The following is a 144,179-nucleotide window of genomic DNA, read 5'->3' as shown; positions in this document are numbered from 1 at the left end:
GTGTCATTAACGAGAAGAAAGATGGCCCCAATGATTAGGGCACTAAGTGGAGACTTGGGTTCAAGTCCCTGCAGGGCCACAGACTCCCTGTGTGACCTTAAGTCACTTTGCCTCTGTGTAAAAGGGGAATAATAATTCTTACCTCCCTACCTCGCAGAGGTGTTGGGAGGATGAGATATGGGCCAAGGGTTTCCCCATTGAATTGTTCGTGTAGCCTTGTCCAGAACCGATGTTCCACACCACTGATCAGTATTAGCACTGCGGGAAGCATTTCTCAGGGAGATGCCCACGTGTACCTGTAGGTCGCTGTGACGCTCCAGTGTAGACACAGGACCGTGAATACCAATCTCAGGGCAGACTGTTAAAAACCAGGGCACAAATGCCACGTTGCTTGTGAGTTCTCAACTTCGCTTTCACCAACCAACCGTCTCAAGGCCCTTTAACAGCCTTGACACAGAGGCTCAGCCAGTCCCCTTGGGTACTCTGGTCTGCCTTATCACCCAGGTGAGCGTATCTCTGTGATAGACGGTCTCTTACACCAAGAATCACAGAAATATTCAGATGATTCCTGATCCCAAAGGACGGGTCATTTACCCCAGGTCCACTGCACTTTAGGTCTCACACCAAAGAGAACACTTGTAGCCAGTCCTATAGTAACGATAAGATTCATTAAATAAGACAAGGAAATCAGAGTGCTATTTACAGGGTGAAAGCGAGCAAATATTGACACACGAATGAGTTACACTCTCAGGGCAAGTCTACACTTCAAACACTGCATCAGCTGCACCGCTTTAATGAAGAGGCTCTAAGCCGACAGGAGAGCGCTCTCCTGTCGGCATAGGTAACCCACCTCCCCGAGAGGTGGTAGCTATGTCCTCGGGAGAAGCTCTCCCGCCAACATAGAGCTGTCTCCATGGGGGGTTATGTTGGTATAACTACATTGCTCAGAGGTGTGGATTTTTCACACCCATAGTTCTACTGATTGAGGTCTGTAGTGTAGACCAGACCTTAGATTTCAGACGGTAACATAGGCTTCTATAATCAGCAAGCTCTGTTTTTCCTTTAGGGCTCCCCCAGGCTAAGCAGCTGGGGATCTCTTGCTTATGCCTAGAAACCCCAGGCCCACCCAGAGGCCGAGCAGCACTAAGAGCATTACTTCCTTCTTTGGGCTGGAGTTTTTATTCCCCTCCTGCCACGGGCTCTGAGCTGCACACTCAGCTGATGGCAGGCGTTCACTCCCTGACACCTCTTCACTGGTCCTGTTAGATGGTTTCTCATTCCAGACGTAGGGCGTTTCCAGCTGTAAGCTCCAACAATAGCCCATCAGGTATTGACGGGTCCCCTCTTTCCAGAGGGATGTGACTATTTCTGTAGAGGAGCAGCTCCTCGCATGAATTGCCGTCCCTCTCCTCTGCGATGATTCGTATAGTCTCACTACACCTGCTCCAACGTTACATTGCAGTGTGGAGCACAGACATTACAAGCAAGCTTTGTCGTGGGCAGAATGCACACGGCGTCCGAGCACTTCCTTATCATTCTAACATCTCTTTGATAAATATTAATCCACAGCTGGGCCTGGCAGGTGACAGCTACGTCTCTGTTAGCTGAGAAGTAGGGACTTCGGCATGAACAGTCACTATGCACGGAGGACAGCTTAAATGCAGGGCTACAGAGAGCAAAGCCACTGAACGGGCCTGGGGGGTGGGATGGGGTCTGGGGGATTGGCCCAGCCTCCATGTGTTTCATTGTCATGCGGGCGGCGGGCCGATGCATTTTGATACCTCTGATGCATCATCGCTCCTGGGCCAAGGAATCACAGCGGCTCTGTGACTGGGTGTGCAAACGCCACCCCAGCATGGAAGGGCTCGGGAGCTGCTTCGGGCAGGAATCGCCTCGCCCCGCTGCACCTGCAGGATTGGAAGAGGGGTGTAAAAGGAGTGCCCTGGGCGGCCCTGGAGACGGAGCAGGTTGTTGAGGCTTGAGCGTCCCTGCTCTGGGGAAGAGGCCTGGTAACTAGCAGGCTAGCAGAGGGAACGCAGGGACAGAGCCTGTATCCTAGCACTTGTCCTGGAGCCCCAGCTCCTCCGAAGAAAGACAGGCCAGATATCCTGGCTAGACCTGCCTGCAGGCTGGCTTTGTCTTCTTCACCCTTCGGCTAAATCTCTTTCGCTGACCTTGGATTGCTCGTTGGTGTCACTTGGGACTCCGAAAGGGGCAGAAGTAGTCAGAAGGCCTCGGCTGGAGGGTTGAGAGCCTGTCGTCGCAGAGTGAGAGCGACCGTGCGTGCGAGAAGGGCTGGACTCGTGTGCATGCACTTCGCATGTAGCATCTGATGGGGAGACAGGCTCTCGTGGTGCTAAAATTCACCTCTCACCCCCCCTGGAGTTTAATCTACTCTCTCTCGCCTTCTTTAACCGATATGGAGCCCAGATCCAGCCTGCTGGCGTTCTGACAATGCCCAGATCTCATCGGGAACCTTCCTGCGGGGCTCCGGCGCCATTTCCCAATGGCTGGCTGGGGCTATTTTCAGCAGGTCGACTTGCCATCGCAAGCCCAACAGGTAGCGAGTTAATCAGCCGAAACTCTGGCTAATGGCTCGCTGCAGCAGCCATTCCTCCTACTCCTACTCAATGGGTCTCCTGCGTCGAATCAGGCCTGTCAGAGGCTGTCAGCTTGGGCAACGCTTCGTGCCCAGCAGCTGCATTTAGCAGGCGTGGTGCCACGCCCCTGCAACCAGCGCTGGGAGCTGCTTTGCAAGTTTGCACGCCATGCTTAGGGAAGTAAAACCAGCACGAGGGCAGTTCCATTCCCAGGAGGTCTTGAAACCTGAACTGGTTTCTAGAAGCTCCCGATCTGGAGCCCGACCTATCCGGCAGGACCCAGGCGCATGTTTAAAGCGGACAGTTCTGTGCGTTGAAATCACTCTCCCTTTTTAACTGGAGGACGTGCACTGGCTGGAAGCTGACCCGAGTGTTTCACGCAAGTGCACGAGACTCTTTTTTTGGGTAGGGCTACACAGCAAAAAAAGATCCCCGCCAGAGACAGTGAGTCTCAGAGCTGACTTGGGCTCACACTGCAGGGCTAAAAGGAGTGTAGACGTGCAGGCTCGGGCTCTGAGAAACTCCCACCTGGCCAGGTTCCAGAGCCTGGAGTGTCTACACTGCTATTCCAGCGTGCGCCCCGCGGGTCCAAGTCAGTTCATCTGGGTTATGAGACTCATTGCTGCAGGTCTTTTTTTTTTTTTTTTGCTGGGTAGACATGCCCTTTGTTTTCTAACTCTATTGGGCGAGTCTCCAGCCGGGCGTGCAAAACTGGAGGCACCGGATATTCCTGGAAGCCTGGGTCTCTGTCATTTGCCCCAGGTCCAGAAGAAGTTTGCGGCAGAGTCAGCAACGCAAGCACCATTATCTAGCCACCCTGGCTGTAGGGTTTAACTACAAGAGCATCCTTCCTCCCTGTCACCTGGGAGAAGGCGCTGGCCATCAACACTTCAGTGTAGTGCGAATGGAGAAAATCTCAGGTCACATTTCTGCGTATAACCCTCCCTCCCCCAACAAAAGCATTGTTAGATTTTATTTTGCCTTAGAAAAAATTAAAAGGACTCCATTCACAGACTTTCCCAAGTGGCGGTGTATAATCACACACACCGACACCCCCCCTCCGGGTATCCCAAATTTGCCTGTTGTGGGTTTCTTGCAACTTCATCCGAGGCACCTGGTACCAGCCACCCTTGGAGCTAGGACACTGGACTAGGTGGACTTTGGGTCCAGTCCAGTCCAGCAATCCCTATGGCCAATGCTTCAGTCCTCCCAGCTCTCTTCAAAAGCTAGATGAAACCGACTATACATTGCTCTCTTAGATCCCTGGACACAGCAAGTGAGATGGGACGCAATAATATTTAGGAAAAAGAACAATCAAAATACACAGTCTTGCCCAACCCCAGCCAGAGTGGGTGTCTCGTTGGGGATATATTGCTGGGATCGGGAAACACTTATAGGGGTGTCGCTCTTGGACCCCACTGGAAGCTTAAATAACCAGCATAGTCTAGATAAAACTCCCTTTCCTCTGCACATACTCAGATTGAATACTGCACAGAATCACAGAAATGTCAGGTCGGGAGCAACCTCAAGAGGCCTACATCACCCCTGCCAGGTCTTTGCATAACCTCCAACGATGGGGATCCCAGGGCCTCCCTTGGAAGCCTATTAACTATCTTCGTAGTTAAATATTTAACCTAAAATTTAATTTTTAATTTAATATTTAATATTTAACCTAAAATCTCCCTTGCTGCAGATAAAGCCTTCAGCGGACATGGAGAACAATTGAGCACCATCCTCTTTATAACAGCCATTCAAATATTTGAATACTGCTACCCCACTTGGGCATCTTTTCTCAAGCCTAAATATGCCCCGTTTTTTTAGCCTTTCCTCATTGGGCAGGTTTTCTAAACCTTTTCTCATGATTGTTACTCTCTTCTGGACTCTCTCCAGGTTGTCCACATCTTTCTTAAAGTGTGATGCCCAGAACTGGCCACAGTCCTACAGCTGGGGTCTCACATGTCCCGAGCAGAGCAGAATAATTACCTTCTGGGCTGATTTACGACGCTCCTGTTACTACACTCCAGAATGAGATGAACTTTTTTTTTTTGCAACTGCATCACATCATTGACTCATATTCAATTGGTGAGTCACTGTCTCCCCCAGATCCTTTTCAGCAGTACTGCCACCTCACCAGTTAGTCCCCATTTTATTGTTCTGCATTTGGTTTTTCCTTCCTACCTGAAGTACGTTGCACTTGTCTTTACTGAGTTTCATCCAGTTGATTTCAGACTAATTCTCCAATTTGTCAAAGTCCTTTTGAGTTCTAAGCCTGCTAGCAACCCCTCCAGTTTGGTATCAATCACAAATTTTAGAAGCATATGCTCCATCCCATTATCCAACTCATTAATGAAAATATTGACTAGTACCGGACCCAGGACCGACACTTGTGGACCCCCACTAGATATGCCCCTGTCTGACAGCAAACCATTGAGAACTACCCTTTGAGTACAGTCTTTCAACCAGCTGTGCACACATCTGATAGTAAGTTCATCTGCACTGCATTTCCCTAGTTTGCTTATGAGACTGTCATGTGAGACTGTGTCAAAACCCTTACTAAAATCGAGGTATCGTACGTGTATTTCTTCCCCATAGCCACTAGGACAGTAACTCTATCAAAGAAGGAAATTGGGTTGGTTTGGCATGATTTGTTCTCGATAAATCCATGCTGGTTATTATTTATAACCCCAGGATTATCCAAGTGCTTACAAATTAATAGCTGAGTAATTTATTTCAGTGTCTTTCCAGGTATCAAAGTTAGCCTCACTCGTCTACAGAGCCCTGGGGTCTCTTTGTTTCCCCTTTTAAAGCGAGGTGCTATGTTTGCCCTCCTGGGACCTCACCCAGCCTCCATGAGTTTTCAAAGATCATCACTGATGCCTCTGAGATTGCTTGTGCTTGTTCCTTCGGTATTCTAGGGCAAATTTCATCAGGACCTGCTGACCCGAAGACATCTAACTTTGAGAAATGTTCTTTAACCTGTTCTTCCACTATTGTGGCTGGTGTCCTGGGCCCCTGTTCTTAATATTCATTTTTTAAGTATCTGGTCACAATTGATCTTTTTGTAGGGAAGTCTGAAGCAAAATAGGCATTGGGCACCTCAGCCATGATTAGCTCTGCTTCCTCGCCAAGCAGAGGATGGACACGGCCCTTCGTCTTTCCCTTGCTCCTACTGTATTTATAACCCCTTTCACCCCTTGCTCGGTGAAACTCATTTTGTGCCCCAGCCTTTCTGATTTTTGTCCCTGCATGCTTGTGCTAATCTTTTCTGCTCCTCCTCAGCGATTCATCCATGTTCCCACTTTTTGAAGGATTCCTTTTTGATTTCCAGGTTGTCACAGAGTTCCTGATGGAGCCGTACTGGCCTCTTACTATTCTCCCTATCTTTCCTTCGCACTGGGATCGTTTGCTGAGGTGCCTTTAATAGTGTCTCTGAGAAACTGCCAGCTCTCCTGAGCTCTTTCCCCTTAGACTTTCTTCTTCCCTTGGGACCGTACCTGTCAGTTGTCTGAGTTGTTGAAATCTGCTTCTTTGAAGTCCACTACCCTTATTCTGCTATTCTCACTCCTTCCTTTCCTCAGAATCATGAAATCTATTATTTCATGATCATTTCACTTTTGTAAGGAAATTTCACCTATTTCCTTAATTTGTAAGGAAATTGGAGCTGGGGCTCAAGCAATTTTTTGCTTTCATATCCGACGGGGCAAGCCCAGAAGTGCTGGGGTCATGCACTGCCAAGCCTACGAGTGCCGGGGCTCAGAGCAGGCAAGCCCTGGCCCAAATTAAGCACTACTTTCACCCAAATTGCCTTCCACCTTGAGATTCGCAACCAATGCTGGTCAGAATCAAATCTGAAATGGCTGACCCCCTGGTTACTTCCTCCACTTTCTGAAACAAAACGTTGGCCCCAGTTCCAAAAACTCAGCGGACATTCTGCGTTTTGTGCTGGTTTCAAGTGCAGACACAGCATCTCCTCCCACAGTCGGGAACAGTGCAAAGGGCTCAGCACAGACCAGGGACTTCACACGCTACTCACGGAAAACAGGCAGCTTCCCTCTACACATAAGACGTGGGAGGATTTCATAGAGCAATACAGAGACCCAGCATCAGTCCGCGATAATGCTCCCAGCCGCCACATTTGATGGCCTCTAATGCAGCTGTCACAACTTCTTGACCTCTTCCGAGAGGAAAATCAATAACAATACCAAGCGCCTCGAGTGATATTTACCCTCGAAGAAAATGTTTTAAACATTAGCAATTGCTCCGAAGACCTTCTCACCCCAAAGGAGATTAGAAAAAAAAAATGCTACGGAGCAAGATGGTCCTTCAACGCCGCTTTGTAGGGAGGGTCACAAGGGAAAAGGGACCAAACCCAGAGCCCGCTGGCTGGTGTTCTTTGGGGGAGGTGCACTGACAGGCCGGGGGCAATTGGGAAACAGAAGCCCAGATTCTTTGCTGTGCACAGTCTCCGGGGAGGAGGGGGGGCTGAATGGAAGCTGGAGCTTTATCAGCTGATTACAGCTCTTTGATTGCCAGCAGCCCGGAGCGATATAAATATTAAACCGGAAAGAGACTGAAGACAGGCTTTGGCCCATTGCATGTCAGAGCAGGACTCCTACAGGAGATTAGCAGCTGAAGGCCCACACACACCGCCTCTGCTTCCCTATTGCTCCACTGCGAGGAACAGCAGAAGGCATCAAACGGGCTGTGCACAGTGCAGCTTGCTAGTTACAATCTCTGGTAGCATTTAGCAGCTGCCCTGGTGCAGGCGTCTGCTGCCTCGTCTGAGGACGCTGCTCACTTCTCTCCAGAGAGGAGCACCACAGCTCGGCTCACTTTAGAAAGGCTCTTTGGCCCTTCCGGCCACTGAGCATTAGGGCTGAATTTCTGCCCAGGCTGGAGTAGGAGGAGGAAAACGCAGTAACGGCCTCACCACCGCTGTCAGACAGAATTACCTTTCCCAGCGTCTTGGCAAAGGACGGTCGTGTCAGCCAAGAGGCGTTCCCTTGTTAGTCCAGAAATACCCAGCACTGCAGCCGCCGGGGCGGGGGAAGAGATTGTCAAGGGCAGCTGAGACCGCACAACTCCAGTCACAGGCAATCAGAGCCAGGGCCGCGCAGCCCCTCTGCAAATCAAGCCCTTGGCCTGGCGTGCTGGCTTCTATCGGCTCATCCTTATGCAGCCCACCCCACAGCTCAGCCGGCAGGGTGACCAGTGTCACTGAGAGAGCCTTATCTTTGCCTTCCCAGTCATCTGCCCCCAAGCCCTCGCTAACGGCGACAGGCTCCCTGTGCAGCTGCTACCCTATAGCGTCCTGCCTGGGGGGGGGGGGCGGTTACCACCAGCAAATTCCACAGGATTCGATGCTTAAGACAGCAGCGTGAAGGGATGATCCCAGGTTTGGGGCTAGGTGACTGAACAAGTGAAGTAATTTCCTTTGCACGGGACTGATTAGTTTTATACCCTCTGCCCGCCCTCTCTTGGCTTTGCAATTTAATTATTTCCCATACTAAAAATCACACTTCATTTTCATGTCAGACTTAGCCTGACATTTTCCTACAGCTTAGACTTCACGGTTTCTGTTCGCGGCCTCCTTCCATTAAATGCAACAGCAAGAAAAGTGTCTTAAACAGTCCGTATATAAATAGCATCAACACCAGCAAAGCAAACAAAAGCCGACAGGCCAGCGCAGCGCAGCGCAGGAATTGAAACGGATGCTAGCTGGTATAACTCATTCTAACCACAGGACATCTCCCCCCCCCCCCCCGCTGCACCCCCACTAGGGTTGCGACTGCACAGCTCATACACATGCAACACACAAGAGGCTAACACCAGCCCCAGGCACCGAAGGCCGAGTGTGCGTAGGCGTGAGGCGCTCTGACCCTGGAGAGCGATTTTAGGCGACCAGTTTTTAAACACCAGAAAACTGAGATTTCCACCCACCCAGGATTCTGAGCCCACTGCTGAAAATTTAGGCCTTCATCTCCGTGTCTCAGATTCCCCAGCTGTGTACTGGATTAAAAACCCACTGCCAACAGCTTTGTGAGACTTAATTTGTTAATGTCTCTAACGGGCTTTGCGGGCTTTTGCGTCATGCCTCGCCTACCTTTCAACCAGCAAGAGCCTTCTGGCCTGTGGGCCAACGCTCCGCCATCTCTCCGCTCCCCACCCCTTTTAAATATCACTGATGATTTCTATTACGGTAGCACCTGGATGCCCCAGCTGAGCTCAGGGCCCCATTGGGCTGGGTGCTGGACACACACACACAGCGTCTCAGCCCAGAGGCAAATACAGTCTGACTGCACAAACAGCCGGAGGGGCACTGATCTGGTCAAGGTCATGCAGCAGAGCCATGCACAAAACTCAGGTTTCTCAGCAGCCCAGTGCCCGCCCCGTGAGATCACACCGACTTTCACTGGGTTTTCCCTGCAGTTTGCAGGGCGGACGCCCAGCACTGGGCTGTCGTGATCATCTCGCACCACAAGATGGCACCGGACTCCTCTTTTTCTCCTCTTAGGAGGAGCTGGAAGGAAGGGATCCGATATTGGACTAACTCAGCAGGGAGGATCTCCGACTCGGCGCCTTGCTGGCGTGCTTAGCGGCAGGCTGTGCGCAGAGGTGGCACTGCCAGGCCGTGACAGGTTGCTCCGGTGAGCTGTGAGACTGGCTGCACGAGGGCAGGTTGCTGGCGTTCATAGGGCCACCGGGGCAGCAGAGGGCTAGGTGAGCACCTGCGACACACCTGGAGGGCGAAGGGTTGTCTTGTACCCCTGCCCCCCCGTTGTGGTTATTGATGCTGTGGCAGTTTTTTTTGCTGGCTCGTTCCTTTCTCACGTTCGTGTCTTGCATGTGCGAGGCCGGAGACTCACGCCACGTGGGAAAGAGTTGGCTGGCTTGACAATTAGGCGGAAAAGACAGGCAGGGAATTGCCCTGATTTACCCCTGGAAGGCCAGGTAGAAGAAAGCAGCATCTGGGGTCCACCAGAACAGGAAAGGGCCAGAGAAAACCAGGTCCCGAGTTTGTGCATGGCAATTAGAGTCAGGGAAACTCCTGGAGGATAGGTCCAGCAACGGTTTTTAATCAGGATGGTCAGGGGCGCAACCCAATGCTCTGGGCGTCCCGAAACCTCTGACTGCCAGGAGCTGGGAGTGGATGACCAGGGACGGACCACTCAATAATTGCCCTGTTCTGGTCAGTCCCTCTGAAGCGCCTGGCATTGGCCGCTGGTGGAAGACAGGACACTGGGCTAGATGGACCATTGGTCTGACCCAGGATGGCCGTTCTTCTGTAATTGAAACACGGGGCCAGCCAAGCTTCTTGGGTGGGGGGGACTAAACCTTGGCGGCCTGTTGGCTGAAAGAGAAAGGAGCCCCTCTGCCTCAGTGCAGAGAAAGCCAGACCCGCTGCTGGAGCTGTGCCCGCGTCAGGCTAGGAGAGCAAGAGCGTCCTTGATTTCTCTAGGGCCGTGCCTGGCCCGCCTTGCCCCAGTGGCTGAGTGCCGCCCACTCAGCAGGGGATTTTTACCCTGACAGAACCCGCGGGAGCCGGCCAGGCTATTCGATGGAGAACTGAGTACCCCAGCAATTGGGCTGAGTACCCCAGCAATTGGTCGTGGTCACACAAGGAGCCTGGGCACAGCAGGGACCTGAACCCAGGCTCCTCAAATCCCCAGCCAGCGCACCCTCCGTCGTACCTCTCAGCCCAGCATCATCCGCCTGGACCCCTCGAGCCTGGATCAGCCGGGCAGGAAAAGCTCCAGCTCCCACATCAGCAGCCTCTGAGCCTAACCTGCCCCAGGTGGTGCGAAGGGGGCGGGGTTTGTGTATAGCCCAGTGCCTTCTGGGGCGCTGTGACATCACAGAGGCCGATAAAAGGGCGGGTGCTGCCGTGCCAGGAGGCATCTCTCTGGTTGTGGGGGCCACGGTTGGTGCTGAGAGGCGCACCAGGGGCTGGTTCCTGGAGGAAGCACAATGGGGAGGCAGGCAGCTGGCTGCCCCCTGAAGATGGCACGGGGTGGGGGTTCAAGACTGTTGGTAGCACCATCTATTATTAAGGTTGACTGACATTTTCCATTCTAAGAATGTGTTTTCAGTTGCTTTTGACTTTGCCAAACTTTAACCATGTGGGCTGAAATTTTCCATGCCGGTGTCTGCCGCAGGCTGAATTTCTTTTGGGAAACTTCAGCCCAAATGGTTCAGCCATTTTCTGAGGATGTGACAAATACATCGTTTCGCCCATGTGAAGGAATTCCGATGACCTTTTCTTTCAGAAGCGCTAGAGCCTCTGTGCTTTGGAACAGGGGCTTGAAATGTGGCCGCGGGATGGCCCGTGTGTCAGGGATGTGGTTTTGCTGTCCCGGTGAAAGATCAGTCCAAGTGTGGCCCAGGTATAACCCTTTGAAAAATTGCTGTTCGCACGTGCTCAGTAGCAACTTGCTAGACCGGCACCGCTAACTGCTTCCAAGATTTCATCCACACTGGGCCTGCTCCAACCCAGTGGAGCAGGACTTGCCCGACCATTGCATCTCTGGGCCGCTGCACGCCCTGCTGAGTCCAGGTCGAGGCACCTGAACTGAGCAGGGAGCCTGTCTCTACCACGCTCTCTGGGCCCCCCATGCTGGGCCTGGGTCGTGTGAAGGAGGACGTGGTCTGTTTTGAATGCGGAGGGGACAAGGGCTGGACCTGCAGCAAAGCGTGTGTGTGAGAGAGAGAATAGATAGGGACAAGAAGCCAGGCTCAGGGACAGGCGGGGACTGGAGTCTGGCGGGAGGGCAACGTGAAATGTGTCATTTCCTGCCTTTGCGACTGTAAAAGTGTTCTTTTAAATGAGGCGGTTGTGAGTCGTTTTATTTTACCGGAGCTCTGTTTGCAGCCTTCCCTGCTTTTTTTATTTGGGAAACAAGCTAATATTGCTCATCATGCATAACACACCTGTTAGAGGCGCTGCTGGGTTCAGAGAACCTCTCTTCTGTACAGAAATACGGTGAAACCCCTGGAAATGATTCGATAAAGGAACCAGGACTTGATCTTACTTTCAACAAGTTCAGTGGTTCCGAATCAACCCCTAAATCTGGCTCCGCTGGAGCTAGGGAGAGAACAGATCTGGTCCATCAAGGCTAGAGTCCGTAACAGCCTAGTTCATCCCTCTGCAACAAGATCCAGTCTCTGGAAAGAACAACATTTTAATATCACAAGGTCGCTTGTTTCCCCAGGGGTTACCCCGTAGGACTCATGCACTGATCTAATTACTATACAACCCCCTCCTGCCCCGGCGGATTTCTTCGAAAGCATGGATACGTTTCATTTCAAGCAAGGAACACTCAGGAGCCCCCTGCTGCCCTTCTATCCCTGTGGCTGGCGGGGCGCAGCCGGGTTACAGCAATCTACGGGGCAGAGAGGGAGATTCCTCTTTACGGGGCTGATTGTGCGTGAGAACAGGAGGCTGCGGGCGCTCCAGCTCCGGCCAGTTGGAGCAGGATCTGAGCCAGCTGATTTCGCCCTAGGGCAGCCCTTTGGAGGAAAGACGTTGCGAGGCCCCTCACTGGTACAAAGGCCCCGGCAGTGCAAGAGGCTGGCAAAATTCATGTCATCAGCCCATGCACTCACTGTGAAGCATGCCAGACTGAGTCTGGGCCCACCTTGAGCTGTGACAAACAGCAGAGGGTATCTCCCCCCTCCCCCCACTGGGTGTCAGAGGCTAGGCTCCAGCCCCAACAGCAACATCTAAGCTGCTATTTTTAGCCCTGCAAATTCCAGTCAATTGCCCGGGGCTCAGAGACTCTGGTGCTGCAGGTTTTTCTTTGCAGCGTGGACAGCCCTCGAGGTTTGGGGCCCGGCCAGCCACACTCTGCAGAAGAGGCCCATCCCCCACCCCTCTCAAGCCAATGCTTTTAAATCGCTAAACAAACAGAAGTGCTCTCCGCTGGGTCCCAGCTCTGCGGTCCCCTGCCCGCTACGTGAGCCAGGGCTGAGTGGCACGCTCCCTGCTCAGTGGCTGAAAGGGGGGGCACGCTCTTGGCATGGGCTTTGTCTTTGCATGAGTACAATGAAGTGCTCAGCATATTGCATACGCACACTAGGCGTTGAGCAGGGTGGGAAATGGTCCCTGTGTCCGGTGTTGTGTTACAAGTCACTTCTGTGTTAACTGCAGGGGGTAATGAAATGTTGTCCTGCGATTGTACAGACAAATGGCAGCAGAGCTGTGTTTAGCCTGCTCTGATAACAAATTCACTCCCACCTAAATAGAGCCGCAAAGGGTGGCGGACGGATGTATCAGCAGTGTAAGGAGAGGGAGGGGGGAGAAGGTGCCTATTGAGATTGCACCAGCCCTGCCAAAGGGCTACCCTCCGGCCTGGGTTGATGATCTCCCACTCTTCAATGGCAGAACTAATGATTCCTCTGGGAGTCTTTTGTTTGTTAAAAGCAGGGACGTTGTTTCTGTGCCCGCAGAAGCTTTTCCCGTGAGCTGACGTTCACTCAGAGCTGAATCGCTAGAGAGACTGGGGAAACCTGGACTGACAACCAGCAGAGAGGTGCCAGCAGCGGGCAGCACCTGAGATGGTGGGATCGGTCGGCACCAGCAGACGGCAGGAGCGTCAGCGGCCCATGCCAGCGGAGGGTGGGATTGGTCAGCACCAGCAGATGCCAGGCTCGGTTAGCATCTGTAGACAGAGGGGGCCAGCAGACGCGGGAGCCAGGAGCGGTTGGTGCCGGCTGACGGTGAGAGCCAGCAGTGAGGACTCAGTGAGGCCCGGAGGTGGCGGGAGGCAGCAGCCGAGGGGGCCTGGTGAAGCCTGTGTCCAGCAGGAGCCTGCAGAGGGGGACTGGCTGAGCCCCCACCTGAGAGGTGGACATTGCAGCTACAGGGAAAGCAAGAAGGGAGAGGCAAAGGACACGTCCCGTACTCTGGGGGGGATTTGGCTCATTGAGTTCATGAATTCTGTTTGCGCTGGTTCCCAACCCAGTGCTGCGTTCCTTCCCTTCTGTTATTCAAAGGTTTACTTCCTACGCTCAGACTCGGTGCTTGCAGGAGGGGAAGTATTGCCTTTGGGGCGCCCAGGGGACAGTGTGTGATTTCCCAGGTGACTGGGCGGGGGCTGGAGCCGGTTTGGTGTTGTATCATTGCCAGGGACCCCTAGCCATAGACTGCCTGGCAGCAGGGTTACAGGTAGGAAGGGGAAACGAGAGATCTTTTACCCTGTATTCAGTCCTACCGTGCCTCCAGGCTCACTCCAGGAAGGCCAGGCAGGAAAAAGGCCTTGGTCTCTTTTAAAGGGGGGCCAGGGCAAACACACAGAAAATGTTCGGGCCATATTCTGCCCTCACTTACCTGCCTGCCAATCAGCCGGTGGGTATGTATGGACGGACGCAGGAACAGATTCCTTTGCTGCACTCCCCTGGTTGCTAAACAGCAGCCTGCTAGAGCATATCTGCCAATAATCAATAGGGCACCCGGAGAGAGCAAAGCACCAAAGCCGCCACATTCCCAGCGGGAGGAGGAGAGCGCGGCGAAAGGAAAAGGAGACGAAGGGCTGGCAGGGGAGGAGCGTGGGTGGCTGGTGGAAGACAGGAGAGGAGGCACAGAAGGGCTCTCGCGGGTATTCCCAGGTGAGCCCCACTGAGGCAAGCTCTGCCGGGGGTGGGAGAATGAAAGGGTTCCGAAGAGGATGGACATGAGAGAATCCCCCCCCCCCCATTGTCACGGGGTCCCCCTCCTAGCATAGACAACTTGCAGGCCCGGATGCAGCAGTCAGGCCAGGGTGGGGGGAGAACAGATGAGGGTGGGGAAAGCGTGGCTGAAGCACCAGTCCGGCGATTCTGTGCTGGCATCATGGCCACGCCAAGACAGCTCAACGTAGAGCAGCCCTGGAGCTGCTCTAAGCTGGGAGTGGGGTGGTGGCCGGAGAAGTCTCCAACCCAGGCCTGCTGCTGGGAAGCACAAAGTTGGCTCCTTTCTTCTCCCTGCCGTTTACCTGCCCCGAGCACAGGAAGGAAGCAATCGTGAGCTGGCTCCCTGCAGCCAGCCCTGCCTCCTCGTGAGTGGGCAGGCGATTTAGTGCTAGATGTCTTAGCTCAGGCAGCCTCGCCCGCCTTCCTCCTGCCAGTTTGGCTTTTGCATCTTCCACCTTTATTAGAACCTCGTGGGCAAGGCCCGAGGGTGAGTCCCGAGTGCCCAACCCTCACCTTGGGCGGATGTGTACGAATGACAAAAAGGACCCCGGGGGAACCATGCCCAGCAGCCGGTGCAGCAGATCACAACAGCTGGCCCTGCCTGTAATGTCAGCCCAGCGCTGAAATAAGAAGCTCCCCTTTCCAGAGCAGGGAATTGTGCTTGCGGCACAGTGTAGGCCCTTGACATCCCTGGGGTTTTAACTTCCAATCGGAGCGCAGGAAGGAGCCGGGAGAGCTGCTCTGATGGCACCGCACCAGCAGGCTGACCGGGGAAACAGTGCCAAGGGGACGTGCAGGGGATGCGGTGAACCACAGCGATGCTGTTAAAGGGGCAGATCCCACCCCCACGGCCCCCCTCCCCAATGGCTCAAGTTACAGGGACTCCATCTGCCACGGTGCAGAGAGGGAAAGGTCGCCCAGAGGCGCTTCTGCCAGCGGCCACCCATCAGCACAATGCCGCAGGCCAGAGCGAGGCGTTCCGACCGAATCTCCCCTGCTGCTGGCCACGCGCCCACAGGAGACGGTGCAAGAGCCCTACAGTAACTTGGGGGGCCAGAGCCTCCGCGGATACCAATCAGCAGATCTCGGCTGGCATCAGTGGAGCTTTGTTGCGTGACACCAGGGGAGGATCTGGCCCCAAAGGTACAAAACTGCCTTAGGTCAGAGTAACCAGAGAGGTGAATCCCCATGCAAGAGCCCTACAGTAACTTGGGGGGCCAGAGCCTCCGCGGATACCAATCAGCAGATCTCGGCTGGCATCAGTGGAGCTTTGTTGCGTGACACCAGGGGAGGATCTGGCCCCAAAGGTACAAAACTGCCTTAGGTCAGAGTAACCAGAGAGGTGAATCCCCATGCAGCGCTGGCTACCTGGGGTGCATTCAGCCTTCTTGCCAGACGGCCGCTCTCCATGTTCAGGGGAAAAACAAAGCCTGTAGACTAATAAAATCCCCTTAGACCAACTGTTGTTCAACCAAGGCTGATTTTTCAGCTCTCCTTCCTCCACTCGCCCACTGGACTTCACCTGCCCAGCCTCTCCTACCGTTGCCCAAGCAGGTTCCCTATTTATACTGCCCCTTCTGGTTTTCTGCAGCCTGCCCTTTCTTAACTCACCTTCGCCTTCCCTCGCCCAAGCCTGTTCAGTCGTTGTCCCAGTTGGCATGCGACACAGCCAGTCTTTGCTACAGGACTCCGGCCTATCGATCACTTACAGATCATTCACTTAAAAAAAAAAAAAACCCAAAAAAACCCCATGTGGCTATATTTTGAAGAGAGACAGCGGGACGCTCACAGACAAGCCTGTAGTTTAACCAGAAACATAACCTTATTGACACAGGCATAAGGATCAAAGTCAACACAGCCTACAAAGGCAGTGGGGAATGTTAGACAAAGTCCAGAGGAGCTGGATTAATGGGCAGAGCGCAGGTGAAGCTGTCAAAGGGAACCCTGGGTTCAATTCCCTTCTCTGCCACAGACTCCCAGTGTGACCTTGGGCAAGTCACTTAGTCTCTCTGTGCCTCAGTTCCCCTTCTGTACAATGGGGATAATAGCCCGGCCCTGCCTGACAGGGGAGTTGTGAGAATAAATACACTGAAGTTTGTGAAGCGTTTTGAGATCTACTGATGAAAAGAGTTAGGTGACATTATTACATTTGCTGCACCAGCCGGTAGACCAAATAATATCCCCTCCACACACGCAGGCTATAAGACCATGCCTGTCCACATACACCACTTCTCTAGAGCCTGCCTATCACGCGCATTAGTCAGGAAATTCAGCGGCGCTTTGCCTGTTCTCATTTCACTCACACACCCTATTAAGGCCTAGCTGTTTACAGCATGGTTATTGACATCACGTACCCGAGGGCTGCCCCAGCCTGGGCTTCCCGCTGAGCCGTAACTAGCATTGTTCTGATTTCGGTGCATGTAATAAACAAACCCACCCTATTGTTGCATTACCCGCACTGACACGGGTTTGCATTTTTTAACGTTAATACGAAGAGTCAGTCCAAGGCGCCTTCAGAACCCTGCCCTGTCTGAGCAAACTACGGGTGTTATCATCACTTTATAAGTGCCGGCGTTTTTACCTCCCTAAAGCACGGAGCAGACAGACAAAACATGCCCTCTTCTTGTCTGGACCAATGAGTCATAACATAGCAAGGCACCGATCCCAGCAGTTCTCTACTATTCCATTGCTTCACCCCCCACACTAGCAGCGGGAGTAGAGGAGGAATAACCACACTTAGCATAGACTGCTAGAAACGACCCAGGAGATCATACCGGGGCCCCGTCGTTTTCTGCCCGTTGCCGGGACGATGGGGGCCACGCTGGCGCTTGGCGTTTGCCTTCCTCAGTGGAACGTGTGGCAGTCCCTAGCCCCTCCCTTGGTCGCGCCGGGTAGCATCGGACGCGCCCTCGGCACCGATGTGCTCGCCGCAGAGCCAGGCCACTTCGCAAGGCTTCCGCTCAGCCGCCAAGCGTCCGGGAGAGCCGCAGCACGGGGCAGCCGGAGGTGCCCCAGCTCCGCTTCGTGGGTGTCCAGCGGTCCCACGGCAGCGTTAGACATGCAGGACTAGCTCCTCCGCTGGTGTGAACGGGCGCCATTGACTGCGACGAAGCGGGTCACAGCTGTGGGGCCCACTCCACCTCGGCCCCAGTCCTGGGCTGTTTCTCCAAGCGCGACGCCTCCGCTGTTGGGCGTCTCGCCCTGACCCGGCTCAGGGTGGACTATTGCGATTCGCCCGCTCTTAGACCGGGACCCGTGCACCCTGCCCCGGGCACCACCTGCTCGTCTCCCTGCCCCTCCGCCCTCGGGAGCCTGCACGCTGCGACCGGCACCGCCCTCAAACCACGTCTCGGTCGGAGCAAAGCGCCAGAGGGGACCACAGCCTCATCTCCCCTCGCGCTGCGACGGCCTCAGTTCCAGAGAAGGGCCCCCTTCCGCCACGGGGACAGAGCACAATCACCGGGCCTTCGCCTAGCCTGCTCCTCCGGTGTGTCCCACCCTGTTCACACCAGCGGGCGCAGTGTCCTAATGACACTTACCTGTAAGCTGCCAGGTGACTATGGGAAAGGAGCCTCCTTGCTCTTTCCTTCGTGCGTAGCTTCTGTTAGCAGGTCAGCCCCTGCCCAGACCGTCATTATTGAAGAGCACCCTGCATCTGTCCCAGCAGTGAGGATCTGTCCCATAACTCCTGGCTGAATGATGGTTCAGACAAGCCATCGAGGTACTCTCATTGGTAGGAAGCTCCACTGATCTCACCGACGTAAGGGTCTGTCTACACTGCATTATAAACCCAGGCTGGGGCTCTGGTTTGAGCCCAAAGGCCCCTACTATCCACGCAAAAATCTGTCCGGCACAGGTCAGCAAGCAGGCAGGACCCACCTCCTAGGATCCACGCAGCGGGGTGGGTCTGAGCTGGGGTCCAACGCCCTGTCATTCTGGAGCCTGCACACAGCTCAAGCCGCAGCCCCGAGTCAGAAGGTGGGGAGAGCGCAGGATGAGTGCGTTAGCAAGCCCAGGTTTACAATGCATGTGGATGCTCACCTGCAGGCTTGGAAACCCCAAGTCCGGAAGCCCGGGTGCTACAGACTCAAGTTTACAATCTCAAACCGAATGAGAGCATGGGCAGGGAATCGCCCCCCGCCCCCAGTCTTACAGAAGCAGCGTCTATGCAGGATGGCATCCCTGTAACTAGCACATGCAGTACCAGCCTGACGCGCTGGCCCACGGAGCCTGGCTACATTTCACCCACGTGAGCCTCTTTCGCATTGGCTCCAACTCAACATTGACGTCAACAGAGCTGACTCCAGCGATGGAGCTGGCGCCTTGGCTACAGGCAGACGTCTAAGGGGCGATGGGAAATACACCATCGTCAACAGTTGAGCTAGAAACTGCACCTTAGCTTAGAAGAAACGCACCATGTCCTTGCAAAAGAAGGCAGAACTTCTGCCCCCTGGACTGAAGGACGTTTGTTTGCAGGAAGAGGTGTAGCTTCAGAGATCTCAAGGAGCAGACGTTCTGGGAGGAGGCTGCTCCTCAGGCAGGCGATGGTGGTCTTTACACAGTGCGGAAGCGATGGATCAGGGTCAGGGAGCGGCATGCAGACCCATCTCCTGTGCTTTTCTTCTTTGGCACCCTTCCATCTCGAGGGACGCTGGGGGATGCACCCGGGCGAGAGAGAAAACGTGCTCTGTTGGGTTTATGGCAGCCACGGCTGTGGCTGAAGCGACCCACTCGAGAGAGGCGATCTGTGCCGCGTGTGTCACATTTCAAGGCGGTGTTTCCACCCTTCGGGGCTCTGCCGTCTGCAAACCCTTTTCTCCACTGCGAAGCTGGCCTGCTTCCTCACGTCGCTTGGGAGACCTTTATTGAGCTCTTGTTTCCAAAGGCTGCGGTCCCACGTGTGATCGTCCTGCTCATCCACACCCATGGCCATTTCTTTGAGGTCCCGCTTGCTCACAGCCTTGAAATGCAATTTTGGGCACTCTTTAGATATTTTCCCAGATGCCAGTTGGCCATAGAGGATGTCCTTTGGGATGCGCCCATCATTCATTCGGCACACATGCCCAAGCCTGCGGAGGCGTCTCTGTTGAAGGAGTGGTTGTGTGCTGCGTAGCCTGGCTGGCTTGAGCGCCTCGGTCTTTGTGACTCTGACCCTCCAGGAGGTTCCAAGAATTCGACAAAGACAACGCATGTGAAAACTGGTGAGCCTTTTTCCCTGATGAGTGTATAAGGTCCACGTCTCGCTCCCGTACAGAAATGCACTGAGAGCACACACACGGTACACACAGATCTTTGCGTGGTCTGGTGTGTTGCCAGACCCTATCAATGGTTCTCAAACTGGGGGTCGCGAGCTGTTTATTGGTTCTGATTTCTGTCTGGGGCTTTGATTGTTTCAGTCGGCAGCATAACTAGTTGAGCAATATTTAAATCAGCTGAGGTGGTGGAAATGATTGGTGAAAGAACTGTTTCGTAACGGGTTAAGATTGGTGTTTTGTAGTACTTCTGTTTAAAATGGTTGGCTAAGGCATAGCTAAGCAGGACCCAAGTTTTAGCTCTGTAACGGGGGGTCCACAAGGAAGTTCTTTGGAACCTAACCCCAAGACGCAGCCGAAGATCTGAGCTGCCAGACCTCCACCCCCTGCCAACTATGCTTACAGAAGCTGGAGTCCCCAGCTGATCTAATCCTGGTCGGCCACCTGGAGAAATTGGTCTGCCTTATTGGTAGTAGTGGTGAGCATTGAATGCTTAGTGTGCGTGTTCTCTGTTGGTAGCTGTTAATCAATAGAATAAGGATATTACTATGCAAGGCTCCTACATTAGTAAAAGGTCCTGCAAGCCTGCAGAAGATTACGCCTGGAGCTCTCTGACTTGGGAAAGGACGGGTACTTAAAGTAGCCAGGTTACGCCCAGAGCCCTACGGCCTGGGAATGGGTGACAGAGCCCTCGAGTGTGAATTGGGTACGGGTAGGTGTCTTTTCCCCAGAGCCCTATGGGAAAGGCTGGGGTGCCCTAGTGGGTGTGGGTAACAGCATGTTCCCTGTCGCGCTCCTTTGTAGCAATAGCTGCATTAATCCCACCTGTCCAATTCATTCAGGAAGGTTTGCTCCTTCCAGGAATAGCCTCTATACTCCAAAGAGGGACAAAGCAGGACTGCTGCTTCCTTGGAGCTGGCAGGGCCTTTTAAAGCATGTCCCCCGAAGTCAGTGACACCACGTCGCGCTCTGTGCTCCTCGTTCATACCGGTAATGGAGGCACTCAAAATCGTGCATGGCTTTTGCCAGTCTTGGCCAGTGCGTAGCTCCGGCGTGGGCCGGGCAGCTCCCACCATACTCAGGGGAGGTTGGTACCAGTAAGAATTCCAGGGTTTGGGGGAAGGGCAGAGGAGGCAGAGGCTTGTGTGTGGGGACAGAGCTGGGTGACATTTTTCAAACAAAACCTTTTTGGTGAAAAAAACGCAGCTTCAGATTGCCAGGCAGATTTCACGCCTTCGGGTCCATTTCGGCCTTTGCTAGATTAAAGGACCCATTAGAGCCCAGTATTTTAGTAAGGGACCATTGCAATCCAGTGCTGTACCGTGGGGCGCCGGCGGCCGGGGTCCAAGCCTGCATTTGAGCCACGCCCCCCCCCCAGGCCTCATGCACCCCTCCATCCATGCAGGGTAGGAGGGGTCCCCCTAGCTCCTACCAGATGGCACCACCCCCCAGCTGCCCTGGGGGGGGGGATCTGTACCTGCGGGGTGGGGGGAGTGGAGACAGGGGGATACCCACTTACCTCCTCCTGCGATGGGGACTTTCTGCCGCTCCCCCCCCCCCCGCACTTACCCGCCACATGGGACCCATCTCTCCCACTCCAGCCCAGCAGTCTGGTGCTGGCTTGGGCGGGGTGGCCTCACCCCCTGGCCGGCGGGTAGTGGAGGGGGGGGGACACGTTCCCCCGATCAGCCACAGCTCCCCACCCCGTGTGTGTAATGAAGGGCCGCCCCCCCCGGTACGCCACTGTTGCAATTATCTAGCCTCCTGGATAATACCAGCCACAGAACTTGAGTGATCCCCTGTAATCAGGTCTCTCCCGAGTCTCGGTTTTGATATGCTCCAAGTTCTCCCAGGTTTCTCACTGTAAGGCATTTTTTCGAGCCCTTGAACAATTCTTGTGGCTCTTCTCTGCATCCTCAATTTTTCAACATCCTTTAAAAAAGGTGGGCACCAGAACTAGCCGCGGTATTATCCCAGCACGGGTCTCCTTGGTTCTCGAACCAAGGGTCACTTCTCTGCACTAGTCTCATTAATGAGTTCACAAAGCGTCACCAAGGAGTTCAATTGCCCAGACTCACAGCAATGGAAACAACTGTAACTTTATTGTAATTTCCAACTGTGCCATGGAAAGCACACGACAAACTCCAATGTTACAAAATAAATTCCGCTGTTTTCTCACACGCTCCCTTTTTCTCTTGTATTGTCCTGATCGGAAGATCCTTTCACAGAAAGGATTATTTCGTTTGTGCATGCATATAGCTCATTACTGCAAACATATCAGCCTAAATGTCAGAAGGCAAGAGAAACCAAATCCAGACGCTGCCATGACTAACTGATGCAGAATAAATAACAGCTTTATAGCGTACAGCATTCTAGCACAGCGCGGGGAACACAAGATATTGCCTTTGCAACTGACATCAACCCACATTACAAAGATGGATTTGCAACATTTATGAGTATTATGAAAAAAGCAATAATGTGTCTTGCCAGGGGTCAATGCTGTCTGTGTGTGTGAGCTATCTGCTTGTGAATCCAAGCAGAATGCAACTTGAGTAAAACCACCACGTCTCTGAAAGCACGAGAATGATTTCCTACTCTCTTTGGCTGGAGTATAAAGAATAAGGCCCCGATCCCACACTTGGATCCAGATCAGCAGACCCCGATGAAGCCCCACAATCCGCTTGAGGGTTCTGCAGGATCGCAAAAGGCCTGTCCCGTATAGCCCGGGGTTGCAGGATCCAGACTGTAAGCAGGCTGCTTTCTCGATTGCATAAAGCATTACTTGCATAATTAACCCTTTAATTACCTCCTTCCCCCATCTTTTAACAAAATAAATAACGAGAACAAAGAGGGTCCTGTCGGGGTCTTTTAAATAGTATCGGTGCTTTACAACTTTCCGTTTGGCCATGGTTAGACCAACTTGTAGCACAGGCCATTGAAAGGAAAACAGGTCTGCCAACAATGCACACATGAAGATGGGCAGAAGGGCAACCTTACATATTGTACCTCGCTGCTGGGGAATCAACTGATACGTCAGCAGGTATGTTGTACAATCCTTTTGAGCACAGAAACTTTGGCTTATCAAACCAGTTGGCAAGGAAAAAAATATAAATCTGACCCTATGACTTCAGAATAACTTTTCCTTTCCATTTTTGCCAGTTTAATTCTGATAACTGCAATGTGATACATCTGTATATTTGATATGTTTATATGGTGTGTGTGTGTGTGTATATATATGATATGTGTGTGTAAATAGATAGTATATATATCGTAAACACATCCACATATATATCTCTGGTCGTTTCCAGAGATGCAATCCTAGAACCTTGAAAACTTCACCTGTGTTGCAAGAGGGGATCATCTTTTGTACAGGAACTCAATGCTACTGTCTAGAGAGGGAAGATACTAGGATCTAGATGCTAGGAAGGCGGACTTTTAAGGCTCGGAGACTGTACACACAGCAGAGTTATATCTCGCTTTGGGCTTGGGCCGACATGAAAGGGAAAACCGCTTTTCAGCTGATGCAGAACCTCTCCCTTGCTACCCAGAGAGGCTAGGACAGAGTTTGGGCACCAGGGATGATCTAGAGGATAGCGGTGCAAGACTAGCTCCATAGTTAATCCGGGCGTCTCTCATCACCCACGGGAAGCATTAGCTAGCAGTTGGTGGGAGAGCCTATTGCACAGCTCCACTGCAATGCGGGGTGCTGTGTGCCATCAAACTCTGTCCCCCTATTGATGTGCCCGCAGGCCTCACTGCTCGCTCTCCCTGCACTGGCTAGGCAGTACCACGGCAGTATTTGGCTATATATCTTACACACAATGCAAACACTAATATTATACATAATGGGCAAAATGCACCGGTCTGCTGTGAATGCTTTGCCCCACTCTGACAACATAAAGCCATCATAAACTCGGCAGCAGACTGATGCAATGCAGCCAGCGTCTGTGGAAAATTGGGCCCATTTCCTAGCAAAAACGTCTGAAGCAGCGATGCTGTAACAAATTTTGCAGTGTTCGTTATTTGCTCTATAATACTGTCTCCCATACAGCAATAACACTGATTACGTTGCCTTGTACCGAAAATCTAAAGTCCTTTTTGTTACCAAAAACACACCCGCATTTCTTATAAAAATATCACACTCCTGATTTATAAAATAACATTTTGTTAAGAAAAGGTTCCAGTTAAAAATAGGATATATCAAAATATGGTAAACTATGGCTGTAAAATACTAAATCCCTAATTAAAGATATTCATTTAAAAAAAAAGCATTGTGCTGTAAATATTAGTTGCTGTAACGCTTTACCCCATTTTCACCGATGGTGAAATATCACAATACCTGTTCATTTTAATTTCGTTTAGGACACTCGACCTCGAAAACTGCACCTGTTGCATTTCTGCTAGAGCACCTTCATCCTTTCATCAGAACTATTCAAATTATGAAGGATTTACAGATGCATGAAAAGCCTTGTTTAAAATCAGAACAAAACTATGCGAACTGAAAACAGTCATTCTTACAATGCAGTTGCATACATATTATTCTCAACAGGAAAGCTTATATTTTTCACCTTCCAGAAGGTTAGTGCTTACAAAAACAAAAATGATTGTCTATATGTATCATTAAAGGAAGGAAGCATATTCTTTGTATAAAAAGTATTTAAGAACAAAAATTAAAAGGGTCTCTAAAGATCCAAACATATATAAACATACATACTTCTATATATTTATATATGTATACTATATATATTTAAGGTACTTTGGTCAGAAAACATTATTGCTACATCATTATAGATCTGTTATTTTTCATTTTTCTTTAAAAAAAAAAAAAAAGTTGCGGAAGCTTTCTAAGTTCCTGTGTAACATCACTCTGATTTTTGTAAACTCTACAAAATGCTGAACAAAAGATCTGTTTGGAACTATATTTCCAAGTCAATTTTTGGAAGAAATGGGATCACAACAATATGTCAACTGCAATTTAACTTGCCGTTTTCCAAGGTGTTATAAACATGCATAGAGTTTCTTGTCTAGTTATTGCTTACATCTCGTCTTCTTGATACTGGCATTTAGGATATTTACATTTCTTTGGCTTGACAGAACACAACGAAAAGAGACTGACATTTTCTTTTTAGCGTCTAAAGAAGCCAAAGCAATGGCTATACAACAAGAGGTGATGGCATCTTTAGGAAAAAAACAAACCAACCTCCCTCCCCAAACCAAAAAGACCCCCAACCAAACCCCACCAGACTCGAGAGCTTTCATGACACAGGAATAAAAGTTAGGATTATTGGTTAAATAAAGAAACTATGTTGTGCTTCTCCAAACTGAAATCAGAATCAGTGTTTTGCACAAACTATTTCCAAGTGAGAAACAAACTCTCTCTCTTTCTCTGACTGACTAACTCAGACAGGGTTCTGTCATGCCACACAATCTCCATCCCTACTGCGTGGGTATTACTCAAAGTGCAATGCTATGCAAGGCCTTGATTTGTAGTAGCAAAGAGCTAGGTGTGTAGGGAGAAAAAACCATATGGCACCAGACACATTTCAAGGAAACACCAATAGATCTGAAGTCTTTCTAATAGCGCAGTCAGCCAGTCCTGCTGCAATACAGCTGTGGAACTTAAACAACGAACTCTGGAACTTCATCATGGGTCAGATCCAAAGAGAAGTATTTGCTCGTTCTTTTGACTGGGAAAGTTTCTTGGATATTGATACACTGCTGAGCCAAGCAGCCGTTACAATAGAGGCCTTCTTCATCCAGTTCATGGCCACAGCCAAACGTGTAGCTCTGAGCAGTGTCTGCCAGCTGTAAGAAGTCTTTTTGGTAAAGCCGGATGTCATCCAGGCTTAAGCTGTGCCGGTCCGTGGAAGTCTTTGGTTTTCTACAAACGGTCTGTACAAAATAGAAGGTTACAACAGCAGGCGCGTTAAAAATTACATCACTGGAGCACCTGATACGACAGCCAGACGGCTCCATTATGCAACTGAAGTTCTTTGCTCGCCCTAAAGATAACTCACATGTTATATATGCATTCAGAGATACGGTGAATGCGATTGGGGGGGAGATTGTTAGGTGCTTAACTCCCACTGAAAGTCAGTGAGATTCAGGGGTCAAATTCTGACCCTACTAAAGTCACTGGCACAACCCACATTGACTTCATTAAGGTCAAGATCTCACCGTAGCAGTTTTGAAACCAGGTTTTGTTTAGACTCTTTATAAAGACAGTGGCCATCTCTCCCATTCAAATCCAGATGTGGGGTCCGATTTCAAATAACCCCTAGATCTGGGATTTTGGTTTGGACCTGTCTCTAGACAAAGGAGATCTGTGAAAACTTGGTCTGGTACAGTCACTCAGGAGAGCAAATCAGCCAGATGAGGCTCTGTGAATTGGCATGTCTATACTAGAGTGGAACGTGACATTCCCAGGGTAGCTACATTGCTTGTTACTTGGAATCTTCCCTCCTGACAAAGTGAAAGCAAGATATGGGTGATGCTGGGATCTGAAGTCCATGGTGCTGTATGTCTCTGGACAAAGGGAACTTTCACAGGCATTGTAATATACCAACAGTCACCACTGGGACAGTGGCTATCATGTGCGATCAAGATTAGCGGTGAGTCACCTCAGAAGGGCCGTGGGTTTGGTTTGGATAAAACAGGTGAAAATTGGATTTTTTCCCCCTCAAACTGTGAACATCTCTGGGATCTGAAGAGTTAATCTGATGTTCTTGTAAGAGTTCCGGCATTCCCTGTTTCTGACGGGGTGAGAAATGCAGTGTAAAAAAGGCCCCCATACTGTCTGCTTTCAAAGGCCCAAGTTTGCAAAAAAAATAATTTTTTTTTCACCTCCACAAGCTAACATTTACTCAAACTCAAAGAATTTCTATATGAATTTGCAGCAAGAAAGTGGACAGTCCTTTTTTTATTCCCCCCTCCAGACTGGTTTGTCCATGTCTAATCAAGGCGTGACGTTTGCTTTACGTCAAACCCTATTTCTGAAGTCTCCATGCCCGGACATACCTGTGGCAATGAGTCGCTGCTTTGACCGCGAAGTTTGACCACCGTTTCAGAAGAGCTGGATGTGGACGAACTTACTTCCTTCACGATTAACCCTGCATTAGGAAACAAGGAAAGAAGCAGATCTAAAGTCGGGAGTTATTTAGGGTCAGCTTCTGGGTTGCTAGGATAAGTTGCTGCCTGGTTAAGTTACCTTAAGGAAGCCACATTTAAAATTCTGCAGTAGCCAGCTGAAAATGCTTGGTCTCAAAATTTTGCCACATCGAAAACGACCCTCTTTAGTTACTTGGGGCCACATTCAGAAGACCAGACAGCCTAGAGGGAGGCTGCACTGGTGTCTCTTCCACCTCTATGTTACGCCAGTTTAACCTCCCTCAGACACACAGGACCAAACTCAGAGGTGCTGTGTACGCTAGATCCCTTGACATTCAACTGCGACTCCTCTGCTTCCACACATTACGGCACCGCGTGTAAGTCCAAGCAGTGGTAAGTTACACGCTAACGGGCCACGAGAAAGATGGAAGAAGTTGAGGTTGTTCCCACCCCGCTTTAAACTTGCATCTTTCTCCAGCTCGTCAGCAGGTCAGACTCCCATCGGCGGAGCAGAGAGGATTTAAAAACACGATGAGAAATTACGTGTAAAGAGTCTACCATAGTCCTTGCCTCTGAATCTGGCTCCTGGAGTCGCTTCTGCAGCCGCAGTCAAACGCGGAGATAATTGAAACGGAGTCTGGTTTTTTTTTGTAAACAAACTCCTATTCAAAGTGTAAATGAAGCCAGTTACAATTTGGCTTTCCAGGAGTGTAAACTCCCCTTTGCGGTATTGCGTCTCATCCACACAACGAGCTCTAAGCCCATTGTAAAATTCACTTAGAAATAACCCAGAGAAGTAACGTGGGCCCTCAGATCGTCAGTCCAGAATTCCCAGTGGCAGTCAGACTGGCAGTCAGACCAAGACGTTTCTGGGGGCGGCTCCAGGGAAGTCACCAATTCAACGCAGCCATAATATCTCGTGCGTTCCTGAAGTGAGAGAGTGACGGAATGATCCTCTGTCGTTCTGGCACCATACTGATACTCCGACAGAGCCGGGGGGCGAAGGGCTCCACTGAGGCTGGCAGAGGTTTTGCCGTGGACTTCACTGTGGTCTAGGTTCCCCCCCCCCCCGGGGTTTATACCCGGCCTGTGACTGAGGGAGAAAGCTGGGATGACAGCGCCAGGAGACTCCATCACAGCTTCACTGATTTACACCGGCTGGCCCCATATGTTTCTATGCTGATGGGCTGACGGTGTTAATTCCTCTGTCGTTCCAGTGCCAGAACGACAAACCTCAGTTTTCTCACCTTAAGAATGCACCAGGTGTTACGGGGACCATCCGAGCTACCCAGCATTTAGCGGCTATAAACTCTCTCCATAACCCCCTCAGCCCGTCGGAAGCTGAAATGTCGTTAGTACTTCGAAATTCCTATTCCTGGGTGCGCTGTGGAAGTCTGAAGCACAGAACCCGGCATGCCTGGTCAGTGCCACAGCGTGTCGCACCAGTTCACGGACACAGTCTATACCCAGGGCTCCCAGCCTTTCTGGCTCGAGGGCCACAAATATCATGTTTACAACCCTGAAGGGCCACCAGTTTATCAACGCATAAAAACCGTACTGCCGTACGCACCGCTAAGGGCGGCGAATCACCACACGCGTAAAGGAAACGTTGTGATGCTGCTGTGCTCACTGTTACAGTCACTATTTTACACCTACAAATGACTCCCAGTGTGTCGCACACTCGCAGGCAAAGCACTCGTGTAGATGAGTGACTGTCACCACACGCTGACGCACCTGGCCTGGCAGATAAGTCACGGTGGGTGGGCTGCGAAGTGCAGGTCAAACCGGAAGGCACTGATTTTTAGAGTCCTGCCGCTCTCCTCAACCACGGTGGGTCCTGGCTGCTCTGCCAGCAGCTTCTTCTCCTCCTTTGCCCGCCTTCCCCAAGCCAGACGTCTCCCATCCCCCTGGCTGCAGCAGGGAAACCACATGCATCCTGTAGCCCTGTGTGCTCCACCTGGGTCCCTGGGCAGTGGGTCCCTTCTGCAGCCAGGGGGACAGATCAGTGCTCCCCTCCCTCTGGCTCCAGCAGGGACCCCAGCGCCTAGGGATCCAGGCGGAGCGCTTTGCCATGCTCCCGGCTACAGCCAGGGGCAGGGCAGTGCTGATCTCCCGTCCCTTTGGCTACAGCAAGAAGCCTGCACCGGTCTTGTAACCCCGCGGCAACGCGCTCCGCCTGGGTCTTTAGACAGAGGCTCCCTTCTGCAGCCAGCGGGAGGGGAGCTGCGGGTCACTTTGAAAGACCCTTGGGGCCACGGGTTGGGAACCCCATGTCTATACAGAGGGCAGGGTGACCCTCATCTTACAAAGAGCCGCTGAAACAGCAGCGAGCCCCACAGGGAGAGCAGTGCTGAAGGGATCAAGTCCTGTAGCAGCACAGAATGCAACGCTGAAGGGGAAGGGAGGCCACGTAAAGACACTATGAAAATGGGAACAAAATGTGTCAAAATATCTTTGTTTGGAGAGAGCCAAAACCACCATCTAAGTCAGTTCAACAGCGCCATGTACAAGAGAGGTTCTATTTTCTAGGTGAAAGAAGGAAGGGCAATGCAGGGATACTTAGAACGGGTTTTAATCTCCCACGAATCAAGAGAGTAAAGGGATATTTAGAAACAAAGCACTACTTGGTCGGACAAGGTTTCACCTGCTATTGTGATGAGCAACACCTACCGTTGCTATAACCACAACAGACTAGAGAGATTGGTTTGTTTCTTCCCAGTTTGTGGCGTTAGCAGCTTTCCCTTGTGCACAGAGTCAATTTCACCACTTCTCCTGGGGAGTGGGTCAATTTCCGTTTAATTGGGGGTTTGTCACCCAGCAACAAGGCAGTGAAAACCCCATTTAATGAAAGGAAAATGGGATTGCAGAACTTCAACCATTGCCAGAGACCCCCCCAGGGCAGGTGCAGAACCTGAATCTATTTCCAGCTAACTTTGGAAATGGTCTAGGTTTCAAGTTGATGGTGTCCTTCAAAATGGGAATGGTTGATAGAAATGTAAAATCCTCCAAACAAAGAGCCTTTGGTTCAATCAATTAGATCACCTAAGAACCCATTTTACATAAGTCAACGGGTCAGATTTGCCCGGATAGCTCTGGATATGTGCAGCTACACAGTTACTGCGACGGCACAATGGTGAATCGCGTGCCCATATAACCAGGAAGATATGAAACAGGCCATCTGCACACAGGTGCTGAAACCACACTGAAACTGGGCATGAAAAACAGCTGGGCAAGTGCATGCATGCAGTGATGAAGATATGACATGTTGTGCTTCTTAACTCTTGGACTTAAGAACAATTGTGACTGCCTGAATTTTGTGACTGATGAAGACCTGCTAGGCCAAATTCTGCCTTGTGTAAGTGTGCTCAACTCCAAAGAAGACACACACCTACATCAAGGCTGGATCTGGCTCAGTGTGTCTATTTTCACTTTGTATGAAATTCACCTGTGTGCATAAGGTTTTATTTGGAGGGATTAGGTGGGGCTGAAGTAATGCGGTGTACAGGATTTCTGCTAGCCCCTCCAGAGGAGTGAATTTCACCTTTGATATATTGATAAAAAGCGATGGATATTTCCTGGAGTGAAACGTGCTTTTAAGATTCTGCCCTTCCTGGCAATCCCTTATCTTAAAGCATCACCAGTACAGGTTCATTTATCTGTAGTGTGACCCATTGCTGCTGTGCAAACTCTTTGTTGCTGGTCCCCTGAGTGGTTTCTTTAAGCAAGTTTCACCTTCCTCAAAATTAAAACTAGAATTTGCACAATCTAACCCAATGCCATCCCACAAAACAAAGGAGATCAAGGGTGCTGGAAAGTCTGCTATTGACTTTTCTTCCCTCCAAAGCAATCTAGCAGAATGTCCCACTTTGTGCTTTTATCTCACGCCAAAAGGTACATTCGTGGGGATCTGATCTCATGAAAAATTGGATCCCAGTTCTGTTGTGGCATTTGACAAGGGGACCCTTTTCTGTATTGCTTCTCCTCTCCAGCACTTGTGTTTACGTGCTCTTAGTGATTTCACACGGCACCACAGAGAGCAACGTCAAGTATCTTCCCCATGGCATGTTACCTGAGTGTCCGTTAAACTTCCGTGATGTCAGCATATCCTCAGTGATGTAGATGCACATGTCCGGGCTAACTTCCAGGGGCGTCTCGATCGTCTGCTCCAGCTCTCGGGGGTCATCGACCAGCATTTCTATTTCTGAAGCAGAAGAAGAAGAAAAGATTAAAGGTTTTCTAACATGGAAAGAGCGTCTGTAAAATAAAAAAATCAGGCGGCTCTTTCTGCTATACAAGGATTTGTCCCTATTGGCCAGCAGCTGCCACGTAAAGCCAATTCTTGAGTCTATTGCAGCTGCAGAGTCCTAAAAAGCAGCACTGAATGCAAGTCACATGAGTGCGGAAATGCTTGAGAAAATGATCATCCTCTATTATATGTATTACGGTAGCACCTATGGGTCTAAGCCACATGGGTAGCCCAGTATAAGTCTACACTGCAGCTGGGAGGTGCTGTTCCTAGCCCGGGCAGACAGACACACACTAGCTCAGCTCAAGATGGCGTGCTAAAAATAGCAGCGCGGCCATCCAACCCCCTGGATTCGAGCCCTGGGGCCTAGCCCAGGCTACCACCCGGGCCACAACGTCCACACTGCTATTTTTAGTGCATGGGCTTCAGCCCTGCTCGCATGTCTGTCTACCCATGCCGGGAACACCCCACCCCCCTGCTGCAGTGTGGACGGACCCCCAGAGGCCCGGTGACCCACCTTGTGACTGGCTGGAAAGGGATGCCTGGGGGCGCGACACGCAGAGGGAAAGCATTTGCCTCCCCGCTGCCTTTGGCCCGCGCTCCAGCAACATTCAGCGCCGCGGCTGCTTCTGCTGGGACGCCACGGTGGAGCTCAGGATTCTCACCGCGCAGCCCCTGATTCTTTTCCCCCCACCGTTCGCCGTCTCTCGAGCAGCCGCGCCCGCAATTTCAGGCGAGGCTCCCAGCCCGATGAGGACGATGGACAGCACGGAAAGCGTTTGCACTGCCCGCAGCGTCCCCGCCTTTCCTTCCGCCGCGTGGGTTACTTTAGTCACCAAGCTCTGCGCGGATGGAGGGCTAGAACCCCCATGGTCCGGCTGCTGGTTTTTTGCAGTCAATGCGACCGCCTGCCCAGCGAGTGGAAGAAACGGTAGCCCGGCAGGACCAGCCGCGTGCCTTACCATCATCCTGGGAGTCCTCCTCGAGCCGGTCCTTCCCGCCGCTCTCCACCCCGGAGGTGTGGGAGCTGCCGTGGCTGGTCATGGAGCTGCAGGTTTTCAGTTTGCGGTGGACGGCGGGGCCCAGGAAGCTGTCCTCCGGCCCCAGCTCCCTGGGCTTGGGGTCCGCCTCGATGCCGGAGGTGTGGGAGCTGCCGTGGCTGGTGGTGGAATGCCGCGAGAGGCGCTTGTGCTTGACGCTGCCCGCGCTGCTCCCGCTGGCTCGGGAACGTTTTTCCAGCTGGTCCAAGTCCAGGTCCACGGTGTCGCTGATGTAAGACTCCCGGTACTGCTTCTTCTCTGCAAGGCAAAGCAGCAGCTCGGTCATTCCCCCAGGGGAGCCCGGCTGGCTGCGCAGGCTACCAACGCTCCCGGGACGCACACGGATTCTGGGCCAGATTGGGCCGGGGGGAAAAGTTGCTTTTTCCTGTCCTGCCCCCTTGGGGGTCTTCTGCCGCCGTGCAGCTGGTAGGCAGCCCCGCAGCTCCTGTGCTCTCCGCAGTGCAGGGACAGCCCCCTGCCAGACAGACAGAGCAGGCTGCAGGGTACCCCTCGCCACCCAGGAGCAACCAGCTGAGCACACAAGTGGGGAGAGGCTGCCCCACACGTGGTGGCGGGAGCCCTCCCTCTGCAGGCTGGATTCTGATATCTCCCCTCCGGCAGGGCCTGAGCCCCCCGGTAGTTACAGGCTACCCTGGGGCAGGCAGCACAAGGGTCAGCTCCCCCCACCCCGTGAAACACCATCTGAACAGGACCATGCAGAGTACCGCCCCCCCAGTGCATTGGCACCCAGTCAGGCCCCGTCAATGCAGCGTAGCTAGCTCGTTAGGGTTGCGTTTATCACAGCACAGAGCCTCCTCCTGACTCCTCCGCTGGCCTGGGGCCTTATCAGCCGGCCGGCACCTGCCCGCGGCCAGCTTATCGCACAGCTCGACCCACGCACGCCAGGGCGCACAGGTTTACATTCCTGATGCAAGCGAGCGGCAGGCCGGGCTGTGACCGGCAACACCCAGTCCAACGCTGGATCCGCCGAGAGCCCCCCCCGGACGGAGAGGGAAGCGGTTTCTCGTGGTACCGCAGCGTGGAAGTTATTTCAGGCTGGTGGAAACTGAAGGCAGGACAAGTTTGAGGGAAAAGCCCAGCTCCTCGTCCGGCTGCCTTCCACGGGAGCTGCTTGTAAAGAAACAACGCGGCGAGCCACGGGCAGAGCGGAGAGCGCACCGGGGAACTCAGGCCAGGGCAAGGAGCTGCCTTTCTCATGCTGGAGCTGCTAACGGGACTGGGTGCTGCTATGCACAGAATGGCCAAGATTCTTGCACGTCCATACACGGTTCTCTCCCATCCTGCACACAGCACGGAGTCCAGGGAAACCGGGGTACGGTCTACCTGCTGTGCAAACCGGCCATGGGGTACAGAGGGGCAGCAGGTCTCTGATCCCCCCCCCCAATAACCCAGGGCTTGGGGACTCAGATGAGCCACACTGTACATAGACCCACTGGCTATGCTCCCTCACTCTCCCAGCGAAGTCTCAGCTCTGCCTCCAGGTTCTCCTCGACCGTGCCCATCACCATGGAGTCTGAGCTCCGTCACAGGCTCCAGAATCCCTCTGCACGTTCCAGCCCCATGGCGCAGTGGGGAGACGGCATTTCCGCCTGGCTTTGGTCCTCACGTGGAGAGGTTTTGCCCCTTTGACAGTAACAGCAAGAGCTGAAACTTTCCCCGATCTGAAGAGCACAAGGAAGTGGAGAGCTGCCCGGCCCAGCAAGCCGGGGAGCCCCCCGCTGAACCCACAGTCTAAGTCCCTCCTCCCCGCGCGGGCGGGAACGCGTGCACACGAACCACACGGCACGTGAGCCAGAGCAGGAAACTGCAAGTGTAAGACAAGCTGGGCCCGCCGGTGCCCAGAGCGTGGGGAGCTGCATGGGTGCTGCAGAAGCAGATGCCAGGCCCTGGCTCTGCCGATTCAGTCCTGCCGGGGGACTGGTCACCTTCTCTTCCATTTCCCGCAATCGCTTCCCCGGCTTGTCGCTAGGAATTGGTGCGTTTCGAGGGGGTTTTTAAACGCTGCTGTCTGTAAAATGCCAGCCCAGGGCGGAGATAGCAGCGCACAGGCGCTGGAGAGATCAGAGGGGCCTGAGAAGGCCGGGTGGTCTTGGGAACGAGCAGCGACACGCCACAGACAGACTGCGTGCTAACAGCGCGATAGAATGAACCCCCCGGGGAGAAGGGAGCGCAGAGAGGCTGCTTTCAGCTACCTGGAGCAGCTTCCTCTGCCTAAAAGAGTTTAGCAGCCAGGCTTGGACACTAGCCATCACTAGAGCCGGAGGAAGCGTTGGACAAAACCGTGGCCTGGCCGGCAGTAGGGCTGCTAGGAAAGGGGCCGACGGTCGAAATGCAGTTTTCATCGGATTTGGTGAAATCAGAATGTTTCTCACACGGGCACCCAAGAGCCGGCGGGAACGCCGGGAAGGGTCTGCAGCGCCGAGGCTGCCCGCCAGGCAGACCGTCCCGGGGCTGAAGGACCGCCGGGCTCTGAGGCTGCCCCCCCAGGCAAACTGCCCCAGGGCTCCGTCCCCTTTCAGGGAGGATTTTGAAAATCTTTGGTTTTCCTTCCTAAGTGGAAGGAAACCAAAACACTAAAACCCTGCGCGACCTGGAATCGCCTTTCTCCACCCAGCCTAGACAACTGCTCCAGCCAGATCAGAGGTCGTGGGCTGCGGGCGGGGGGGAGCGGTAAACCCAGCATAGCCAGATTAAAACACGGCCAAGTACCTTCATTCTCCTCTAGCTTCCTGACCTGCCGCAGGACCGGCTGCAGATTCATATAGAGACGGTGGCTATTGCTGAGAAGTTGCAGGAGATGCCTGGAGCGCAAGGGGCAGCCCGTGTAGTAGATGAGTTTCCTGGCTGAGGGCAAACCGTCCGGCAAAATCTCAAACTTCTTCCCCTGTGCGGAACAAGGAGGAAATATCAATATCTGCACGGCAAAGCTCTGTAAGTGGAGGCGTCTAGCCACGGATACACAGACAGACAGACAGACTCCCCCTTCCTGCAGTTCACTGGGGAAAGGTAAAGGGAGCTTCTAGGAACCAGCGGAAGTTTGCTCTATTTAAGAAGGATCCTTGAAGCTCCCCCCCCCCCCCCCCCGGGCGCATTGTCTCACTGCATTCTGGAGTCGGAGGTAGGAAACACACAGGGTTTGCCGTGCCTTACACAAAATACACGCCCAGCGTCAGTATGGTCCCATTGCACAAACGGGCCGGAGGTTTGGCGTCAGATCATCACTCAGTCGCACGGGGGTGGGGAAGAGAAGATGTACGTGTGTGAGACTCTTCAATGTCAGGACAGACAGACGCATTAACACATTTTAATAAGCAAACTCTGCTCAATGGCTGGTGGTAGGCAGGTGGTTAGACCAGGGGATTTGAATGGTCTCTTCTGGGCTTAAAAATCTATGAATCGGTCTAGCAGCAGCTCTGCTCCCCTTGACATGAATGGGAGCTTTCCTGCTGATTGCAATCAAAGCAGGGCCCTTGTTTAACAAGACCCCGACCTGCATCAGCCTTTGGATGCTTTAGTTGTAATGATCTAAAGGAAACAAACAGGTGAGCTACTCGGAACGGAATATTTCCCCCTTTACTCCTAAGGATCCGTTGCCACGGGAAGTTGCGAAGGCCAAAACGACAGCGGGGTTCAAAAAAAGAACTAGCTACATTATGGAGAGTGGGTCCATCAATGGCTCTGAGCCAAGATGGGCAGGGACACAACCCCACGCTCTGAGTGTCCCTAGCCTCTGACTGGCAGAAGCTGGGAGTGGACGACAGGGGATGGATCACTCGTTGGTTGCCCGTTCTGTTCAGTCCCTCTGAAGCACCCGGCTTTGGCCACTGTCGGAAGACAGGATCCTGGACTAGATGGACCCTTGGTCTGACCCAGTGTGGCCGTTCTTATGTTATAGGCAGTTTGTAGGTGGATGGAAGCTGATGAAACACAGGAGGAAACCGGTCTAAAAAAAGAAAGACACTTCTCTTTACATACGTTATGAACCCTTCTTGTTTTGTACTCACCACAAATACAAGTTTTCCCACGTTTGTCCAGGGGAAGTCATAAAGCAACTGTCTTTCTTCATCTAAATTCTGTGAAACAAATGGCACCCTGAGTATGGGAGTTAGGAAACCTGGGACAGATTCATTACTTGTAAGGACTTAGGAAGAAGCTGCAAACACAGCTGATCACTTCTTTCCCCCAGCATGCTCAAATATCAAAGCACTCTCCTGGGTTTCTTAGAAACCTATTCTAAGGCCTTGTCTACACTTAAAAAATAATTTTAGCGGTGGCTGATATCCACACTGCCCTGCTTGGGTGGGTGGTGTGTGTCCTCACCAGGAGTGCTTCTACTGACCTAAGGGGCAGAATAGGGAGCAGACAGCCCCACCGCCGGTGTGAGAGGATGCAATGTCTGCATTGACACTGCGTTGCGCTAACAAAGCTGGCAAAAGCCCTGCGCCCCCCGTTGAGGTGGTTTTATTTTGTCGAAAAACCAGGGCAGTTTTGTCGGCGGGGGGTTGACTGCAGTGTGCACACCGCCTCTGCTTTGTCAATTAAAGCGGATTTTGGTCAACAAAACTCTCTTGCGTAGACCAGGCCTGAGATGTCGTAAATCGCTCCCCTGGGGCCTGGCATTACAAAAACGTTTAATTCCCCCAAAGCCGAGTTTCGGTACAGCACTTAAGCATCTCCTTAATTACTTTGCTTACGTTCTTAGGGCATGATCCAACTCCCACTGATGTTAATGGAAAGAGTGGAGTGGAACGAGACCCTTAATATAGAATTACTTTGCTGTATGCGGGCCTTATTCTGCAGAAGGCTCCCTGAGATACATGATTTGCCTATTTAAAGGCGACAGATTTCCATCAATGCACTGACAGTGAATTGGATTTTTAAAGAGCGTTTCGTCGATTTCTAAGTTCCCTGAAGCCATCCAAACAGTATAATTCTCTGCGAGGCACATAGGTCATTCTGCATTCATTCCTTACCTAGCAATCCCACCGACATCAGGGGAAACTCTGCATCTGGAATGAGTGCAGAATATCCAACAGCTCCAAAGACCAGCTCAGAGAAGAGGATTCTGCTGAAGGACTTTTCTGTAGCCGGCATCTCACACCACACAGAGTAAAAGCAATTGACATTTACACCCTTTTGCAGCTTCCTCAGGAAGACGTTGGGTCTCCCACAAATCCAACTGGAGTAAAACACTAAGTTGTCTCTGTCACCCACCGGTGAGTGTATGTTGCAGGTCTCCCTCTGTGCTGATCCACTGAGATCATGAGTTGATACAGACCTCAGCTAGCTCATACTGTGACGGCTCGTGCTGTGTGCTCTGGGGATCACCAGTTTAATCCCTGGTGCACTGGGTAAAAGGCCCAGTTAGCACATTTCTAGTGCAATCAGTGTGCTATCGTTCATTTTTACGGGATGATTGATAGGCTCAAAGAGTGATGGTTGAATTTCAAAAGTATCTGAGGAACTTCTGATTTTAAAAGAAATTATTGAAAAATAATCAAGGGTCAAAATGGCCAACTTCCACTGGCGAAGTAAAAGCCACTAATTCTAGACCACGAAATCTGAGGTCATCAGGTGAGGAAAATGTACCATTGTTTTCATTTCAGACAGCCTGATTTCAGTGAATTGTCCTCTGCATAAATGAGAGCAAAAAATTGGCCTGATGGACACACACCACACATTTACTTTGGTATAACTACATCGCCGAGGGGTGTGAAAAATCCCCACCCCCTGCACAACGTAGTTATACCAACCGTAACCCACTATGCAGACAGTGCTATACGGGCGGGAGAGCCTCTCCGCCTCTCGCGGAGGTGGAGTTAGTAAACCGGCGGGAAAGCTCTCTCTTGTCAGCTTAGAGCGTTTGTATCAGAAGCGCTACATTGGTGCAGCTGCATTGACGCAGCATTTGTAGTGTAAACCGGCCGGTAGAGACGTACCTGAAAGATCTGTATCCCTCGCGTCGTCAACCCAAGGGTTAATGAGGCTTCAATTTCCCTTTTGTCCTAAAAAAAAAAAAAAAAAAACCCCAATGTTTTTAGTAAATACTTTTCAACGTAAAGTGAACATCACACAGTAGATTACTGAAGAGAAGAAAGGCAGTAGCAGAAGCTATGTTTTGTGGGAAATAACTGTGACATTGTGTTGGTAAATAGCAGCATGCGGATGGCTCACATTTCTTGGACACGGTAGGTAAGAAGGATTTGGGTCTGCACTGAGTGGTACAGGACACCCGCAGCTCCCGAATGACTGCAACTGGAGGTGCGGGTGCTCAGCACTTCTGAAATCAGACCCAGACAGATTCCATATTTCTAGATATAAAAATCACAGCCCTGTCAGACAAATTGTGTGCGAGTGAGAGAGAAAGAGTGTGTGTGTGTCAAAGAGAGAACATGGCCTAGAATTAGTGATAGCACTCTCTCTCTCTCTCACACACACACACACACACACACACACACACACACACACTCTGACACAAACACACACACACACACACACACTCTGACACACAATTTGTTTTGACAGTGTTGTGATTCTCAGATGCAGGCATGAATGCACTCTCATCAAGAATTCCATTACACGCCCTGTGAAAACCACCCAAACATTTTCTAGTTTCGATTCCCATAGTAATATACGAAGCCCAATTCCTTTGTGTTTCTGAACCAACACTTTTGCATTCCCATTTGCTACAGGGAAAGATTTTGAAACTTGGAGACAAAGATCGCACTACTTCCTGTATCACTTAAACCTACTGCATCTGTTCCAAATACTGGGTGTGCTTGAAAGCTCTACAGTAAATAAATCGACTCCTACTGCGTAGGTATCTTTTCTAATTGCTTCCATCTGCTGTGCAGTAACAACACACAGTCTCAGATGTTATACCATTCAAAACGCAGATCAGTTGCTGGGTTTGTCTCATGCACTTTATGTAAATAAATCTAAGCAGATTTCTCAACTCAAACCCCAAACAAACAGGAATCACAGAAAATTGACTGAAATGAAAGACAGTCCTGGAAAAGGGGCCATAAAAACCTTTAGACTTCTGTAGAAGACATTTTAAAAGTGAAGCTCAATTGTCCTTATGTTAAAAGATAACCAACCCATTTTCTGATGTTTAAATGAAAACTTGGAGGGAATGGTAGAATGCAGAGGCCAGTCTGGAGAAGTCTCTGATGCATGATTACCCTGGAAATTCAGGGCACATTAGGCATTATCCATCCAAGCAAACAAGGTGTGCGATGTCATTATTTGGTATTATCCGTAAGGGTTTCACATAGACCGTGGCTTGAGAATCGCTACTGTTACAAGCCTCCAGGGCTGCAGCGTGACTTTACAATGTGCAAGGGCATCAATACAATGTCCCAGGAGCGGACCGAGGTATTGGGATCCTCTGCAACTCCCCTTTGCTGTGGTGGAAGGAGCAAGCCACAACCCTAATTATCATCATACAAATAAAATATAATTAAAAATAAAAAACATTCCATCGTGGGGGCCCCGCCCATGCCCCGACTCGCCCTGCTTGCTTACACCCAAGAGGGAGTAGCGGAAGTCACTATCCGAGCGGAGGAGGAACAGGAATGCCAGGGCGGTGACAATCTAGCCCTAAAGCAAAAATCAGGTAATAATCACACCCACGTGCCTGAGTGCGAAAGGCTTCAGATGTGAGTTCACCCCAAGCCAAGAGATCTTTTGCAGTGGAACAGTCCCTAGCATTCGGAACAGAGGACTTGTGATTCGTTACAGAGATGGGTATTTGGAAAGGGTTTTCCTCCTCTAGATAATCACATGGAAAAGCCAAAAACGGGCACGTAAAAACCCATACTTAATCTGGGTCATGATTTCAAAAGCTCCAACTATCGACAGGTACTGGATCCTCTCAGGCAGGAGAATGCTGACAAGAGGAGAACTGCCCCAAACCGCCCATCTTCGTAAAAATCCTTTTCTCCAAGTAGAAAGGCCAGCTGCACGGCAGGTGCAAGTGGCAGAGCCCTACCGAAGTCAGCAGCCGTAGGCTCCAGGGGAGGATTTGGAACAGAAGCCCAATAAAAAGGCTTAAAAACTCACCCCGAGGGGAAATGAACCAACCAAATTGAACAGTTCAGGCCGAGTGACTTAAGTGAAGTTACTCATGATTTCGGCAAAACACTTGCTTAAAGTTAAGTATGTGCTTAGACCCATGTCGGTGCTTTGTTGAATCGGGGCCGAGGAGAACAATTGTTTAACTTGGCTTTGGATCCATCCACTTCAATGGAGCCCCTCTTGATTTACTGCTGCGTAAGCAGGAAGAGAATTGTGGCTTGTGTGTTAACACAGCAGTGTTAGGAATGGCTCTGTCATAGCTAATGTCGGCCTCCGTTGAAGTGTAACTGGGGGATGTTTATTAATGCACCAGGGGGAAAAAACCAAGGAGAGCCATGGAGGTAAAATACACGCTGCGCTAGCATTTCAGACATGTAGCTAGAAAAAGGCAGAGCAAAAGTTAGTCATTTAAAGCACAGAGAACACCATGGAAAAATAATCTCGTAGCTACTTCCAGCCTGATGCCATCTCCATAGTACAGTGTTAGAGTCCTCTCGAATAATTCAGTCCACGGCTGGGATTTATCATATTTGTGTTTGTAGTTTGCTGCCATTCTGCTCTGCAAAGACAAACTCCTCTTTAATTTGAGGACGATTGCAAAATGCCTTGCGAAACATCAGGATGCATCAAACAAATTGCTTCGTTCCCAGGAGGAAACAAATGTAAATTTGTCATAGGAGGATGAGGAATTACCCTGGGAATCTTGTATGCTGTGTGGCACCCATCCCATCGGCTTTACATCTCATTTCCTTTTAGCTTTTAAAAATCAAACTACTGTAAAAAGCTGCCATATCTGGCCTCTTGGAGTTAAATGCATCACTGCCTCTAAGACTGATCCATGATAATGATCAAGTGACATCTCAAATGCAGCACTAGAAATTATTCAGCAGCTGTCCTGTTGAATAAAAAGCCTATCATCTGCACCACAGCTTTACCGCCCTCTCTTACCTTATACAATCTGTAGTAATGAACAGCGACATCATCCAGCCGGACTGCCTCCTTAATGTATTTCAGATGGGCTTCGGAGGCCGTCAGTGCAAACTGATCTTTGTGCATGTTGGGAATGTGCTTTAAGATATACTCTCGGCCCCTTTTTCTCAGCACCTGTTTGAGGAAAATCAAGAGAGACGGTTCAGTGCCTGCTCTGGTGGGGGGAAGCGGCAGCCTGCAACGGGCTACCCTGCTGCTTCTGAGAGGCAGGAAAAGAGAAACCTTTTTTTAAAAGTCAGGTCATAACCCCACATGAAAACCTACTGCACCACCTGTTAGTCTATTGCTCTTGGAGACTCGCACAGTATCTGAGCATCTCACAACTCCCCAGCCAGGCAGGGGGAAGGCTAATATCCCTCTTTTACAGATGGGGAACAGCGGCAGAGAGAGAATAAGTAACTTGCCCTTGCTCACGCGGGAAGTCTGTGGCAGAGGAGGGAATTGAACCCAGGTCGCCTAAGCCACAAGGCTACTGCCCTAACCACTGGGCCATCCTTCCAGCCACACGCTGTCACTATGATCCGTGGCTGAGCTGGCCACGCTGGGAAGGCGCTAAGCTCGCCCTACTCGCACCACACAGCTAAGAAGCTGTTACTCAAGAAACAAAACCACAGGGCAACAGTAAAGTATTAGAGCAGATCAACCGCGCCGCGTTGTAAAGACCGGCCGGGGTGGAACACCCTCCTCCCCGCCGTGCTGCTGAGCGCGTTTCCCGGCTCGGCGTTCTTCATTGCACCTCCAGCGGCTCAGGGCTGGGTTCTGGCAAACAGCCACAGCCCCCCGCCTTCAGGATAACGCAGCAGCGGCGCTGCTCCGAGGGGGATAGTGCGCCAGGGGGAGGGCGGCTGCTGCGCCGAGCGCCCCGGAGATCTCGGGCGCCAGCCTTTCCGCACCGCTGCCCGGGCCTTGCCCTCCACCCATCTGCTGTAGGAGAGGCCGCTGCACGCCCTGTGACATGCAGGAGGTCAGCCCAGACGATCCCTTGAACGCTATAAATCTACAGGACGCTGCACTCAGCCTCTCTCCTGTCGAAGGCAGACGTGGGAGGGTTCTAAAAGCTTTGGAGTCGGGGGGGGGGGGGGAATGGCAAGGCTGCACATAGGGCCTGGTGCAAAGTGCACCGAAGTCAATGGAGAGACTCACCTCCCCCCCCCCGAATCCAGCAGGCTTTGGATAGGGCGGCAGCTTCCCAGAAAAGTTCAGCTCCCACAGCCGGGGCCGGATTCTCCCAGGAGCTGAGCACAGGGGGATGCTGCAAGGATTCATTCGTCAGGGCCTGCACAGCACTTAGCCAGTGGAAGGGTCTATATATGGTAAGTGCTAAGGGCTAGGATGACTCAGTGGATCGGTTCGTAAACAGGGCTGAAATTCCTCCTGAGCACAAACGCATATTCGCCAAGCACAGGCCCTGGCTGTGGAAAGCTGCTGAGTTCCCTTCAAAACCACGTAAAGCCCAGCATTTAACCAAGCGATCCCGGAATCTGGGGCTTCAGCTCAACAACACTTGGCACTTGCCTCTGAAACCATCACCGCACCGGTGCAGGCAGGTAACGATGATCCCCGCTTTGCAGGGGTGGAAGCAGGAACAGAGGGGCGAGGAGGCAGTGCTGGGAATAGAACCCAGGTTTCCCCATTCCCAGATCCACGCTCTGACCACTAGGTACTACATCGCTTCCCTGCAGGCTTGCTGTTTTCTTCATTCATTCTGGTTCCCGGATGTAGCCTGGGCTGCCCGGTCATTTCACGACCTGAAATTACGACCGTCTCCCTCGCTTGGAACGGTAGGAAGGACATTGGGGTTTCTGGTGCAGGATCCAGGGCCTCAACAAACCATCCGACAGATTGGTCTGTGACCCTGGAACCGTCCCAAACAGATCCAATGGCCTGAAACTCCTCGCATGGGCTCTTTTCGCCGTTCACGTTTACCGTAGCCAAGAGGTCAGGCTCCAGAAAAACAACCAGAGGGGCTGTAGGGTTTGGTAGCGTTCGAGTCACTCCGGTGAAAAGCACTGCTTTCCAGCCGCAGAAGGCGACCGTGGCACTGCTAGACTGTGGTTCTCCGCAGTACGCGCGCTGTTCCTGGAGATGCCACAGAAGGTGGCAGAAGTCCTGTGGATACAGTGCCAACCTCGCCTCCCCAGCCGACATTAGCTACGCTGCCAAACATTGCGTAGGGGGTGTGAATCTCGCACAGGCCTAGCTGGTGTAACTACGCCAGCAGAACTTCGTCGCTCAGACCAGGCCTGAGAGACAGAGACCATCTGCTCCAGTGACAGGAATGTGGTGATTTGCCCTCGGAGGTTTTGGGGAAGCCATCCCTTTTTGTGCTCTCATGCACGCAGTCCCACCAGTCAATGGAGTTTCACAGGGGTACGTAGAGGGCAGAACTTGGCCCAGCGACATAATCCATCGGGAGAAAACAGTACCATTTTATCACCCCGACCGTCTGAACCACTCCACTTTCCACACGGCCCTCCATACAGTATGGTGCAGCACGGGACGGGGCATATAAACCCCGCACCGGAACTGAAGGGGTTAAGGAACAGCTCTGGGCCCAGGCGATTCCAGCCCTCCGCAGCTGAAGGTGAAGCTGAAAAGGGAGCCAGACAGCTCAGAAGGGGGCAGACAGGGCAGGGAAAAGACCCGAAGGAGGGCGCTGCAGAAGACGTTTGCTGGGAGGAAGAGTCTGCAGCTGCTGCTATTTGCTTCTCCTTTATTACCGTGCATCAGACTTTCAGGCTTTGGTGGGGAGATGGAGGGTGGGAAGCAGCCTCGAGCTCTGCCTTTTACTCACCGTACGGCCCTGGGTGTGTCACTCTACTTTCCTGCCTCAGTTTCCCTTTGTGTGAAATGGGAGTGTTACTCTCACGGCACCGGTGAGATTAGGTAGTTAATGGCTGCAGGGTGACCGTTTGTACCTGTTGAGCCTAATGGAAGGGTTACACGGCATTTCTGTTCATTTCAGCGAGAAAGGAGCTCATTTGTCCGCAGGTTGTTGACCGTTCCAAAGGAGATTTGAAGTTTAAAGAACTCCCAGCTGGGCTGAAGGCTTGTATACATTATTCCATCCTCAAGCCCGGCGAGATGTAAACTCCTGAAGAGGGGGTTTGAAATGGAAACACTGACTCAACCCTGCTCAAACTGTGCAATCAGTCTACTCTGTGAGCGCACTCATGTTTTCACTGGGGGGAGCGGGGGGTGTCATCTGGAGCCCTTTAACGTCCAGCAAAAGCTCACAACCAGCCAGCAAAGCATGTGAGAGACTGCAAGGGGTAACGTTAACCCACAGGCAAAGGCAGAAGTAACCGCCCGTGCACTAATCAACAAACGAGTGCAAACACGCACATGGGTAAAGTTATGTATCAGTGTTTGCAAGGCTGGAGTGCATGATACAGGCAGGTTGGCTTCAGCTGAAGAGCCATGAGGCGTCCCGAAGAACTGCTTAAAAAGGCCACATCAACCTGCCGTGTTTATAACAATTTGCCTTATTTAAAAAAAACAAAACAAATTAAAATAAAAAATCGGGTTTCTGGAAGAGCCCCTTTAAACAGTGTTTTACGAAGGCATTGCTGCTCCCCTGCTGATGTTTATTAGTCTTTGCGGCATAGGGGAAACAGACCAATCCGGCAAAGGAGTTAAGCACCCGCTTAAGTTAAGCACTGGAGTCATCCCAGTGGACCATTTGCAGACTTAAAAGTTAAGGGCTTTGCTGGATCAGGGCTTCCCAAGGAGAAAACAGCAAAACTGACTATGCACAAGGCGCCGTCAAACGCACAAAACCAAAGGGAAGAAATGCAGAGCAATGACTTTTTCCCAGTCTCCCAGTGACCTCGCTCTGGTAACTGCAGCAGGGGCCGGTGCGACGACATTCTAGGACTGAAACGTGAGTCGCAAATCGACAGCGTCCCTTTAACTTCACACCCGTTTTCTCTTGCTGGAGAAAGGCACGTGCACACCTGGCTGGCTTCTGCTGCTGGGGAGCGATGCAGAGAAAGTGGAAGAGGATTCGCACTGCCTGCTGTGTGACTGCACAGGAGGGGGCTGCCAGAGAAGAGGGTTGGGTTGGGAGGCAGGCAATCTCAAACCAGATACATTGCTGTAGGCTTCGTTACGTGGGTTTTTAGATCCATTCAAATAAATTCAGGGTGCGTATTTCCATCTGGACAGCACCATCTCATCTGTAGGTTAGGCTAGTCCTGCAATATCACCAGGCACTTCCATGGTCAGACCGGTGACAGACAGCAACCATCTCCTAGACTAGGGCTGCAGCCTCCCCTTGAGCGTGTCTAGCCCGGAACTCAGCCAGCGACACCACCGCCTGCCAGCTAGCCACGACAGCCACACGCTTCATGCGATCAAACCACACAGCAGGAAACAGACCGCTTGTACGCATTGTCAGGGCACCGGCTTAACCACCCGGTGCATTTCAGAGGTGTGGCGGGCCCGCGCTCTGCGTAACGCCACGGCTGCCCTACTTTCCTCTGCACACAACATTCCTCTGGGGGAGCAGAGGGGACTAGCCGTCCCATTCACTTGCAGACCCAGGGACGCACGCCGTGTGGGGCACCCCTCTCTGCTCAGTAAGGAGAAGGAAGGGGAGGTGGGGTTGCTCACTGCCCCCATCTGCAAGTCCTCCTGTGTTTTGTCTCCCCTCAACGGCTCCAGGTCCCAGCACAGCCTCCTCACCCCAATTGCACTGCTGCCCGTGGGCGCGTGAGGGCTCAGAGGATGGAGCGTGTGCAGGTCCCGAGCTCCCGTGTGGAATTTACAGCCTGTTACGCACCACTCTAGCCCATCGATCGCGGCTCAGGGGGAAACAGGTGGGAGCCTTGCTTTGGGCTGACTGGGTGCCGCACAGTTCCCACCAGGCTACAGAGGGGCAAACGGCTGGCGCGGTCTGCAGGCCTTTCCAGTCTCCCGTCTGCGAGACCCTCCTCCTCTCCGGAAATCAGAGCGCACTGAATGTAACAGGAACACAGGCCAGGCAGGGATCATCAAGTCCAGTCCTCGGCTATCGCCGGCAACCCCAACACAACCCAAGCAGAGCAACTGCCTTCAGACCCTATCGTGAGCCCGCTCTCTTGCACCGCCGGCATTTCCCAGTGTGCACGAACACCCCCACCTTCCAGCCCCACACTGACACGGGATCCTGCCACGTGGAACGGATCAGAACCACGCTACCGGCAGCCACAGTCACTTGGGTTCCCCCTCCCCTAACAAGGTCCAATTTAGGGTCTGTTCCCCCCGCAGGGGGAAGAGTGCAGCAGAGAAGACGGAGGCGCTCTGTCGGGGGGACAACCAGAAGGCATAGCAAATGGCACCTACCCATCCAGGGAAGTAAGCCTCCGGCTCGAAGTATTTTCCATAGTGCTTGTTCCTTTTGAAGTTCCCAAGGTCGGCCTGCAGGGCGAAGGCCGCCAGTAGGAAGTAAGCTTCCTCCCGCAGCACACACTGGGAATGCAGCACTTGTTTTCTCAGGTGCCAGTAATAGTAGTACCGGGCCGTTCGGTCACTGCGGGGAGAGACGGAAAGCAGAACCGTGAGCGCTCTTGACAGAACAAAACCCGCCCCGCCCGGGTTCTCTTCAGCACCTTTCCTCCTGCAAAACAAAGCCAGTCCCAATCGCTGGGGTGACAGGCTGATGGGAGCGCCAGGAAGCTACACCGGGGCCAAATGCGCCCCCCCAGCATCTGAAAGAATAGAGTCATTCTTGCCATCTCTGCAATTCATCTGATAGATTTCACATCTTTTAACGGCTCTAAATATACCTCTCATTGTTCAATGACGTTTCACCCACACATTATTAAGAAGCTCAGACCTTGCCTCCCAACAAACCATCCCTCCTATGGATACATTGGAAATTTCATTCTAATATTTGAGACCACTATTTTTTTTCAAGTGCATTTTTTCAGTAACAGTGGTGTCTGTCTCGCAAATCCATAAATACCCCTGCATGACCACCACACATTCTCATCAGAGCAGAGGATGTCCCCGCTAAAGACTTCTAAGGCCAGGTTTTTCAAACCGGGACCTCCGCTATGCGCACCTCTTTGCGATTACTGTCTGTGTGCAAAGGACAGGGGTGTGCCCATGTAAATTCATCTACGTGCACAAGTGACGGTGTCCCAAAACGACACTGACAAGTTGGTAAAAGCACATAACATACGTTTCCACACAGCTCTGTACAGCATCTGGCCATGGGGCTGTAAACTCTGAATGGGTGCATAAGGAACAAACAATGTAAATGACTTCCCTTTTTAGGTTGCCAATTGCTGACATCAGCCATAAGGTTTATTTAGGTTAATTTCACACAAACTTGTCTCTGAACGGGACAGGAACACGGGGCTGCCATCTCTCCATTTCTTCATGCACAAGCTGACACACTGGTTCTGAACAAGCAAGTGACTCCACTTTCACAATCCATGATGGCAAAAGTTCTCGCCCCCTCATCCCAAGAAGGGGTGTTCAGAGAAGGGAGATGAAAGTTATTGGGAGTGTGGAAAAACTCTCGTATGAAGAGAGATGAAAAGATTAGGACTGTTCACCAGAGAGGAGACGAGAAAAGCATACAAAATAATTAAGAGTCTCGGGAAGGATCTTAGTCTAGAGGGACCAGAGTGTAATTCATTAGGGCAATAAAGACTATGTTCCTAGCTCCGATGCAGGTGGCAAGTGAGTGCAATCCTGGCCCCTCTGAAGTGAATGGGAATTTTGCTATTGACTTCAGTGGGCCAGGATCTCACCCATAGATTCGGTCATTTGTGCAAGTAAGTTATAACATCCAAGAACTAAAGGTTGTGTTACCAGTGATACAGAGCACCTGCAGCTCCCATGATATCAGCTGGAGCTGAAGTGGAGGGGTGGGAGGCTCAGGACTTCTGAGAGGCAGGCCTTGGGCGTGCGGAGTTGCACAAGCACAAACGGAGGCCATGTTGCCTTTTATAATTTGGTCCCTACTGTTGTACTGTTTTTTCCTTTTAGCTTTTTCAGGCGACACGCATCGACTGTAAGGCAGGCTTCACCACCATGCTTTCATTGCTCACACTTGGGGAGTGGACAGCAAGGCTGGTTAGCCATTCAGGAGCTCCAGGGGGCTAGTGGATGGCTAAAGAATGTAACTGGCTTGGTTTCCAGACATTCCACTTCTTCGGATACAAATGCAGTGAAAAGTTCACGTGAACAATGCATAACTGATTGAGGGTCTCAGTCATTTTCCTCCATTTTCTTTAGTGAACAATTCCCCCCTTTCATTAAAATAGTTATTTCCAATAGTCTGCCAACCCTGAACACAATCACAGTAATTCACTACCTTTAGTGTACCTCAGGGACCGAAATTGCCAGCCAGTACCTCTTATGGTTGGCAAAAAACATATCTGAAGACAGCTCAGCTCTGAGCTATGCTGGAGACACTACCATATTTCTAAGTGGTGACTAGCTTAGTATAATGAACATATTGCAGGTTTAGCTATTGGTCTATTCATGACATCCTTGAGCCATATTCTTCTCTCACATAGACCCAGACCTTGCAAATGGGCTTATTTATTCATCTCAGTAGTCCCAGGGATCAAGGATTTACACTGATGGAACCTCACATTTTTAAGAGGTATGGGCTGTGCAGAAGATGCACGCGCAAATATGCACATCCAATTGCAGTGCACGTTGGCTAACAGGATATATGAGGTTATACAACAAGCAAGTGGGTAGCTGCAGTGATAATTACCTTGTTCACACACAGCTATAGTAAAATGCAGGCCTAATAATGGGTGCAGGTCTACCTGCATTTTTGAGATGAGCAATGCCACCCTTCTCTGGCATATATTGTTAATTAAAGAAATGCTGAATTCTGCAGGCTTTTAGCTTTGCAATGGAAAAATACACAACGTTGTAAACCAACCTGCCCAAACTATATCACAGAAGATTTATTGTACCTTGCTAAAGTAAACAATTTCTCTCCATTCAGAAGAGCCACTTTGCTAATGTTAATCTTCATAAGGATACAAATACAAAATGGATTGAGTAATGACTAGCTACAAGTTTGTTTGTTTTTTTCTTGCAACCCCATGTTATGGAGGGTCTAGGACAAAATTACAATACATGCAATGAACTCTAACCACGTAAGAATAATCCAGGATATATTCTATTTTTTTCATTAATAATAAAGCATTTTTGGTGCAAATACGCATTCTTTGGAATATTTTTCCCTTACCTGATCAGTCTGCCATTTTCCACATAATATTGCACTCGAAAGTGGATAATCATTGGGGGACCAAACTGGTCAATGCCCTGCAATAGAGAGAAAATATTCAGAGTTCCTTCCACAGAGGATATAAAGAAGCCATTGAGAATATAATTCTTGGCAAACTTTTCTGTAAAATCAGCAGTCTTTGGTGCTCTGTATCAGGTTTTTCCAGTGCAAAATTTATCATGACCATCACATCCAGGAGGTTCAAACCCCAAAAAAGGTGGAGCTAGTGGAACAACGTTGACCAACGTTTGGCTGTTTTTCTAAATTGGATATTCTTCATGAAAATGTTTTGAAGTTTACAAAAATTTCCAATGTTTGGAAAACTTACAAAGGAAAAATATTTAGACTGTTGGTTGTTCTTCGATATATTTTATCCCTTCATTTCTCATGCGTCTTTTTCTGAGTTGCCAATTTCATATGATCAGGTTAGACACAGGGTAGGACAGGGGTGTCAAACTCATTTCTCTGGCAGGCCAGATTTGAATTAAATGTACTTCAAGTGGGCCCTCCATACCATAAATCGAAATACTAGGCACTTTTGGAGCGCTGCGTCTTGTACACACAGCGCTCCATGCGCTGCCGTCAGAGTACACCAATCTCGTAGCAGCGCGCGACGCCGTGACATCTCATGGCGTCGTACTCTCTGGTGGCAGTGTGTGGTGCCGCTAGAGAGTACAACACCGTGAGATCTCACAGCAGCACGCGCTGCTGCCAGGGGCTAGACCAAAAAGGTTGGTGGGCTGTGATATTTGACAACCCTGGGGTAAGATGTTTCTCAAAACGAAAGTTTCAGTTTCCATTTCAAAACTGAGAAGGTTTTGTGTTCAAAAGTTACCGATTTCAAAAATGGGGCAGGGGTAGGAATCTGAGAAGAATTCTGCAAAAAAAAATTGAGAGAAAGAAATCATTTTTTTCTGAAAAAATCACTAGCTGCCAGCTACGAAATTTTCAAAAATTCTGTGAATTTAAATAAAAAGAAGTTTCCAGCAGCTGTAACAAAACGACGAGAGTTCTGTGGCACCTTAAAGACTAACTAATTTATTTAAGGCATAAACTTTCATGGGCAGAAACCCACTTCGTCAGAGGCAAGCAATTATTTTAATGCATTTTTTCCTGTTATCTGCAACCTACAAGAGATGCCACAGAATCTGTCTACGTTGGAAATTTTCTGCAGAGATTCAATTCACCCTCATCCCCTTTGCTTTTCTTTCGGTAATCTCTTGTCTCATATTACAAGAAACTCTTTTCTCACCGTTCTTGTCTGACGTCTCCTATCCCAGAGCTTGACATATGGGCTGACTAGTTTTGACAGATCTCTCTTATCGTGAGGGCTTATTCTCTGCGTCCTATGTAGTTTCCCAGATTTCCCTAAATGTTCTGTAATTTAGCCTTCCAGACAGCCTGCAGCATTCAACTGCCATCTAGGTAATCTTTATTTTCTCAAGCCTTTCACTTACAGATCACTTGGCGATTGAGACCTTTCAGATCCCCTTGTTTTGCAGAGGGGTACAAATTAAGAAGTAATTTTGAGCAGCCTATGCTGCTCTCATCAGTAACAGTTGATTCGTTTTTAATTAATTTTTCATGCTTCGAGTTTTCCTCATCATCTTATACATTATGTATCCTTCAAACCTTCTACTAAGGTGTAACAGCTCCAGCTACATGAAACACTGAATCTGTACAGAGGGAATAACGGGCCACTCTCAACCAAACTCCTACCGTCATACCTTGCTAGCTTCTTTCTTCCATTCCTTGGGGCAGTATTTGTAGAGTTTCTGTGATAAGTCCATATACACCTGCTCATTGTCTGCATTAGAAAGAGTGGAGATGAGAAAGGAGGATGTAAATGGCTCCCCAAGATTTCTTTTTAAAAAGAATACTATAAAAATGTCACACCCACAGTTAAGCAAGCTCCCAAGTACATTTCAAAAGAAAATGCAGCATTATTTAAACACTCCCTAGTGTAAGCAACACATCTACACATTTTCTGTGGAAGAGTATCAGATCTGCATCGATGGCATTCGAGAATATACTTCATCTTCACCTTTCTCATGCCCTAGAGGTTATGGAAGCATCTTTCTAGATTTCTTGCACGAGCCAGCTCTCCCAGGTAGAAGCCAGTGACCATGCCATGTGGCAGCACGGTCTTGCTTTCTGTACAACTACCTCACTATAAGAGACATTTATTGTGCTTGCTCTTATTAAAAGGGACAGTAACATCCTTGGTTCTTAGATCAGCCCCAAGCAAAGTAAAAACACTGCAAGCAAACACACAGGGCTGGCCCGTGCTAGCTGACTCAGGGTTCTGGGGCTTGGGCTAAGGGGCTGTTAATTTGCAGTGTAGAATTGCAGCCCAGGCTCTGGGACACTGAGAGGTGGGAGGGGTCCAGAACCCAGGCTGCACTCCAAGCTCTAATGTCTATATCACAATTAAACAGACCCTTAGCCTGCACCCGCTGGCACGGGCCAGCCATAGGTGTCTAATTGCAGTGTAGACGTGCCCGGAGTGTATAATCGCTCCCTGGCAGTGAGGGGCAGAGCTGAGACGAGCTAAGCAGGGTGACTTGCTAAAGAGAAGTCACTTGCCAGGTGAACTCAAGAGTTGCGAACAGAGGCAGCTAAACAGGAGAGTTCTGGAGGGAGTGAGATAGGTTCTTTTTCCAGATTCAGCTGCCCATGCGACCTCAAGAACAATGGTGGTGACCCGCAACAGATGGGCCATGTTTTCTTTCCTGCCTGAAGGCAGGAGGGACTTTCTGTGCATGAAGTTCCAGTCGGCAGCTGTGCAAGAGAAAAGGATTCTTGGATTGAAGCAGCAAGGAGAGGCACTTAGGAGATCCTAGACAGTCCGGCTCAGGAAACACCAGAACCCCAAGTTTAAGGAGGAGAGGAGTTGGCCACCAAGAAACTGGAGAGGAAGGAAATCAGAGAAGTGACCTGATGGTTCGTAACCACCAGAAGCAAGAGGTCATGGCAGCATCCTACATGGCTGGAGATAGATGAGGATGGGTGGGGTGTGGCCACCAGAGAGAAGAGGACCAGGGGGCATTCCACAGAGACAGAAGTTTCCAATCAATACCAGGTCCACAATGTGGAATTCATGGAAGACACCTCTCAAGATCCAGCCGGCTCGAGGTAATGGACGGATGTACAGGGGACACTTAGCTTGACCACAAAGAGATCTCCAACCATCCAAGGGAGACAGACAATCCTTGTTGGGGGTTCAGTAGCCAGAAGAACAGAAAAAACATTCTACAAGGGACAGGAAGACAACAAGGCAGCGTGCTGCTTTCCCAGAGCAACATCTCATGTCTTGGCTCCAAGACTGGATAAGCTTCTGAAGTTGACAGGCAAGGATCCAGCAGTGATGGTTCATACTGGCACTAATCGCACTGTGTTGAGGGTATATCTCAGAGAGTCGATCACTTCAGGGAATGCAGACGCATGCCCAAACGATCTTCTCTGAGATCCTTCCTGTCCTACAAGCAAAGGAAGCCAGAAGGCAGAAGACCTGGGAAGTGAACTATTGGCTAGGTAAGTGGTATAGGGTTTTGATTAGGTGGAATATTGGTCCACCTTCTTTAGTGTAGAGTTAAGATGACCACCACTTCAGTAGAAGGAGAACCAATCTCCTCAAGGACAGGCTGGCTTAGTAGTCAGGAGGATGTTAAACGAATAACAAAAGGGGAGGTAAAAAGAGGGACGATATGAGCACTCAGCACAAAATTAAGATGAGAACAAAATTAATCAAGGAACCAAAGAACATGAAGAGAAGAAATTATTAAATTGCCCATACAGCAATCTAAGAGCCAGAGTAACAAACAAGAGGAATTGAAATAGCTCATTTGTGAGCATAAGTTTGATCTAGTTGGTATAACTGAAACCTGGTTAGATGATTTGCATGATGCAAATGCTAAAAATAATGGTTATAATCGATGTAGGAAGGATTGAGTGGGTAAAGGGGAAGGGGAGTGGCACCCTATGTCAAAAATAGCATTATCTGTTTCTGAGTCACGGATAACGTAGAAGAAAATGATCTTCAATGATTACGGGTCAATGTCCTGACAGATAAAGCACAAGATGGGATATTAGTTGGTGTTTGGTAAAGACCACCAAATCACACTAGGGAACAGGGTGACTGTTTCCTTATGTACCTATCTATAAAGTGTAGGAAAAAGCTGCGTGATCATGGGGATTTCACAATGAGTGACATATGTTGGAGGTCTCATACCGCCTGTAATAAAACATCCTTGGACTTTCTAAATATTATAGATAACAATTTCCCAACTCAAAAGACATCCAACATGGGGGCGTTCTATACCAGACTTCACCGGAATTGACAAATAAGACCTGATGCACAGAAATAAAAAAGAATGGTAGGTTAGGTACAAGTGATGTACCTATAAATGTGACTTGATCACTTTTATAATGTGCAAACAGAATAAAGTCCAGACCGGTAATATATATACTTGGTGTTTTCAAAGGGCCAATTTCACAAAGCTGAAAACAATTCTAAGCCAAATCAGCTGAGAGGAAGAATTTATTCATAAAAATATGAATGATAATTGAGAATTGTTTAAGAACACTTTACTGAATGCCCCAAAAGCCACATTCCCCCAGTCAAGGAAGAAGGCTGTATTAATCACCAAAAGCAAACAACAAAACAAAAAACTGACCTGGTTTAGAGGAGAAGTGAAGGCAGCTATAAAAAATTTAAATATAATATATAACCAATGGAAGAAAGGGGAAGTTGATAGTAATGAATATAAACCAGAAGATAGGAATAGTGGAAAATTGATAAGGGAAGCAAAGAGATTCAAGAAGAAATCTATGGCCAGCAGAGTTAAGGATAATAAGGAGTTTTTAAGTATATTAGGAATAAAAAGAATCCTAATAGTGGTATTGGTCCATTACTAGATGTGAATGGTAGGATTATCAATAATAATGCAGAAAAGGCAGAAGTGTTCAATAAATATTTCTGTTCTTCATTTAAGGAAAAGAACAGATGTTGTAGTCATATCATATGATGCTGATAATATCCTTTCCATTCCACTAGTATCTTGGGAGGATGTTAAACAGCAGCAACTAAAGTTACACATTTTTTAAAATCAGCAGGTCTGGATAACTTGCATCCAAGAGTTTTAAAAGAGCTGGCCAAGGAGCTTGCTGATTTTCAACAAGTTTTAAAGCATTGGGGAAATTCCAAAAGACTGGAAGAAAGCTAATGTTGAGCCAATACTTAAAAAGGATATATGAGATGACTTGGGTAATTATAGATCTGTCAGCCTGACATTGATCATGGGCAAGATAATGGAGTGGCTGATACGGAACTCAATTACTAAAAAAAAAAATAAAGGAGGGTAATAGAATTAGTGCCAATCAACATGGGTTTATGGAAAACAGATCCTGTCAAACAAACCTGATTCTTTTTTTTATGAGATTATAAATCTGGTTGGGGAAAATCAGCTGAACATGAACTCCCAATGCGACGTTGTAGCTGAAACAGCTAATGTGTTCCTTGGACATATAAACAGAGGAATCTCAAGTAGGAGCAGAGAGGCGATTTTACCTCTGTATTTGGTTCTGATACAACTGCTGCTGGAACACTGGGGCCACTTCTGGTGTGCACAGTTTAAGAAGGATGTTGATCAATAGAAGAGGGTTCGGAGAAGAACCACGACAATGATTAAAGGATTGGAAAACAGGATTTTAAAGGATTAAAGGGTTGGAAAAGAGATAGATGCAAGGATTTCAATCTATTTAGCTCAACAAAGAGAAGGTTAAGGGGTGACTGCATCATAGCCTGTAAGAACCTACAGGGGGAACTAATATTTAATGATGAGCTCTTCAATCTAGCAGAGAAATATATAACACGATCCAATGGCTAGAAGTGGAAGCTAGACAAATTCAGGCTGGAAATAAGGCTTTTTTTTTTTTTAAAAACAGTGAGAAGAATTAACCATTGGAGCAACTTACCAAGAGTCGCGGTGGAGTCTGCATCACTGATCATTTTAAAATCAAGATCGGATGTTTTTCTAAAAGATCTGCTCCAGGAATTATTTTGGGAATGTTCCCTGGCCTGTGTTACACAGGAGGCCAGACTAGATGATCGTAATGGTCCCTGCTGGCCTTGGAATCTACGAATAAATTTCACTATCACGTTTTAAACAAGTTCCCTTGCCTACGTCACTAGTGAGCCGGCCGTTTATTGGAGAGTCAGGAGACCAGGTTGCTTTTTCAGGAGTTGCGCTGTTTGTTCCCTCTGTCTCAGCCTGGCTCTCAGGCCTTCGGGATGCCCGGCTGACAGATCTCACAGGAGCGGAGGGAGGTGTTACGTCTCAATCCTTCCTGGAACTCCCAGGCTTGCAGGGGAAGCCCCTCGGTACAGCCAGCCGACTCTGCTGAGCAGTGGGAAGGGGTGGCCTAGCCCTGCCTTCTCCTCACCCCCTCCCCATCCTAGGAATTGCACCCCCGGGCGCTAGTTGCGAAGAGTAGCTAGTGTCAAGGGAGTGCTGCCTCCAAACTCTCACCAACCACCTCGCATGCCCTAGCACCAGCCAGGCACAAGCTTGCCCTGTGCAGGAGCTGCACTTCACCCCCACAGAAATGAGCTCCCTAGGGCACGTGAAGCCAGATTACAGAATTGCGTGGAGGCCCCGGACAGCACCTCTCTGGCCCTTACAGCTTTCTGCACTTGTGCGTACACAAAGCCACCGTGAAACGTCGGGTTTAAACGGCCTCCATAGCAGCACCTTGCACACTGCTTCCATGGCGAATGCAGCATCGCCTGGGCAACAGAGGCTAAAACAAATGCAGGATGGTTGGCTCGGGGTATGTTCAACCCCAGTATTCAGCACTAATGCGCTGCCTGCGGGATACTGGCTGTGGAGCAGAAATAGCAGGCGTTAGGGACAGAGGCAGCGTGCTTCACACTCAACCTGGAGATGCTCTGCGTGCTGAACTCCAAACCGCCTGGTAGGCGTTTACATCATTTCTAGACCCAGGAGTAACTGCCCTTCTGAGGCGGATCTGAAATCAGTGCATATTATTGCCCTGCATCTGACCTGCATTCTGTGACCTACCGCTACATGATGTCTCCCAGGGCTGGAGATCAGCAGACCTGGGGTCCCCATTTAATTCATGCATGACAGGGCTGGTGAGAGAAGAACGCCAGTGGCACTAGCTGTTTGTAAAGCTCTATGAAGCCGCCAATCTGACGGCTTTGCAAGAGCTGCTGGACTGTTACGGCTGACTCTCGGTCACTCGTGGGACAGTCTGACCCACTTCTTAGAGCGGACACTTGCCCTCAGGGAAGCACAGCCGCATCCGCTCTCATTTGCCCGGGTGGCAGAGAGATTCTTGTTCTGGTTTTAACTGCAGTATTTAGGAAGTGTTTTTTTCCAGCACTTAGTAATAATTTATCAAACCATCAGACTGGGACTGGCCCATGTGTAACAGACATTTAAGAAATAGCAAACACCCAATATGTAGGGGGAGGCAAAAAAAAAGAAATCTATATCAACGCTCCAGACCCCTTGTCACCAGCCCCAGAGCTGCAGCTAAGGACTGGCTCATACTGCAGGGACAGTGTTGCTTTCACAGCGTCCCTCAACCCTCGCCACTGCCGAACAAAGATATAAAACAGGGGAGTCACTGCCGGGAGCTGGATTTTTCCTGGGCAAAGCAGCAAGGCCCAGATCCCTCAAGGGCATTTCGGCTCCTAACGTCTAATGATTCCAACGGACATTAGGACCTAAACACCTTTGCGGATCCGGGCCAGAGCGCCAAGTGACTAATGAAACCCTTAGATCGCATGCGACCCTGTAGATCCAGTCCCCCAATCTTGATTTGCCGTAGCAAGATCTTCATTGGATTGTAAAAGCTTTTCAAAGGCTTACAAAAAAAAAACCCCAACCCTACATTTCTGTGGCTGAGAAACTTCAGAAGAGGGCATGGCACTCCATGTATGCCCGCACTGCATACTGAGCCGAAGTTCGCCTTCCGTCCACATACAAATGAGTCTGACTCGGGACAGCAAGCACTCAGGTCCCGGGACCTTGCTAGAGGGGTGAGTCTGAGCCTGAGTCCCACTGACAGTCAGGTCCAAGCCCTGTTATTTTGCAGTGTGGACACAGCTCAAGCCGCAGACCCGAGTCAGAAGGCCGGTGTAATGCACTATGGGAGCGTTAGCATGGCTGCGAGACCCGGCTCCAGCAATTGTAAGCCCAGGTTTACAAAGCCGGGTGGCTGCTCAAGCATGGCCTTGGAAACAGCAAGTGCATGAGCCTGGGTCCCCCAGACCTGGGTTTACAATGCAGTGTAGAAGTACCCTCACACCCCGATTCGGCCAAGCACTTGAGCATGTGCTTAAATCCCATTGACTTCACCGAGAATTAACCACGTCCTCAAATGCTTTGTTGAAGAGGACTGGATGTGCTTAAATGCCTTGCTGACTTGGGGGGCGTCTCGATGCGGCATGGCGCTCCGCTCAGACTGAAACGCCTCAGACATTTAGTCCTTGTGCGGTTTGTCTGCCCTCTCGTCGTTATCTAGCAAACACCACTCCAAGAGATCTCGCTTGGGGAACAGAGGCGGAAGTAAACAAACTAGCATAAAAGCTGCGGGGACTTGGAAGGAAACCACAATACATATTTTCTCAAGTTATAAAGAAGGATTATTTGTTTTTTGATTGAAGAACACTTCAGGAACTATGAAAAACACTGGAGAGTGTCTGTTTAACAGAAGCTGTGCCCATCCGGGCTTGGTCCAACTTTCACTGACTTTAGTGCGGGTCGATTGGGTTCCCTAGAGACTAGACAATATCATGGAGCACATAACAATTTGTTTAAACACATAAAACATATAGAAATTGCAAAGAATATAGAACTTAAACGAAGCCAACCCGAAATCCAGAGCTGCACCCTGTCATTGATCAGGGCACACAACGAATGGGGATTTCTGGGTGAAGAGTGACCGTGCTATAATGGCCAATACTTTATATTTCTCATCCCTTTCCATAATAATGATCAAGTTGTTTATCAACATTTCACCCATGAAGTGGCAGGTTTATTCTTATCCTGGTAACCTGCATACTACAGTTGCATATCTCCGTGTGACATAACGTTGTTTGAAGTATGCAAGTTAAAATTTCCACTTAGACTTACTCTGTATGACGCTGAGTCCAAAGAGATGGCAATCCCTGAGCCTCAGAAGGTCACACACCTGGACAAGTAACTCACGACATAATATTTTAACCTGCAGCAGAAAAACACGGGATTTAAAATAGTAACAAGAATCTGCCAACGAGGTCACGGTGTGTTTTATGAGCTTTAATCAAGCCTCATCCTGAAGCCTTTGTACATTCACAACTTCAATGAGAGCTGTGCGTGCATACCCTGAAATGTAAAACATTAGGCACATACATTACATATTCTATGCTGTGCTTTCACCAAATCCCAGCTGATCCCACTACACATGGTATGAGACAGACATTTAACTTCCCGAAGATAGGCCGAGATGGTCACTACTTTCGATATCAGTCTAACACAATATTTGCCTCTAACAAAATAAAACGTCTGCTACAGGCAAGAGCTTTCACACCTAGAGGCCTCTGCTACAACACAATAGATCCACAGCCACTTAGACCTCAAGGCTGTCATTATACTGTATGCTGTGGCCACTCAGCATTGCATAGGAAGGACTAAACTCCGCTCTTCTCCAAGGATGAAAAAAAATCAACCTTGCGCGGAGGGCTGGCATTAAGCTGAGGAACCACTGAAGTCCCAGGACCTGAGTTCTGCATAGTCTCTGAGGTGGGCCAAAACCTACCACTTGTGCTGAAAGAGAATCTTCTTTAGTGGCAGCGGTATTAGGGCTTAGTTATAACACAGAGTCCAACAGTTCCAATGCCAGCCAGTAGAGGGCTGTGGTTCAAATCCACATTGGCTCATCAGAGTTTAAGGATAAAGCAAACTAAAAATGACACCAATGTTGCTGCCCATGTTAATTTGCAGTACGGTTCTTCTTCCTGTTGAACTTCTCCCAAAGTTCTCCATTACCCTGCACTGTGCGCAGTAATTTACACCAGGGCAAAGCAAGTGCAATGTGGGTGTTAAACATTACTATCCTGATTCTGTAGCATTTCTACACCCTTCTGGGACTACAGGAATCAGGCACAAAACTCCTGGTTCAGAATCGAATTAACCTGCAGAGTGGAACAATTTTGGTCTCTTTCTCCAGAATAAATTCCAGCCCGGCCCCTTTGTAGAGCTAAAACCCCAAATTCCTGTCAAAAGACTCCATTGTGTCTCTACAGTCATCCTTTTAAAACCAAGCAGGGCTGGGCGTGCATGTTGGATGGCTTCCCTGGACCCAGTTCCGATGATACATCAAGGGCTGGATCACACTTACAATAGCATCACTTGGATTTCGATAGGGCAGTGCACGAAGAATGACTTCTCAGTGCATCGAGCCCCATGAGACCAAGAGAGTCAAATGCTCATGCACCTTCAAATGTGAATAACCGTAAAAGGAGTAAAACATTTAAAGCCCTAGAAGACTGACCTCTTTTAGAAGCACATTCGTTAGGAAAATACACACATTTTCTGTGTCCTAAATCAAATATATTTTCTAAAACGGAGAGGTTACCAAAAAAGCGATGTAAGTAACAGCTTTTGCACATGGCCTCTTTGCCAGATTTCTTTTTCCACACCGTCTGACGCAGATGTGCATAGAGAAGCAAGGCAACTGCCTGTCAAGCGGGCTTTTAAAAAAGCCTGCTTTAAACTAATTTTGAACAATGTGCTGCAAGAAAAGCTGCCCCGGGCAGATAATTCAGCTCATCTGTCAGTCGAGTGGCATCACGGACTGATCACCTACGTCACAGGTGTCAGCGTACGACAGAGGCAGTCTGAGACACCACCCGTAAAACAGAGGGCGAGCTGGACAATGCCGGCTGTGGGCACAACCTCCCGGGAGACCCGCTGCTAGATGAACGCACAGGAAATCCCCAGGTGAAGGCGTTTACCTACATTTATGATGATGTTGAGGGAATCGTCGTTGGGAAGGAAAATGCAAACGCTGCGGCGGTCCTGCATGACTCTGTTGTTATGGAAGTTCAGTTTGTTCATTGTGTTCTGGGCTCTCTCTAGCGGTTCAGCGTGGCACTCGGTGTCCCGGCAGCCAACAGCTTCGCCTCACGCTCCCGTCACAGGAGACACATGCCGGCATCTCTCTCTGGGGGGGGCCAAAGTGGAGAAGGAGAGAAGACGTTAGTGTCACATCAGCAGGGAGCGAGGAAGGAATCTCAGCAGCCTTCTCTGAGCTGTGGAAGGCTCCAGCTCTTTAGACCCTGGGATGCATTGAAGTGGAATCGTTTCTATCCGTGGCTCCCAGTCCCCCCCACCCCCATGCTGAGACCATATGTTACAACAGAAAAGGTTCCCTGCTCCAGGGCCAGATTAACGCATAGGCACACACAGCACACACCGAGGGCCCCGATTCGTGGGGGGCACGACCGGAGCCGTGCTGTTCACCCTGTGCGCCGGGTCACGGAGGGAGGGGAAGGGGAAGGAGATGGACAAAATCCGGGCGAGTGGCGTTGCAACCTGGCACGTGGGGTCATATTACCACTTAGATTTAGTCCGGCTGCCGCCCTCCCCCGGGCAGGAGGCAGGGGTGGCTGGGCCAAACCTGAGTGGGCAGTGGGGGGGGCCAGCGCTGCTCCTCCTTGCTGCTTCTATGAGGCCAGCTCCTGCACCAGAGCTCCCCCCCACCCGGGGGGTGTGCCTGGCTTCACCTTGCTTCCAGCAGCTCGTGTCCCCTCTGCTCTGCCCGCAGGACTCGCTGAGCAGCAGCCCTGAGACTTGCTACAGGTAGGAGGAGCTGCAGTGAGTGCTCACGTGGGGGAGACAGCTGGGAACCCCGGGGGGATGGACCCCAGGGGGTTATTAGGGCAGTGTCTGTATAGCAGAAGCCCGTCACCAACTGACCGGGATAGGAGGTTAGCTAAGCAATATCCATGCAGCGCAAGCTGGATGTACTTGACTTACTAAATCACGAGTGCAGCTGTGCTGGCCAGGACAGGGTTAATATAAATGAATCCATATCCTGGGAGCATCTAGTTCAGCTGGCCTGGAGAGGGGACAGAAGTGCATGTTTGCCTAGGCCCCCGTGATGGGTTAATCTGGTCCTGCCCTTCTCCCTCAGGCATCACAACACCCAAGCTGGGAACCCAGAACTTACACCTGGCAACAAAAAGCCAGCTGGATTGACATTCATTTCCTAACACTGTCATGCATTTGCAAATGAAGTGGAATTAACAGCTGCAACGCTCAGTGCTGAAGTATGTGTACTTCGTTAGCTCGCTTTGATGAAGGGCAATTTATTGTTATTCAGTGTCTTATGGGGTAGCCTCTATACTACTTCTCAAACGCTCCCAGAGCATCCTCAAGGTACGTTCTGCCCATCTGCCTGTCAGAGGTTTAACGTGGGATTTATTACTCCTCCTTTAAAGCATCCCTGCCCCGTTCTAAAGGTACAGCAGCAGACAGCACTGCCAAGGGAAATCTTTTTTGTGTCAGGTATCTCAGACAGGAGCAAACAATGCTGAAATTTCACTGCGCCGCTTTTACAGACCTGTTGTTGCACAAAAAATTACACTGCTCCTGAAATGGCCAAATGATGCCATCTCTAAGGGATTATCTCAGCACCACATCATTCGTACAGACAGGAGCTGTCAGAGGTTTGAAAAATGATAGCAGTAAATTTAGCTATTGGGAAAAGGGTAAACAAAAGTACACTATCCCAAGGGTTCCCTGTTATCTTTTTTTTTGGGAGGGGGGGAGGTTTAAAATATATTGTGTCTGTGATCCTCCAGATAAAGTTGCACACACACATTTTTGTGCTGAGTTGGTATTTGACTCTGGTGGGCTCTGATTTCGCACACACCCCTACAGCTAACTTCACAGCCAGAAGCAGCCTCGTTGAGTTCAACGGGGCCACTCACGTGTAAATGGTTTACAAGATGACGGTGTTAATTCCTGCCGTGTATATTTCCCAATGCACAGACCCACCGGTTGTGTGGATGCAGAGTCTGCATGGCTAGGAGGAGTATGTTAAAGACTGACAAGTGCAGATCAGTCAAACTGTTGGGGTTTGGATGCAAAGTAAAACGTTAAGTCAGCTTCATCTTGGGCGGAGTTTTACCATCCGGTCGGTTTCATTCTAAAGCAAGAAGCCCTGAGTGCACTGGTAAGGTAAAGACTGAAAACAGCCACTCACCGAAACTATTTGGAATGTGTCTTTGCTGCCGAAGGACAAAGCTGGAGCGCGTCCCTGCAGGGCTACAAGACCAGTGCAGTCTCCTTGCTGCACCCAAAGGGACTGGAGATCAGCGCTGCCTCCCCCTGGCTGTAGCCGGGAGCACGGCAAAGCGCTCCACCTGGGTCCCTAGGTGCTGGGGTCCGTGCTGGAGCCCGAGGGAGGGCAGCACTGATCTCCTGTCCCCCGGCTGCAGAAGGGAGCCACTGCCTAGGGATCCAGTTGGAGCGCACAGGGCTACAGGACGCGTGCGATTTCCCTACTGCAGGCAGGGGGACGGGAGATCAGAGAAGAGGCAGCCTCCTCACCGAACTCCTTCCGTCTGGCTGCAGTGTGGGGGAGAGGGTAGGGGGAGAGGAAGAAGAGGAAGGAGAAGAGGCTGCTGGCGGAGCAGCCAGGACCCACCATGGCTGAGGAGAGGAACAGGACTCAAACTCAGGGCCTTCCGGTTTGACCTGCACTTCGCAGCCCACCCACCGTGACTTATCTGCCAGGCCAGGTGCGTCAGCGTGTGGTGACAGTCACTCATCTGCACGAGTGCTTTGCCTGCGAGTGTGTGACACACTGAGAGTCATTTGTAGGTGTAAAATAGTGAATGTAACAGTGAGCACAGCAGCATCACAACGTTTCCTTTACGCGTGTGGTGATTCGCAGCCCTTAGCGGTGCGTACAGCAGTACGGTTTTTATGCGTTGAGAAACTGGTGGCCCTTCAGGGTTGTAAAAATGATATTTGTGGCCCTCGAGCCAAAAAGGTTGGGAGCCCTGGGTATAAGGGAAGTGTTGCAAAGAGGACCTGACATACCATTTAACCCACATTAACAAAGGCGGGACTGAGGCCAACCTAATACGTATCAGAGCTCCATAGAACTATGAAACCTCCCAGGACTGAAAGCTCCCAGAGACGTTCATTACAGGGGCTAAAAATTCCAGCTGATCCTGAAAAGCCTTGAATTGGGAGTTTATTCTTCTGGCTTGGTTTCAGGCAAGCCTCTGAAAGGCTTTACTGGCGTATTAAAAAGGAGAAAAATGTATATATGGCAGGAACAAAACAGAGGTCTTTTGGAAAGAAACGGGTGCATTTGGCTTTGTTTTGCAGTGGCTAGCAGAAAGAATGGGTGGTGTCTTTAGCGCAGCTCAGCAACACACACCCAATAGCTCAGCTGCATTTAATCCGTTTACTTCTTCCATGATCACTTACACTCTGACCTCTGATTATTTCAGGATTTCAACAAACACAAAAAATCAAAACACGTTTCTGCGTTTATGAGACTATAAATTGGAAGCTCATAATTCTTTCCTTTCAGGTTTTATGGAGGCAATTTATCCATTCCTACACAGCTGGCATCTGCGCTTCTCATTTTAGTGTCTCTCTCTGTCCCCCATCAAAACTGTTCTAAAGGAGGGAGTTTAGAAATGAATGTCTTATTGAAATTCAACTCAAATGGTCTTAGCCTCAGCAAAAGTTCCTCTTTTCAAATCTGTGAACCAGTCGATGTACATATCAGCACAGCTCCATTGACGTCAGCCAGCTGTGTATCTGGGTCTATATTATGAATTTGACTGTGCAGTCTCTCTTTTCAGTAATTATCTATTTGTAATTAACACACCTAGAAAACAGAAGAAATGTTTCTATTGACCTACTTTCAACGTGTTAAGCATCTAAAGTCTCATGATTTGGAGGAAAACACAATTTTCGTAGCAGTTTTAAAAAAAAGTCAACAGTGGAAAAAGCTCTGAGACCGGAATTATCACTACATACCACATTTTCTAATTCAACAGCTGAACGGCTCCCGTCAGATGGGAGACAGTAAAACAACTGCAGCAATAGGGATATAATCCGCAGTGCTCTAACGTGTAAAATTCACCACCTCTTACTGCTCCATTTTGATCTTGTAACGAAGTGGGTGGGCCGGCCCAAGGCCGCGGCAGCATGTGACTGGGCTCAGACTCCAAGCACCCGGAATGCGTTTAGCTCCCTCAACTTCTATCTGGCGACAAGGCGATCACATCATGGCGGTAACCCATCTCCCGCCCAGCTGGGAGTTCTTGCAACAACAATTCTCCAGGCTGACTAGCAGACAATGCCATCAACTATCTTTCCAGCGACACAGGCGAGACATTATGAAGGGCAGAATTGACTATTGCTTCTGACCCTTTCTAGGAAAAGATCCTCATTTCCTTCGATTCTGACTTCACTTGTTTTCAAATCGGGACACTTCTAAACTACATCCCAGAGTAAGACACCGGTATGTCTCCGCTCTCCCATAGAGATGAATCCCCATCATAGCTCCCCCTGGAACCCATAGAACTAATAGCTTATCCCCACTCATGTATTTACTTGTTAGTTTGTTGTTCTGAATGCTGCTTTTAGAATTAAGGACCGGCCCAAAGGGCCACAATTTGGTCCCATCTCATTTAGTCTCATCTATCAAAGTTCTTACACTGTGCTCCCAGCCAGAGCCCAAAGCGCCATGACGGTACATCTGACACGTGCCATCCGAGGCAGTGCTGTCCAGTGGATAGGGCATGGGACTAGGACTCAGGAGACCTGGGTTCAGACTGATAGCAAAGTTCAACCTGAAAATAAAATGGGGGGGTTGGGTTTTTGTTTGTTTGTTTGTTTGTTTTTAAACAGTGAGGGTGAGTAACCACTGGACCAGGTTGCTAAGGGGTGGGGTGAAATCTCCATCACTTCGAGTTTTTCAGTCAAGGTTTGTAAAAGACACGTTTTAGTCCCACTGCAAAGTGCTGTGCTAATCACTGGATGAAATTCCATGGCCTGTGTTACACAAGAGGTCAGACAAAATGATCATAATGATCCCTTCTGGGCTTAAAGCCCATTAATCTTTTACAGTCTCTGCCGTGGGCTTGCTGTACGCCCTTAGACAAGTCACCATCCCTCCCTGCACCGCCTTCTCCTCTCCTGCCCTCTCTCTGTTTTGTCTAATTAGATTGAGAGCTCTTCAGGGTAGGAACTGTCATCCCTGAGTAGGTGTTTGTACAGCACCTAGCACGATGAGGCCCTGATCATACTTCGGGTCTCTGGATGTTACTATAATACAAAAAACCACCAGAAATAGGGAGACTTACCACTGACGGGCCCTAAACCGACCAAACTCTTGCAATGGACACAGAATAGTTCAAATGAAGCTGGAAATCAGCCTCAACTGTACATTTATCACCATTTCCTTTGCTCAGACGCTTCTCTGCACTTTGTGAGCGTATGAGCCAGCGTATGCAAAGCAGCTTTGAACAGGATAGGAGAAAAGCTGGGTTCTCTCTCGCCTTTCCAGGAAGCTCTTCACTGAATATTTCGGTGGCCCTCAAAGAGGAGAGGGGAAAGAAAATCAACTCAAGACAAGACATCTTATAAAATCTTCCCAGCTTTGCCTTTGATAAGAAGAAAAAGCAGTTTTTGTCCATAGTTAGCAGAGGGTATTAGACTAAGCAACACCGTGGGAACGTCATCTAGTTACCGAAAGCAGTTTCTTGTAAAGGGCAAACTTGGTACAAGTCCCCGTGATTATGTATGAATGCCCAAATACATCCATAATGCAATACGCAGATGTCTCACATCGAGACTGGCTTCTCCGTTCTATAACCTGTTGATTTACGCTTGCAGGAAGGTGGTTGCCCTCTTCCTTCAGCTGATATTTGCCTCAGACTGAGAGACTCACCTTTTTTCACCTTTTTTGAAAGGGCCCCACATTAAACTCCAGCCTTAACGCTGCAGTAACAAAGTCAGGGAAATCAGAGTTAAAGGTCCCACGCTAAACTCAGCTCTGGGGCTGCTGAATCAGAGAAGATCAGGGTTGGAAGGGATCTCAGGAGGTATCTAGTCCCACCCCTGCTCAGAACAGGACCAGCCTCCACTAAACCATCCCAGCCAGGGCTTTGTCCAGCTGGGCCTTAAAAACCTCTAAGGATGGAGATTCCACCACCTCCCTAGGTAACCCACTCCAGTGCTTCACCATTACAGGCATTACTCGGACATCTTTCATCACAGGCAAGTCAGCCCTCATGCGCCGTGGCCACAGCAGCAGAACCGATCTGATTCCGCTGGGCAGGAAGGGAGCCAGGGATTACAGAATGGGGGATGCACTCCTGAGCACAGCCTCCCTCTAGACCACAACAGGTGGGTGGACACACAGGCATGGCCACATATTGTGTTGATCTTCCTGTGATCGGGTGGGGGTGGTGGGGTAGTGCAGACTGGCTGCGGAGCCTCTCTATTACCTACATGGGGGAAGAGCCTTCCCGCTTTCTCTTGCACTTCTTCAGCTATTAGCCCATCCACGCGGGACAGACGCTGCTCTCAGGATTTGGGCGTGTATGATTACGTGACACTAGGTAACGTGGCCCAAAGGGGAAGGGCCAAGAGTTGAGGGTGGCAGATGAAATTCCCTGAATTGAATTGACGTAATCCCTCGGGACTATGAACAAACAAGGGGCTAAAACAGAACAGCCACGTTCATGTCACGGTCCATTACAAATTAAAGGGGAAACAAAAGAGCGCTTGGCATGTCCCCACAGCCTTGACCCCTCAGGTTGCAGTCTTTCGTGAGCTAAGGTAGACGGCGGCAGGGGGTACCTTGAAGGACAGGCCGATAGGGAGAACCTGGGAAGTGCAGTCAGCGATGCAGCAGATGGCACCTATCCCTTTGGCTCTGCCAGGAGCCAGAGCTTTAGATTTTTACTGTGCTGCTGAGTGGCTGGCATTCAGGTGAGGTATAAAACCAAGGAGCTGACCATGGATGGTCATTAAAGATCCCAGGGCACTCGGGGCAGGGGATTAGTGCAATGCCAAATCCCAATCCAGGTAATAGCTGGCCTACGCTCCGGTCAGCAGCATTTCTCTGTGAGACGGTAACTTCTGAACGCGGCGTCTGTTCAGTGTCCGGAGTCCAGAGAGCGTTCTAAGCATCACAGGTCGGAACCGATCGATTTTGCTGAAAACTGGAAAACCTTGATTTCCTCTCAGCTCATTTACTTGGCCGCTCAGGATATGGGGCGAGGCAGCAACCTCTCCGAGGCGGGTGGGATGGAGCAGAGTGGAAATCAGGCTCTTCCGGTTTTCACCAAAATCAACAGGGCTCTGACCAGAGAAAGGGAAGCAGGCCCGGCACATTGAGGGTGAAGGCCTGGCCGAATTTACAGCTTGGCCTACTGAAGCAAGAAAGTGTGTGACCCTCTCCCCCTGTAGTTTCAAGCCAAGATTATTTTTTTCCTTCCCTGAACACCAGCGTGTAACGTCACTGGTGCAGAATGGCTGCTGTGACGCAAAAACTGGCTCTGAGATTCCTACAGACACAGTCAGGGAAGCAGTGCTACGGAGGCCAGAGGACATATGGCAAATTATTCAAAGGCAAAAGACCTCATTAAAAGGGACACCATCAATCTGGGGGGAAAAAAAAATCACTTCTGCCTGAATTCCTGTTTGCCCACTCTATAAGTAATGCCTCCAATTATTATCATGAAATGAGATTAGAGAAAAAAAGCCTCTGTCGATCGGCGCAGAGGAGGACCAGTGACACTCACTCGCCGGTGGGTTACGCCAACACCACAGCCTAGGCACTGGGTGCTGAACAAAGCGTCTCACCCATTACCACTCAGCAATACCTGCGTAACCCCAGGACTTCCCGTTCCATGCTGGGGGCAGTTTTGTAACCCGCACTGCCTGGACGCTGCACAGGTGCGACTGACTGGAACTGAAGACCCCTTGGTGGAGAATATGCAAGGTGGAAGAGAACCCAGCTGGCTCTCCCGTGGCCGGCTGTTGTCTACAAGTCTTACAAGAGTCCAAAGCAGCACACGCTTCTTTTTCTCAGTAGAGTCATGATTTTTCAACTCTTGGGTTGGCAATGCTGAGAGCGCAGTTAATATCCAACTTGTTCCACATAAAACTAGCCAAGACATTGTACCTCACTGGGAGCAACAGAATTAAACAAGCCTGGAGTTTCTAAGCCAAGCCATTTGGCCAAAGTGAACCTATAGAAACAACAGGAAGGGTTTCCAGAAGTGAAACCCGCCTCGTATTTCAGTCCCCCCCATATCTCCACAATACCTGGTCAGCTTCGTTCCAAACTTTCCAAAAATAGTCTATCCCGGGCTAGAAGCCAGCATGTGAAATTTCAGATGAATCAGTTTGGTTTGGCAAAGTAGAGCGTGTCGGATGAAAGTTTCAAAGCTGTCTAGAGGATCTGGATGCTCCATTCCTTTAGGCAGCTTGCAAAATCTCAGCCATAAATTTAAACTAATAATCATCATAATCACAAACACAAGGGAGAGAAGTGATGTAGGCCTCCAAGGAGGTTTTGTAAGCAGCCAGCCAATTTCACTTACGCTTTTGGCCATGTAGTGTAAAGGGGCCTGAGCATAAATGAGAATCTGGTCCCGAGAGCATTCTGAAGTTTTCTGATAGTGGCCCTTCAAACAAAGGCTTCCTGTTCGATGAAAAGTCTTTGTACATATTAGATTTAAAATACAAACTTCCCGCTTTTATTTCGTTTTTCAGATCACCTTCTCCTTCCTCTGTGATCCTACAGTAAAAATCACAACTGCTAGATTGTGGCATCACATTCATTTAAATAAGAAACAGACTGGGCTGCTATAAACACAGGATAGTTACTCTGCTTAAAGGATGAAGCAAAGACAAGCTGAGCTGTGGGGGATTCAGGTCCTTATTCAACACATCCAGACTTCAGAGACAACAGCAAAGGGAATACTGAAGAGGGCAGACCAAGCAAATTGCTTTTTCTGTAACTGGTTCCTTGTTTCCAGTTTGCTCAGCTACAAAAATGTCTCCTTAAAGCATCAGGAAAGAAAACCAAATCCTACAAGTAAAGGAATACCCATGGACACGTAGAAATCCAAACTAAATCTAAACCCGGCAGTAGGGTTCCACACAGAGAAGAATCAATCTCCTTACCGCGTGGGAACAGAAATCAGGATTCCCTGCTGACAAGCACTTGCTGGTACTGAAGGGAACACCCAACAAGTCTGATGACTTTAGCCACTAGCATTGCAGAAGTTAAACTAAAAACTCTTCTTGGAGTCAGGAGAGCATACAGCTCCAATTCGGCAGAGCGCCAAGTTAATATCATATTTCCTGCTTAGACCTGAGACGGATCTTGTCACTGAAATCAGAAATTAAAAGACCAAAAAAAGACCCATCAGCTGAAAATAGCTAGAGTCGCAGAGCGTGCAGGCATTGCATTATTCGGACAGTCAGCACAGCCTGATGCAGAAGCAAACACCTACCACCACGTGGATGAGAGACAGCCATTTAAGGCATTCACTCCCTGCAAAAGCAAACCAATGGCCTTAGGATACTGAGCAAAGAAACTAATCTGGAGAAAGGTTTGGAAACACGAAGGCCCATGGACCAGCCTCCGGTAGAACAACAAGTGGACCACCCCCCAGGCTCTCTGTTACCTACAAAAACAAGTCACCAATCCTGTCCCTTTTGGTCACCATTTGGCAGCCGGAACCCCCCACAATGCTCAGCTGCAGTGTGAAAAGTCTTTATACAAGGAGGAGCTGAGTTTAGGCTGGTCTGTCCCCTTCCCTCCATCCTGTGCTCTTCACAGCAAATGATTCAGGAGCATCACACACAACATTTAAAGTATATATGGTGCAAACTATGTACAGTGCGAATTTATTCAAGACTGAGAACTTGCTGAGCCTGGACTACTGAGGTCTGGGTGAACCACACATGCCGTGCTGAAGATCAATGGCTAATATTTTCAAAAGGGACTAGCGATTTTCAAAAGGGAATCTCAATTTCTAGCAGCCTGAACGGAGACGCCTGAAGAGGACCCGATTATCCGAGGACAGGAGCTCAGCACTTTCTTTGAAATCCAGCCTGCTGCAGGGGACTCACGTCAGAACTCAGAAAGCCAAAATGATCAGTCCCGTTTGAAAACACTGGCCCACTGTGCTTTCCACATACAGTTCACTGGCAAACATATGTCCCCCCCCACCCCACACACACACCATCTGTGAGATATTACTGTACTGGACGGGAGCTGGCTTTCTTTGCAAGAAACAGAAGTGCGGACAGCAAGATTAGTTTTGCTCGGGAATCATTGAGTTTGTGGTACCATGGCTCTGAGTCAGCTGCAATATCTGGTATTAGTTTTTGCCCTGCAGTTATTGGAGTTGATTCTTATTCTCACTAGGGACGATGCTACTAACCAATTGAAAAATGAGATTTGGTTTTTGCATTGCGTGACTATAAACCCCAGAGGGAGAGATTACATTACAGCCTCAGGCTGCAAATCATATTCCTGCAAGTCGTCCTACTGAGCCGATTCGGGAAACCCTTCTTCACGTCGAGATTACTCCATGAATAAGACCTTCTGCCAGGACAGCAATGACGCTGCTTGGAGTAAGGAACTGCTCATCATGGTCCGGCTGCTGGGTTGCTGAGACCACTGCCTGCCTGGTTATGCTGACCAACACTGTCTCGTGCTTTCCGGGCACTCCCCGTCTGTCTGCATCCATCCATCTGCTATCTCCTGTCTGAGGCTGTAAGCTTTTGAGGCAGGGATACTCTTTCTGTTGTGTTTGTGCAACACCTAGCGCACTAGGACCGGGACCATGACCGAGACTCCAGCACACTATGGTAAAATAATAATTACAAGTAACAGCTTCATAAACCGACCCTCCGTGAGTAAAGCAAGAAGGATTTAGCCCTGTACCTACAGAAAATATCATCCAAAACACCATTACTAACTTAACCAGTAATGGAGTAATTTTAAGAACACCGGATCCGGTCTATAAAGCTAGACGGACCTAGTAACATTAGCCATTACTGCTTACTGGAGGCATGTAGAAGGATTAGTTGCTTTGCAATATTAAACACGTCCAGACATAGCACAAGTTGGATCTTCACTGGCGTCTTGAGTTTCAGGCAGGGAGCTGGCTGCTTTAATTCTGCATCAGCCCTGCTCTTAACCGATGAGTAACAGCAGCAAAACAGGAGATGCTATTTGGTGAGAGCCCCAGAAAAGCCCAGATGCGTTGTCTGTGTGTGCAGTGCCCGCTTTCACCGGCCACACCCTGCTAACACAGAGACTCGGGGGCCTCTAGGCACTCGTGCGATACAAATAATCAAGAGGAATAAGAAATGGCGCCAGAGAGAATGCGTGTTAGAGGGAGCCTGCCAAGCTGCAGCGAAGGATCCTGGTCGTATCAGAAGGAGAGAGCAGTGTGTTTGCTACACGGCTATAACAACATGCAGTCTAGATAATAAACTAGAAATAAATGGTGGATGGAAACACAGGCTATGTCTACACTGCAGCACTAATTCGAATTAGCTTAATTCGAATTACAGAAAGCGATTTATAGAAATCGCTGCAGACTGCCCACACTACAGTGTTTGTACTGGTTTCTTGCGTCCACACTGGCTAGCCTTAATTCGAATTAGAAAGCAGTGCAGCTAGCCATGGTGGCTGTTTGGAATACTGTCTTCGTCCCAGGATGCAACGCTTCTTCCCCTGCCCTTCCCCCACCCCGTCCCAAACAAACAGGAAAAGGATTTTCGCGCTGTTTTTTCAGTCCCCCGCGATCGCCATTGCTGCAGAGACATGGTGACAGCCGAACTGTGCGATTCTGATCCTGACAAATACAATGCGGCTTATCCTAGATTACTTTAGAAATGTAGGAAGGAGGACTCAATGAAACACTGTTGCAACAAGTAGCATTCGGAATAAAGTGCTCCCAATGTTACATTACATCATTTGCTAGATACAATTTAAATATGTAGCCAATGAAACAAAGTGGTCCATGAAACAATGTATCTAGGAGATGACGTCCTCTCTGCCTGTATTGCACGCCCCTACAGAGATCAGCTGCGGGTGGTTTGATGGGGGTTTTGGGGAAAGCAAGGCGTGGATTTTAAAAAGTTTGATCAGGCACTAGCAGCTTACGCGGTGCATGGGGGAGAGGGGGAAAAAGCAAGGCTTGGATTTACAAAACTTTGACCAGGCACTCATGGCTTGCGCTGTAAGCGGGGGAAAGGGGGGAAGCAAGGCTTGGATTTGGGGGAGGGTACTGAAAAGAGGCATCATGGGATACAGTCCACAGGCCAACTAATTCGAATTAAGCCCCACTGCATCCACACACACACTACTGCGAATTAACTGATGCGCTTCAGGCGCTACTCCACTTGCAGAGGTGGTCTTATTGCTGCAAATTTAAAGGCTCCTTAATTCACATTAACAACGCGCTAGTGTAGAGGCGGGACTAATTAATGCGAATTAAGAGACAATGAGTCCGCAAACTTGTCCAACGACTGCCAGATATTAAAGTGGTATCTACCTAGCAGCGCCTGGGGGTTCGCTACCCAGCTGCAGGCCGGCCATAGAATACATTTTTCGACTGAGTGAGTTGAGTCTCTTCACGTCTTTGTGCTTATGGGTCACGCTGACTTCCCATCTGTCCCTTTCGTTGGCGGCTGTGACACCAGGGATCCCGGCGCGGGGTATAAATATATTCAAACTCTTTAGCCGGTACATAATATTTTCTCTCTGCCCTCTTAGAGGTGGGTGGCAAAGAGGCCGGGGTCTGCCACAGGGCCGTGGCCAGTTTAACAATCCCCTCATGGCCCGGGAGGGCCATCCTGCTAGGGCCTGCTGAAGACAGTATCCCAAAGAGCTCATCAACCGGCTCATCCAGCTCCTCCATCTTGAGGCCCAAATTAGAGGCGACACTTTTCAACAAGTTCTGATGCGCCCTGAGGTCGTCCATCGGAACCGCAGCCGAGGTTCCTGCGGCTGCCTCGTCCGGTGACAACGAGGATGAGGCTGGCACCTGAGCTGGGGGAGGGGCCTCCGTTCTGGGTGCGGTGGCTCCCCCCGGGCTCAACGCGCGTGAGCTGTCCTGGTACCAAACTCTGGGGGATGGAGGAGTGTGGTACGGATGCTCCTCTCATGGAGCTGATTTGCAGCATCCCCATGGGAAATCCCCATTGATAAGGCCACGGTCCGGGCCATTGTCCCTGTGGCCGCACTCCCATTGGCAGCATCGTTGGGAAATCAGGCATCGGGGCCGGGGCTTGCCTGGTTCAAACAACCTCCTCGCTAGTGCTGACTCCAAGTATTGCATGGTGCCATGTGGTGCTCGCTGATGCACCGGTGCCGGTGAGTAGCATGGAGAGCCCAAATAATGGGCGTGACAGGACCAGCTCTTGTCTTTTGGCTTCTCATATGGGCTAGGCGAGCAGGGTTGCGGTGCCGGGGAAACGTGCCGTGAATCCGGCAACCTGCATCGTTCCGCAGTTACATAGCCGTGTTCCGCTCGGTGCTGGTCCGCCGGAGGCCAGTGGCAGGAGCCTGGTCTTGACTCTGGGAAGCACCTGTGCACTGGTGAATGGTGCCGAAGACGGGGACTGTCATGCAGATCTGTCCCTCAATGTTACCTGCCAGTGCCTCTGCCAAATCTCGGTGTGGCGGCCTGCTGTCCCTCGGCGTTGGTGGTACGGGCAGTGACAGAAGGTCCTTCATAGCCTGGAAGACCTCCAGAGTCGGAGGAGGACCTGGTGCCCTTCTGAGGCGGGGAGGATTGGCGACCCCACGCGGGTCTCGCCTGGTCTCCCCCAGTGCCAAAAGAAGGAAGAGGGTGCTGGAGGCGCGCTGTGTGCCGAGGTTATCGTGTTCAGTGCTAAGACTGATCTGCCGGGCTCCGACACCGGTCTAAGTGCCGACTCCATCAGGGTGGCCCTGAGACGAATATCTTGGTCTTTTTTAGTCCGTGGGCGAAAACTTTTACAGATTTTGCACCTCTCCCAGACGTGTGCTTCCCCCAAACACTTTAAGCAACTTTGATGCGGGTCGCTCCACGGCATAGGGCTCTTACACGAAGTGCAGGGTTTAAATCCCGGGGAACAGGGCATGCCCCGACCATGGGACTCTAACAAGAAACCAACTAGCACTAACTACTGCTAAACAACAAGCTATGTACCCTAGAACCAAGAATAAACCACTATGTTTAGCTAGAGAACTTGATTATCAGGAGTTAAATTTTAGGGACCAATCCTGTATCCCCTTTTCCCTCCATCACTCCATTTGTCTGCAATAGCCCCTTGCGTCTTGTCATAAGCCTAGTTTGTGAGTTCTTTGGGGCAGGAACTCTCTTATAGTTTGTACAGTGCCTAGTGCAAAGGTGCCCTGATCCTTGTTCAAACAACAACAAGAGTTCCCTGCAAACCAAGAACTCCCAGTGAATTTGAAACATTAGTGGGCAAATGGTCAGCCTATCCCCATCCCCGCAACTCGCATTCACTAGCGAGATGTTGATTCCTGTGGTCAGCCCACCCACAATGCCCGCCTCCAATGCATACTTGATACCCTGTCAAATCAAACCCCTTGTGTTTTCTCCCACGCTACCCCACCTGCCTGGGAGAAGCTCCGCTGAGTCACTCACAAAACTAACTCGTTATCCTCCTACCAACCCTTCCTCTCCTTTGCTATGGTACCTACAAAAAACTGGATTAGTCTGAGACCAGTGCCTATCATGTTGACCCATATTATCTCACTGTTTCCTTGCACTCCCTCGGTTTGTCTGGATCCATCTTCTCTTACACTTGGATTGTCAGCTCCTTGGGACAGGGACCGTTCTGTTTGTACAGCGCATAGCACAGTGGGGCCTTGGTCCCTGACTGGGGCTTGCAAGTGCTATGGTAATACAAATAATAATAATAATAAAAAAGGCTAGTCTCGGACACATCTCTGAAAAAAAATCTGTTTCCATTTTGAAAGAGAGGCAGGCATTTGGTTTGGGTTCAGTAAAGCTCAACTTTTAGGCTGACAAGGGTCTTTGAAAGGTACCATACAACAAGGTGGTGCAGACTTACAACTTCACAAACGTTAAATCACAGAAGCACCACTTACCTTTTTTTTTTTTTGGACAACCATCTGCGATACGAGGCCATGTCAGATTTAGCAACCAGGCACAAAACTTCTTTTCAGTCATGATGTATTTCTAGCAGCCTGTATCCAAGGGGGAAAAAAAACTGCTGGACTCTGGAAAATTCTTTTCAAGCATCTGCTTCTAATTTCCACAATGTAATCTTTGATTCCTTCATGCACGGGACTTCTGCATCACTCCCTTTGGCATACATGCTGTGCTGTTTACTAGTGGGTGGCTCGACTGTGAAATTCCTATTATCTGGGAGTTAAGAATGGAATCTGCACATTTAACTTCGGTTTGTCCGTCCCTCAAATATCCGCATCTGTTACATCGAAGAAAGGTCCCGACTGCCCTGGAAGAATTCCACCCGTTATTTGATCAAAGGAGGCATTAAAAACGAAGGGCCCGATTTCCAGAGAAGCTGAGCACCTGCAGTTCCTGCTGACTTGAACTGGTGCGGGGAGGGGTGCTGAGTTCTTTGGGGGGGGGAGAAAAAAAAATCAGTCTGTAAGGAGCTAATGCTCCCATCGAGTAACGAAATCTGGTGGATGAAGGGGGGGTGCCGGGTGGGGGCAGTTAAAGCTCCAGTGCTCGTTTTCCCTCATCTCTGAGCTCCTGGGAACCCTTCAGGTCCCGCTCCAGTTGGGCAGGTCTCCGTGTATAGACACCCCGCTGGGATGGTGGGTGTTCCAAGAAATGCAGTCTGCCACTCACTCCCCTCGATGGCTTGTGCTGTGCACCTGCAAGGGGGCAAGGTGTAGATCACAGCTCACCACAGAGGAACAATGGCCCCCCACTGCAAACACTCAGATCTGAGGGGTTGAGAGCAGAGCTTTCTGCAGATCCTTGGCCACTGTGGAGTTGGAGGTCCACACCCCCAGCTCCTCTGTGCTCCCCAGCGCCGAGGGGAGCCTTTGAAGGAAACTCCATGAGCGCCCAGGGCCTCTGTCCTGCTCACGTGTTTTCTGGGGCCATAGAAGGCTGGTTAATTCTCACACTGTTGCACCATTTTTCCTCATTGTAGCACATATTTCCTCCTTCACCCCAATCACATTTCCTGCAAGACCACACCAAGTTTGCGCTGTCGTGAGAATGCTATTTGTGACCGTTTGCTGTGGTCATCGTTAAAATTCATGAGGAAGGGAGAATACCGAGAACATCAGTTCAGAGCGACCAGCAGATAAACCCGGGAGCTAGTCTGCACTGCTCTGATGCCAGCTGCTGTGTTCTGGTCTCACTGTGTGACACATTTATTCCTCGTCAGAGTGTTACAACTGATTTTCCACCTACTGTATTTAAATGGGCAAAGGGTTTGTAAATGCCCCCCAAAAATCAAAATGCACTGTAGGAAAATTGCTTGGACCGGAAGGGAGGGGAAGTAGATGGCTTAAGGAGTACTATCCATCTGTGAATTCTGTGATTCAATAGGGGAAAACACTTCTTTCTACAGGGCTCCTCAAAGCCAGAGAGTGCAGGTGAATTCCCTTTTTTGTAGCCTTATGGGGTATGTCTACACTGCACACTAAACCCAGCTCTGACACATGTTTGAGCCCAAACCTCTCTTCCGCCCACACACAAATCAGCCTGACTCGAGCACTTGCTGACCCAGGATCCCGATAGGGGGTGTAACCCTCGGAGCCCAAGATCCGCTGAGAGATGGGTCCAAGCCCTGTCACTCTGCACTGTGGACACAACTCAAGCCACAGACCCCAGTCAGAAGGTCTACAGAGTGCAGTATGGACGCGTTAGCACATGTGCGAGATCCAGGGCCAGGAACTGAAAGCCAGATTTCCAATGCAGTGTAGACAGACCCATGCTATCCTTTTCATTGAAAGAACAGGATGATGGTTTGTAAGACAGTAGCACCTGAAGATCAACTGAGATTAGAACCCCACTGCGCTAGGTGCTGTGCGCACACGTAGGAAGACAGAGTTCTTGACCTGAAGAGTTTATAGACAGAATAGACATGCCTACGACAGAGATAAGAATTGAATCCACATCTCCTGTGCTACAGTCCAGGACTATTAACTACAAGACCATTGTTTCCTGAGCAGAGAAGCATAATTCTATGCAGACACAGCACATTTGAATCCATATTTCTTGTTCACCTCTAGAAAGCAGCTGTGCAACATGAGATAAAATGTTATATGACTGGCAAGAAAGCGTCACAGTTACAGAAATCTGACTGGTTAAAAAACCCCTTTCTTCCTGCACCATTCCCATCACTTACTTTACAAAACAAAATCAAACAGCCGTCCAGCAGCCGCCACTCTCCGGTTGCCCAGCTCTGAAGGCAGCGCAGAAGGAAGGGTGGGAATGGGACACGACTGAAGGACAATATCTCCACCCATCCATTGTCTTTCCAGGTACAGTCCTAGTGGCCAATGAGATGTGCATTGTGCTTTCCACTCGTACTGAAATCCACTACAAACCATTTCATAAAGCCGTGCTGTAAAGAGAGGATTGCAGAATAAATCGCCGCGTGCTACACACAGATTTGAAAAACGGCAGGCATCATCTCTGCCCCCTCTCACCCTAACACTATTTATTAACATACGAACATAAGAACAGCCAGACTGGGTCAGATCAATAGTCCATCTAGCCCAGTATCCTGTCTTCCGGCAGTGGTCGGTGCCAGATGCTTCAAAGGGAATGAACAGAGTGAATTTATTGAGTAAATAAATGGCTATAATAATTTATTGAGTGACTAAACATGGCTCTTGCTAACATGGTTTCAGGGTGAGTGTAGAGTGGGCCTTATCCAGAGATGTATAGGACCTGGTGTCTCTGTCTGTGGAGGAAATACGGCTTAGGATTTGTTTCCAATATTGTGGGATTTACATCGTTTGGAATAACATTATTGAGTTTTCAAGTTATTTTTTAAAAGGGTAAGAGTACAACATCCCTTTACAACACAAGAATCTGTCGTCCCCCCCCCCCCCAGTGCAGCATTTCCCCTGGGATTTAAAAGACAATTACAATTTTTTTGGGGGGTCGCCAGGTTGTTTCTAATGACTCCTTGGGTGTGTGAAAATATTTTTCTTTACTGAAGTCTATTTTTCCTTCATTGCATGTCCCTACGCTGCGCATTTTCTCTGGAGGGATTACACACATTGCGCAGTGGGGTTGGCAGAAGTGCTAGCAATGGTTATTTCTGGGGAGGAGGGGAGAATTAGAATTTATTCCCAACTTTGACGGTGTCTCTTTAAGTGACAATCAAAACCTCTTAATCTGTGTGTGTGCATGTTTTAAGAACATCTACTGTTGGAGGAGGACAGAACTGGGATCATCATTGATGGACTTGGGAAACAGAGATCCAGATAAGTCCTTGTATATTTTTTACAACACGAATTCCAGCTTCAAATGTTGTCAAAAGTTTTTCATGCAGCCACCTTGCAACATTAACCCAACTCACTACACACTGACTACTGGTTTAGCCCTTAATTCTTAGGAGCCAGTAATATGATAAAAAGGAATGGATGAATTGAGGGGTTATACAATAAAGATTTGTGGAAGGAAAGGAAAGCCAGGATGAAGTGCCCAAGTGAGGGAGAGTGGAAAGATGAAATTTACCATGCTTCATTTCACTCGGGAGGAATTTCTTATTCATTACTTCAGTGTAGGTATGCAGCAAGCTCCTGCTACAAGTTTGAAACCCCTCATTTAACACAGCTCCAGCTAACCGAAAGATGGATTAATTCATGTTTGTGGTTGCCACATAATTAAAATGGTCTCCAATGCTGCATGCATTAAAGAGTTTCCATGTTCTGAACGGAGGCAGATGAAAGAGACCTTAATTGGAACAAGAACTCTGAGTTATAAATATCGGATTACTTCATCCTCCACAAAAAGCCAGAGATTGGATGTTGGAAAAACCAAAGTAGAGAGAAATATAGGATTTGCCATATTGGATTAGATGAATGGTCCATCAGTTTCCATATCCACCTCTGGCAGTGGCCCATAACTGATGCTTTGGAGGAAAGAAAAATGAAGACATTCTACCCAATTATGCACTGCTATATATGGGGGAACAATTCATTCCTGACCATAACAGATGACGGGTCAGATCCTAATAATATTAACACCGGTATAAACTTTCTTGACTCTAATGAAAGCAAGAGAGTTACTCCAGATCTACAACCACTGTAGCTGAAATCAGAACTTGGCCCCATTGCTTTGCAACTGACGAGAGCATCCTTATCTGCAAACATTAGCAATGGTCCGAGTTCTCCACACCCTTTGTGAAACCCAACCACAGCATTTGATCTCATGACATTCTGCAGCACCATCACGCTTCTGCCTCATTCTGAAGCCCAGGGGAGCGCTGCCAGAGCGCATACCTCAGTGCAGAGAGGATGTAAAGGTAGCTGATGTGCTTACACGGTGAGCTGAGAAGGACAAATCAAAGCAAACTGTGGACTGTTCTGGGAAGGATGAAGGCAACACGCCGTATTACCCTTAAAAAGGGCAGAGCTGAAGAAAGTTAATGGATCAGAAAAGTAAGTTTCCACAGGGATAGTCCAAATGGTCAACTCCAATTGTCATCAGTTCGATCCAAGAGCGATGTCACGTCACGATGTGCTTTGACAATACATACAGTGACACAACGGCGCCTGCCAAGTGGTTCATTCATTTATCAGTTAAAGGAGACACACACAGATGGTAAGAGCTGGTGGCTATTTTGAGCCACCGACAATTGTACAGGTTAGTTACCAGCCTACCAGAAAGGGTTACACCAAGAGCCTTGGGAAGTTTGAATGACCATTAGTCACCTGTTCAGAATACTGACTGCTCAGTGGAAACTCCCACCAGCCAGTCCCATTCCTCTGACAGCTGCTTATCCCTCCCAGCACAATTCTGTCACTGCAGTTTTATTTTACTCCACCGTAACTCCCGAATGCAGTTCGTTGCTTTAAGTCTCAGGGTCAAGTCCTCAGGCACAGCACAGCACTGTTCAGGGCAGGAACTAAAGGGACGCTCTTTGGGACAGGCACTGCTTTTTGGTTCTGTGTTTGTACAGCACCTAGCACAAGGGAGTTCTGGGTCCACGACTGGGGAGCCCAGCCACTACGATACTACAAACAATAAGGCAGAGCTGAGCAACACAGCTGGCTTTATGCTTCCTTTGCTAGCCCATCATCCCAAGAACCTGAATTTCTCCTACGAGAAAATCCCAGGACTGTAAAATACTGGAATGGGTTTCCTAGGGAGGTGGTGGGATCTCCATCCTTAAAAGTTTTTAAGGCTTAGCTGACAAAACCCTGGCTGGGATGATTTAGTTGGGATTGGTTCTGCTCTGAGTAGGGGGTTGGACTAGATACCTCCTGAGGTCCCTTCCTATGATTCTGCCACACAGCAGAATTCCTAGCAAAGGTGCAGCCAGTAACTTGAGCCCAGGATTTGGTCCACGCACCCATCACTCACTCGCAATGCAAAGGCAGAATCTGGCCCTAAAGTGATGTAAATTATCCTACTTCCATTTTCCATCTGCACAAGAGGCGTGTAAATTATACGTGTGAGGGGCAATCATTTCATTTCCTCACCTCACCTCAGGTGCAATGCAATAAAACAGCAAGCCCAGGCCCTGCAAAGCATGCATACAGAAAATGGATTTTGTCCAGCTTCCACCTCCATATATCAGCCCCAACAGTGCAAAACCTGTTCCCATTTGCTAACTGAACTCTCCATTACCATGGCTGATGTAAATTTGATTCTCGCCATGGAAGTGTCTGCATGACCCCCCAGGAATGAATAGGAATCTCAGGAAAGAACTTCCAGCCACATCAAGACCAGGCTGACATAGGAATTCTCAAGCCAAAGCTGGTTTCTGCCCAAGTTAATTTAGGACCGCATGTTAGTTTAGGATCAGAGGGTGGCACGCCTAGGATTTAAATAGCTGTTTCAGCAAGTGTTTTGCTCTATCCCGGGAAAAAGTATTTTGAACCCGTACATTTTGGTGCAAAGCCTGTCGGGAAGCCCTGCGTCCCGTGAGAGAAGTTACCCCCACGTAAGTATATGACGGACACGGGCTGCAGCACAGAATAAAAGCAATGGACAAGTCAGCCCTAGTGAAGTCAATGCTGTTCCCCCCGGGAGGAATTCAGCTTTGGTGTTCAGTCAATGGTACTTGGGGATATCAGTTATCGCCAGGGTGGGGAGATATTAGAAGGGAGGGCAGAAGCCACACGGGGCCCGACTCTCCTTTGCCCTGTGCTTTTGTGCACTCATTTCTTCCGCTGCACAGTGAAGTTTTGCACTTGATTTGCACAAGAGAAAACGAGCGCACGAGGGCCCTGGTTCCGTTCCCGCTGATGTCACGGCCTCCCACTGCTACCACCAGGAGTTGAATCAGGATGCAGGGCAATGGAGAACCAGGCATGAGCGCGGGAAGATTTAAAAAACCCCAAACATCCAGACAAGCACTGAAAATGGAGTGAGTCCCCCAGTATCAGTCCAAGTTCTCATCTCAGCTATGCTGTTTAACTAAAACCGGTGTAAATGCATCGGCCTGGTTTTTAATGACAGGGTACATGGCCCCCGTTACCACAGTGTCTGAACGCCTTGGTGTTTGTTTATCCTCACAACCCCCACACGCAGCAGGGCAGTATTAGTACCCCCAATGCACAAAGGGGAAACTGAGGCACAGACAGAGTAAGCGATTTGCCCCAAGGTCACCCAGAAAGTCTAGGGCAGAGCAGGGCCAGTGACAGACTTGAACCCTTGATTTAAGCAGGTTCAATACTTATGGAAGGCTCTGGGTCAAATTCAGCTGTGCGGGAGGAAACTGACTTGGCATTCAACGGGTGCCTAAAGCAAGGGTAACTTCCTTGTCAAGGGTGCGGAAGGAGCACTGGAGGAAATGCCACCACCAGCAGGTCCCCACTGCTCTTACGCTCTCCTTTTGTTTGTTTTCCCTGCTGTGCACTCAGGGTACCTTCCATACTCTACTGATCTCTGAGGAGCTACTCTCTCGTCACTCCTTCAGAGACCTCTGCAGAGGGATTACTCCGTGCCACCCCTTACAAGCCCTTCTTCCTGGAATGTACAGATCCCTGGCTGAGCGCCGGTTTGCAAAGAGGATTTGCCTGGGGAAAAAAAAAAAAATCACATCTCATTTGCTGTGTTCAAACACAGAAACAAAAGCACAGCTATCTTGAAAAGGGAGCACACGTCCTGCTGCACCACACGGCCCTCAACGTATCAGTCACATCCGTGTGTGTTTGGATGCAGAATGCTTGAGAGCTTTCCGGGCCCAGAGCCTCGTCTGGTACACACTGGCCAAGTTTATGGAGGTACAGATTTGCATCGCTCCATTGTAGCTATGCAAAATGTATATCAGCCGAGGAACTGGTCCTTCATGTTCATTTTTGGAGTTACACCTTCCTCTGCAGCCAATTTCCTGAGGAAACGCATTTCTGAAGGCTCCTTCAGGTCCAAATCCTGGTTGCCTTGTGCACATAAAACTCCCACCGACAACTGCGCGAATAAGGCATTTTGGCTGCACTAAATTGTTATCCTCAAGGAGAAAAACAGCAGCTTGTTTAATGGGCCCCAGAACTGCTAAATCATCTCTTTGTTTCAACCCAAAACCATGTTCATATTTGAACACATGATGTTCCATTATATGCATACGCCATTGAATGAAAGCAACCCTGCCAAAAGCGATGGAAATACACCTGGCCTGCTGCTTTAGCCAGACAGAATTAAAAGGTTGATATTTTTTGCTTGAATCGTACCAAGTAACAAGAGCAGAAAAGATCTGAACATAAGGCACCACACAACATAAGGCGGGACTGTAAATAGTCTTTGTTTTATTAGACGTTGCTCTGTTGGGGTTGGATGTCCAAGGGATTTGATATGAACTATAAGGGACCGGTACCCTGATCAGTTCCCGGCTCTGTGACGGACTCCTTGGGCAATTCACTTTCCTTTGTGCCTCGGTTCTCCATCTGGAGAATGGGGATAAGAATACTTCCTTTCTCCCACGCTTCGTCTATCTTGCCTATTTAGACTGTACGTTCAGAAGTGCCCATTGCTTGCAAGTACCCACCCTGAAACGCTGAGCCCTTGCAGCTCCGACTGGTGTCGGTAGGAGCGACGGGTGCTCTGCAGGTCTGAAAATCAGGCCCCTGGATTGGCTCAAGTAGGCACCCAAAACCGGAGGCACCCAAAAGGAGCGGCCACTTATTTTTGAAAGTTTGGCAGCGTTCGGCTGTGCCTGGAAATTGAGCCAGAACTGTCCTGCAGTGCTTGGAGGGGGCAGGGGGGGGGTGCAGGGAAGCCCCCGCTGTCCAAGACGCACGTGTGACAGCAATCCCTCGGTTTTTTAAGTCAAGCGCAGACTCAGCAGCAGATTTGCCTGAGCAAGCTCTGCTCATTCTGGAGCTAGAGAGAAAGCTTCAGTCAGCATCACCCCTTCCACCAGGGGCCAGACCGCAAGGCTGCACGCCCTGACTCGGCTGGGCTTGCCATCCTGAGAACAGGGAGCAGCTCCCGGGCAGGGCGCAGAACGCAGGGGAGAGCAGCCTCTGTGGAACAAGGAGGGGCCGGGGCCCTGCCTCACACTCACAACATACCAGCCCATGGAGCAAAAATGATCTGTGCCAGGCATAGGATCGACGCAGGCACCTTGTTCCAGGGAGCGGAGGGACAGCCAGGGACCAGGGTGCGATGAGTCACAATTTAGGGCTAGTCTACACTGAAAACTTGCAGCTGTGCTGTACGGATGCTTGTGTAGCCGCGTTATGTCGACGGGAGAGCGCTCTCCCGCGGACATAATGCAACCACCTAAACAAGTGGCAGGAGAGCGAATCAGCCAGCCCAGCCGTGGGTGTCTAACTGCAGTGCAGACATACCCTCTGTTCTGCCCCCGCACTCAGGGCTTGTGGTGAAAGCACAGCCCACTGCGGAGATATTAACGTGTCCCTCCAGCACCGTGAGCACCACGGGGATAAACCCGCCCTCCATTGATTTGTTTCCCCCAAAATCTCTCCCCAGCGCTCAAACCTTTGAGTGCAATTTTTAAATCTTTGAAAACAGCTGCCGCTGAAAACAAGGGCACTTGTGTGTCTGAAGAGCTTAAAAGGGAGGGGAGGGGTGGATTTGTCTTGATGGCAGCGCTAAGTTTGATACAATTACAACTCAACCATCCTCTCCAGAAGAGGCACGCAGCCTGGGTGCACTAAGCCCATGCAAAAAAAACAACAAATTAAAAAAGACAAATCCTGGGCCTGTTCCACCAATGCTTACTCATGGAAGCAATTCTTACTGAGGCAGCGCTCCCCTAAACACCAGCAGCAATGCCTGAGTGAGGACGGGCCCAATCCTGCAAGCCTCCGTGATTACATTTTCACTGTGGGCTTCGTCGTGCCAGGTGCTGAATGCCCTCAACTCCTGTGCAAGTTAGCAGGAGTTCAGGGCGCTCAGCACACTGCAGGATTATGCCCGGAGCACATAATGGTTCAGGGACAGATGCCATGCTGCGTCTTCCAGGGGGCATGACACACAAGGTGCAACTTTGGGGAGTGTAGGGGGCGAAGACGGTGGTCAGTCATTTTTGCCTCACCCTTATTCTGGGTCAGCGGGGCGCCGATGAGGTTTCTGGCATAGATGAAAGCAGCCAGACGGCTGCTCTAGTTTGTAGCAGCCCTACCCTGGCTGCCAATGGACTTCTGTGCAGCCTTCACAAATGTAAACTCTTCATAGCATTGAAACATCTCTCCTGCCCCAGACACTGCCCCATCACCAGGCCCTGCAAGGGTCAGGGGGGCACATACTCTGCACAGCTCTGGTACCAGGGGGTTACTCCCCCAGCTGGTTGCAATGTCTTTACAACCTCAATATGCCACCAGTGTAGGGAATAAGGACTCAGGGTCAGAATCTGAGCCCCCTTTCTTTACAGAGCAATAACGAGCCAAGAACTACTGAACATATTATTTAATTCTGGGGCACCCTGGGCTTGACCCTGCAGCCTTTACTTATTCAAGAACTCACTCACATGGGTGAGGCCTGCAGGACTGAGTCTGTTTTGTTGCAGCTGGTGCCCTATCTAATTTTTCTCTTTGGGGGAAAAAAAGAAAAATCACAACTCTTTAAAATCTCACGTCAGTCGACAACGTTAGTGGACTTCTTGCAAGGGTGCTTACTGCCTTTTCTTAACACAGCTACGACACTACACAAAAGAGCACGCCCCGTGAACACACAGAGCCCTTTTCTAAACTGCTGCTCCTTCCCTGGGGAGGAGCAGGGCATTAAACACTTTGAGCCCAATATTGCAGTCTTGAAAATGTGAAGAGCAGATATACAGGATCAGGCCTACGTGTATAAGATCGCTTCATCTTTATGCTCCGGCTCCTGTTGGAGTCTGGGGAGCTTTGCCTCCGATCAATTGGGATGCAAGTTCAGGACCTATGATCAATGGTCTTCCTACCCCACAGTAAGAGTGCCACTTTTTTGGGACTCCTGTTTCCCTGCGGTGTGTCCCTACAGAACCAGGCCACAGACATTCCAATGTGTCGCTTTGCTTGAGAGCCGTAACCAGGGACATGGTTTGTGGTGAGAATTGGAGCATCCCCTCATCCCATCCAAAAGATTAAATAGCGACACCGACTCACAGCTTTGTTGATCATTTTTTAATATTCTTCAATTGTAAAACTTCAGGAACAAAACCTTACTATTTTGACCTGACGCTGCTGCAGCCTACATCTTTCCCTCCGATTTATAATAAATCCCAGAAAAAGCTGAGCTCAGCCTGCTGCAGAAAAATGGCATTATATGGACATTTTTCCACAGATACTTGCTAATTACAGTCATGGGATGAATGTCAGAGACTCTGAAGGCTATTCCTCTTCCCGGTTTTCAATGACCCATGTAATATTAATCAATATAATGGGTAAGCTGAGCACAATTATTGTGCAATTTGAGGATGGCTCATTGGTATCTGGATGGAAACAATTATCCTACAAGGCAGGAGCTTAGGAGAGTAGACAATCATGTTTAGAACAGAGGCTCCTGGATATTAGAGAAGAATTAGAAGAGCTAACTGGATTAATTAGTAGTGCAATTAATAGGCAGGGGTATCATGTACCAGGCCAGCTGGCACCGTTTACATGGTGTTTGTACCCAGAAGTTCCAATCTGCACTGACAACATTGTTAAAGGGGGAATAAACATAAGGAATTGCTGGACAAGGCGGCGGCACTCGGCTAAATAAATCTGTCCCGCATATTTATTTTAGCCACATGGCCAATCCTTCAGCATTCTCTCCCTCTCCAAGTTATCTAGTCAAAGTATCCTGTTCCCTCTTAATTTCCTATTTATAGATTCATAGACTTTAAGGTCAGAAGGGACCATCACGATCTAGTCTGACCCGCTGCACGTTGCAGGCCGCCGAGCCTCACCCACCCACCCTTCTCTCTGGCTGAGTGACTGACGTCCTCAAATCACGGTTTAAAGACTCCAAGTTACAGAGAACCCGCCAGTTTAAACCTGCAAGTGACCATGCTACAGAGGAAGGAAAAAAACCCCAGGGTCTCTGCCAATCTGACCCAGGGGAAAATGCCTTCCCAACCCCAAATATGGCGATCAGCTAAACCTTGAGCATGTGGGCAGGACCCACCAGGCAGACATCTGGGAAAGAATTCTCTGTAGTAACTCAGAGCCCTGGTTGCCAGCAGTCACAGACTGGCTACATGCCATTGCAGGAGCCTCGTTGGACCATCCCCTCCATACACTTATCAAGCTCACTTGACTTTCTAAAAGCCCTTCCCAACGTTTCATCAGTCACCTCAAAATCTTCTTTTTCAGAGAGTGGGAGCTCTGCAGGGCAAGAGCAGGCAGGATTTCGAAAAGTGTCTCAGGCAGTGAGGTGCCCAATTCCAACAGACGCCAAGGGGAGTTAGGCACCTCATTCCAGCCTGTGTCTTCCCGTATGCAGAGTGGGAACTAATACACCTGAGGCCAGGCAGGGAGACTTGCTCATCCTTCGTAGTACCTTTGGGCAGATTTTTAAAGATATTTAGGCAGGTAACTCTCACCGACTTCTGTGGAAGTTGGGCCCAGAAATATCTTTCAAACTCTCGCCCTTACGCCACAGGCAAGCCCACGCAAGTCACTGTGATGATACCTTTAGTCCCAATCTGGCCAAAAATAAGGATGATGAATAAATTCAAACTTTTAGCCTCACTCATAACAGCGTACGTCACCTCTTACATAGAGGTGTCTTGTCACACTGAGTTTACGGAGAAAGAGAGAACATGCATACAAAAGGATATATGCCTGCACCCCATTAGCCATCCCTTACTCGTGGGAGCAGTTGCAATGAAGATATTGGGACCCTTCGCTTGAGTAAGAGCTACTCAGTGTAAGGGTGCAGAATTGGGTTCTTTACAAGAACTCTGCAAGTAATCGCAAAAGCATGCACCTGAGAAAGAGACTTCTCCCTCCACGGCTTCTCTTTCTCCAGAGAAGTAATAACCAGCGTTTGTGAAATCACAGCCATGGGAATGTCTGGGATGTCACATGTTCAGCTTTATGAAGAGCAGGCAGAATCAATTTGTTTAACCACAAATGACGGCAATAAGCAACACAAATGATAAGTGGAAATATTCAGAACCCAGTTATGATTGCACATTACACAGAGAATTCTCTTTAAGTGTTTTGGACTATGAAAGTTACTTTTTAAAACCAGCAATCATCTTAGTAGTTTATGCTGCCCTCCTCCCAAGGCAATATCTTTCCAATGGAAAGGTACCAAATAGAACCAAGAATTTTAGACAATATCTCACCAGTGCCATAGTACAATAACAGAATAATTTCTTTGGATTTATATTCTATCTTTCTGTGACACATTCCTGTACCTTGTTTATTTTCCATTGGCATCTTACATTGGGCTGACGGATTCAAAGACTTTTCCACAACATGCTCTCAAGCCCAGAACCTCAAAGATTCTAATTTCCATTGAAATCAACGAGAGTGAAGATCTCAGTATAGATCCCTTTCCTGGTCAGTAATGTACCTTGCACGACTGCTCCTTTATACACTCCCACGTTATGTATAGACAAGCACAGGGGTGGCAAAAGTAAACCAGTTAACGTGCTGATTGCAATTAAAAACATTTTGTCCCTGGTTGCTAACAGAACGGTTGCCCTTGGTGTCAGTCAAGAAAAAACTTTGACATTTTACATTTCCTTAGAAATTCCAGTTGAAATTTTTCATCTAGTTCCCTTCAGACTGTTAAGTTTTGAAACAGAGCAGCAGATCAATTCATCTACTAGCATCCAGACTCCTGGTCCCCTGCTTAAATATTTACAGGGCCCTCATCATTGTAGTATTTGAGCGCCCACAGAAAGATTAATGGAATTGACGGGAATTTCTACTGGGGTTATTACTCTCACCCAGCTCTTTCCCAAAGGAGATGCTTCCTCACACCAGTAGATCACTTGTAAACTCTTTCCAACTAAGAATTCCAGTTCTCCATCACTTTTTTTTAAATGAACCATTCTTTTCTTCATCTTCTGTTTACTGGGATTATCGTTAAGAACCCTGCCTTGAACTCCTTACAATCCAAGAACCAATGTTTCCTTTTTGGTCCAATGAAAGTACTTTTAATTTGTTTATAGTTTTTCCTCTGATCTTCTTTCCTGCTAGAATGTTTTCATTGTTGAAAGCCTTCTGTATATTGCGTCTACTACTCTTCATCTCCCTTCTCAACTGCATTGGCCACTGTTGCCCTTTCCCTAGTTTAGACTTCCCCAGGATGAATATGAGCTGCCGTTTCTTTAGCTGTGTATTAGCTACATCTCATTTTTCCCCATCCAACATTACAGAACTATAGTCAGAACAGTTTACTACTTTGCGAGAGAGAGAGAGAGAGAATCGACCTACAAAACAGTCCAATCAGTATTGACAATGCAAGACATCCAAAAGCTTCTTGGAAGGCACATGATGGGCCTAATCCAAAATCTGCTAAAACAGTGGAAAGACTTTAGTGGTCTTTTGACAGGCCCTACTAAAGTGAACTCCATTTTATGCTGAAATATACAGAATCCGGTCGTCCAAGATTAAGGCCCAATCTTGTTCTCATTGAAGTCTATGGCAGCTTTGCCCTAACTTCAGATGGGACAAAGATTAAATCATAGGGAAAAACTTTTTAACCCCTGAAATTATTTTCAGTGGTATTCCATAAATGAGCAGCCAAATGGCCATAAAGAGAATAATATTGTGCTGTTTTTCTACAAGTGGCTCAATATTGCCTTTCTTAAATTACTCTGTATGAATTTAGCTCCATCAGAATGCGCACACACTACAAACTATATTTCTGGCTGCTTATATTTCATCTGGAAATAACCTCTACTAAACCAGAGCAGCAATGTGCTTTGTTTCAACTGACAATGTTAATAAACTTAAGTTCCTCGGCAGAAACAGGAAAATGCTTATTGTTTAAAAAATATTATAAACCAGCTTTCCAGAAAGCACATAAAGATAGATTAACAACCAGGAAGATATTTTAACAGCCATAATTTGTATAATTCCATCTGGGATCCACAGCATTTAAAAACTGGGAGGAAGGAGTTGAGATCATCTTAATTTGAAATTCACGTATATTTTTACATCTGGTCTGAATTAATCTTTTCAGAATACTGACTTTCATGTAAAGGAATAATTGCTTACAGATTTTGATTTAAGAGAAAATATCATAGGGTTAGAAGAGACCGCAAGGGTCATTTAGTCTAACCCCCAGCCAAGATGCAGGAATTGTGGAGGAACTCAGTTTGAATAAACTATGAGTTAAAAATGAATGTGACTAAGAACACCCTTACAAAATAATACTGGAAACAAAGTACACGTGTCCAAATCTGAACTCACCATCAAAAGCAGCTGCGTTAAAGGAAACAGCCTCAGTTTCAAGCATTTTTTGTCCAGAAAGGCCAAATCAATCCACTAAGTCGTTGATGAGACTTAAGATGGCTGAGGAATCTAGTTTGTACTCACAGATTTTTCCACATGAGTGTCAGGTGGTTGCTTGGAGAAAGCACGACTGCTGGCCAGGATGCTGTACGCTTTCCTTCCTCCTCTGTCGTTTCAAGTCGATTCTCTTTAAAACGGGCTGAGACTTGATGGATGATGTGACACCATTGCGGTCTATTGTCAGCCAGCTCTTCCCAATCTGTGGGGTCAATGCCTCCCTTCTCAAGATATGTTTTCAAGGTGTCCTTGTAGCGTTTCCTCTGTCCCCCGCGGGTCCCCTGACCATGACTAAGCTGAGAAAAGAGGACTTGCTTCGGAAGACGAGTATCAGCCAGCCACCCACAATGACCAACCCAGCGAAGTTGATGTTTCATAATCTTCACCTCAAGACTGCTGACAGTAGCTGCAGAGAGGACGCTAGCACTGGTGCGAGTATCTGCCCATCTGATATGGAGAATCTTCCTAAGGCAGCGCTATTGGTACCAGACGCTTAAGATGGCTTTGACATGTCACCCATATCTTGCACCCATAAAGAGAGGGAATGACTACTGCATTATAGACCAGGATCTTCATTAACAGAGATCTGTGGATGGAAACTAAGACACGACAGAGCAACTTTCCAAAGGATGCACTGGCACAACGGATCCTATGTTCGATCACCACACCAAGGTTGGCAGCCTGGGAGAAGTGGCTACCAAGGTAAGGGAAATGGCTCAACATTTTCCAGGGGTTCACTGCCGATGACAATTTGTGGGGGAAGGGAGCCAACTTGTGCTGGGGCAGGCTGGTGGAGCATCTTAGTCTTCCCAATGTTGAGGGAGAGTCCTAGGCTATGATAGGAGCCTGAGAAAAGATCTAGGGTGGATTGCAAGTCAGCCTCCGTGTGCGCGAGAACACCACAGTCAGCAGACTGACGGTCGGTAATAAAAGTTCTGGTAACCTTAGGTTTAGAATGGAGATGTTGCAGATTGAAAAGATGGCCATGCATGTGACACTCAATCTCGATTCCAGAGAAAAGATGGTCACAAATAAGAATCAAAATTATGGAAAGACAGATGGTGAAAAGGGTTGAGGCATAACACAACCCTGTTTAACAGCAGCACGGATGGTGAACGGGTCCATCGCTAACCCTTTACAGAGGATGGTGGTGCTCATTCCATCATAAAGCTGCCTGAGAACACGAATGAACTTCAATGGACAACCAAACCTAGACAGCACCTTCCATAACGCTTCCCGACTGATTGAACAAAAGGCCTTAGCTAGGTCAACAAACTGCCATAAATAATGGCTGGTGTTGTTCTCTACACTTCTCTTGGATCTGTCGTGCAACAAAAATCATGTCGATGGTGCCCTGAGATGGTCTGAAACCACACTGGGAACCTGGAAGAACGTCTTCAGCAAGAGGGTGAAGATGGTTCAGAAGGATGCGAGTAAGGATCTTCCCAGCAACGGAGAGGAGGGCAATATCTCGGTAATTCCCACACATTGACTTGTCCCCTTTCTTAAAAATGGTCACAATGTTACCGTTCTTTATGTCAAGTGGAATATCCTCATTAACCCAAATTCTAACCAGAAGTTGATGAAGTTTTTGCACGAGCGCTATTCCACCAGCTCCACAGGGTTGCCATCTGGGCCTGGCACCTTGTTTTTTCTAGCCTAAGTGATGGCACGCCAAACTTCCTCAGAAGATGGAGGGTCGGCAAGAGGCTCTATTACTGGATGCTGAGGAATGGACTCGATGGTGGCGGCTGAGACTTTAGATTCACGGTTCAATAGAGTCTCGAAATGCTCCTTTCAACATTGCTTGAGGGCTACATTGCCCTAAAGAAGGGTGGAAGCTGTCCTATGTTCAAATGGCATAATCCCATCAAGAAGTGGCAGCTAGGTCGACAGAAGAATTCTTTGCTCAACAAAGCTGCGTCTACAGTGGGGGTTAGGTTGACCTAACTATGTGGCACAGGGCACCAACTTTTTCGTAGCCCTGAGCAATGTAGCTAGGTCGATCTAATTTTTAGGCAAAGACCAAGCCTTCCTGTCTGCTTTGGCAACGCTTCCATGAGAATTGACAGAAATGCTGATTGCTATAGTCACTGGTCGGCTTTTTATGTACCCTTGCAAGTCAATTAAAACACTAACTCAGCTCTAGGCATTTTGCTGTCAGGACAAGATATCATGAAGATAAAATAAAAATTAGATAATAGCACTCCACTGAAGGGGTCTCTCACTCTGATATATTACTCTAATAAGAGTTTAAATACAGACTTCAAAATCATATCATTTCATTTCATTTGCTAAAAATACCTTTCTGTTGTCAGTACCCAGTATCAGAGTAAATACTTAAGACCCTGATTCTGCAAAGACTCCGGCACATATTTGACTTTACTCACATGAACAGCCCCAAAGGATACCCCAAAATCGAGGCATCCAAAATCACTAGACACGCTTGGAAATCTTGGGGTAATTGGTCCCAGTTTAGATGGTAACTTGTTCCCTAGAGGACTACTCTCATGAGTAAAGTTAAGTATGTTTGCAGGATTGGGGCCTAAATTTCCACTGTCTCACAAACGAAGTGTGTCATTAAAACCCAACTAAAAGATTAAGCAGTTTTATCTACCAGACTTCCATAATCCAGAGAGGCATCATATGTTTTATTTCTTTTATCAGTCATATATTTTAACGGAACTGTCTTATCAGTTTACTTATAAGGTGTTTTCCTATAAAATCCTAATAATGCGATATGAAATAATCAAACTAATCCTCATAATTCAGTTTAGGCCCCCTTTTCTACCCCCCAATAAAATGGTTAGCAAAACTATTGATTAAAATGGAAGCAGGATATGACTACATCTGAACCTGGGTAAATCTGATTAATAATAATGAACTGTTATATTGATGTCACTTCTGCGCAAATAGTGCTATTAAGAATTGCTTCTGTGAGTTAGGCTCTAGGCAATGCAGAGCCAAAATGACAGTTCAGCATGGAAAAGTTTTCATCTAGAAGTACTGATGCTGTTAAATTTCAACTCCCTGAAATCACAAAGGAAATAACTAACATTCTTGGAAAATGAAGCCACTTGCAGTTTCTCCACCACCATTTACTAATCCCTAAAATTGCACCCTGTGGCAATAAAGAGTAATTCATGCAATAAACAGCAAAACGAAAATAGATGCATACGAAACCAAAACATCCAAATGTGTATATTTCCCAAAGGAAAAGAGCAGGAAAGACAGTCTGTGGAGATTTTATTACATCATCTCAGCTTTTCAAACTACCCCATTCAAAATTTAAAAGAATACATTGAAACGCAAACTTGTATAGGACAAACAAACTAAAAAGGGTTTTGAATGTTACCCTACTAGAAATAATGGAATCTACTAACAGAGTTGACTTTTCTTTCCAAAGAAAGCTATTTGTGCGGATACATTTGTGTCATATTAAATCTCTCACCAAAACACTGGCTTTAGCAAAAACTGCAGTGTTCCTACAATCACTAACTTAACAGGTGATCTGATCTGTCTGACAAATCGCCAGCCTTCATTTGGGCTTTAAAATCATAGAATATTAGAGTTGGAAGGGACCTCAGGAGGTCATCTAGTCCAACCCCCTGCTCAAAGCAGGACTAACCTCAGCTATGTCCTTATTTTGACTCATTTTCACCAATTTATGCCTTCAATTCTTACAGGGATCAATAGGTTCTCAGCCTGAGATACCTATAAGGGTCTGATTGGCCGAAACACGCTCTTCTGCAAAGCAGCTCCCTTTAAGCTCTCACCCAAACACGGAGGCACCCAAAAATCACCAGCCACTTTTGGAAACCTCAGCCGTTCGCTATTCGCATTTTAGCAGCGCCCTCTACGTTCAATCCGCTGTCCGCACACCTAGGGAAAGAGACACCCCGTGCCCTGCAGAGTTTCCAGGATCGCACTGCCCACACGGTTCATGCAAAGTGCCGAGCGGAGCGAACGCCTCCCAGGACCGCTAGTTTTAGGGGGAACAGCGGGAAGCCCCAGGCATGGCCCGGGAGCGGGCCCCCCCACTGGGCAAACCCCGAACACGAAGCCAAGCGCTGCCCCCGCCACGAGTTTCTCTTGCTGTTGCCAGGCCAGGACAACGCGAGAGGGGAACGGGGAGCCCGGCGGGGCTGTTAGCGGGACACGCAAACTTTGCAAAGCGCCCCGCGCAGGCACGGATCTGTCACCCCCCAACACCGAGCACGGCCGCCCCGCTCGGCTCGGCTCTGCCCCGGCAGGGTGCGGGGACCCCCGCGCCCCGCAACCCCGCAGCCAGGCTGGGTAACGACCCCGCAGCGCCGTGCACCAGCCTCCTCGCTGCAGGAGAGCGGGCGGCAGGGACCCGGGCAGGGGGTCTCCGGGCCCGCCGCCGCCCGCCCGCCCATGCACCAGTCCGCCCCCCTCCCCAGGCCGGTCCCCTCGCCCCGCGTACCGGAGACCGCCTCCCGGGAGCTGCCGGGCAGCCCCGGCCGCGCGGGGTCCGAGCCGCTGCAGTACCTGGGCGCGAGACAGGCAGTCCCCCCGGCGCGTGCCGGGCTCCCGGCTCCTCTCCGGCCGCCGCCGTGCGCGCGCGCACCGCCTCCGCTCCGCCCCAGAGCGCGCGCGCGCGCCCCCTCCCAAACCCTTCTCCAGCCGGGAACGTACCAAGCTCCGAGCGGCGGAGGGGGGGGCGGGAGGAGTAGGAGAGAGAGAGAGGCGGGCGGGTGAGCGAGCCCCGTGCGATCCGGCGCAGCGACCCCACCCCCCGCCGACAAGGCGCAGGCAGGCCCCGGGACCGCTGCCTCCTGCCGGGCCGGGCCGGCCCGCGGCTCAGCCTCCCGGCGCTGCGGCTCGGACCCTTCTGCAAGGGCAGCCCTTGGTAGAGCCCGGAGAGCCGCCCCCAGCGCGCGGAGCGAGGGCGGGACTCACGGAGGGGAGAGGGTGTCTACACGGAGTAACGGGACTCCGGGAGTGACTCCGGATTGAGTCGCCTCAGCCTCCCTGCCCGGCCGTGCACGCTTTAGCCCAGGCTTGGATGAGTCCTGCTGCGACAGGGGGTTCAAGCCTGGGGGCTGTGGAGGGAGCCGCCCAGTCCAGGGCCACCCAGCCAGGACAAGCACATCTGGAGAGGCCCTTCCCTTTTAGCACATCTGTGCGGGCCGGGGGCAGGGCCCTTTCTATGCCTCCCGCTAAGAATTTTGGAAAAGAAAACAGGCCTTGGCTTTATAAACCAAACTGAAGAGCAGTCCCGCCCAGAACAGCTCGCCAAACCCGGCCTAGCTTTGTAGGGCCTGGTTATATTCTGCACACACCTGATCCCTCCCAAGCAGACATCAAACACGCCCCTATCTCCCCGCTCAAACACCAGCGTTTCGTAAAGCCCACTGGGCCACCTTTGGGCCTGCTATCGAGTACCGTAGGCCAGCATGCCTCTTGGGCACAACACAAACACACGCTTAATTTTAAGCACTTGCTAAATCCCACCGAAGGCACCAGTGGGATTTCCACACAGGCGTAAGTGCTTTGCTGAACAGGGAGGAATTTAAGCATTTTTCTTGCCTTATTATGCCCCTAATCCCATTGCTTTGTAAGTGGACTTGAATCAGTAAGACACTAACAAACACGAGCAAATGTGGCAGACTCAGACAAGGTTATTTAAATGGTACTATGTGCAAGAGAAATATAACTAGCCTTTATCACATTGGCTTTCAAAAGGGAATCATTACAAAAAGTGGGCATTTCATTGCGTAGGCAAAGATGTCTCCGATAGATTTTGGATGAGTGAAACAAATGAGCTTGATACCATCCATAGAACATATTTTTTGCAGGGTTTCATCACTCTGAACAGTTAAGATTATTCTAGCATATGATTGGACTGATCTGGTAAGAATCGATACCATTGCTTTCTTGGTGTTCTCTTGAGAATAATTAATTTTAACTCCATTCACAAAATATGTTAGTACCTGTGCTTAAATGAACAAAGTTGTTACAGGTCAGACATCCAGAAAAGGCATATTTAATATTTTTTATGTTCCTTTTAGGATTGGTTCGTGACCATCTCTATATCCCCATCTCTTAAGACACATCTGATGCCGAATAGTAATTTTGTGTTTCATATAGAAGGATAAATAATATCTTATCTGCTTAATATCTTGGAACAAACACAGTTTCTGAGCCTGCCTTTTCCACATCATTTGAGCTCACACATTTTACACATTATGAATATTGCATTTTCTTGGGATATGAAACTTTGCTACGAAGAAATTGAGCTGATTAGATAAAGCAAATGAAGTATAATTTGAAAGCCTGGATAATTTATTGGGTTTTCTTATCTGTGATTATAACAGAATGTATAGTTATATATATATATATATATATATATATATATATACGTTATATATATAGAAATGTTTAACATACACATTTAATTTATGTAGATGATAAATGGCTTAGAAAAAGTTTTTGAGCCAGATTCTCTGCTGGCATAAACCAGCATCGCCAGTAGAGGCTAACTGGGCTATGTCAATTTACACAATGCTGACAATCTCTCTCTTTATGCAGAGGGAGAGAAAAATAAACTTTAGCTGGTGTGCTCTTTATTTCTTTCTTTTCTTAGAAGACAATATATCAGTTAAAAATTCTGGAATTAATACTATTAAAAACAGGAAATGGAAGCATAGCTGGAAAACGCAGACTGCAATAAATTAAATTACTTTTTGACAAGATGTAACAGAGTCCTAACAATGTTTTTTTTCTGCAAACTTCAGAAAGGGAGCCATTACTGTGGTTGAACATATCATTCACTTAAAATATACCTAGATATTTTCAAACTAGGCTTTCTACAATCCTGGGTCTTTGCTGGTCAAGTTGCTTCTCTAACAGTATTTCAGTGGTAGCACTGTTGGTGGCAAGAATAGCTACACAACTGGGCAACAAAGAAAGCTGGCTTATGTCATGCATATTTTCCTATGATTTTATCTAACAAGTTGAAAAATGAAAGCAATGACCCAGAGTAGAAAATGAATTAATCTGCCCCAAGTACATTAAAGAACATTTGAAAAAATTGGTAATCCAAAGTGAATCGAGCCATTTAGTAGGAAGATTATTTTTAAACATGTTTAATTCTATGCATTTTAGGTTTGTGATGAGATCTATTGACAATGAATTGTGCTCTACCCTTTAATTAGAAGCCACTGCAAAAAAAAGCACCATCTCTTATTTGACATAATTCGTTTAAGATTTTTTCCATGATATAACTGTTTGCCCTGTGTGTTATACCACAACAATTAGCTCCACAGGGCTGATTTTTTTTAACGTGAGCTTTTCCCTTTATATTATTATTGGCATTTGTACCTAGAACTCTCAAATCAGGGATTGAGGTTCTGTTGTGCTAGATGCTGTGCCTACATATAATTTAAACTCTCAAATAACTTACTGTTATAATAGAGTCTAACTACCGCACACAATATATCACACACATCAGACAGTAATATAGGTATACAGCCTGTAGAGAGACGCTGGACTGAGGCATCACCAATCTACTATGTATTTACACAAACCAAAGCTTTGTCTAGTGATAATTAAGGCTTGACCCCACTCACCCAAAACTTTACTGAATATAAAAGGGGTGGAATATGTACTTCAGTGTTCTTCCATCTAAGATCTTCACATTCATAAAGCCTTCAGCAGGATGTTCTAATGTCCTGACTTCTCCTTTTCCAGCGTCACGTACTATTCTTTTTAAACTACTTCGCCTAGTAATAATACCTAATGCTTTTCATTGGTCGATCGCAAAGCCCTTTGCAAAGGAGTTTGGTATCATTACCCCCGTTTTACGCATTGATGTGAAATTTGTCCTCGTGAAAGGTGATGGGTTGCCATCACTGTAGACTGATGTCCTCTTTCCATAAAAGCATACAGGCCCCAACTCAGGAAAGCACTGCACCACAGACACAGCAATGGCTGCAGCAGCAGCAACACGAGCTTCCTGCCTTGCCTTGATAGGGAAAGAGCTCTACAATGTTCAGTATCCGTGGACTTGCCTATGCCGGGGATGTGCATGTTTTATGGAATACAAGTCCAAAGGGACTGGGTTTATGCACTTCTGGGTAAATAAGTACCATTTTAATAATGTTTCATCTTTATAAACTTCCAGAGGCATGGCTACGTGTTATAAAATATCTCTGTGAACTGGTACCTTGTCTATAGAGGAACTGACCACTATTTATTCCGCAAGCCTTATTCACAATGCGTAAATATTAATGGGACCGCTTGTGTGGATAAGGGCTGACACCATAACTAGAGGTCTGATTCTCTGCTCCTACCTGTGCAACTCCATTGTCTTTTGTGACACTACTCCTATCTTGTGCCCGGTGAGAGCAGTAGCAAGGCTAATGTGTCTTTAGCATTATTTTTGGCTTGTCTTTCATGGCCAGGTACATGGTCCATACAAGGATTTCTCAGTTTACTGTCATAAAAAAGGAGATATGTTAACCTTGAGCAGGGGAGGGAGTTATTTTTTGTGTATTGATATTTTGCTAGAGAATTCTCTTGGACCTTAATTAAAAAGAACCGCTCTCTACAGAACCACCATCCTATACTGATTGCTGTAAACTCTAGTGAAGACTTGGGACGTTTTTCCCCCAGAAGATCTGGCAAAGTTCTTGCTGCATTTCCATACCAGTTTAGCAATGGCTTCAATGCAGTAAACAGAGAGCACAGGGATAAATTCGGCCTTTGGATTCACATTACCAGCATCCATTAGGGTCAATGCCAACACATGAGGGCAGAATTAAGGAAGGCCACACCCCTGCCTTCCTTTGAGCACACAGATCTCAGTGTGGGGATAGAAAATGGAAAGTGACATCACACAAGGATTTTAACTGTATGTTAAGGGGAAAATATAGTAATAAAAGTGTGACCATTCGAAAAATGCACAAGCCTCTCAAATGTTGTCATGAGTGACACTATAGAGGGCGCTTTCTACAACCAATATTCACAACCCATCAGAATAGATCACTTTATTGTTCCACTAATTAAAATCTTGAAGCTATTTCTGGAGGTCAGGGCAGACTGAGATTTGGGAGGAGGCTGGTTCTGTCCTAAATCTTTTATGATAGTGTTTGGAATAAGTAAAAGTTGCATGTTAACTGGGTCACGCTAGAAGCCGTTTGCTAAAGATAAAGCCGGGCTCGTTGCTGCTCTCATCAGGACAGCCTAATTATATTTTGTTCCTAGAAATAGCCTCTGTCATTTAAAATATATAATTAAGTCTTTGTCGTAATTAACACCACACACACACAGAGCCCACAGAGAAGAGGTAGTGTCGCCTCACAGATAGGGCGCTAAAGTGGGATGCAGGAGACCTGGGTTTTATTCCCAGCTGCCACTAGGCAGATGGATGATCTTAGGCACGTCACTTGGAATGAGTCTAGCGGTGCCTCAGTTTCCCATCTCTAAACGGTAATGATACCTGGTTGAGCTGAAGGTAACCAGGAGTAAGCTCTAGCTGCATGCCATAGAACTGAAAGAAAGACACAAGCATGTGTGAGGGGACTCCACTCATAAATCTTTCCACAAAAGAACATCTAAAATGGTTGTTGCAAACAGTCTTCAATTACATCTACGTTTTCGGGACAGCCTCAGTTATCTGTGCTGGGCTATATAGTAAGTGGTTTATTCCTGAGGAGTGCATCTGCTGCCCCACCAACTCGAATCTTCTCTCGCAAAGTTATCAAGCCATGTTACATTTTGGTTTGCTGTTATCTTAGTCTGCAACTTTGCCCCATGGAGATCCAAAGAGCTACTGGCAAATCCAAGGGAGAGGTTGTTAGTGGGCTGCTGGTTCCTACCCAGCAGGGTTTGTTTCTTGGTGCTGCTTCCTGTCTTTGAGTTTTGCATCGGTCTGAGAGCCTGGGTCAGTGAATCTCTCCTGCTGCTTGCTCCTTTGAGGCTGATTCACTCCATTAGCAGAAACTGCCTGTATGCTGGGAAATCTGACTTCCATCATCCAGGATCCAATTCTGCAAGGTGCTCAGAGTCCACAGCTTCCATAGCAATCACCAAGCACAGGCTTGGCCCCAGGAAAACAAAAACTGCCTGCCAGAGGGAAGTTAAGTGTGGAGTGAATTGTCATGTTCATTTAAAAAAAGTGAGGAGGATGACTCTAATGAACGTGGCGGAGGCTGGGCGAGTTTGCTCACACAGCTGCCCAGTGCAACTTAAGGCTCATCTACGTGTGACAGTTGCATCATTTTAGTTCTAGGTGTGCTTTTAAACTGAGTTTGATATACTGTTGCAAACTTCCGTTTGCACAGACTCATTCTGGCCTGAATCAGGCTTATTTCGATTGAACTTAAGTCAGTTAGGAATCAATTTAAGTTAAACTGAAATAAAACTGTTTACACAGGGGTTTGCACTAGTTTCACTGAATCGGTTTAAAACTCAATTTGTCAAACTAATGCGATTTTCTCACCTCAAGAAGGCCTTAGTTTCTGTATAAGGTCTCTAAGCCTTTCCTATTCATTTACGCTGCTAACAACGCTTGTCCAGGCTCTCGTCATCTTACCTCTCAATTACACAACATGCTTTTCTCTGGCCTTGACAAATGCAACTTGGTCCCATTCATCTCCATTCAGAATGCTGCTGCAAAGATCATTTTCCTGACCCCTTGCTTTGGCCATATCACCCCCGTCTTTGAATTCCTCCGCTGACTCCCCCTTCCCTCTTGCATCAATCAGAAGCTGCTGGTCTTCACTTACAAGGCCCTTCACGGCCTCTCTCTCATTCACTTGCAATCTGTCAATGCTTGTCTCCGATCGATCCACGTGCCAGCTTCCGTCACCCCCTCGTTATGCTTTCATACGAGCACCTTAGTGCTTTCTCCCCTGCCGCCTCATGCTTGGTTGAAGCTCCCTGTAAACATCTGTTCATCTTCAAAACTCTCCTTGGCTGGGATGCCTACAATAAAGCTGACAAGGGTTAAGCTACTGATGTGTAGAGACCACTGCCAATCACGCCAACCAGCCCTGTCGCATTGTTTGCTGGTGCTCCCTCTGTCTGCCTGTATCTGTCTGTTGATTCATCTTATACTTGGATTGTAAGCTCGTAGGGACTGAGGCCATCTTTTGTGTGTGTTTGTGCAGCACCTACCACAATGGGCTCCTATGCTCTAGGGCTGTGATAATACACATAACAATGAAGCTGTGATCGCTAGCGGAGCCAGGCCTCTCAGACAGACCATCAGTTGCACCATATGATGGCGTAGTCTTTTGCGGTGAGTGAAAGCATCCCAGCATGACTAGTCTGAGATCACCAAACTCACTGAGCTCGTGACCTTAATCAGATTTGGACCCAGGTCTCCTGAGCTGGAAGACGTGGGAATTCACCAATTCTCGCTACTGTTTACCATTCCATCTGCAATGCTGCTGCTTGTACTGGAGTTTAAAAACCAAAATCTTCAGCTGTGCACAGGAGCCGAAAACAAAGTTCCATCCTGAAAGAGCAGTTGGTTCAGGTTACAGGGGAAACTGACCCACTGTCACAGAAACGGATTCAACCTTTAGGCTTTGTTTGAAATTGCTGGAGTTGTTGACTTCAAGCTAAATTGTTAACTTTAGCCGGCGATGATCGATGCTAGCTGGATGTGTCAGCTGGGGTTTCCAGGCCAGTGGCAGGCAGCCATTAGCGACTCAGGCAGGAATGTCAGAAATGCAGAGAAACACCCACAGTTCCAGGATCCTGGACTGTCCTTCCCTCTGCCTGCTGGCAAAGTGAGCCTCCATCTCCTTATGCAGGCGTGGTGTGCTTCATGCACCACACCGCAAGAACACTGCAGCGTGCTGTTATCAATGTAAACGGCTGGCCGAATGAGCGAGTGTTAGGGCTCTGGTTTGCCTCCAATAGTTCAGCATATTCTACTGTGTGAGATGTGTGTTCCCCACATGCTGTGGAACCATAATAATGACATGTGGAGGAGAGGCTGAGGGAACTGGGCTTATTTAGTCTGCAGAAGAGAAGAGTGAGGGGGGATTTGATAGCAGCCTTTAACTACCTGAAAGGGGCTTCCAGGGAGGATGGAGCTAGGCTGTTCTCAGTGGTAGTAGATGACAGAACTAGGAGCAATGGTCTCAAGTTGCAGGGGGGGAGGTCTAGGTGGCATATTAGGAAAAACTTTCCCTAGGAGGGTGAAGCACTGGAATGGGTTACCTAGGGAGGTGGTGGAATCTCCATCCTTAGAGGTTTTTAAGGCCCAGCTTGACAGAGCCCTGGCTGGGATGATTTAGTCAGGATTGGTCCTGCTTTGAGCAGGGGGTTGGTCTAGCTGACCTCCTGAAGTCCCTTCTAATCGTAATTGTCTATTATTCTTTCCTCAGTGGGGAAGCCAATATCTAACAGCGCACAGGGATTAGCAAAATGAATCAACAGGATCTGGGCTGAGCCAAATGGCTCCTGAGAAGAGTGAGGTTAGACTGGAATGAAAGAATAAGAAATAAGATCCAACCTCAGTTCACAAGAAATATCTGAAACTCTGAGAAAGATTTAAGGATCCATTCTTAACTTCTCTGGGCATGTTGGAATTTACACCTTGTCTGTAGCTCCTTAATCAAGATGAAAAAATACAGCTACTATTGATGTGGTGTGTTCTAACCATCTTTATAGCTGCTTAGAACATCGATCCATTTGAAAGCCAAGTCAAATTCTCATCTCACTCACACTAGTCCAATCCCAGTGAGGTCAATGAGGTTGCATTGGTGTAACTGAAAAGGAAATTTTGGCCTTCTGATGTGCAGCTATTTAAGGGACTGTTTGCTAGTGGTCTGAGCACAAGAATGAGAGGTAGGAACTCTTGACTTGCATTCAAATATATAAGGTGAGGCATTTAGGCACCTATGTCTCTTAGATGGGAGCAGTAGCAGACCCATAAACCTTTACATGGACCAGGCATTGACAGCAACCCATATGTTCCTAGTGTGGGTTACAGAGACCGGTTGCACACAAGCATAGATGGCCAGTAGTCATTGCTGGTTTTTGTTTTTATCTTATAATTATCCCTCTTCCCCCCCACAAGTTTTCAATGCCTTGGAACCATCAGACTGGGCTACTCTCTGTTACCACATGTTCCCGTTGTGCGTGAGAACCGAGGTACACTTCAGGAGCTGTTAGCCAGGGCACCACGTTCCAAGGCCAATGCTACCTACCGGCTAGGCTCCAGCTAATCATCGTTTTTAAGCATTCACACAGTGATTCACACGTTCAAAGCTCTGTACAGACACTAATTCACTCCAGAGAGGAGAATACACCTGACAGCCTGTCTACCAACTTCTGGACAGGCAGAGTATTCCCCACTGCACTGCATATGGGATTCAGGGGGAGCGGTCAAGAGCACATGGAAGATTCAGAATGAAATCAGTGCATTCAAAGCAGGATTTTGTTTGGGGCACATGAGCCAAGGCTCAAAGAGACAGAGGATGGCGGGTGGGAGCGGGAAGAGATCCAGGAACAATAATATTTTCATAGATTATTATATATTTGTAGCATCAAGAGCCCCAAGAGAATCAAGAGGGCTAGGACTCCTTTGTGCTAGGTGCTGTACTATCACAGAACAAAGACAGCCCCTGTTCGGAAGAGAATTATTGTTACGAATTGTATTTGACACCAGCTGGGGGAGCAGAAGTGTGGAGGGAGAAGAGTGCTCTCTGAGAGCCTCAAAAGACAACAGAAGCACTTGAAAAGGAGCATTAGTGAGCTAAGAAACATGAGCCAGATCCTCAGCGGGGATAAATTAGCATAGACTTCAGTGGAGTCACGTTGGTGTACACCAGCTAAGACTCTGGCCCTGTATTTTTAAATCAGACATTTTCTTGCCTAAAATTAGGGCTACCACCTTCAATTATTCACACCGAAGATTTTTAAAATCCAGGGCCAAATCCTCAGCTGGCATCAATCGACACAGCGCCGCTGGATGAATGAAATCAATGGAGCTACACCGATTCATGCAAGCTAAGGATCTGGGCCCTAGACTCATGCTGTTTGTTTATTTTTTGGCTCCGACACTGGCTTGGGAAAGTAACCCAAAGAGCAGTCTGCTCAGGGATCTGCTGAGAGCAGGAAGAGAAGCAAAAATCATCAGACAAATGATCTGCCTGAAAGAGTACCTCAGTGCTCGGACGCTCCCCCTTCTGCCAGGCAATCAGGAGGAGCTGTTGATGTGGATCCTGACAGACAATAATGGATGGTGAGAACGGAGAGTACAGCAGGAGACGCTACAACTGGCTGGAAAAAGAATGCTCTGAACACGAGTCCCCGAGGAGTCCTGCTTACAATGGAGGGAAAAAAAGGTAACCCAGAGATATAAAGGGTTACTTGGCTTGCTCTCACTTCCCTTCTTAGGTTAACCCCTGGAGAAACAGAGGGAATACTTAGAGACCAGGCTTCTCACGCTGCTCTTGGAAGCATGACATTCCTTGCGTTGTGCTGAATTTTTGGTGGCCACATAGGTGCTGCCGCAGCACGCGGAAAAGGTTAAGTAAGCCATCTTTTTGTGCGGGGGTGAGATTTCACTCTTGTAGAGAAACCAAGAACAGAACGTACCAAAAATCTTGGGTTGTCCACACCCCCAAACACCAGGGGATCTAGCTAAACCACACACGCAGCCTAGGAAATATACTCCAGGAACTTTGGTAGCAAAAAGACACCATCCTCTGGCATTTGAGCTAAAGGAGAATGTCCCGTGGGGATCACTGTTTGGAGAACTTCCATTTTATTTTGTGGTTCTAGGAGGACACTAGCGAAAGAAAGAGACAGACAGACAGAGACAGGTAGCACAGGCAAGTGGGAAGTTTGGATAAAAAGATTTCCCATGAAAAAATTGGCATTTCGAAGGAAACTAACCTTTTCCCAAAAGATGTTTCCTTCAAAATTTTCTGATTTTTGTATTAAAAACCACTGAAGAAAGATTTGATTTTCAGATCCTGAATGCTGACAATTTTCAGCTCAAAAATAGTGTTGATATTTGGTTTTTATAAAAATGAACATTTTAACTGAGAACAGAAAAAAGATTACTCCCCTATTTTTTATTGTTCGGGGAGAACCCTCCCCCCCCCCCCAAAAAAAAAAACCCTGATTCCACCCCCTCCCCACTTTTCTATTTAGTTTTTCTCAAAAAAATAAAAGTTTTTTTAAAGGATTTGGTGGCAAGTTATTTGATATTTTTTTAAAAGTGCAAGCTTGCTTTCTAGGCAAGTTTCCACACATTCCCATGGCTCTAATTTGGGCTCAAAATGAAATTTTTTTTATTGTCTTACTGAGCCTACCAGTGACAAGCTGATGATGGATAAGCTCTCTCAGCTCTGCAGTTGAGACAGGCAACATTTCTTCTGGCTGAAGGCCTGAGTTTGACATGGCTCAGCCAATTTGCGTCCTAGGATATTTAGAAAAATTAGCCCTCTGGAAACCAAGTGACTGCATTTGAAAAAGGCCTCACTCATCCTGCAGTCATTCTGGAAGCCAGAAAGTCAAGGTGTTTGCCATGTGAAGACACTGCAGGCTCATACGTGTCCATTCCATTTCTGCCTGTCCGAGTGCATTTCAGAGAGAGAGTTACGGAAGACAGATATTTGCCACGACAACCAGAATGATTAGCACAGGACGGAGGAAAAGATGGCTGCAGTGAGGACTTTCCTGGGATGTTTTTGCAAAGTCATAAAGACACTTGCCTGTGTCAGCTGTTGTCCTCCTATAACATGCTTCATCACACACACTGCCCTGGGGAGAAGAGGAAAAAGAAAAGGGAGGGTTTTTTTGTTTTTTTTAAATTATTATCTGATTACAACTTTCTGAACCACCCGTCTTTATGGCTCTTCTAGTCTAACAACATTCTTGGAAGCCTTTTGGGCAAAAGGAGGAGGGGGGAAGAGAACTCCATTCGCTGCAGCTGCTCACAGGATTGAGAGACATCTTTCGGTGGTGTGGGGGTATGTGTGTGAGAGAGAGCTGGAGCCTCTCGAAGTTCGTGCAATCAGAATGAAATACCACCACCATCTCAGGTCAAAAGGATGGCAGGAGGCCATTTCCAATGCTTTACCTTATTCACTTCCATGGATGGCTTGATTAGCCGCACCCCACGAGATTCTATTTTACTCTGGCCATCTTCAAACTGATCAGGAGTCCCCCACAGAAAGTGCTCAACTCTGCTTATCATAGGAGATGAGGGTTGGGAGGGACCTCAGGAGGTATCTAGTCCAAAGCAGGACCAACCCCAACTAAACCATCCCAGCCAGGGCTTTGTCAAGCTGGGCCTTAAAAACCTCTAAGGATGGAGATTTCACCACGTCCCTAGGTAACCCATTCCAGTGCTTCACCACCCGCCTAGGGAAACAGTTTTTCCTAATATGCCACCTAGACCTCCCCCACTGCAACTTGAGACCATTGCTCCTTGTTCTGTCATCGACTACCACTGAGAACAGCCTAGCTCCATCCTCCCTGGAACCCCCCTTCAGGTAGTTAAAGGCTGCTATCAAATCCCCCCTCATTCTTCTCTTCTGCAGACTAAACAAGCCTAGTTTCCTCAGCCTCTCCTCATAAGTCCTGTGCTCCAGCCCCCTCATCATTTTTGCTGCCCTCTGCTGGACTCCCTCCAATTTGTCCACATCCTCTCGCTAACAGGGTGCCCAAAACTGGACACAATACTCCAAATGCAGCCTCACCAGTGCTGAATAGAGGGGAATAATCACTTCCCTTGATCTGCTGGCAATGCTCCTACTAATGCAGCCCAATATGCCATTAGCATTCTTGGTAATAAGGGCACCCTGTTGATTCATATCCAATTTCTCGTCCACTGTAACCCCCAGGTCCTTTTCTGCAGAACTGCTGCATAGTCAGTTGGTCACCAGTCTGTAGCAGTGTGACCAGATTTACTCCTTCCTCTGGTATGGAAGTTGTTGAGGAGCTGTGTCAGAGAATAGAACCAATACAGTCGAGTAACTGGCCAGGAGAGGCATTCATTCCCCGAGAAGGACTGACCCATTTCGCTATTACTTTATAAAATTAACCTGGGGTGTCATCTTTTAACAGATCTTTATACAAAAGGATTTTGCTATAAGCAACGTTTTAAGACAACTATATAAGGTAAGAGTCTTAATATATTTATTCTTAGCAGGAACTTCTTATTTCTTGTGTGGTACTTTTTATAGAGACACCTACTTTCAACAGGGAGTAGCTAAGCGGCAGAACATAAAACCAGTGGTCATGGGCCATTTGGGTGCTGGTTCAGAGAATAATGAATTGTTGACGACTAGACATAGTCTTGAATGGCTTGTCTGTCTTAGCCATTAGACACACCTTGATATGCAGGACCGTAGTGACATCATCAACAAGAGATTCCAGGGGGGAGGCAAGATCTGGATACACCTAACATGCTTAGGCCCCAGTACTGCAGTTGGATCTGGGTGGGCAGGTCTTTCAATCGCATGGAGCCCCAGTGACTTCCAGTGGGACTTTGCACCAGCACAAAGGTCTGTCTGCATGAACACATCTGATTGCAGGAGCAGAGCCTTCAGTTTGGTTCCCATCACTGGATCACTCACAGTACATTGTTCTGTTATTGGCAAGTACAAGGTTCCAGTAGAAACTCTTCACCAGAGGTTGGGTCTCTCCCCCAGTCTCTCCTCCCCTCACCGCTCTGCCCTACAGAGGGCATGTGAAATATCAATTAACATCAAGGAATTAAAGAGTTAAAAAGCAGTGTGTCTGATGGCTGCTCTGATCTAGGTACACAATAGTCTACTTAAAGAAAAATCTTTACTGTCAATTAAGAAACGATTTCTTGTTTGCCCAAGCATCACCATGGGATAAAAATCTACATCAGATGGAACTGATGTAACTGCAGTCAGAATTAAATGAAGACAAAGTCTGGTCCACCCCTGGAGTAAATGCATTGACTGCACTGGAAGTAGAGGAGGAATGAATTTGGCACTTGAAGTCATATTCTGGTCTCAGATTTACATGGGTGTAACTCAAGTAATTATTGAAGTCAGTATATATACTTTCTCCAGTGGAGTCATTCAGTTTTACAGTGGTGTAAATGAGATTAGAATCTTGCCATCTGGTTTTAAAATAAACCAAAACGCCCATGCTAAAATGTGACAAACCCCAAAATGTTACAAACAGATTCTACCAGGAAACCCAGTGCTTTTTCACACAATCGTGTTTTATTTCAGATCCACTCAGAAAACCCGCCCACCCATTTCTGGTTTTGTGAATTCTCCAGCAGGTTTTAAACTTGGCTGCCATCTCTCTTCATTTCAGAGCCCTTGGTTCAAACCACAAGCTTGACTAACTCACCAGTGATGAGAACTTTAAAATGTTTGCAGCATGGGGAAGCTGAAATTTATGCTGACTGGGCCTTTGGCATCTAGTTCAGAATCTTACCACAGTTTTTACTGTTTCTATACTTCTGCCTTCTAGCGCTAATATTCCCATTACTCTATGCAATAATATTTCCAGAGGGGGGAGGAGGAAGAGGGGTATCTCTTATATTGACACAACTTCGACTGGCTGCAAAAATTTACCTTCTTACCGATAATATAGATTTTTCAAGAAGATAAAATGCTTGGACAATCTTACTATGTCTAATCTAGTCGATCAATACTTAGAGTAGGAATACAATTCTCAGAAGTACCTAAGGCCCAGAGTTAGGCATCTAAATACCTTTGAGGGTCTGGGTCTAAATGACTTAGGACTAAGTGCCATTTTCAAGTGACTTGAAATAAAATAAATTCCTGCTGATGCAAAATGCTATGCAAGATCTCAAAAACACTCCCAAAAGGACGTCAGTCTCAGCCTCATTTGTACAGATGGGGAAACTCAAGCGAAGAGATGACTTGCCCCAGGTTACCCAGCAGGCCAGGCCTCTTGAGTTCCAGTCCAGTGCTCTATTCAATAGGCAATGCTGCCTTCCATTTCAATGGGATTTATGGGTAGTCACAGCCATTTAAGCTGAATGAGGGAGCAAATTAAATGCCCCAGGGTTTGGTAATAACTAAAACAACCAAAGCCACTGCCCAAGGCACAGACCACTATGGCAAAGCCGGGGAAGAAGGCGAGCCATTAGGCCTGAGGGATTTCCCTGTGGGTTTCTATTGCACATGCACGGGTTAGAGCAATGATGGGTTGCAGCTGTCTGTCGGATGGTGTGTGACAGGAACCAGAAAGCGAGCAGCCAATGAGAGAAGCCGGGTGAACGTGGCCAGAGAGCTGGCTGGAAAGGCAGGCTTGGAATATTCCTTGGTTCCTCCTGCGTTCGGGGAAACGGGACTTTGCCTACATCCTTTGTGAATAAAACAGGGTTATACCAAGGAAATACCTGATGCCTATGTCAGTTTCCCCTCCTAACAGACACGTGCCACGGCCCCAGATATTGGCTAACCACGTGGGCCAAGGGTCAATACCACATATTAGATTCCTCTAGGATGCTCACGCACAGCCCCAGGTGTCTAGGTGCTGGCTTAGAGGCAGTGTTTCAGGACTTTTTTTCCTGATGCTTCTATGAAAACCAGCCAGTTTTGGACCCTGAAAAGTAAGGTTCTCAAGCGACAAGTGTTGTTGTAGCATCATCGTTTACCCATTATCCATGAGTGTAGAAATAACAGCCTTTGCCATGGTTCAGATTAGCCCGACAGGATAAAGTCACACTCCACTACCAGGGACAGGGTGGCTTCATAGCACATGGCAGCAGAGTCCCTTTCGCACACGGTCCGCTCATTCTGATTCCAAAGCTTCTGCTGCCCTAGAAGAGGACGCCTCTGCTTCCTCTCTGGTTGGTGTCACCGGGGCAACAGGTCCAAGGCCATCCGTCGAGGGGGTCACACACCCAAAGGAGTGAAGACGGATTTACTGAGGCACGTCTCTGAGCTTTGGCAGGTGCTCAGATAAGTTCCACCTGCCTGGAATCTAGTCAGCTTTGGGGATCTCTTTGTGGCCCAGCATCTTCACCTCCATCGAATGCCCCTCGGTCTGGATCCACTTTTACGCTTGTGCACGTGCTGTCCTCGCAGTGACCGGGTCTATCTTAGCAGTGGTGCTGCCTCGCCAACGGAAATTCATACGAAGGAGCAGCTCTGGGTGAGTGGTTTGTAGCGTCACGACCCACCAGTCCCGAACCGGGCCCTGCAAGGTTCCCGGCAGCAGCCACGCTCCAAGCCCCCACCCGGGGGCAATAGCTGACCTGAGATCCATGAAGCCCAGCCCCAGTGTGAGGCTCTGCTCCTGAGGTCCAATTGGCAGAGTCCCAAAGTGGCTGATTGGCTCTCCCGAAGTCAGCAGTGGGAACAGGAATGTCTGAGCGGCTGGGCTCTGCCCTGTGCTCCCTGCTACCCCCGCTGGGTTTCCTGGCATTCTGACCTGGCATCTGACTTGTAGTTCCCCACCTCCAGTTTATCTCCTGCCTCTCACCACCTGCCATCCCAACCCAACTAGCGCTGGACTCCTGTCTTGTGACTGTGGCCACTGGCTCTGACCACTAGGTCTGGCTGCCCACGATGCAGCCAGGACAGGGAGTGGGCCACATTTAATTCATGAGCATGATCCTTCGCATTCCTGAGTCCATGGGATTCTTTCACACTTCTCCATTCCTGCCACAGTGCAGGGGACGGGGTCTAGATAACCTCTCAAGGTCCCTTCCAGCCCTACATGTCTATGATCTTATTCCATGGGATCAGAGCAGCAGTGTACCAGACAAAGACCATACTCGCACTTGATTTATTCATTCTCATCTTCGTCGTACTACAGTGGAACCTCCACTGGGGTCAGGGCCCCATTGCTGCTGCACATACACACAGTGAAAGACAAGCACTGCCCTAGAGATCTTACAAGACAGCCAAAGGGTGCAAGACTGGACATAGTATCCCCATGTTACAGATGGGGAACTAAGCACAGAGAGATTAAGTGATTTGCCCAAGGTCATACCGGGACAGAGTGGCAGAGCTAGGGCCTGAACTCCATTCTCCTGAGACTCAGTTCAGTGCATTAGCCAGGAGACAATCCTTCCTCTGTTTCTCCCTTTCTGTTCAATCCCAAAGTGTTCGTTCCTGATAAGTGAATTCGTTCCCTCTTGCATCCATCCCCATGGCTGTGTCAGCCTCACACTCCTTGTAGCTAGTAGCCAATATCCACTGACTCCAAAAAAGAGAGTTGGCTTGATTGTGTAGAATCACTACTTACATAACAGTCCTCCTAGAGTGACAGGACAGGATCTAGGTCACTTCTCCCCTGTCTTTTTATCCTGAGGCATTGAACGCAATCCTTTGGGTACCTTAGTGTTGCTATCCCCATGGCCAGCATCAAGCATAAAGTGGAAACAAAAAGATGCGCATTTTGTATCTCTCTGCCATTAACCTCTCCAACCTGGGATTTCTGAGTGAATCCAGGAAAGTTTTCTAAAGCTCAGTAGGAGTAAGGATTATTTTATTTGGTGTTTGGGAGCCCGTTCCTTGCATCCTGCACTGCTAATTATTTCTGTGGAGTAGTTGCTGTCTTTATTGCAACAGCTTCAGAATCATTAAGAGTAAGAGCTAGTTTGTTTTATTAAAAACCACGAGAGTCCTGTAGCACTTTAAAGACTAACACATTTCTGCAGGCATAAGCTTTCGTGGGCTGCAACCCACTTTGTCAGATGTAGCCCATGAAAGCTGATGTCTGCTGAAATGTGTTAGTCTTTAAAGTGCTACCGGACTCTCATTGTTTTTGCTGTATACAGACTAACCCGGCTACCCCTCTGGAACTTTTGTTTTATTAAACACTCCTGAGCATAATTCTCAGTGCGTGGATCCAACAACCAGAAACCCACCGCAAACCAGCATCTTAAAAATGATTCTAAGCACGTCTTTATAAGAAGCGAAATGTCGTCATGTACACAGCTGCAGATGGTCAGGAATCACAGCACTGTCAACATCCTTTATTGATCCAGTTATAGTAAATTGTTGTCACACACAGCATCCTTTAATCGTCATAGTTTTTAGTGAGCAAGGGATCTGTGTCTGCAATTAAATGTACACACAAACACACGCTACGGTCAGCTACATGGGTGTAAATGAGCCTGCTGTATATAAAACAAGCACTGTGTGTGCTGGCTCATGAGTCTGCTAAAAAGGTTGCAACTACACGATCTGTCTTAAACTGCCCTGGGCCTTCCACTTTAAGTCATTTGGTCACACTGTGCTTGGAAAGATGCTTTTTCCCTACCCTCCTTTTTTGCCACCTCCCCCACTGTTTGTCCTCTCCCTAGTAAAGCCACGGATGGCCCTGCGTTTCCTGCCGGAGTTTTTATTCACAAGGTCAGTCGTCCCACATTCCAAAGGTAGGTTAAAAAAAATGTGTTTGGAGAGCAGGGAATTCTGCCAGCACAATGACTCATTGTGTAGGTATAAACCAGTTCACTAGTGGCTCACTGACAATTTTCGTATTGCTGTGTCAGTCTAAAAGAGACCAGGCAAGCAGCAGACGTCACATGGCTTTACCAGGATTCTGGGAAGTATTTTGGAAGTCCTTTGGGATTACTAACCTTAACTATACCAGAGCCAGCTCACTGCCATGCTTTTCTTAATATGAGATTTCAGCGGGACTCTAGTCACAGCCAGAGACTAGCGCCTCAGTCATTGGGTTTACACTGATTTACAGCAGCACATTTACACCAGGTTTTAACCTCTTCTAGGCTGGTATTTAGGACCCAATCCTGATCAAATTCCCATGGACTCCAATGGGGTAGGATCTAGCCCTTACCGCCTGACAACAAGCACAACTTTCTCCATGTCCTAGGAGAAACACAACAGATCCCCCTATGCCCAACACAGGCCACTTTGCCAGATGTTCCATCAGCAATGACAGTATTTTATCAGGCTCAACAATTGATACGTGCATTCCTGCAAAAGTGAGTATTAGTGATTAACAAGGCTCCTTTCTTCACGCTACCTGGCACCACACGCTGCCTCATTCCTGTCAGTTTGGAAGGGGCATGCATGACATGAAAGCCACTCATAAGGACAAATTTTGGCCAAAAACTCCTGTACAGTGATATCAGGACTGATCAAAGCCCGTTGAAGTCAATGGAAACACTCTCAGGGATTTCAGGGAGCTTAAAATCACACCATTAAGCATTATTAGTTTCTATGTCGCTCAGCTGATATACGGCATCTACATATTGATGCCCTTGTCTATCTTAGGCACACGTCATGGCATAGTGAAGACTGAAGATCATGGATAAAGGAAGCCCCCATATTTAAGACCCTATGCTCTTCAGGAGGAATGCTCCAGAGGGAATAATATTTATATAGTGCTGCTGGTTAGACGAGTCCCTGTCCAAATGCGGTTATCATCTGATACAGGGGATGCTGCTCCGTACTTTACATACTGCTGGAAAATCTGCCGTTACACGAGAGCTGTTTCAGGTAAGATGTTCCAAGGGTCTTAACTTTTGGTCAGTCTCCACTTTCTGTCGTGGGTGGGTAGGACAAAACATTGTCATCAATCCCTCTATCTAAAGGAGCAAGGGGACCTTCCAGAACTGACCAGTTCCCGAACCCCAGCTAAAACCGGGCTGTTTCAGTCAATGTGCAGATTTATGAGACTCTTGGCAAGAGAGTTGCATCACTGAGGGGGTCTTTGAAACAATCATTACAAGAGGCTTCAATCTGCTGGGCAGGGACTGTCTTTTTGCTTTGTAAGTGTACAGCATCTAGCACACTGGGGCCCCATGAGCCATGACTGGGGTTTTTAGGCAGTACCACAAAATCAATAAGAAGAAGAAATGAAGGCAGGATAGTGCCTGATTTGAACACTACCACTAAATCAAGTCAGTGAAGCCTGGTTCTTCTGAGGTTTCTACATTGAGCATGAAAAATCCAATTTACAGCAGATGCCATCAAATTGGGGCCAAATCATCTGCTGGTGTCGCTCTACTGATGGAGCTACATCCACTTTCGTCAGTCCAGGACTTGTCCCTGGATGTTTACTGCATTGTCTTTACTGTAGTGTTTGTGATAATTCTTCAATTTAGAATACGAGATACAACAAATAGCATAGAGCATTTAATTAATGTCACCCACTTATCTGCATATGGGCAAGGATCCTCACCCAGAACTTGACTGGTCTGAACACCACTCCTCTTTCTATCCTCGGTGTCCATGCGCTGTAGTAAATGCCACCATGGGAACGTGGGACCATTGTTTATTTTAGCAGCGTTACGGTCAAGTGGATTGCACAGAACTTCCAGACACACTAAAAATATACAGCAACTTCCAGAAATGATAAAAATATGCAGCAGCTTCCTGCCTGTCTTTCCACAAAAGACAGGTGGACGACGCAGACTTTCTGGAGCAGATCCTAACCTCATTGTCACTGGTAGTAAATTCAGACCAGCGCCACTGAAGTCAGTGGAGTTATATTAATGTAACCAAGATCTGAATGTCTCCCAGTGTATAAAAGCCTGATTCAAGGAAGTGAGCATGGAAACTGTTACTGCTACTTTCACCCTACTGTAAAGCTGGGAACAGCAAGGTTTCAGATCCTATTCTCAGTCTAAAAAGGGTAAACTGCTCTGTTCTTTATCCCTTTATGTGCAAATGCTCATTTCAAAGCTGGCAATGCTGCACATACACAAGTGAAGGGGGTTTTAATGAGGCCGTGTCACATCCTTACACACTCCCATCAAAAGAAACATTTCTCTGGATCCTAGGTGTGCAGAACATGAATCTTATGGGGTCAGGCCCCGGCAATGCCATGGAGCAGCCAGTAAATCTCCGCTGTTTGGAAGCAGCAAGTGAGAATTTATCTCCCCTGTTTGAGCTCCCATAAAACAAATACATCAGGAAAGCAGAGCATTACTCCAGAGGAATGAGAGCCAGGGGATGGACCGCCAAGGGAATTCGCAGCAAGGGGCACTGCATCCGCTGCACCCCGTGTAAGGGCTGGGAAGACTCGAAGCCGCTAGGCCAGACCCTCCATGTCCCAGACATGACACTCTGGGAGGTGCGGTGACCCTGAGGAACTCAAATCTGGCACAATCCCTCACCTGTTCCTTCCCTGCTCGGAGGGATGGAGCCATGAATTGCTGATGGTCTATCCTAGGAGTTTAGCACCACACCAGCAGCCCCCCTTTGTCTAGCTAGCAAGTAGAGAGAGGTATGTGTGTGTGTGTGTGTGTGTGTGTGTGCGATCTTCTCCAGAGAGCAATATTGGGTGTGCAACAGCCTCTTTCTTCTACGTGCTTAGATCCATGTGGCTTGCACAGGAGTGCAAGGGGGATTCTTCCTCCCGGGCCCCAGGGAGCCCTTTCCAGGCACGCGGGCATTTCCTCTTTTCTTCCAGCTTTCTGAAGCAGGGCCCATGTTGAGCTGAGAGGTCTGTGGTGCCCCTAGCACAGGCTGAAAGGCGGGTGGGATAACGGCACGGAGCAGTCCTACTTGGGGCACTCCCGTGTGCTATTTACAGTGCGTCCCACAGCACAAGAGTCTCATGCAAACTGCTCTCAGCCCGCCCAAAAGACCTGAAGCCAAAGCTCACGCTGGGGTGACTGGAAAGAGTCCTATTGACTTGAGACCCTAGGGCAGAGCCCAAACTGAGGAAACTTGGCCTACCGTGCAAGGAATCCCACAGCTAGTGGGTGTCCTTGGAGCAGACTGAACGTAGGAAGCATGGTAGAGCTGTGTCCATGTAGGAGCAAAGCACCAGAGCTGCAGTTTTCCTCCTGGCATCTACGGCCACAGCTGGCCGTGAGAACTCACGGGCCTCACTTCACCCTGCCTTTTCAGGAGGGGTCTCTGAAGGATCGCAGTTAGATTTAATGAAGCAGCTGTTGAATGTGAGATGCAAAGGTATTATTAAAAATGTATGAGCTGGGATTTAACAGCCATGTCCCAGGATCCCATTCTAGACTATGAAATAAATATGAGACCTCAGTAAATAGAATCGTTGGGCTGGAAGGGACCTCGAGAGGTCATCTAGTCCAGTCCCCTGCACTCGTGGCAGGACTAAGTGATATCTAGACCATCCCTGACAGGTGTTTGTCTAACCTGCTCTTAAAAATCTCCAGTGATGGAGATTCCACAACCTCCCTAGGCAATTTATTCCAGTGATTGATTAACCACCCTGACAGTTGGGAAGTTTTTCCTGATGTCCAACCTAAACCTCCCGTGTTGCAGTTTAAGCCCATTGCTTCTTGTCCTGTCCTCAGAGGTTAAGAAGAACCATTTTTCTCCCTCCTCCTTGTAACAACCTTTAATGTACTTGAAAGCTGTTATCATGTCCCCCTCAGTCGTCTCTTCTCCAGGCGAAACAAACCCAGTTCTTTCAGTCTTGCCTCACAGATCATGTTTTCTAGACCTTGAATCATTTGTGTTGCTCTTCTCTGGACTTCCTCCATTTTGTCCACATCTTTCCTGAAATGTGGTGCCCAGAACTGGACACAATACTCCAGCTGAGACCTAATCAGCACAGAGTAGAGCGGAAGAATTACTACTTGTGTCTTACTCACAAGATTTAATAATCCACGTGTATTTAGTTAACAGCCAAGCAGTGTAATCAGAGGTGACCCAGACTGAATGGTGGCTCTGTGAAACAGTGACCACGCTGCAACATTCATCTCTGCAAAGCACCGGGGATACCCTGAGTGCCCTCTGAGAGCCATCACGCTCTGCTCTCACAGCTCTTCCAGTCCTTGTTGGCTTCAGATCAGGCCCATTAGCCCTGCTCACGCACGGGAGTCACTGAGACACCATTCATGTTCAGAGGACGGCCTGCGTGGATTCGGTTGTAGGGTCAGGCTGCAGAGTGGGGGAGAGCTCCCATGCGCCTCCTATGCCCTACATGTAAGTCTTACGTGGTACATAGTCCTTTGTAGAAGCCCTCTGCCCAGGGTTGAATTTCCACCCTAATTAGACAGTTATTTTAATTAAATGTTAGCTGATCACGCCCCCCCCAAACAAACTGAAGTTAAATAATAAGGATCAAGTCCTGAGCCCATTGGAGCTAACGGCAAAACTCCCCTGAAGTCAATGGAACTAATTTTTAGTTGTTAAGTTCAATAGTGAAAGATTAATTGTACTTGTTAGATGTGCCTGTCATAGAATCAGAGAAGATGAGGGTTGGAAGGGACCTCAGGAGGTATCTAGTCCAACCCCCTGCTCAAAGCAGGGCCAACTCCAACTAAATCAGCCCACTACCTCCCGAGGTAACCCATTCCAGTGCTTCACCATCCTCCTAGTGAAAAACTTTTTCCTAATATCCAACCTGGACGTCTCCCACTGCAACTTGAGACCATTGCTCCTAGTTCTGTCATCTGCCACCACTGAGAATAGCCTGGCTCCATCCTCCCTGGAACCCACTTTCAGGTAGTTAAAGGCTGCTATCAAATCCCCCCTCACTCTTCTCTTCTGCAGACGAAACAAGCCCAGTTCCCTCAGCCTCTCCTCATAAGTCCTGTGCTCCAGCCCCCTCATCATTTTTTTTGCCCTCCACTGGACTCTTTCTCCAATTTGTCCAAATCCTTCCTGTAGCGGGGGGCCCAAACTGGACACGATACTCCAAATGTGGCCTCACCGATGCCGAATAAAGGGGAATAATCACTTCCCGCGATCTGCTGGCAATGCTCCTACTAATGCAGCCCAATATGCCGTTAGCCTTCTCGGCAACCAGGGCACACTGCTGACTCATATCCAGCCTCTTGTCCACTGTAACCTCCAGCTCCTTTTCTGCAGAACTGCTGCCTAACCCGTCGGTCCCAAGTCTGTAGCAGGGCATGGGATTCCTCCATCCTAAGTGGAGGACTCTGCACTTGTCCTTGTTGAACCCCATCAGATTTCTTTGGCCCAATCCTCCAATTTGTCTAGGCCACTCTGTATCCTATCCCTATCTCTCCATTGTACCTTCACGCCTATCTCAGGTTTTTCTACAGCAACGACCGGTATCATGGTTCTATTTAGGAATATGTAGTTAACTGATTACTGAGAACCTATTTTCTGATATTTAATATTTGACATACCGGCACTATTCTAATAAGTCTAGATTATGTGAGTAGTTAAATAGACATTTGAAGTATTGCAAAACTGTGGACTATTAGGAGAGATTGGCTGGTTTAATAATAAAGCTAGCAATCTGACTTTCTCTATTTGCTGGCTTCATTTTAGTCTGGAGGGAGATTTAATTTTAGATTAAAATTTTAGTATCCAGCAAGATAAGTTTCTTCACCATCTGTGTTCTTTGTTAAAAAGCTGTTTCTAGTTTAGGATTGCCACCTCTCAGCTACAACCAACCACCAACCCAGGACATCTGGCATGATCCTAAGAAGCTGATAAAACTGGACAACTAGCAACATGTACTGAGCACCCTTACATATTTCCCATGACAGCTACTCAAAAGAGGGACGAACTGGGGAAAAGCGGGACAGCGGCATCCCTAATTCTAACTCAAATCCTTTCCTCTCCCTGCATATTAAACAAATCTACTTGCAGTATTTTTTGCACAAATGAGTAAAAACCACAAGTCACCCGGAATAACATCAGCCTTAGATTTATGCAGAGGAAAACCTGCATTTACACTGAAAAACCAAACATTTGTTTGCACTAATCAAGGAGCCTGAGTTCAAACTACTTGATTTGCACATGCAAATATTTGTTTGTACATGCAAATTGGATAACTGCACATGCAAATTGTTGCCCGTGCCCATTATTCCACACATGCAAATTTAGAGGCTGGTTTGAAGGCGGTTGGAAAGGTGGCTCTAAGAATCCAGCTGTCAAAAGTGGCTGCCTACACTGGATACATCCAGCCTCCATTTGCATGTATGTGCAGGATCTAAAGTTAGGAAACATTTTTAGAATGCTAGGTCCCCCTTGCTAATAGCTGTAGAAGCCTTGGTTAGCTTTCCACTTCATCGTCCTGTAGCTATAACCTAAGTATTGCACTGCAAATAGACCCTAACCTAGAGAAAATAAAGCAGCACCCAAGAAATGTATTGCAAGTGCTCTCATTCTGGTCTAGGCTGGGAATTTCACCACTGCCCCAACAGAAGCACCAGCAAACAAATACAAACCGCACACAGTTTTTTGTTTTTTTTAAAAAGGGCAATTTTCAGTGAAAACATTTCCCACGAGTGTCACTTCCTCTGGAACAGGCAGCAGTGAAGTCTCATATGATCAGTATATTTCACTCACCATCTTTCACACGAGTCATGAATATTATGATGAAGACGACAGCGTGTTTCAATTGTGATGTAGAGACCAAAAAACCAGAACATTTAGGAAAAAAATTGTCAAACCCAGCTTTCAGTCTATTGTGGCTACTTTTCCAGGCATCAAATCATGAATGATGTGAAGGAAGTGTTATTTAGCTCTTCACATAACACAAGAGTGAAGCGTCACTCTATGGAATTAATAGGCAGCAGATTTAACACACACACAAGGAAGTACTTCACACAACGCACACTTGACCTGTGGAACTCGTTACCATGGGGTGTTGAAGGCCAAAAGCATAAGTGGTTAAAAATAAATTAGAAAAGTTCACGGAGGATAGACCCATCAATGGCTATTAGCCGAGATGGTCAGACACCACCCCATGGTCCAGGTGTCCCTAAACTTCTGACTGCCAGGAGCGGAGACTGGGTGACACGGGACAGATCTCTCTCTAATCGCCCTGTTCTGCTCATTCCCTGTGAAGCATCGGGGCACGCGCACATGCACCCCCCTCTCCCTCTGCCCCTCCCCCCCCGGTGCAACAGGTGCACATCCACCTTTGCCGAAGCAATTAAAGGCCCATGCAGGAGGCATAGGCCAGCTTTGCTGAAAAATTTGGCGCTAGAATAGAAACTGCTCTAAACTCTGTCTGAACGGGGCTGTTAAACTTCCCTGACTTTGCCAGAAAGCTTTCTTCGGGGTTCCCTCTCGTGATCCAACACCCAGTGGAATCACTAGAAGGACTCCCATTGACTTCAATGGGCGGTGCGTCAAATCAGTCAATAATCCAGAGCCGCTTCTAACCTAGAACTACACACACACCCAGCACAGGCCACAGGAGAGGAATTCACTCTGACCTTCTAGTACCAGCAGAGCTAACGGAGGGCTCCAGTACTTTTAATTTGGCAGAAAAAAAAATTTCTCTCATTCAGTTCCTTCTGGTTTTGGGTTTCGCCTGAAGCTATACCCCCATCCTCCCTCCCCGTTTTACAGTATACCTTGCAGGGGAGCAAAATGATGGTGTGAACTCTCCTCTGTGGGAAGGAAGAAAAAAAAATGGGTGCCGGGGGGAATCCTCTTTCCCTGTCCCTCTTTTCATTCTTGGTTTGCTGATGTTACGCCAGGCACAGCTCAGTGGCTTTTCTAGACAGCCCTTTCATCACACGTGGAGTGGCTCTGTCACAAGGAGGCGCGTCAGAGCAGGAAAGCGTTGCTATTCCTCACGTCACCCCCTCGCTGTCTTGCTACCAGTCAAATGGGACACCAGGAACGGAAACCTAAACATGGCCAGTAACCCTTCCGACATGAGGATCAGGTCTACACTAGACAGTGACATGGCTCAGGGGTGTGAACAATCCACCCACAAAGGAGATAGTTAAGGGAAGAATTCTTCCCTCGGTCCAGCTGCCGCTGCTTGAGGAGGTGGATGGATAATGGCGAGGGAAGAACTCGTCCTGTCGCTGTCGTGCGCATCTACACGGCCGTGCTATAGCAGCGCAGCTGGTGTGCTGCTGCTGTACTTCTAGTGAAGACACAGACAGACTCCCTCTGACCCTTTCACGACTTTGTAATACCTGTAAAGTCTCACTGAACGGAGCCGACACGAAACACGGGAGCCGGCACTGGTCTAGCGCGGTGATTCTCAGCCTTTTTCTAGGTCACTAACCCCACCTTACAACAGAAAAAGGTGGGGACTTCCCCTCCACCCCCACCTCCCATCTAGCTATAAAGGGTCATGACCCCCCTGGACTTGAAGGGGATCATGGTTCCAAGGTTGAGACCCTATTTTAGGCGACTACGCACTGAAGTGGGACTCAGGAGAAATGGAGGCTATACCCAGCTTCTGGGTGAGTCACTTTGCTGTGCATGTCTGCCCTGTCACCCGTCTCAGTTGTGTCTATTAGACTGTAAACTCTTTGGAGCAGGACACAGCACAATCGGGCCTCACTCTGAATTGATTCTTTTAGATTCTACTACCAATAAATATAATGTTGGCTATAAATAATGGAGATCTGCCAGACACGTTACAGAGTTTGTTGTAACTAGCTTGGTACAATCGAAGCGCAGGTTGCTGCTGCTGGGATTCCTGCACACAGCACTTGTAATACAGGGGTCGTGAGGATCTCGAAAGAGAGGTTTTCAGACACTGGACGCCCACCACTAGCCGTTTGTATTTCAAAGGGGAACAAATCCACATCAGGTGAGAGATGAAAAGCCAGGACTAAAAGCATCTGTCTCAAACTTGGCTGCAATAATTTCAGAAAGAGGACTCGTGTTAATATGTCACTTTTGGCTGATCTGCACTAACGAGGGATCAGCGCCAGTTTATCTGAAAGGGCTAAAGGAGGATTTATCAGTAGAAACTTTCCTTGGATAGCGATCTAGATAGAGGAATAATACAATCCTTATTTCTTATGCAGTGCATTTATCAATAGATCTCAAATGACTTCATCGCTATGTATTGAGCCTCATAAAACCACTGTGAGACTGGGAAAGCATCATTATCCCCATTTTACAGATGGGGAAACTGAGGCACAGAGAAGTGACTTGTCCACAGCCACACAGGAAGCCCATGTCCTAATCAGTGCCCTAGCCACTGGATGATCCTTCCCAGACCAGGACTCAGACCCAGGCCACAGGAAATGAGTGTTGAATCCGGATCATTAGACAGGAAGGGAGGATGGCCTAGTGGTTAGGACACCAGCCTAGGACTCAGGGGATAGGGGGTTAAGTCCCTACTTCACTAGAACCTCCCTATGTGCCTCACTTAGCCTCTCTGCGCCTGAGGTCCCCCTCCACCCAATGGGGGTTATAGTCCGGCCTTCCCCCCAGAGATGGTGTGGGGAGAACGACAGGAACAGTTGTGGGGTGCACAGATACTATGGTAACAGGGGCTGGATGAAGTACCTAACCTGCATACACTGGGCAGGTTTGTCAGGGGTGCTCCCCCGGTTACCCTGTGCCATGCCTGGCCTGCTTCCACATCCCTCAACCACAAACAGGCCCAAACCCAGGCCTTTCCCACACATACCTTTATTCCTCAGGTCTCTAGCCCCCCAAAACATGGCACAGCCCTGCTCCAGGTAGAGTTACACTCATTACACTCCCACTCACCTCCTAACTCCCTCCTGCCCACTTAAATCCTCAGCCTAGCAATTACCACCCAGCTGCTCTAATCTCCCCAGCTAGAAAGTGAGTCCCAGGTTCCAGCTGAGCCTGCAGCCCCATCAGTGAGCGGGGGCTTTGGCTAGCGCTTGATCACTGGGTTAGAGAAGCAGCATTTCCGATTCCTGGTCGACACAGTTTGCTTTCAAGTGCATCTCTGCCGGGAGGCCGGGCCGCTCCTCCAGCACTCCGGGGAAAGGGGAATAACACGCTGAGGCTAATTTAGATTTCACGTCAAGATCTCGCTCCCACGCGAGCTACCGAGGGAAGCACTTTTACCGCTGAAAATGTAAAAACGGAGGTGGCTCAATTCCCTAAAACAAACGCCCTGTGCTAGTCAGCTTGTCCGCTTCGTGCCTCAGTGCCCCATCTCTGCAACGGGGATAACAGCCCGGGCCCACCCCGCCACGCCCCACAGGGTGTTGTAGGGATCAAGACGTTATGAAGGGATCAGCTACCTTCCCTCTAAATCTTTTTTGTTCTGAGCAGGCTACGAACTCCCCTGAATGCCCCATTTTTACCCCCGGGCAAGCTTGTGCTTTTTTCCTGTCTCTTGGGCATGATATTGCTTTGAAAAGCGTAAGTGGTTTTTAAGTGACATGTCAGTAACGTCCGTCTGAGAGCCATGGGCATACACAGCAGTGGGTTGAGAAGCTGCAACCTTCATGAGTTTCAAAAACCACAAAGAGCTGGAGCCCCTGCCTTTGCCCCCAGGAACCCCTACACCCACCCAGCCCCTGCCTGTGCCCCCAGGACCTCTACACCCACCCACCCCCTGCCTGCGTCCCCAGGAACCCCTACACCCCCCAGCCCCTGCCTGTGCCCCCAGGAACCCCTACACCCGCCCAGCCCCTGCCTGTGCCCCCAGGAACCCCTACACCCGCCCAGCCCCTGCCTGTGCCCCCAAGAACCCCTACACCCGCCCAGCCCCTGCCTGTGCCCCCAGGAACCCCTACACCCGCCCAGCCCCTGCCTGTGCCCCCAGGAACCCCTACACCCTTCCCAGAAGCCTCAGCCTTTGAGAGAGCCCCCTCCCATCCCCTCCCAGACACTCCTGCCTCCCCTCACCCTGCTCCTTTACCCCTCCCTGCCGGCTCAAAGCTTCCTTGGGGGAAGGGATTTTAGGGTCTGCCCCTCTGTGCCCCACAGCCAACTCTGCCCCCTGCCCCCCAAGAGTGAGTAGCTCCTGCAGCTCGGAGTACACTGACCAGGCAGCCCTGCAGTCTCCCCTCCTTCTGTGCCCCACAGCCAGCCCTGCCCCCTTCTCTCCTTCTGTGCCCCACAGCCAGTGCTGCCCCCCCAGGAAGGAGTAGCCCCAGCATCCGTGTACCAGCCCAGGAGATGCCCAGGTGCCAGCCCTGCCAGGGGCCCTCCCCCAGCTTCCTCCAGCCCGGGGCACCGAGCGGGGCGGCCGTGGGTTCGGGTAGGTGGCGGGCGGTACCAGATTTCTGCGCGGCTGCACAGCTGAATGTCTCGGGTGCCACCCTAGCGACAGAGGCCGCGTCCGCACCGCAGACTCCAGAGGGACGTGCCCAAGGTCACCCAGCCGGGCTGTGGCGGAGTTGGGCCGAGAACCCAGGTCTGCTGACTCAAATCCCAGCCCAGCTCCCCGAGCCTCTCCTGGCAAACGGGTTCTGCTCCAGGGCGCAGGGACATCATCCGGCCCCTGGACCATGCGACTGGTACGACAGGTCATGGCTGGCAACACACTCCCCGCCCCCAGGCAGAGGTGCGGCTAGTCTCCCACCCCCCTGCTGGCCCACCCACGGAGCCGACAGTGGCCCAGCAGAGGAAAGCGCCGCAGCTGGGAGCGTTGCTTAGCTCTCGGCATGCCGGGTCTCCCCCCTCGCCCCCGCACTGGGCTCCGGCCTGCGGGAAGGCTGAGAGACCCAGCAGGGACAGGGCCAAGCCAGCCCGCTCAGCAATGCTTTCTCCTCCACGGACAGCATGTAGGTGACGTCTACACTAGGGGTTAGGGATGCGATTCCCTGGCGCCTGTGCACCTGCCGGGCTAGCCCGCATTGAGCCAGCGCCAGGATCCGTCCCAGCGGTGTGGACTTGGCCCAGCCTGGCTGCGCCTCCATCTGCGGCTAGCCCTGCTATTTATACTCGGGCCAGCTCGATGGGCCACGGCGCCAGGCTGTGTAGGCAAGCGGGGGGAATCGCACCCCTCGCTCGTAATGTAGATGCGGCCGGGGAACAAGGAAATCCCGTCCACCGACATCAGCGAGAAAGCAAAGCGAAAACTCCCCAGCCGAGCGCCCCAGGAGCCTGGGCATGGAGCGCCAGCTTCCCACTCATGTTCTCGCCCCACAAGACGCCGCTCTTGTAGTTTGTCCCCTGGGCATCTGTGCAAGAGAAGGGGCAAGCGCCACTGAATTTAACCCTTCGTTCACAGGGGACCAGAGAGTCCTCCTGCCCCTGACACCCCACTCTAGAAATTAGGCAATGTGTTTTAGGCTTATTTATCATCTCCAACAAGTCACCAGCCTCAGAGGTGCCTCTGTCACTCTTCCCCAGGAACAGTAAAAACCCGAGGTTAGAATCATGGTCCGTCATTCCAGCGTGTGACCAGAAGCAAATGTCTGGCTGAGAGACCCTCGGGTTGGCAGCAGGATGCTTCAAACTCCCTGCTGGAAGGTGACTGCTCCCCTCCTGGCCTGACAGATTTATGCGCTCGCGCCCTTCCCGCAGATCAAAGTTACTGATGCATCAGGACAAAAACTGAGGATGCTCAAACACACCAAGAGCATCTGCCCGGAAGCTGACTGCCCCGATCAGCCACGTGGAACTACATATTACGGAGCTAATTATTCTTAGCAGACTTTGCTGGGAAAGACGTCCCTGGAAAATTCTAGGACAAGTTTGCACCCATTCAGGCATAAAAGGAACCGAGAAACCATCAGATACACATCTTTGTCATGCGCATACACCATGCTAATACTACTACTGCTAATAATAAATGTATTACAGTAGCATGTAGGGGCCTCAATCAAGGATCGGGTCCCTTTGTGCTAGGCGCTGTACAAACTTGCAGAAAACCCCCCCGTCTCTGGCCCAAAAACCTTACTGCCTTTGGTCCCAAAGCCATAACTGGATCTGCACATGTGGCTTTAGGAAACAAATACTCCTACTCTTAATATTTCATTGCTACTGCACTATTCAGAAAGACTTTGCTGGGATTGTCTGCAAACGCCAGCAATCTCCGGATTGCTTGTATTATTGTATTACGCACATTCTTTGCATTTGGTTTCCTTTGCTTCCCCCCCCCCCCCCAGGTTGCTGGCAGGCAGAATGCAGCAGCACAGTAGATGGATGTATCCAATGTGAAGTCAGCCTGTCTTCTTTTAAAGGCAAGTATCTCATGGCACAATGTCAGAGTAGAGCTGGGTCAGTGATAGAAAGAAATGTAACCAGACATGGCACAAGAAATGCACACTATAAATAAAACATGCAGACAAGGATTTTGTATTCCCTGCATGAACGCACACGTGTGCAAACCCAGTCTATCTCTACACACACACACAAACCCAGATGCACTCCCTACTATCTATAGACACACACACACACACATATGCACGTTGTGCCAGTGCAGTTCCAGTGTGCAACAAGCAGGGGAAGCCGGGATTTGGGGTTTGCACCCACTGCATGCCGTGGGGCCCAGCCCAGTGAGAGCTCCCTGCACACCCCTGTGCAATAGGGATCTGGCTGATCCTCTGGCCATGCAGCAGCAAGGGGACGGAGCCGAAGGCACGTAGGAAAGCGACGGTAAATCAGGCCACGCGCTGACTTCTGATGCGGGGAAGTTACAAGTAAGGCCCCTGGAAAAATGTGACCCCTGCCACGCTGACTTTCCTCTGCATCTGTCAGCATGCCTCCGGGAGCGCTGTGTTTGCAGCCACCTCATTGGCCTCTCTGAGACGTCTCTGCCCTGTTGCCAGTGGGGAGAGGGCAAAGCCTCTCCTGCTCTCACTGTGTCTCCCCACCTAGGTTTGTAAACGTCTCTGGTCAAGGATTAATGCTCAGAGCATCATGGAAAAGCTTCCAAGATCACCTCCCCAACAGCTAGCTTAAACTCCAGCGATTCTCCTGCTAAAGTCCGTGGCAGCGCTCCCATGAATGGGGCTGGGCCGCCCTACGGAGGAAAAGCAGGAGGGACCAACCGTGAATGGTTCCCGTGAGACATGAGAGTCGCGCGGAAGAATCAGAAAGTCCAGTGAGGATCAAAATGCAAAGGGAGCTTTCTGACTCTTCCCAGAGCCTGTGGGTTGTACGATTCCGACTGGAAGCACTCGGGGAGCCGGTGTTGTATTAATCACGGAGTTGTATAATTAAAACGAAGCAGGCGGGGGTTTGAGCGACACGGTGACTCACCCGGCCCAAGTCTAGCCAGTTAGAACGGCGCGTGGGGGGCAGCTGCAGGGCTGGAGGACGAAGCTGCTGCCTGAGTCATGCCCACCCTTAAATCAGTGGCAAAACTCCCACATGCTTCAGCGGGCCCCTGAAGTCAGGCGGGACGGAGGCAAAAACTGGGAGGCAGCAAGGAAGGAGGATGCTAGGGAATTAGTACTGCTTTGCCACACGCAGCCCTCGCGCTACTTAAATGAGGTCCCTGCCCCAAGGAGCCTACAGATGAAAGTTGAGCTTACAACGTTATCTGAGAGCGGCCATCGGCGGAGAGTTTCAGTCCTCTAACGTGCAGGCAGGAGCAGAGCTGTCAGGTGAGGAGCACAGAGCAATCGGAGGTAGAGGTATGGGCTAGGGCTACATGTCAGGAGCCCAAACCAGCTTCCAATGAAATCCCCATCCTTTGCAGGATTTATTTGTCCCACCGAAAGCCTCCATTGTGCTCGGTGCGGTACGTGCAATCCCACACACCGTCGCTGCCCCAAACGCTGCTATAATCGAAGTAAAAATCAAGGGAGGTGGACCAGGCCCCGGGGGTGCAGCAAGAACAGGATCTCCAGCCCACACAGGGCCTGATCCCAAATGCGTCTGTTTGAACCCCGAGGGCTCAATGCTGGCCCAGTCACAGGGGTGCAGCAGTTATGTCCAGGGCCCCCACATGGGGGGGAGGGTACACTTTAGCGGGGCCCAGAGACCCTGGGGAGGCCCGGCCTAGGCTGCAACCCTTATTACCATGAGGACAAAAATGTTCATGCCTCATGAGGATGAGGGGTTGTGGTGTGTGTCGGGTGGTGTGTGGTGTTACAAGTTTGTACTGGGCCCGGAAAATTACGCTTGGGCCCTGGTTATGCCAGTGCATCTGGGCAAAGCGGAACCCTGGCTACCTGGAGCACGGCGACAACCATCACAGTCTGTCTGTGCAGTATTTAAGGACAGAGAAACGGGAGGAGGCAGCGCATCTGCCCTGCCCGCTGCGGATCAGCGAGGATCCCACGCCGCAGGGGGACGAATGCGACCCAAGACCTCGGGCTGCTTGTGATTCAGAGGGGGCGTTGTGAGCCCGGCTGCAGACAGCACAGTCACCAGCGTGGCAGCTTTTCGGAAAGACCCGCGTGATCAAAGCTCCCTGGTCGGACGCGGGGGCCAGCTGGATGTGGGCGAAGGAGACCAGCACATGGGACAGCCGGCACGGCAGAGCACGGGCAGAGCCTGCGTGATGCTCCGGCACGGACTGGTGGCGGGAAGGGCTGCATCCTCAGTGCTCATCCACGTGGCAAGAACAAGACAGCGGCCCCAGGAGCGACCCTTCCCTAGGCTATTCTAGCAGAGGGATGTGCTGCTGGGGAGATAAACCAGGCCCCTTACCAAAGGAAGAAAAGGCCCGTACCAAGATCGCCCTGGTGCAAGAGACTCCCAGAGCCCAGCAGAACTGGGTCCCACGCTGTCTCCTTAGTAGGGTTTAAGCATGGCCGAGGCTGGGGTGGAGCCGAGAGCAAAGGTTCGGCTGTGAAGCTCCCTTCTGCTTTCTTACAGCTGACGGGCGTACGGCAGGGAGAGCGCTCAGGCAGCTGGCAGGGTTTGTGCCACCGCTCAGCGGGCCCTGTAGGAAGGCCCCGGGTTGAACGTACGTTCCCCGCAAATGGGACGAGCTAATGCCTGCAGAGAGCAGCTCAGTCCACGGACTCAGCTTGGAAAGCTGATGAGCATTTCTCGGGCGAGGTGCTGGGACGCCGGTAGGGATTGCCACTGCAGCGTCTGTAGGAAGCGCAGGAGGAGAAGGGGAGTGGAACGGTGAGTTACTCACCCGCATCGGAGGGGCAGCGAGAGAGAAGGAAATGCTACTTTGTTTTTAAACTACTCCCATTTGCATGGGGTGCTTTCCAAGACAGCAATGCTATTTGCCTGGACATGAAACAGTCAGCCCTGAGGCGACTGCAGGCAGCCCAGAACATCGCCGCACGTCTCCTCAGCAGCATTAGACCTGCTCTTCACACTGGCTTCCCATAGAAGATCAGAGCAGAATGAGCCTGTGAAATCCTGGCCCCGCTGCAGTCGGTGGGTGTTTGGCCACCGATACCCATGAGACCAGGATTTCCTCGTCGGTCCTTCCCATCAAGGCGCTTCATGCTCTGGGCCTGTGTATGTGAAGGATCACCGAAAGCTCCAGTATGAAGATCATAGTCAACAACTCAGGCACAATGGAACAAGGGTCAAACTTGTCTGTGTGGGAGATGAGTGTTTTGGGTGGCTCGTCCCAGACTGTAGCCCCCCAGACGGTAGAAGGAACTCTTACAGGAACTTTGCCACAAACCTCACCACTTTCCACTCCAAGTGCCGCGTGCATTTTTTCCACCGGCCTGCACTAATATAAGCACCGGGCATAGCACACAAAAATACACATCTACAAATATTTTTTTAAAAATACACATGCGATTTCGCCAGGAAGAAAGGAAGGAGGAAGCGAGGGAGGGACAGGCAGAAGTTAAGGATGGCTGCTACTCATGTCACTCTGTGCACTTCTGGAGGCCATTGAGACTTCACAGTGATGGGTGCAACCTACTAACCTGAACAGAACAGGATGGCAGCTTCTGATCCACTACAGTCTACCATGGCTCAGTGTGTTTCCCAAGGTCCTGAACTGCCTCTGCCTGGTTGCAGGAGGCTGCCCGCATGTCTGAGCTTGCAGGATTGGGGCCTCAGTTTGTAGAACGTATAGAGTCGCTGTGGCGTCAATGTAATGTCAATATAGCTGCTGCACATCGGAGTTTGCATCCTAAAAATCCTGCTGAGTTGTTGTTGTTGGAAAGACATCAGCTACTGTGTTCTTCTAAAGCAAACACCCGAAGGCAAAAGGGAAGAGTCTGTCTTACGGACTGATGGGCTGAGTATTTTTACTTTGGAAAACAAAGCCGTTCATGAGCTATCTGACCATGATAAAGCAAAAGCAGCTGCAGCTACTAACTTCTTTTATGGGCTTTTTTTTTCCTCTTTTTAATTTTTAGGATCCAGAGATAAAGCTCTGGAAATAAAGGTTTAGAACGGAGGCGTTGACACAAGTTTACAGAGTGGCATAAAACAGACTGCTCGGATTCTAATTTTATATCTCTAATATGAGGTAGAGATATAAATACAGCATTACAGCCGTATCCTTTATGTATGTGTGCATATATATCACAGGCAGAGCTGGTAAACTGCCTATAGTTAAGGTTGCCTGACACTTCCCATTCTAAGAACCTGTTTTCAGTTGCTTATAAGTTAGCCAAATTTTAACTGTTGAGGCTGAAATTTTCTGCACCAGGTGTCTGCCTCAGGCTGAACTTTTTTGCAAAGTTTCAGCAAAAATCGTTGGTCATTTTCAAGAGCAAGATTAGGAAAAGATACGTTATTTTTGCCCATCTTGAAAAAATTCTTACAGTCTTTTTTTTTTTTTGAGAGGCTCTAGTTCCCCCATGTTTTGGAACAAGGCCTTGAAATTTGGCAGGAGAGTCACCTTGGTACTAGGGATGTGCCTTGTGCCATCCCCACGAAAAACTGCCCAAATTTGGCCAAGTTGTAAGCTTTGAAAAATGCAGTTTGCCCACACTTAGTAGAGTTTGGCGGCTAAATTCTCCAAATATTGTGCTGAGCTTGCTGCAGCCCAGGGTTGAGCAAGACTTTCTCTGCCATTGCTCCTCCAAACTGCTGCACACAGGAATTGCGAGCAGGTAGATTGTCTCTCCTGTGCTCCCCTGCTGTGGCCCAGGCAGCAGGGAGGAGAGGAAGCTGGCTGACTGAAATACCAAGACCTGGAAAAGGGTGGAAGAGAGGGTGTGGATTGGTACAAGAGATCGGGGGATGGAAGGAAAGACTGGGACTGAGCGGGAACAGGGGGTGGAGCAGGGGATGTTGCAATTGGCTGGGCAAGGAGACAAAATCTGGGGAGGGCTGGACTGGCACAGGAATAGGCCGATGGGGTTAGGGCAGATGAGATAGGCCTTGGGGGGAACAGAGGCAGAAGGGTCTGTGATGACTAGAGCACACTTCCTTCACAAACCTGGAAAAAGATTCCTACGTCTCATCATTCATCTGCTGTCAGCAAATAATTCCTGCACAGCCCACCTGAATTCGGGCATTTTCTAACTGTTGTGTGCTTGACGTTGCATCCTTAACGTTCTTTTAGCTAAGCATTTTGTTCATCATACACGTAATCACACACCCAGAAAGGAAAAAGGAGGAAGAGACAGACATCGGTACTGAAAGGACAAGAGGGTTAAAAAAACCCAAACCCAGGTACATGAAATAGCCCCTCCCTCATTTCCGAGTTACGAAGCGGGATTGCGTTGTGAGAAGAAATATTTGCATGCATCAGAATATAGTCGGGATGAAGAAGTCTCTGTTGATTCTTCACTTAAGGATCTTGGTGTTCCCAGAGAAACAAATAGGTTGCAAGATTCTTTCCCAACCTGACTACATTTCGCTGCACTGGTCTAAGTGTGTTACAAATGCCAGCCATGTGGAAGAGGCCAGGTGCTAAGTGGGGAGCTTCTGCTAAGTGCGGGGGGCTGGACTTTCAAAAGTGTCCAATGCACCAGTCCCATTCTGAACAAACAAGTAGCCGGGAGACGCTGACTTTTGATGGGATTGGTTCTCCCCACTCCCTGAGGCTCTTCTGCAAACCCTCCCCTCCTCCATCGAGCACAACCACTCCCTCGACTCGCACAAGCCTTTGGAAGAGCAATGTAGGAAGTTGGTAGGACCTAACGAAAGCACTGATTTTTCAGACAAACAAGCACCTGGTTAACATTGACAAGGCCTCCAGGACATAAACACTCAAACCTCCTAAATGCCTGCTGACAATCCGAGTTTGGTAGATACTAATCCGAGCAATGAAAGGTGAGATTCATTTTCACATATTTCACCATCAAAGAGTAATCAGCCTGTTAGCAGGAAAAGGAAAAAAATGAAATAAAAGTGTCCACCCAGAGTTTTGAAGACACCCTATAGTACGTTATGTCACTCTCTGTTCACACGGCACCACCCATCTCAGTCCAAAGAACGTTGATGCATGTCTAGAGGTTAAACATCTAGGAACTCTCTGTTTTCTTTTACTCCATTCTCCAGACACAGAGCTAGGATGTGCAGCCCTTTGGATTTATCATTTGGGAAGCGTGTTCCAAGCTTCTCAATTACATTTTGCAAATTAATCCACTCAAATGGCTTTCTGTGCTGCACAGGGTCTAAAAGCACCACAGCTTGGAGCTCTGTCGCTGGGGTGTGATTCCCACCATTTTACTTTCCCATGCTGTCCTCAGACTTCATGATCCAGAGAGCCAACTTCCAACCAGGAAGGGCTGGACACAGCTCAAAGCCCAGCAACATCATACCAAGCATATAGGGCTGAATTAGTAGGAGCATTGCCAGCAGGTCAAGGGAAGTGATTATTCCCCTCTATCCAGCACTGGTGAGGCCCCATTTGGAGTATTGTGTCCAGTTTTGGACCCCCACTACAGAAAGGATGTGGATAAATTGGAGAATGTCCAGCAGAGGGCAATTAAAATGATGAGGGGGCTGGAGCACAAGACTTATGAGGAGAGGTTGAGAGAACTGGGCTTGTTTAGTCTGCAGAAGAGAAGAATGAGGGGGGATTTGATAGCAGCCTTTAACTACCTGAAAGGGGGGTCCAGGGAGGATGGAGCTAGGCTGTTCTCAGTGGTGGCAGATGACAGAATGAGGAGCAATGGTCTCAAGTTGCAGTGAGGGAGGTCTAGGTTGGATATTAGGGAAAACGTTTTCACTGGGTGAGTGGTGAAGCACTGGAATGGGTTACCTAGGGAGGTGGTGAAATCTCCATCCTTAGAGGTTTTTAAGGCCCAGCTTGACAAAGCCCTGGCTGGGATGATTTTGTTGGCATTGGTCATGCTTTGAGCAGGGGGTTGGACTAGATACCTCCTGAGATCCCTTCCAACCCTCATCTTCTCTGATTCAGCAAGATGGGGCTCAGACAAGATCAATGTCAGGCGCTCTGTGCCCCCATGGACATAGTGCGCTGTCTTCCCCGCTGGCATGGGGAGTGAAGGAGCAAGCCAGGCTCTCACAGAGGTTGAAGAGATTGCTTAGAAACAATCAGTCATTTTCCTGACTACACAGACAACATCCTACTGTACATATACATTTGTCTTATTCGTGGCATAAACAGCACCATTTGTTATGCAGGTCAATTCAACAAGGTAAGAAACGGAGTAAAAACTCAGGGCCAGTTTGTCGGCTGGGATAAGTCGGCTTTGGTTCTAATGGAGCTGGGCTGATTGGCACCGGCTGAGAATCTGGCCTGCAAAGACCCGAGTGTGGTTGGCAAAACTGATTGTTCCGCCACAGTATGAACAAAGTGAGGGAGGCCAGGGTCCCCCGTTATCCCCGTTATTTGGAGTGGTTTCTTTCTTGTAAAGCTTCGCTTCCACGGAAGCAGCTTAGCACAGATTGAGTGAAAATGGCCCATTTGAGCAGCTGGCCTTGGTCAAGACTACACTTAAGATCTGCTCTAAAAGTCACACATCTGTCCTCCACCCACACATCACACATATATTCTCTGATGAGACGACAACTATCCCAACAACTGGGTGAAGCGCACCCGAGCAGCTGAAGACCTCACCCGGGGCTGTATTTCAATACCCTGGCTCACTTTGCATCGTCCCTTACTGCACGTGTGGCCCCGCTAAAGTCAACAGGACCATTTGCCAATTAACACGCCATGTAGGAGTGTGCCCACAACTGTGATTTGACAGCCACTGAAGTCAAGGGGAGTTTTACCCTGGACTTCAGTGGAAGCAAGTTCAGGCCTTGGGGTAATATCCGATCCCCCAAGTAAGTCCTGTTGTTGGTAGCTGGGCATCTTGGAGGAAACCTGGATGCACTGAAGTCACTGCCAAAACTCCCAATGACTTGAAGGTGGCCAGGCTTTCACGTCTGCCACTTGAAATAAGTATTTTTAATTCTTGTATTGATCAAAAAGAAATAAAAAGCACTACCCTCAGCTCAGACGACTTCCCTCCTGGGGAGGAATGCCGTCCTTCTTCTACAGTTCATTGAATGCAGCCCTTTGCATCTCGATTGGAGAGGTATATTTCTGAACAGTTCTGCTGCGGTTTATCGGATTTTGCTTTACGAAACCACCCCGGTGGCTCTGTCTGGGGAGTGTAATGGGATTACCCAGTGTGAGCTGAGCTAACTAGGCAACACTTCTTCATTTTTCTTCTGAATCCTGTGACTGAGCCTGCGTAGTGGTTGAGGGAGCTCTGCTCTGACAACACATGCACATTTAATTTGTTAGCTGCCATTATCTTTCCTATTGCTGAGCAGAGCTCTCTCCTGCATTACTAGTAAATGCATTAGGCATGTGCTATCTGAGAGTACAGACGAGCATACCGGTAAATCACTGGAAGGCATCTCCCTGCATCTGAAATTAATCTGCTGTTCACTGAAATGCGCTCCGTGAGGGATGAGTTAATTACATCTTGAAAAGGCTGGATCGGAGCAAGTGATTCCAGCCACGCATGCCAGACTGGGATGCAATGTGAGCTGTGCCACACAGAATGGCATCATCATCATAATTTTACTGTCTGGGCCTCTTATCCCCTCTATGTGGCTTGGGCAGCTGAGCTTTCTTATGGCGTCACCAGGAAATAGTTGGTCTGTTCTATTTCCACCAGGCTTAGAGAGAAATTTAAAGCAAAGGGCCTTTAGGATTTCACACTGAAAACTCTCTCTTACTGTTGGACAGATGCAACTTCAAATCTGGGTCCGTCAGTTGGGCTATTTTGACTTGCAGGTCATTAGGTCAGCTCCATATGGAAAAGGCCTACAGAAATCGGTGAAGAACAATGGCATATTAAAACCAGCCGTCGGCATTCTATAGCAGAGCTGACTTTTTCTATTCAGTTTCACAGGCTGATGGAACAGAATCCCAGGCTCCAGCAGAGAAATGCAGAGCTCCTTTTGCTGACTCAGCAGACCAAGTGCGTCCTACTAGTTCCAACCTATATGTATCTATAAGCGGTGGGGTGCAGAGTTGGGGGTTGGCCGAGCCTTGGGCAAAGAGGTCCTACAGAAAGAAAGTCTAGGAACAAGCAAAGCTCCAGAAAAAGTTGACAATATCTTTTATGTTGAAGTGTGATTCAAGTTAATAATAAAGGCAAACTGCAGGGAGGTGGGTGAGGGAATTTGAACATTAATCCTGTGTGTGCAGGTGCTCATGTATGTGTGTATATGCATGCACATTTGCTTTGTTAAGAGTAGGGCGGAGTCTCTAACCCCTCACTGTTGGTTTAAAATTTCAGTAGAATCTCTATTCCAAAGCATCCCATTTTCTGGGAGATTCCAGGGCATTTTAGAGTAATTCTTACAGCACCTCATGGCTTTCATCCCTCTGCAGGGCTTATCCATAAGGGCCTTTTAGATTCCTTTTCTTTTTGCTTTCTGCAGGTGAGAAAGGCATTCGTTTCAGGTCTGCCTTGCCCCTAACGATTGTAATATTCTCCACTCAGAGCGACATCTGCCCCATTCTAAGTGACAGCTTGCAGCAAGACATCAGCTACAGCAAGAGAGAATGAGATTTATTGCCAGGCCCCTTCCTACTCCGTGACGTCCCTGCTGGAAAAATAACACCACCACAACCAATCCTGACTTCCGCAGTGCCGAGACAGGCAATGAACCATAATCCAAGTCCTCAACAGAGAATTACCAAAGGCCATCGAGAGTGGAAATCTGGATATCTCGGCATGTCTAGTTGTGCTTTAGGGACTTTTGTGGACAATGGAGAATGGAACATGACGTATGTTTCATAGAATGTGATCAAAATCTCCATAGCACCCGACTTTAATACAGGACACAACTGGGTGTTGGGGGGTGGGCGGGGATATCTTATAGATACTTCCATTTGCTACATCTTAAAGAGTTTAGTAAAGCTCAACTTTCATCTCTTGTCAGAGCCAAAATGGACGTAGGGGTTTGTTTGTTGTGGCTAAAGCAAAGCCTTTGGAAGTGAAAAGCTTTAGAACCAGCCACCTTTTGAGCCCTACCCCCACCGTCTACTTCCAACCACAATCCCTCGCTAGCAGCTCCTGGCATTCGCTTCCAATGAGTTTGAAAAAAAAAAAAAAAAAAAAAACCATGGAGAGAACAAAGAGCCTCGAGTGTGTGATGGTGACCAGAAATACAGGGAGAAATTCCAGGTGTTTCTTGTTTTCCACTTCAGTGGTTCCAGCTCTGTGTTAGCTCATGTTTACACGGCATGTCCCTGGAGCCAGACTTTTTCCAAGGCCTTACTTAAAAAAATAATAATAAATCCAGGAGAATACAATTTGTTCCTTCTCATGAAGAAATGCCTACACTATCATTGTGCTGTCTGAAAGAGCTGGGCGCCTAATCCAGGCTGATGTTAGTTATTCATAATAATTAATTACATCACTAATAGTCTTATCTTATAGTTAGAAAGCGCCTTACCTCCCAGAGAATATCTAAACGTTTTCCCTACTGAATGTAAGGTGTACAAGGATGACTTCAAGCTGCTAGTGAAATGCAGCCACCTCTGGAGTGGAACACAGCAATTGAGAGAACTGCAGTTTAGCACAGGCCGTCTAGAGGAACATGTCTCACTGAAAATACAGGGAGGATTTAGGGCAGCAGAATGCACTTACCCCGTCACCGGTGAGAAGTGTTACAAGATCTTTAATAGCCTTGCACCACATCAACCCGTCCCATGGAAAATCCAGAGGAGCAGGCCAAGCCGAAGAAGACGCTATGACAAGGACCTACCTGTCTTAGATACGCTCAAGACCCCATCAGCACTGTGTCCGAGCAGCTCACACTCTGTATTGTGCTGATCTCGCCCCCTCGGTCAGACAGGGCTGTGCTATTCTCTCCACCGCACAGAGGGGGAGGTGACACACAGAGAGGCTAAGGGCCAGATTTTTAAAGACATTTGTATCAATGATTTCCATGGGTGTTAGGAACCTAAGTACATTTAAAAATCTGGCCTGAAGTGACTTGCCTAAGGTCACACAGGAAGTCTGTGTCAGCACAAGGAACTGAACCCAGGTTTCCTGGCTACTGGTCTAACCACTGGAGCATCCTTTCTCTCGGAGTTGCTCCTAGACGGTCATGTGATTAAGGCAGGGAAGCAGGTTTGATTCCCAGCTCTGCTACCCATTTCCTGTCTGACCTTGGGCAAGTTACTTAAGCTCTCTGTGCCTCAGTGTCCCCTGTGTAAAATAATCCTTCCTGGACTCCTGAGGGGTCTGCGAGGATACATTCATTAATGTTTGCGAGGGGGGCAATGTAAGTACCTGGACAGATAACTCCGATGCCAGCCATTGCTTCAGTTCTTACGCAGAGTGACACCAAATGAATCACCACCATGCGGAACCTGGGGTTTTCTTGGAGAACTCCGATCCAAGCATGAGACTGGACCAATCTCATCTGCCAAGATCAAAGACTTGTGTGTTGTGGCAGAATTTACAGGGACAATTAAATGCTGCCTACTGAAACCCTGTCTTCTGCTCGTGCCGTTTGATTTTTACCACGCTGCATTTTTAGTGGCTCTTTATAATACTGATCACTTTGCGTAACTGGGAGGCATTGAAATTGCCTCCTTCCATAAAATATGCTGTTTAACCGGCATCCAAAGAAACTCTTCTTCTGTTGCTGCAAGATTTTTCTTAGTGCGATGAGAATCAAGGTTAGATTAAAGGTCAGCCGGGAGACTCAGCAGCTGCATAAGGAGAATGTCATGCATGTTTTCTGGAAACAGTTTGCCTTATATTGAAAATTCAGGACTAAACATAGCTTTCGACCTTTCTGTTAGAGGCCTCATTGTTCTTGCACTCGTAGCGTGCAAACGCTTCCTGAAAGGACAGTGCCGCCGTGCTGGATATTTCTAGAGAACTAAGCTCTCGTAAAGCAGACGACGACAATCCTCCTTTTGCTACCAAACCGTCATCATCCATGTTAACAGACAAACCTTTGTAAGCGTCTCTGCTTCTAGTGAAAGAGCCCTGAACAACGGATGGAGCAGGCCCTGCTCTCATGCCAAGTAATGGGGGCTGGAACCTATAGGGCCCAGATCCTCAAAGATATTTAAGCTCCTAATGCCCATTGAAATCAGTGGAAGTTAGGAACCTAAATAGATTTGAGGTTCCGGGCCCTGGAGTCCAGTACAGTTTCTGAGTGGTTGATTCATAGATTCCAAGGCCAGACGGACCATTGTGATCATCTGGCCTGATCTCTTGGATAACACAGACCAGAGAACTTCTCCCAAAATAATCCCTAGAGCAGATCTGCTAGAAAACCACCCAATCTTGATTTAAAAACTGTCAGTAATGGAGAATCCACCACGACCCTAGGTAAATTGTCAATGATTAATTACTCTCATGGTTAAAAATGTAGGCTTAATTTCCAGTCTGAATGTATCTAGCTTCAACTTCCAGCCATTTAATTGTGTTATACCTCTCTCTGCTAGACTGAAGAGCCCACTATGAAATATTTGTTCCCCATGTAGGTTCTTATAGACTGTGATCTAGTCACCCCTTGACCTTCTCTGTGTGAAGCTAAATAGATTGAGCTCTCTGCGTCTATCACTGTACGGCACATTTTCTACTCATTCTCATGGCTTTTCTCTGAACCCGCTCCCATTTATCAACGTTCTTCTTGAGTTGATACAAGGGTCAAGTCTCTAACAAAGAGAAATCCCTCCCAATAGGCTTTGGCTTCATTTGGGAGAGGTCAGGTGAGTTCGGCAGGCAGGATTGGGGTGGGCCAGCCTGATATTCACCCACGCCATGTGTGAACTGGCTGCTTTTGTAGGACCTGTATAAATTCTACCCACACTGAAAAACCTGACTGTGCGGGTGGAGAAGGACAGTGGGTGATTCTGCATCACCCTCTCACTCAGGGATGGCATCCAGCAATGTGAAGGAAGCATTAAACCAGCAGATCTAGCTATGGGGGGATGCTTCTGGGTTCTGGGGCTTCCTCCGGTGGCAGGAAGCCAGCCCACCTTCTCCAGAGCAGCCCTCGGCACAGGAGGCATGCCAGAGGCATGGCCAGGAAGTAGGGGATATAGCCAGGGGCAAGGTATGGAGACAGCAGGTCTCTGTTTATTGTCCCTCCCCTAAACCCCAGGACTAAAGCGTGTGAATTATTGCAGACAGGCTACGGTGACTGATGGGGCTTCCCCACCTGCACGTAGGGGGCTCCCAGGAAGCCTGATCTGAGGGGGACTGACCGCATTGCTCCCGCAGGAGACAGGCTTTCCAGAGGCTGCATGGAGCCAGCAGGCTAGGCGTTCAAGTGAAGCCTCTTCTCCCTGACAAAACCCCTTGCCCAGTCCGAGTGACTGGACCCTCTGCCACTTCTGCAGGACAGAGGGCAGTGGGTCTCCCTGAGCTGACCCGCACAGACTTTCCCCAGCCTGCCTATGGGAGAATGGGGCCCCTGAGTTATTCTCTGGTGAGCTACGTGCCTTATTTCTATAGATGCATCAGCACGGACATTTTTAACCTCCCTGGAGCCATGCGAGCACGGCTAGGGCTGGATAACCTGTACGCACGGTACTCACAACTAAATAAGGCAGATCAAGTACTGAGACCTTGAAATAGCATCAGCAAAAAACCTCCCGTTGATCTAAAGAGGGCTATTCAGTTTTGGGCGGTACTTTCTTAAGCGCCTAGAGGATTTAGGAGCACATCCAATGGGACGTGTGCTCTTCAATTCCTTAAGCACTTTGGAAAACCCCAGCCTTCCGAGAGACAGGCATTGGATCAGATTCTGCCCCGGCGAACGCTGGAGGCGAGACCATTGATTTAAAAGGAGTTGTATTCATTTACAGCAGGGCTGGATCTGGCCCAGAGGCCGATAAAGAGAACATCTGGTGTCTCCTAGAGGGTTTTATTTAGGGAGGTTGAGACTGCATTAACTGCAAACCAAGTCTCCTCTGCTGGGAGACCACCCCAATCTCCCCAATGCAGGCCTCTTTACATGAATGGCGCAGGTGACTGCAAGTCATCCAAGGGACATGGGGGGAACTAAAGCCCTGGTGATGAATGGAAGTGGAGATAGAATTAACGCACGCCCTGGGATAACGCACACCCTGGGAGAGTGACGCATCTAATGTGGCCGAGAAGATAACGCACTCAAAGTGCTAAGAGGATTGGTGGGGAGGCGGGGCGGAGGAGAGAAGGTGCAAAGAGCCAAAAGCGGCCAAGATGTTCCTAGTGAGGAGTGAATCGGTGGCATGTGGGAGGCAGCTATTTTCTCGCTCCAAACATCTGAGGCCCTTCTCGCAGGCTGAGGGGAAGAGAATTCAGGCTGTATCTCATGAGGGCTGAGATGTCTCGTCAGGTCAGTCACATCCAGACAGGTCTCAAGGCTTTTCCCCCCCTCTGAATCCATCCCCTCTGATCTCAGGAAGGTGAGAAATCCAGACACAGGCCTTCTTCCGTTTTTACAATCCGCTTGCAGAACAGGCAGGCTCCCTTTGCCGAAAGAGAGACGTGAGCCCATGCTCCAGCTCCCTATTTGTGAACTGCATTTGGAGCACGGGGGCTAGCAAATCCAGCTGCAACACAGGAGATCAGACTGGACCAGTGGTCCTCAAGCAGGGCTACGCGTACCTTGGGGGTACGCAGAGGTCTCCAGGGGGTACATCAACTCATCCAGCTACTTGCCTAGTTTTACCACAGCCTACGTCAAAAGCACTAGCAAAGCCAGGGGGAACTAAAATTTCATAGAGACAATGACTTGTTTATACTGCTCCATATACTGCACACTGACATGTCAGTACAATATTTATATTCCAGTTGATGTATTTTATAACTACATGGTCAAAATGAGAAAGGAAGCAATTTTTCAGTAATCGGGTGCTGTGACACTGTTGTATTTTTATGTCTGATTTGGTGAGCAAGTCGTTTTTAAGTGAGATGAAACGTGGGGTACGCAGGACCTGAAAGGGGTCCAGTGGTCTGGAAAGGTTGAAAGCCACTGGGCTAGAGAATCACAGTGCTCCCTTCCGAATGAACCAACGCTATGGTCAGACGGGACCAAGCTCACCTCCACAGTGTCACACTGGTGCCATAAGAGAAGGATTCGACCCATGCAGTTGAAACAGCAGATTAAAAAGGGCCGTGTCCCTGTGGGATAAACACAAGAGGCCCGATTCTCCATTGCCCTGGGCCTGGTGCACTCACAGCAGTGCAAAGGTTGCTCAGAGCAGCCGGGAAGTGCTCCTGCAGCTGGCTGGTCTGAGCACGCGGCACGCGGCGGATGTGTAGGGAGGGGCTTTGTCTGAGCCCGGCAACTTTTGCTGAGCTGCGCTCTCCCCCAGTCCTGGATCGGCCGTTATCGTCTCGGGGGCCGCTTCTAGCCACGCTGCCGTCTGCTCTTTAACCAGCAAAGAGAAGCGGGAGAAGCGTGCCTGGCACTGGGAATGGGAAGCAGTGAGCTCTGTCCTTATCATCCTGATCGCTGGAGTCCACAAAATTAGGTGGTACTTTTGAAAACACTGGGGCTTAAGCTGACTGCCGAGATCCCAGCACGTGTCGGGGCCGAGCGCCGGGCTTCATGCACCGACCTACTCTTCCCACGCCTCCGACTTCACGGCAACGAGACAATACGCTCTGCCACGCTACCTGAAATGCCATCTCTCTGGCTCCCTGCAAAGGTTCACAGACTTAAGCAGCCAGGGAAGAATTTCCCCGGTAGGTCTGGACGGACAGGCAGCCGTAGGACAGCTTGAAATTCAGCTCAGCAGCACTGAGGGTGCATCCTGCTTGTTGGGGAGGAAATGGCATGAGCAGCTTCCTGCAGACAGAAAACAGGATAAAGGAGAGGCTCAGTGGCTTGGGGTGAGCCCGAAGGGCTTGGCAGAGACACAGCTGGGAGTGGAAACATGCCGGGCGGGGAGGCGATTTTTTTTTTTTTTTAAAAAGCATAGAGAAAACAAAGCGAAAGAACCGACTTCCCCTGGACCGGCCTTCCTGACCCAGCTTGAAACCACTGGGAAAAAAACCCATCCTTTCATCCCGTCGCAGCTGGAACGTTGCTCCTAGGCACATTTCACCACACTGAGATTGTCAGGGCAATCGGCTGGGCCGGCACAGGAAAGGCGTTGCATTTTATTTCAGCTACAGTGTCATCTCGAAACCGCCGCTGAGATTGGGGCCCCATTGTGCCCGGTGCTGTACACGCACATAGGAAGAGACGCTGCCTGCCCAGAAGTCTGGAGTCTGGAACGCTAGCGCTCCACGCAGGCACTGGCCATCTTGCAACAATTTTGACAAGTTGCTTGGCTGAGCAATGCAAGGGCCGTTGAGAGCCGGTTCCAGAGCTATTCTCCACGCCGCCCTGGCAATGCCTGTGAATAGCTGCCATGCAGCACAGAAGAGCTCATTCAGATCACGTGGCTTTTCGGCCCCATTCTCCACAGCGGAGTTAGGCCCCCATGTACATTACCGCAGCGACCAGCCGTAGTCACCTGGGCCACGCTGCCTTCTTGGCCAGCTCTCTGGGGACCTCCAGAGCTGAAAGCGTGACTCTATGGCTTGAGTTAAAGGCCCAGTGTCTGCTGCTGGGGCTGTAATAGATTCCCATCCTCTGCAGACTGGGCATAGCACAGGGGGACACACAACACACTGACCAGTGGGTCACGTTAGCAGCTGGCCATGGGTGGGGGGAACCTCAGCCCTATAATGAAATGCTGTGAGAGCAAGGCACTGGTCATCCGAAGACCTAGGTTCTACTCGTGACCCTGCTCCTGGCTTGGCCAACTCTCTTCCCTGCTCCGTGCCTCTGTTTCCCCTTCTCTAAAACGTGGGTAACAATCCTTAGCCAACTTTGAGAAGCACTTTTGCCCTTTGGTGATTGAACACATGGGATGGTTGCAATCCTACTGCTGGGTGCCGTGCTTTCATTTCCTCACATCACAGACACAATCCTTCCTAGAGAGAGTTATTTCATGTGATGCTGTTCCCCAAGCGAGCAGGTAAGTCCTGTCTTTGGACCCAGCAGCCTTTGAAGGGAAGATAAACACCTAGTGAGTCAGGCAGTCTTTAATCTTTCATTTCTTGCTCATCTATAATGGAAACAGTTGTTGATGCCTGTCTTCGCCGACTGCAGATGATGAAGGGCAAACAAGGACTCATGGAAAAAGCAAGCGAGGGGCTCATTGGAAACTCTGCTTTTTGGATACACTCAAAGGAACCCGGAGCAAAGCACACAACAACCTCTTACTGAAATCCACAGGGAATTCTGCTTAGAAACCAGTGACATGGGCGGGTCCTCTTGGATTGGAATCCAAAATGTGACCCTGATGAGGTTAGAAATGTCTGGGAGTTTCTCCTCTGCCCAACACCAGTCCAGAAGTAGGGATGTTGCTCTAGGAGAGGTTCTAGTGATGCTAATTCAAGACAGTCATGTTTTACGGCTGATCCTGTGCCCACTGAGGTTAATGAGAGCTCTCCCGTTCATTGCAAAGGATCCAGGAGTAGGCCATTCATCCAGGGTTATCAAAGGTACTGAAGGAAATTAGGTGCCCAGCTCCCAATGAAATTCAATGGGGTTTGGTGCCTAACTTCCTGTGGCCCCTTCGAAAGTCCCAGCCTCAATGTTTCACTGTGTCTGTCCCACACAGGAGACTCTGGCATAGAATCAGAGAAGATGAGGGTTGGAAGGGATCTCAGGAGGTATCTAGTCCAACCCCCTGCTCAAAGCAGGGCCAACCCCAACTAAATCCCAGCCAGGGCTTGGTCAAGCCAGGCCTTAAAAAACTCTAAGGATGGAGATTCCACCACCTCCCCAGGTAACCCATTCCAGTGCTTCACCATCCACCTAGTGAAAAAGTTCTTCCTAATGTCCAACCTAGACCTCCCCCACTGCAACTTGAGACCATTGCTCCTAGTTCTGTCATCTGCCACCACTGAGAACA

At 49.0% G+C, this 144,179-nt stretch overlaps 1 protein-coding gene across 1 annotated transcript; it reads right to left on the bottom strand.

The window, feature by feature from the left end:
* Nucleotides 1–24,338: 24,338 nt before the first annotated feature.
* Nucleotides 24,339–95,664, bottom strand: FRMD6 (FERM domain containing 6). The gene is made up of 14 exons (XM_067554763.1): nt 94,956–95,664; nt 60,278–60,482; nt 58,412–58,502; nt 50,975–51,054; nt 49,209–49,285; nt 46,328–46,514; nt 40,961–41,116; nt 37,873–37,938; nt 35,938–36,006; nt 34,643–34,817; nt 31,835–32,170; nt 30,696–30,827; nt 26,537–26,628; nt 24,339–25,411 (listed from the first exon to the last, which is right to left on the bottom strand). The coding sequence occupies exons 2-14, from the start codon at nt 60,374–60,376 to the stop codon at nt 25,139–25,141; spliced, it is 1,833 nt and encodes a 610-aa protein (XP_067410864.1). The 5' UTR covers nt 60,377–60,482; nt 94,956–95,664; the 3' UTR covers nt 24,339–25,138.
* Between the last annotated feature and the right edge of the window lie 48,515 nt (nt 95,665–144,179).

The sequence above is a fragment of the Emydura macquarii genome, unplaced genomic scaffold (assembly GCF_026122565.2).
Source record: "Emydura macquarii macquarii isolate MOO-44397 ecotype Brisbane River unplaced genomic scaffold, CSIRO-AGI_Emac_v2 contig_1551, whole genome shotgun sequence".
Lineage (NCBI taxonomy): Eukaryota > Metazoa > Chordata > Testudines > Chelidae > Emydura > Emydura macquarii.
Note: the sequence above shows the minus strand (reverse complement) of the source record. Positions and strands in the feature narration are given on the sequence as shown.

Coding starts and splice junctions, on each gene's coding strand:
- FRMD6 (XM_067554763.1), bottom strand. CDS start 60,376: ATGAACAAACTGAACTTCCATAACAACAGAGTCATGCAGGACCGCCGC. Junction 41,117..46,327: donor AGGCTTACTTCCCTGGATGG/GTAGGTGCCATT, acceptor TTCCTCAAACAG/GTGCTGAGAAAAAGGGGCCG. Junction 25,412..26,536: donor GCAGCGACTCATTGCCACAG/GTATGTCCGGGC, acceptor TATTTTGTACAG/ACCGTTTGTAGAAAACCAAA.